The sequence below is a fragment of the Astyanax mexicanus genome, unplaced genomic scaffold, assembly GCF_023375975.1.
Source record: "Astyanax mexicanus isolate ESR-SI-001 unplaced genomic scaffold, AstMex3_surface scaffold_45, whole genome shotgun sequence".
In the NCBI taxonomy this organism is placed as follows: Eukaryota; Metazoa; Chordata; class Actinopteri; order Characiformes; family Acestrorhamphidae; genus Astyanax; species Astyanax mexicanus.
In genome coordinates, this window is record NW_026040055.1 from 350,154 (window position 1) to 494,332 (window position 144,179).

At 38.4% G+C, this 144,179-nt stretch overlaps 7 protein-coding genes and 3 long non-coding RNA genes across 12 annotated transcripts; 2 read left to right on the plus strand and 8 right to left on the minus strand.

Moving 5' to 3' along the window:
* Positions 1 to 17,732: 17,732 nt before the first annotated feature.
* LOC111190047 (uncharacterized) lies at positions 17,733 to 21,473 on the minus strand. The gene is made up of 2 exons (XM_022663786.2): positions 20,895 to 21,473; positions 17,733 to 19,890 (listed from the first exon to the last, which is right to left on the minus strand). The coding sequence occupies exons 1-2, from the start codon at positions 21,129 to 21,131 to the stop codon at positions 18,931 to 18,933; spliced, it is 1,197 nt and encodes a 398-aa protein (XP_022519507.2). The 5' UTR covers positions 21,132 to 21,473; the 3' UTR covers positions 17,733 to 18,930.
* A 12-nt stretch (positions 21,474 to 21,485) lies between these two features.
* Positions 21,486 to 29,836, minus strand: LOC125795247 (uncharacterized). Its single transcript, XR_007434253.1, has 2 exons — positions 29,155 to 29,836; positions 21,486 to 23,237 (listed from the first exon to the last, which is right to left on the minus strand). It is a non-coding gene; the product is annotated as an uncharacterized LOC125795247 (long non-coding RNA).
* Positions 29,837 to 38,097: 8,261 nt separating this feature from the next.
* On the plus strand, positions 38,098 to 41,132 carry LOC125795229 (uncharacterized). Its single transcript, XM_049473726.1, has 4 exons — positions 38,098 to 39,140; positions 40,418 to 40,633; positions 40,752 to 40,987; positions 41,109 to 41,132. The coding sequence occupies exons 1-4, from the start codon at positions 38,954 to 38,956 to the stop codon at positions 41,130 to 41,132; spliced, it is 663 nt and encodes a 220-aa protein (XP_049329683.1). The 5' UTR covers positions 38,098 to 38,953.
* A 353-nt stretch (positions 41,133 to 41,485) lies between these two features.
* LOC125795235 (G2/M phase-specific E3 ubiquitin-protein ligase-like) lies at positions 41,486 to 49,555 on the plus strand. Of its 2 annotated transcripts, XM_049473736.1 has the most exons (9): positions 41,486 to 41,582; positions 42,063 to 42,436; positions 42,511 to 42,708; positions 42,812 to 42,898; positions 43,779 to 44,026; positions 44,131 to 44,259; positions 45,088 to 45,228; positions 45,322 to 45,436; positions 48,566 to 49,555. In XM_049473736.1, exons 1-9 carry the CDS (start codon positions 41,539 to 41,541, stop codon positions 48,781 to 48,783), a joined length of 1,554 nt encoding a protein of 517 aa, XP_049329693.1. In that variant the 5' UTR covers positions 41,486 to 41,538; the 3' UTR covers positions 48,784 to 49,555. The 2 variants fall into 2 exon arrangements, with proteins under 2 accessions (XP_049329693.1, XP_049329694.1); XM_049473737.1 differs by lacking the exon at positions 42,063 to 42,436 and having other exon boundaries at positions 41,500 to 41,582.
* An 86-nt stretch (positions 49,556 to 49,641) lies between these two features.
* On the minus strand, positions 49,642 to 55,369 carry LOC111189652 (uncharacterized). Its single transcript, XM_049473747.1, has 5 exons — positions 55,210 to 55,369; positions 51,654 to 51,801; positions 51,289 to 51,537; positions 50,067 to 50,274; positions 49,642 to 49,984 (listed from the first exon to the last, which is right to left on the minus strand). Exons 1-5 carry the CDS (start codon positions 55,274 to 55,276, stop codon positions 49,784 to 49,786), a joined length of 873 nt encoding a protein of 290 aa, XP_049329704.1. The 5' UTR covers positions 55,277 to 55,369; the 3' UTR covers positions 49,642 to 49,783.
* Positions 55,370 to 55,465: 96 nt separating this feature from the next.
* Positions 55,466 to 60,481, minus strand: LOC125795237 (uncharacterized). Of its 2 annotated transcripts, XM_049473739.1 has the most exons (10): positions 60,360 to 60,481; positions 60,166 to 60,266; positions 59,633 to 59,695; positions 59,309 to 59,514; positions 59,087 to 59,186; positions 58,529 to 58,685; positions 58,266 to 58,363; positions 57,807 to 57,951; positions 57,592 to 57,712; positions 55,467 to 56,688 (listed from the first exon to the last, which is right to left on the minus strand). In XM_049473739.1, the coding sequence occupies exons 2-10, from the start codon at positions 60,171 to 60,173 to the stop codon at positions 56,456 to 56,458; spliced, it is 1,131 nt and encodes a 376-aa protein (XP_049329696.1). In that variant the 5' UTR covers positions 60,174 to 60,266; positions 60,360 to 60,481; the 3' UTR covers positions 55,467 to 56,455. The 2 variants fall into 2 exon arrangements, with proteins under 2 accessions (XP_049329697.1, XP_049329696.1); XM_049473740.1 differs by lacking the exon at positions 60,360 to 60,481 and having other exon boundaries at positions 55,466 to 56,688; positions 60,166 to 60,260.
* Positions 60,482 to 63,320: 2,839 nt separating this feature from the next.
* On the minus strand, positions 63,321 to 63,936 carry LOC125795245 (uncharacterized). The gene is made up of 3 exons (XR_007434250.1): positions 63,859 to 63,936; positions 63,674 to 63,749; positions 63,321 to 63,571 (listed from the first exon to the last, which is right to left on the minus strand). It is a non-coding gene; the product is annotated as an uncharacterized LOC125795245 (long non-coding RNA).
* Positions 63,937 to 66,193: 2,257 nt separating this feature from the next.
* Positions 66,194 to 67,177, minus strand: LOC125795246 (uncharacterized). Its single transcript, XR_007434251.1, has 2 exons — positions 67,064 to 67,177; positions 66,194 to 66,863 (listed from the first exon to the last, which is right to left on the minus strand). It is a non-coding gene; the product is annotated as an uncharacterized LOC125795246 (long non-coding RNA).
* Positions 67,178 to 94,519: 27,342 nt separating this feature from the next.
* Positions 94,520 to 98,289, minus strand: LOC125795243 (pre-mRNA-splicing factor CWC22 homolog). Its single transcript, XM_049473749.1, has 4 exons — positions 98,072 to 98,289; positions 97,140 to 97,283; positions 94,976 to 95,112; positions 94,520 to 94,801 (listed from the first exon to the last, which is right to left on the minus strand). The coding sequence occupies exons 1-4, from the start codon at positions 98,232 to 98,234 to the stop codon at positions 94,622 to 94,624; spliced, it is 624 nt and encodes a 207-aa protein (XP_049329706.1). The 5' UTR covers positions 98,235 to 98,289; the 3' UTR covers positions 94,520 to 94,621.
* A 6,550-nt stretch (positions 98,290 to 104,839) lies between these two features.
* Positions 104,840 to 109,199, minus strand: LOC125795242 (uncharacterized). The gene is made up of 4 exons (XM_049473748.1): positions 109,038 to 109,199; positions 108,249 to 108,356; positions 107,272 to 107,479; positions 104,840 to 105,405 (listed from the first exon to the last, which is right to left on the minus strand). The coding sequence occupies exons 1-4, from the start codon at positions 109,106 to 109,108 to the stop codon at positions 104,941 to 104,943; spliced, it is 852 nt and encodes a 283-aa protein (XP_049329705.1). The 5' UTR covers positions 109,109 to 109,199; the 3' UTR covers positions 104,840 to 104,940.
* Between the last annotated feature and the right edge of the window lie 34,980 nt (positions 109,200 to 144,179).

Sequence of the window (144,179 nt, forward strand, 5' to 3'; positions counted from 1 at the left end):
AATAAATGATTAGAATTAACTTATGAATTATAACTGTTAAATAGCTGTTGTTCAGCCTGGTTAGCGTCTAGGCTGAGCAGAGGCTCCAGCTGATGACGCGTTCCTCCATAGCCACGCCCCTCTCCTCTCCCCACGCCCCCACGTCAAAAAGGGGTCAAAATAGACTCGCAAACAAAACGGAGGAACGCAAAGGAGGGAAAGTATTGCAAAGAGAAAAAAGGAACGCAAAGTGCAAAACGCAAAGAAAAAGTGTTTTTGCAAAAGATTAATTCTAAAAAAAAATATTACAATTGAAAAAAGGTAACTTATGTTCTCTTCTTTGTTTGCAAAATTAGATTTTTTTTGCAATTCGTGGAGATTTTTTTTGTGACAGTTTTATTTTCTCGTCAGCATTAAAGACCCCAATTTGACTCCATAGGTATGCGCAGTTCGTTGCAGTGTGTTTGAAGAGCGGTGTGAGTGTGTGGAATGAAGGGTATCACTGTGACCGTTTTTGAAATTTAAGACACTTGTAGTGTGAGAAAAAGACTTTCCAACGAGCCCATACACATCCATGTGCATAACAGCCTCGCGGAGAACAGCACCCTCAAATATGGCGATATTCAAAACGTTCTATCATCGCGGGCAAATGTCCAATAGCAAAAAAACAAGCATAAACTTTATGCGAGGGCTATGATCTGACTTCTGGGGATTTTAGAGTCGCCCATCGACTATACTATCCATCTAGTCTGATGAACAGCCGAGTATGTAACTTTTTGCCATCATCCCAGAGACGCAGTGCATGGGGTCGAGATTGTCGCATGGCCAGCATGGCGACCCTCAGAGTGGGATCCAGTAATGTAATCATTACGATATCCCACTGTCCCGCTACCACCAGTTTAACCAGGCGGAAGGGTCTGGGCTTGGAACCAGCTTCCTGCCAACCGGCCCGGGGGAGGTTAGTTAATCACACAAGACTATCGCCAAGCCATATGGCAGCCCCATGGTCTCCCAGATTACCCCCGAACCAGAAGAACAGGTTGGAATGCCCACCTAGGCTAATCTAATATGAGTTATGTGGCCCTAATGGCCTGTAGGAGGGTCGCTAGGTGTGTCAGTTCATGAGGTGTGGTGCAGTGTTGTGTGCTGGTTTATATGTACTATGTGTCCATTCCCCCTCAGCCCATTAAGTGGGACTTTTTGAATGTCTTTCCCATAGAACATGGTTCCGACCTACGACTATGTTCGGCTGTAGAAGCCCGTGATTACACTCAGCTTCAAATTTCGTTTTGGGGAGAAAGGAGTGTGCAAGCAGGTGCATCTTGTCACCTAACCTAATCTAGTATGAGTTATGTGGCCCTAATGGCCTGTATAAGAGTCGCATTATCCATCAGTTTATGAGGTGTGATGCTGTGTTGAGTACCATCTTATAAGTATTATGTGTTCTTTTCCCCTTGGCCCATTAAGTGGTACTTTATGATTGTCTTTCCCATTTAAATGGTTCCGACTTAAGCTATATTCTGCTTGAGAAGCCCGTGATTACACTCGGCTTCAGTTTTTGCTTTGGGAAAAAGGAGGGTGCAAGAAGGTGCGTCACTATTGCCTAATTTAGTCTAGTATGAGTTATGTGGCCCTAATGGCCTGTTTAAGAGTCTATATATCAGTTTACGCTATATATCAGTTTATGAGGTGTGGTGCTGTGTTGATTGCCGTCTTATATGTATTATGTGTTCCTTCCCCCTTAGCCCATTAAGTGGGACTTAATGAATGTCATCCCCATATAAATGGTTCCGACTAAACTAAGTTCTGTTTAAGAAGCCCGTGAGTACACTCGGCTTTATTGTTTTATTTCTTGTAAGGGAGAGAGGAAGGTGCAAGGTGATGTAGGTCTATATGTGGTAGCTATGGCACTCTGGCTACCGAGGTGCCCGTTAACCTTCTTGGCCTGTTGGTGCCCAGAGACCCAGCTTGATGTTAAATTGGGGAGTCGGAAGCTGGCTCTGCAACCTGCCTTGACACGTGGCAACTCAGAGGTTTCAGTGAGGGGTTCCGTGAATCCCCGTTCCAAATTCCCTCCGACAGTCGTAGTTTGGGGTGTCCTAGTAATACACATACCCGGTGACCGTAGGACTGGATGCTATCTGTAGTTACACCCATGTCCTTGGACTACTCTGTAGGCCGCCCGAGACCCAGATGATTTCTGTATGAACACCTAAGGTCCGGACTACTCTGTAACGCCCTTGCCAGTCAGTCCAGGATGCCTCTGAGGACTGCATCCCTGTCGGCCCACCCTCTCCAGGGTGGCTGAACCCCGCTCCCAACAATGGCGTATATTGCGAGGGGGCCCGTGGGTCTCTGCTCACGGATCCTCTTGACAGTCTGTCCCTGGATGCTCAACTGAACCATGCATCCACTGTCAATCACTCTAAGAGTGGCGGATACCCGTTTCCTCCACCAACTGAGAGCCCAATAGTGTCACGGGGGCCCCTCTAGGCTGAGGGGAGACCCCTGTAGAAAGTCCCAAGTACGTCCAGGGAGTACAGTAGGGTCCTCCTACTGACCAGAGCGGAAAATGTCTTTCTCCTCGCGGAGGGAAGACCCATGGCTTTGAGCAACGCCTCGTTGGAACTCGGCCAGAGTCCTCTGGCTCCGACAGGGAACCCGAAGATCTCCGTGAGGGAGTTGGCAATCGTAGTCTGTAAGCAAGAGTATTGTGAGACTTTTTCCTTGGCGGCATTGGGGAGAGTACCATCCTCGTACTCAAATCTCACAGTGACATCCACCACCTTGGCTTCTCTGCCTCGAACGAACACCAGGTCCGGCCGCAGCAGGGCGCCATTGGCCACCCTGAAGGACTTTTCCCGGTGCACGTCCCAGTCCCATCGCTCCGCTTCGGTGGCAAGGAGGTCACAGACTCTGTGGTGCCTTCTTATCCTGGACCTCTGAGTGGACGGGCAGACGCTCAGGATGTGAGAAGCTGATTCCAAACTCAAAGAGCATCGTCTACATAGGGGGGCCGCCCCTTCCCTCCCTCTGCACCTGAACTCCAGAGTGGGATACACATTAGCCCGGAGCATCAGTGCCGCGATGTAATGCCGCTGCCGCATCCCAGTGGGAACGGCGAGCCAAGCACTACTGACCCTGCTGCCACGAAACCCATGCACACCCACACCCTGAACCGGTAGGCTAGCCCACTTGAGAAATTCCTCCCTTCTCCAGTCGCAGGGTCTGGGGCACCCTTGGATCACGGGGCTGGAGACTCCGCCCTCCGAATCTTGAGCACCTGCCGAGCCGAAACTAGGCAGGTCTTCCGGTGAGCCTCCAGCCCTCTTCCAAACTGCTTTGAACTTAGAAAATGCTTTCTCAGTACTCATAAGCCTTCTGGTCGTAACATCTGATGACCCAGCCAGGCGGTACAGCTGCCTGGCCTGGATGGATGGGACGAGACGGGCTAGTTTCTGCACTCCCAGGCCACCATCCCGGTGCTGTGCATATAAAAGTCCGTTACAGGTCGACATTGGAAGATGCAGCCACTTCTTCACAGTCTTCCTGATTGTTCCATCCGCGGCCCTCAATGCAACTAGACCCAGATCGCAGTGATCCGCAGCGTAAAGGACCCGTGGTATGGCATGCTTCGTCAGAATGGAGACCTTCTGCGTCGGCTTGAGTTTGGCCTTGCCAATCCTGCTCACCCAATCGGAAATCTGACCAACAATGTCCGGCCTCATCCGTCCCAGCCAGGGCGAAACCGACACGCCCAGGTACCTCACTGCCTCTCCGGGACCTGTCATATGGAGAGCCGCCCCATCTACTCTCCACGGCGGGCAGTTATTGAGGTGCCTCGTCCTGGACTTATAGGACATCAGAAAACCGTGACACTTGGAAGGCTGAAGCTTCAGCCCCCCGCGTTGGCAGAAGTCCTCAAGGATTTGCAGGTTGGATGCCATTCCCTGCCATGAATCCGATACGACTACCAAATCATCTGCAAATGCGAGAACCGAAACCTTGAACATGTACCCACTCTCTTGCTCTGCTGTTGCTGCATGGGTCGCTAAGCCCTCCTGTCTAGACACCACTTTACCGTGGTAGTCACATGCGACTTCCCCCAAGGCAAAAGGCCTTGTCACTACCACTCCCCTACCCTTCCCCTCTATCTCTGCCACTGCTAGTCCCTTCCACCTCTGCGTCCTGCAAAACTTCTGTAGCTCAGCACTGTCCATCGCAATGTCAATGTCCCCAGATGGCTTCCACTGCTCAATCCAGGCCTTGACTCTGGACTCAGAGGGCAGTCTACGGGCAAAGTGCTCTGTAAAGAACGCAAAAATACAAAAAAAGAAATTAGTCAGTTGGTTCAGACATAACAAATACGATGTGCATTCCAGGTAGAAATTAGAGTTTAGACTAAGACTAGGCTAAGAGATTAATTCTTAAAGACTCACCTAGAACATGCTGCACCCGAAGCTCGAGCTGTTCGCTACGCCAGCGGTCGTAGCAGTAGCGTTCGTCCTGCCCAGCCAGGGATACCCGCTTAGACCGCTTGGGTGGCACCCCGTCCAACGTCACTGGATATGACCGGAGCAACTTGTCATATGCAGCTTGGTCGGTCAAGTATGCCGCGGAACCCGTGGGGGTGTGGTCGCTCTGGTCACTACTGCAAGTAGAGGAAATGAGAAAAATGATGAGTACAGAAAAAAAATACAAATAGTTGAAAGGTAACCATGCTAGACCATCCTACTGACAACATGAACAAATACTTACTCTGAATCACCCCGCAGTCTCCTCAGGATCAGGCACGCATCTACCCCTGAGCTTATCTCCTTCATCCGGTAGTGCTTCTCTGCCGTGGCCGTCGAGTGGGTGAGGTAGCCCGCCACCTTGGACTTTTCAGCATCGGGCATGTCCTTCGTGGCTGTCTTGTACGCCCGTCTGACCATCTGGCTGGTCACCTTTGGCACCTGATACCTGAAAAAGACAATATATTCCTTAGTACTCATACATTATTTCCATTATATAATATAAAAACTGAAGTAAGGAAAGAAGAGTATTGCAGAGCTTGAGTTCATTTAGTTCAACTTACTTCTTGTGCAGCCGCTCCAGGTCATTGGAGGCGTTGTGGATGGTTCTGCCAGTGGAGGAGATGAAGAACCTCTCATCTGACTCATCGTCATCATCAACGCGCTTCCTCTTCCTTCCCAGCATGACTGGGCGCACCTCAATGAAGTAGAGATCGAACCACTGTGAAAAGAAACACAAAAACAAAACAACATGCAATTAAAATCTAGCATTATCACAACACATATCTAAAACCTGATGCCATTTATAACACGACTAAACAAAGTCTAAACATCTTACCATCTCCTGTTCCTGGCTCAGAACAAAGGTGGCCACCTGAGTGGCAGCAGTCTTGTGCTCCTTTACTGCTACCGCAACGAAAGCAGGACGAGTGTCATCTCTCCTTCGGCTGATCCATTCTGTGACCTACAGCACACAAACAAGTGATTCATTTGTTAAACTGAGTGAATCATTCAAATACTGAAATCAGAAATTAAGAAAACAAGACAAAAATAAGACTGATAGCTAGGTTAGAACTTACAGTCATGTGCTCGACAACTCCAGGCCGCTGGCCCTGCTCCAGAATCACAATGGCCTCTAGGTAATAGAGGACCAGCTGCATCTCTGTCAGGGTCAACTGATGGCCTCCCTCATGCAGCTTCCCAATGACAGCCAGGAAGTCTTTCTTTGCAGCGGCCAGCACGGCAGTGATCTCCGCCGTAGAGAGAACACCCTCCTGGAAGGTGTCGAATCTGTGAAAATAAAGTAGGGTGTTGTTAATAACCTATTATCAATAAATTTATTGTTAAAATTACATTGTCTGTCCGGTCTGTCATTATAATATTCAATAAAGATACTGACCTCTTCCTGGTCGTCTCCTTGCTGACTTGTTTTGACGACGACTTCAGGATGTTCCCCAGTGTTACGTTCCCCTCTGATGTAACTAGGGGTAAAGAGGAGTAACATTGGGTGTGTGATGGTGGATGGAAGGGAAAGACCAGGACAACAAGAATTGCATATTTAACTAATGAACATTTAATGCTTTTAAAGGCATAAATAGTGTAAAACAGTAACATTTACAGGGATGAAAGTACAAACGTACATTAAACTATTAGAATTAGATTGATTTAGAATGGGTAAATTTGTATTAATTTGTATTAATGTGCTCTCACCAGGCGAAGGTGGACAAAGGACGGTGCCAAAGAAATGAAAAGAAAATAACAGCTTACCTACCTAGCCAGGTCTAACCTAACCATAAAGGAGAAAAAAACAAGCAGTTGCACTCGCCCCTTACCTAGTGTGTCTAACAGAGATTTACCTACGTGTTGTGTACAGGCGCGCCCAGTCTAACCTGTCCACACATCGCTGAGAACCAAAAGAGAGAGAGAGAACTAATTAGGTGGGGAAGCAGACAGGGCGAGAAAACCCAGAGGCTACATATACAAAATAACGCCGAAGCGCTAGAACCTCACAGCCAAACATCTCACAAGCCAAACAAACTACAAGCTTCCCCCACGCCGACACTCTCACAGGTGAATCCATTTATGTGCCAAGGACCGCCCCCTAGCAACCAGCAGCGATCCCAGTTGGACGGCAGACACGGCCATGCAGCGTTCAACACAACCTGCAGAGAAAATAGGATAGAGAAGAGAGCAGAAGAAAAAAAACACAAAAAAAAAAAACACGTGCCCTACTGACACGTAACACGCCACCCCAAAAGAGCAACGTTAACGTGCGAAAATTACCTTAATACCAAACAACTATATACAACAAACAATATCATAATCAAATTATGAACGTGAAAGCGCATCAGCGACCACATTCTGTACACCTTTCTTGTGTTTGATATCCAGAACGTAATCTTGTATTAGCAACGCCCATCTCATCAGTCGTTGATTTTGATTGTACATCCTGGAAAGAAACACCAGGGGATTGTGGTTAGTAAACACAGTTATTGGCAAATTACTTGATCCCACATAAACATCAAAATGTTGAAGGGCTAACAGTAAAGCCAAAGCTTCTTTTTCAATTGTAGAATAATTTAACTGATGTTTATTAAACTTGCGTGAGTAGTAACAAACAGGATGAACTACACCAGAGCCATCCTCCTGTAAAAGCACTGCACCAGCTCCAACCGCACTAGCATCCACCTCTAGTTGGAACGGCTTAGAAAAGTCAGGGGCAGCAAGAACAGGAGCTTCACTCAAAAGCACCTTCACACTCTGGAATGCATGTTCACAAGCAGGAGACCACTGGAACTGCCTAGATGGACTGCACAGTTTAGTAAGTGGTTCAACAACAGAAGAAAAATTCTTACAAAATGCTCTGTAATATCCGGCCATACCCAAAAATCGGCGCAACTCACGCCGTGTGGTTGGAGTTGGAAAATTAACCACCGCTGTAACTTTAGCATCCAACGGACGCACCTGACCTCCACCCACCTGTTTTCCAAGATAGGTTACAGTAGCTTTTGCAAAATCGCACTTTGACAAATTCAGTGTTAGGGAAGCTGAAGCCAATCGCTCAAAAAGTGTTCGCAAAGTTTTAATGTGGTTTGTCCAATCAGACGAGTACAAAATTAAATCATCCAAATATGCAGAACACCCTGGAACATCACCCACCACAATATTAATCAGTCTCTGGAACGTCGCTGGTGCATTTTTAAAACCAAAAGCCATTACTGTATACTGAAGAAACGCATCTGGAGTCACAAAAGCAGAAATCTCTGAAGCTTCTGGAGTCAACGGGACCTGCCAATATCCCTTTAACAGATCAAGCTTACTAACAAAACAAGCTGCACCAATATTATCCACACAATCGTCCATACGAGGCAGCGGGTAAGAATCTGACAAGGTAACAGCATTTACCTTCCATCTGGTTTTGGGACTAACACACAGGGAGAACTCCAAGGACTTACACTAGGCTTAGCAAAGCCATGCTCCAGAAGATATTCCACTTCCTGCTTCATTACAGACCTTTTTGCCATGTTAACTCGGTAAGGGTGTTGCTTAATTGGGGTATCTGTAATGACTTTAATGTCATGCTGCAGAACAGTAGTTTGAATAGGAATGTCACAAAAAATTGATGGAAATTCTCTAATCAGAGATATGAGATCATCCTGCTGTTCTACAGTTAAATGATCTAATTGAGAAGGCAGTGTCGACAAAGCTTCAGTGTTGGAAAGTCTGGCACTAGGAAGGGTCTGACTATGAAAATTTAAGCCATCATCATAAGGAGAAGGATCAGGCAAAATACTCACGGCCACCACAGGAGCCAGTTTGGCATCAGCATCCTCACCAGGCACAAATCTGGAAAAATACTCTTTCAGCATGTTAATATGACATACTCTAGTTTTCTTTTTACGTTCAGGGGTCTCAATTGCATAATCTGTGTCACTCAATTTCCTTTTCACAATATAAGGGCCAGAAAATTTAGCAGTTAAAGATGAACCTGGAACTGGCAATAATGCCAAAACTTTGTCATCTGGACTAAAACTGCGAGGAATAGCCTTTTTGTCAAAGGTCTTCTTCATGCTTTCTTGTGACAATTTTAAATTTTCTTTTGCAAGGTCCCATACCTGGTGTAGCCGTTCACGAAATTTACTTACATAATCCAAAAGATTTGTAGGTTTATCTACAGTACCACTGGTCAAAAAGGACTCCTTAAGCAACTTTAACGGGCCACGGACAGTATGTCCAAACACAAGTTCGGCAGGACTAAAAGAAAGGGATTCCTGTACTGCCTCACGAGCTGCAAACACAACAAGAGGAACTCCTTCATCCCAGGCTTTACCACTGTCCAAACAAAACTTGCGCAACATAGATTTTAATGACTGGTGAAACCGCTCTAAAGCACCTTGACTCTCAGGATGATATGAGCTAGAAACAACGTGCTGAATATTCAGGGTTTTCAGAACTTGAGCAAAAAGTTTAGACAGAAAATTGGTTCCCTGGTCAGTCTGTATAATTCTGGGTAAGCCAAAAGTAGAGAAGAATTTCAGTAATGCTTGAGTTACACTTTGAGCTGTAATTTTCCTTAAGGGTATTGCCTCAGGGAAACGTGTAGCCGTACACATGATTGTTAGAAGAAACTGGTTACCTGTCTTTGATTTTGGCAGTGGTCCTACACAGTCAACTAAAACCTTTTCAAATGGTTCACCAACAGCTGGAACAGGACACAGAGGAGCTGGAGGGACCGATTGATTTGGTTTACCTGTAATTTGACAGACATGACATGAGCGACAATATTTTGAAACATCAGTTTTCATACCAGGCCAAAAGAAATGCTTAAGAATGCGGCTGTCACAGTTTAGCCCGTGTCTCGTTGTGTCTCCCTCTCCTGGTCTATTGTGCTCCTGCCCCTCTGTTTTCCTGTCATGTGTCCCAGCCATGTGCTATTGTTGTGTTTTTGTCCTTGTCTCCGCCCTAGCCCTGCCGTAGCCATTAGTGCTGTAACCTCTTGTCTCATTTGTAACCCCGCCCCCTTGTTAGCTCCCACAGGTGTCCCTTATGTTTGCCTGTATATAATACCCCATGTGCTCCTTGTTCTGTGTCGTGCTTTGTTTGATCTAGTCCTGTTTCTCTGTCAGAATCTTGTTTAGTTGTGTTTTTGCGCCTTTGAGCCTTTTTGTCTGCAGTGTTCTGGTTTGTTTTCTTTAGTTTATTTATTTGTTTGATTATTTTGTTTGTTTGTTTAAGTCTTTTTCTCATATCCTCATAGTTCATAGTGTTTTGTTTTAGTTACCTTTTCTTTATACTATTTCATAGGGTTTTGCTCTTTTGTTTATTTTCTTGTTTAAATGGAAAATAAAACTAACTTGCATTTGCATCCGGCCTCCTCCTCTCCGTTACAGCGGCTGTAAGTTTTTGTAATGCCCAAATGACCTGCCCACGGACTATCATGAGCTAAGGACAACACATGCTGCCTATAACCTACAGGGACTACAATTTGTACAGCGCTGTAAAGCTCAGGATCCTGTCGGGACCTCCAATTACGCATTAGCACATCACTTTCCATAAAATATGTAACCGACTTGTCAGGCATTTTTCCCAGTTTACCCACAATAGTAAAATATTTTAGCAAAGATGGATCTGCTTTTTGTGCCTCTACAAGCTGATCACGACTAATCTTCCACTCAATTTGTAAATTGTCAGTGAAGATGTTCGGAACCTTTTCCCCCTGTTGAGAACTCGAACCGGAATCAACAGGACACACGACCTCTGAAACAGATTCAGAAAAAAAGGAATCAGCCAGTGTTTCCACATTATCAAACGCTCGGGACTGAGCACGAGTAAAAACACAGGCGGGAAAAATATCAGAATTTTCAGCACTAATATCAGACATAAAGGCATCACTTGGAGCATTCAGAACCTCCAAACTCGGCAGAACTTTCCCTCCCGCGATGTCATTTCCCAAAATGAAATCAACTCCCTTCACAGGCAAGGCAGAGCACACGGCAACTTTAAAAGTGCCAGAACACAGGTCAGATACCAGCTGAACATAATGTAAAGGTTCTTTAATATAACCCATTTCAAGACCCTGGCATACAGCGAACGAACCGCAAAAAGACTGTTCAGAAAACGGCAGCACATCGGCTAAAACAAAAGACTGAGCAGCCCCTGTATCCCTTAAAATTTGCACGGGTCTTAAACTAACGTCTCCTTCCAGACACACACTGCCAGTTAAAATAAAAGGCTGATAACAAGGATCTACATCAGGTGATCCACCGGAACCCACATCAACAATCTCAGACTCCACAGGACCAACAAATGCAACCCCTTTTGCTTGATTAAAACTGGTATTTTGTTTACTTTGTCTCTCCTGTTTTTTCTTAAGCGCCAAACAGTTAACAGCAATATGTCCCGGCTTATGACAATAAAAGCATTCCTTGTCATTAGATCGCGGAGGCGATCGGCTACCAGAAACAGATTTAGATCTATGTTCGGATGTATGCTCTACTTTAAATGGTTTAAAAGCCTGTTTGTGAGTGAGAACAAACTCGTCTGCTAAAACGGCTGCCTGCAACGCCGTAACAGGTGCACGTTCATTTAAAAACATCACAACACGTTCAGGGAGGCAATTTTTAAACTCTTCCAGCAAGATCAGTTCCCTCATAGACGCTAAATCAGTAACTTTGCTTGCACTGCACCATTTATCAAACATGACTCCTTTCTCACGCTCAAACTCTACAAACGACTGAGCGGGCAATTTCCTAAAATTTCTAAAACGTTGCCAATAAGCTTCTGGAACACGTTCATAAGCTCGAAGGATTGTAAATTTAACAATATCATATTGCGAGCTTTCACTAAGTGACAGAGCTGAGCAAACCTCCTGTGCTTTCCCTTCTAATTTGCACTGCAACAATATAGACCACACATTTTTCGGCCAACACAGCGTAGTAGCAAGCCTTTCAAAAACATTAAAATAACTGTCCACTTCACTCTCCCTAAACGGGGGCACTAATGAAACACACTTGGTTAAGTCAAATGAAGCGGTGTTCGACTCAGGTTCGGTAGATGTAGACCGTTCAACAGGCGCTTGTGTAGCAGCATTAAATTGAACAGCAGAACCCGTGGGCGCGGAAGCTGCCATGGAAACCGGCTGCTCCTGTTGGACAGAGGCGAGCTCCCTCATCTTTAACTCCAACTCACGCAGCCTGACCTCCTTATCACAATCCAGCTCCATTTTTCGAACAGCCAACTTAAAATCAAACTCCGATTTCCAAGCCTTCTCTTGAGCCTCCAACCGGAGACGGGCCAAACGAACTTGTACACGACTGTCGGTCAAAGACCGAGATGAACGGGAAGACCCCGGAGAATACGGCTCATAAGGAGGTAAAACAGCTCTCACCTGAGGCTCCTCACTGACCCCATCAGTCCCCTCTGGAATTTCCGGCTCCCCAGAGACACGCAGCGGCGACTCCTCGCGGTCAGGTGAATTACCCCGGTAAGGCGAAGCCTCCCCATCCGGAGAAAGTGCTGGTGCTGGCTGAAGAAGATCATGCCCCGTAGTTGTATCTACCTCAGAACGCGCGGCCAACACCCCTACATCTACCAACCGACTAAGAACAAGCTTGTAAATCTCCGACTTTAACAAAGCCCTCGAGATAGGAAGACTGAAGTGGCTAGCTATAGAAATTAGGTCATCTTTCTTGCACGTTTTCAGTACTTCATAGCTAGGCTTATCAATAAACTTCTGTAAATTAAACTTTTCCATTTAATCTCTCTTGGTTCTGGACAGTACTAACCTAAAATGTTGCAAAGCACATAAATATAAGTACCAATTCCCCAATCAATAAACTCAGCGCACCAACTTAACCCAAATCCATGTGTAAATGGAACCTGCCCAAAATGGGCTGATTTGGCCTTAAAATTCTCAGCCTGTGAGCATTTCCCAGAGATGTACCTTACATATTTGGAAAGAACTAATCTCAATCTTTGCCATAACACAGATTTGTGCAGATATCTTCAGGAATAAAGATTTTACACGGGTTTGAAAAATACCAGCTTCAGCTGGAAAAAAGAAAATTGGAACCTACCCAAAATGGGCTGATTTGGCCTTAAAATTTTCAGCCTGTGAGCATTTCCCAGGGATGTATCTTACATATTTGGAAATATCTGAAAATGTTTATCCACGTGTATGAATGCACTAAAGCGATAGTTAATGCTTTTTGCTAGCTAGTGCTAATCGCTAAGCTAAAGCTAGTCAGTTAGTACATGCACTGCTAACACAGCGTGAAGACTTTAAGAGACAACGAAGTTGAAGTTAGCGTCTTATTAGCCAGTGTCTTATTCCGATTTTCCGGTCCACCTTAAAACGTCGAAATACCAATTATTCGCCAGTAGAGAGCAGAGTTGAGCCAAGCAAAACGAATTTGGCATTTAGGGCATAAACATTGAGAATACATTGCCTGTTCTGGGTATTTCCAGTTGCCCTAACTCCAGATTATCAAATAGTCAGTTGAATTTGACACCACATTATGAAAATAGAACTATTATTCTATGTATAGACTAAAGAGATAAAAATATTACTGTACAGCTTTTTTATTATGACCCTCTGAACTTGGCATTTGAGTAGATGTCAGTAGAATAAGTAGTCTGTTCTGCATATTCCCAGTTGCATTAACTCCAGATTATCAAATAGTCTGTTGAATTCGACACCACATTATGAAAACATACCTATTAGACTGTAAACAGCTTTAATAACTAAAAATATTACTGTACAGTTTTTATTATGACCCTCTGAACTTGGCATTTAAGATGTCAGTTGAATAAATTGCCTGTTCTGCATACTTCCAGATGCCCTAAATCCAGATTGTTTAATAGTCTGTTAAATTTGACACACAATTACGAAAATATACCTTTTAGCCTGTGATTTGCCTTAATAACTAAAAATATTACTGTACAGTTTTTTTTATTATGACCCAATGAACTTGGCATTTGAGAAGATTAATGGAGAATAAATGGCCTGTTCTGCATATTTTCAGTTACCCTAACTCCAGATTACCAAATATTCTGTTGAATTCGACACCAATTTATGAAAATAGAACTATTAGTCTGTGAATAGCCTAAAGAACTAGAAATATTACTGTACCTTTTTATTATGACTCTCTGATCTTAGCACTTAAAACAATATTGAAGTAGAATAAATAGCCTGTTCTACATGTTCCTAGTTGCTCTTATTCCACATTATCAGTCCGTTAAAATGCATGCTTATTTCTCACCTCTATATAACTATATTTCATGCAAGTGAAAACTGAAAAAATTAATATAAATTGCATTATTAGTTTATCATTGTAATATTTCTTTCTCACACATACAGTGCCTTGCAAAAGTATTCGCCCCCCTTGAACTTTTCAAGCTTTTGCCACATTTCAGGCTTCAAACAAAGATATGAAATTGTAATTTTTTTGTGAAGAATCAACAACAAGTGGGACACAATTGTGAAGTGGAATGAAAATTACTGGCTATTTTAAACTTTTGTAGAAATAAATAACTGAAAGGTGAAGCGTGCAACATTTTTCAGCCCCTTTACTTTTAGTGCAGCAAACTACAAGACCAAGGAACAAACCAGGCAGGTCTGAGATACTGTAGTGGAGACGTTTAAAGCTGAATTTGAATACAAAAAGATTTCCCAAGCTTTAAACAAACTCAATGAGCACTGTGCAAGGGATCATATTGAAATGGAATGAGTATCAGACCACTGCAAATCTACCAAAATGGAACTTTTTGGCCAAAATGCGAAATAAGCGTAAAAGCGACACAGTTTATATCCCTGAATATTGATGTCATTTCTTTGTGCATACTCAAACTTTTTTGGTCTAAAATTAAAAATGTCACAGTTTTAGTGATAAGTAAGAATACAATATACAATTACTCATAGTGTAGCTTACCAAAGCACTAAAACGTGTGAAATATTTTGAAAGTTGTCTATAACACCTTTTTTTTGTGCATGCTTCGCAGAGTACTTTGTGCGTGGTAGTATTACAATGCTAACAATTTTGTAATAGGTAAGGATTCAAATATGACACACACTTGCATGAAATATTGTTATATAGAAGTGGGAAATAAGCTTGAATTTCAAAAACAAACTGATAATGTGAAGTAAGATCAACTGGAAATATGCAGAACAGGCTGCTCATTGTCAATGAATGTTCTCAAATCCAGAGTTCAGAGGGTCATAATAAAAAATGGTACAGTAATATTTCTAGTTCTTTAGGCAATTCACAGTATAATAGTTGTATTGTCATAATGTTGTCTCAAATTCAACAGACTATTTGATAATCTGGAGTCTCCTAGGTAAAAAGGAATCATGCAAAACAGGCCATTTGTTCTTATTCAATATTGCTTAAGTGCTAAGTTCAGTGTCATAACAAAAACATTGTACAGTAATATTTCTAGTTCTTTAAGCTATTCATAGTCTAAATATTCTATTTTGATAGTTTTGTGTCAAATTCAACAGACTATTAAACAATCTGGATTTAGGGCAACTGGAATTATGCAGAACAGGCAATTTATTCAACTGACATCTTAAATGCCAAGTTCAGAGGGTCATAATAAAAAAAACGGTACAGTAATATTTTTATAATTTTTAGGCTATAAACAGTCTATTAGTTCTATTTTCATAATGTGGTGTCAAATTCAACAGACTATTTTTTTAATCTGGAGTTAGGGCAACTGGAAATATGCAGAACAGGCAATTTATTCTTCTTTAATCTTCTCAAATGACAAGTTCAGATGGTCATAATAAAAAAAACTGTACATTAATATTTTCAGTTATTTAAGCTCCTCACAGTTTAATAGGTACATTTTCATAATGTGGTGTCGGATTCAGCAGACTATTTAACAATCTAGATTTAGGGCATCTGGGAATATGCAGAACAGGCAATTTATTCTCCTTTACTCTTCTCAAATGCCAAGTTCAGAGGGTCATAATAAAAAAAAACTGTACAGTCTATTAGTTCTATTTTCATAATGTGGTGTCAGATTCAACAGACTATTTTTTAATCTGGAGTTAGGGAAACTGGAAATACCCAGAACAGGCAATCTATTCTCAATGTTTATGCCAAACTCGTTTTGCTCGGCTCAACCCTGCTCTCTACTGGCGAATAATTGGTACTTCGACTTTTTAAGGTGGACCGGAAAATCTGAATAAGACACTGGCGAATAAAACGCCAACTTCAGCTTAGTTAAGAGACAGTAGATGAATTCTGTTGACTTTTATACGTTCTGTTGGTTGAATGCATGTGCTTTAATAGTTCCTAGCTACATAGTTAACTAATTAACTACCTACCCAAGACATGAAAGACGACTGCTAACACGACAGTTTGCGTGTAAATAACTTAATATGACTGGGAATTCGATTAGCATTTAATTGACTAGATAGCCAGCTCACGACCTAATTAGTCACACGTGCTATTTTTAATATTCATCTGCTTAAACCGCCCCAACAAATGTTAATTTAAGCAGCTACACAAGTTTTACATTATTTTACCACTACACCCATTTTATATCGCAGTTTAAAACTACCTCAATGCATTTAGCTAACACAATTCAGCTTTAAAATGGCGAGGTGCGTCTTACCTCATGTACAGGAACTTACCACTGAAGAGTCTGCAGGATAAGTGAAGCATGTGACCAGCCGCGGAGCTCAGTGATTTCAATATAAAAGTCCTCAATCCCTGTTCTTCAATAGTTATGCCTAAATGTACATTTAACCATAAATGCCATCCTGTATTTTGCATTCCATGGACTGTGACTTAATGCTAGTCCACAAACAAAGTATGGCACTATAAAGTGCTTTGTGTGTGTATATACATACTCAATTTTCTACTTACATCATGTTTTCATTGTATTCATACTGCTATCCTTAACACCACTGTATACAAATTTACAGATTTGTATAAATGTATAAAATATATGTAACTCAATATATAATTCATACAATCTGTACTGATGCAGCAAGGTTTGTATATTGGTGCATACAAATTGACATTTTCAGACAGTAGATGCCTGTCTCATTTTACTTGTTAGGGGGGAAACTGGCTCTAAATAGATTGCTTCAACTTGTGATGCCTACAAACACAAGGAGCGATGCTGCAATCTGGAGATTTTGTAAATACAAAATAAACCAATAAACAATGATCTAATTGTAAATGTATATCATCTAACCTTAAGATACAGTACCAGTCAATTATTGTACACACGTCTTATCATCTTCTGTCATTAAAGCAATTAGAGCTGCTACTCTGAAGAATATAAAAGTATAAAATAAAAAAATTCATTACTACATTATACCATATTTGTTCCTTCATAGTTATGATGTCTACAATGTAGAACAATATAAAATAAAAATAAAGATAAAACATGGAATGAGAATAAGTGCATCCCCAGGTAGGATTGTAGGTTAACACAAAATAAAGAACATAATATATTTACTCTGCATTCTTTTATTATGCTGATTAAAACCGTGCTAACGGGCTTGCACGAACAAGCACATATGGGAGTTTTTCTTTGCCTATGCCCTCACTGAGAGTGCTGTATTGTATGTTAAATGTTTTGCCTGATGCTCTCTGTCCTGTGCTTTACATTTCTGTAAAGCTGCTTTGGGACATCAATAGTAAAAAGCACTATATAAATAAATTTGGTTTGATTTGATAGTAGATTTCACAAAAACTATGATTAATAGATCCCACCCCCACCTGCCTACAAAAAAATCGAACTACAGACGACAAACAAATTATTTAAAACTATGTTTATGTTGATTTTACTGTCAATTAAAATTCTACTTTGGGGTTCCAGTGCAACCAGAAACAAGCTTGTACAAGAGATGACAGACCAAACAATTATCAATATTGAGAACATACTGTAAAAAAAAAAAAAAAAATTGATTGAACTACAATAGTCAGTTTGTCTTAGTAATTTGGGAGAGAGGGTACAAAGGTCATTAATTAACGTGTGTATGATCTACACTGTTAAATAGTTACCATACAACTATGCACGTGCTCACAATTTTGCCATAAGCGCATACACATTTGTGTTAGAAATGCCAAGTCACTACATTCATCCAAGTCAAAAAACTTTATTGGAAACATTTACACTAACTATTAAGTGTTTGGCTGAGTATTGACAGATTTATCAATGTAAGACATATGTAACAAATAGCTAATGCACAAGAAATAACTTCACTATATAACGTAAAGGTAAGCATGTTAATTGTTTAATACAAGCAATTAGCACAAAAAAGTACAAAATATAAAGACAAACAGTCTTAAATAAGCAAACTGTGAAAACTTGTTACACATTTCAACCAATTAAAAACAAACAACTTCTCTGGGACTTCAGTCACTTCAGTGTGAAATTAACTTTGGCTGTAGTAAAACATGAAAAAGAATACTAACCTTTGCCAAATATCAAACCCACGTTCTCACAGAGCTTTCCAGAATGCAGAATATTTACCATTTTTGCCATATGGTCTCCAGAATGGGCGTTATGGCGCATCTTTTTACCCCCGCAGATAAATCGCTTTTTACACCGTCATCCAGACTCAAACGTAACTCCAGACCTCACTGGTAGAATCCGGAGAGCCAAGACGTCCAAAACAAAGCATTAAGAACTTTAAAAATGCATAAAAACGCAATAAAAGCCATTGTTTACATTTCACGGTGTAACCTAGATCTTACATCTTACAGTAAAGCCTGAGATATTTTATAGTTGGCTGACTGAGCAAATAGTATAGCCTTCTACTACCTAATTGTTCAGTCTCCTGACTGAAAATATCTCTGGCTTTACTTTAAGTTGGCGGCGCCCAGAGAACTAGCTTCTGCTACAAACATAAACAAAGATTGTATTGCATTTTTGTTCATTTTTTAAATTCTTAATGCCTCATTTTAAATGTCAGGGCTCTCCAGATTCTACCACTGAGGCGTGGAGTTACGTTGATCTAGATAACAGTGTAAACAGCAATTTTATCTACGGGGGAAAACTGATGCCCTGTGCCATCCATTCTGGAGCCCATACGGCAAAAATGGAAAACATTTTGTATCTCGAAAAGCTGTGGGAAAACGGTAGTAAAGGTAAGTACTGTTTATCATGTTTTACTACACCGGAGTTCTCCTTTAAGCAATAACAAATATGCATACAACAACATTATCAACGTAAACAAGGCAGCATATGTTCTACATAAATAAACTAAAGATTGTTACTTAAGAACAAACTTGGTTAGTGTCACTGTGAATGTGTACAGCTCTATCACCAAGTTTTGTTAGATCGAAGCGCGCACTGGTCAGGTTTTGTACAGACTGTCAAGGCTGTCAATGTAGTCCTCATCGCATGCTGATGAAGATGGTTCCTCAGGTACACATTTTTGTGGTGTGCCAACTCGTTTTTCAAAGTTCTTCAATTATTTTTTGTTACAGCTTTTTTGTTTGCTGCGAGTAACAGTTGGAATTGTGTGAAGGTCACCAGTTTTAGGTCCTTGGCACTCAGGGGTTGCTTTGTCCATCTCACTGATGACGTTGTCCAGTGGTTGCTGAACAATCAAGGGCAGTTTGTCCTCTGATTTGAGAACTGACTCATGCGCTGATACAGCACAAGCTGCTAACTCTTCATCGTTGTCATGTTCTTCTGTAGATGTGTCAGTCACAAGGGTTTGGCTGTCACCTTGTTCCTTAGGAAGTGTATGGTGTTCAGACACCATTTGCTGAATGTCTGCAATGTTGTTGTCATGTGTGTACGTGACTGCCAAGATGCCAGCCCCAAGGAAGCTTTCCTCAATGTCCTGAGAGTCCATTGCATCAATACAGCCTGCTGGCTGAATGAACTTTGAAATGATCGAGTGTGAGATGTTCATAGTAATCTCACCTTCACATGTCTCAAAAAGAAGCAAACCACTGCATTTGGTGGTGTAGCTTTTAGTTTGACGCAACATTTTACACGTTTGACATCTATGGTAGACCTCCTTTGAGTTGTCAATGTGCTGTGCAGTGTGGCACGTGGGGCACTGTTTTTTGACAGTTATTTGTGCACCCACTACATTGGAATTGAGCTGTTTCAAGGACTTCTGAGAGTCACAGGTGCCTTGTTCAACTGCAACTTCAAGTGTACGGTCAAGGGACTGAATTTTTGTCTGGCGAGTGCTTGTTAAAACCAGTTGTCCCATAAAGTTTCTTGTTGACAGGTTTGTGAAAGTGTAGGATTGTCCTTCTTTGACCATGGACATCTGATTGTCCCATAACGACAGTTGTATTCTGCCGGTTCTGTCTCCAATGCAGCAGTTCAGTACTTCGCATTGTGACTGTCTGATGTTCACCATGGTTGGTGAGTCATCCATACTGCACACTGCAGCTTCCAGTGTGCCTACCTACAAGAAGATGCAAAGAGTCGGTATAGTATCAAGCTGCATTTAATCTTGGTTACATATTTACAGTTTACAAAAAACAAAAAAATCACTTTCAGACTGAATGTCTCAATTTAATCACTTATACAAAGTATGAATTGGATTACTCTCTAAATACCTGTGAATCTATGAAAAGGTTTTATATTTCTGGGTTAAAGGGCCTACTTTTGATTTTTAACACAACTTTCACACACAGGCAAAAAGAAGAATTTTAAAGAAATGAAAAAAAAAACTTATTAGACTTGGTCATGTACTCAAAGAACAATGTCTATTAAATATCTAATATGGCAAAAATGCATCAGTGTCTGTTTTCAGGATATGGTGTGAAACTGTGAAGCAATAACTATGACTTCCACTCTGTCCTGTGTGTGTGTGTGTCTCGAGAATTACACTCTGCAATCAAGCCACAGATTTTACATTGGATGAAAAATGTGTCCATTCCCAAGCCGTCCATAGTCTTTAAATATTATTTCATAGAGTGAATTCACTAAGTAATGATTGACACAGATTCCCACACTGCTGATCAGACAGCAGACTATAAATCACACATAGCCATGTAACATTTTCATTAACAAGTAAATCCCTATGAAAAAAGCCATATTTGTCTAGATTGGTAATATCTGTCTATTGTGAACATATGTGTCAAAATCAGATGACGTTTTAGGCATAATTTTTGCTTGTACACAGAAAACTGTAAACCATGAGTCACCAATCTTGTCCACATTGGGCCGGTGAGGGTGCAGGCTTTCATTACAACAAAGCTGCGGCACACCTGATTCCACTTGTTCAATCAGTCTCAGTCCCCAAACAAGTGGCCACCCATACAGGGTGTGCCCGTGCCTGGTTGGAATGAAAACCCGCAACCACAGCGGCACTTTCTGGACTGGATTGGTGACCCCTGCGTACACAGTTCACATGTATCCAAAAACACTTTTAGGACAATTATAAGATGAAACCAAGATACTTACCAACTGTCTGGGGCTCAGATCTGCAATCGTTAAGGGCAGTTCTCCTCTTGGCGGCTTGGCAGTGAACTGCAGCTGAGTCACCTCTATTAGTGTCTGTTTTGTGCACTGGATGTCATATCCCTGATGTTCTCTGAAACCTAAAATGCAAACAGAAACATAGATTAAATACACTTTGAAGAATAAATTTGCAGTACTGATCACTAAGCAGAAGAGACACAGTTTAATGTTTGGACACATCAGAAATAATATGCCTTAGGTGTTTATGGGGGTTTCTGTGTATTGTAAGTCAATATAACTGATGTTTTTTTTGTTGATGCTGTGGTTTAGGCTTTTGCTTTTTTGTTGTTTTTCAAATATGACGGTGTTTTAAAGCTGTTTCTTTTTTAGTTGTATGTCCTTTCATAAAATAAAATTTTGGGTGACAGGTTCCTTTATAGCTAAAGTTTTATTGAAGCTATTATTCATAATTTGAATATTTGTGTTTTCCTTACATCCATATTTTATGTCATGTAAACATTTTATATAGGGCTGCAACTAACGATTATTTTGATAATCGATTAATCTGTCTTATTTTTTCAATTAATCAAATATAAATATAAATATAGCCGCAAGCGGCAATCATCGGGTTCAAGCACCAACTTGCACAATGGTGCCTACTGGAGCATTGAATGGTGATGTGTAAGAAGGTCTAATATGATTGGAGATGCCCTGTCACATTTAGAAATTATCAAGTTTTTCACCTGTTATTAATGTTGAGCAGAGGCCTTTCAACCTGATCAGTGCTTAAATTCACATGTAAATCTAGTGAACTTTGTAGGATATTCATTAAGTGAGTTAGAACTAGTCAAAAGGTGTCTACATGTTATTGGTATTGATCAGGTGGCTTCAACCAGAATGTTCACAAAGTGGTATTCAGATTGACCTTTGAACCTTTGCAGAACAAGCTGAAATGTTTGACCAAACAAGTTTAAATTAACACAAAGGAGTGAATGTTCTGATATGACATGTAATTACGAAGTTATTATAAATCTAGTTCTGAATTAAATGGCGCTTCATCAAGCACCAACTAGCACAATGGTGCCTACTAGAGCATAGGATGGTGATGTGTAAGAAGGTCTAACACAATTGGAGACATTCTGTCACATTTAAAATGATCAAAAGTCTTTCACCTGTTATTAATGTTGAGAAGAGGCACAAAGGAGTGAATGCTCTGATATGACATGTAATGTCAAGTTATTCTTAATCTAGTTCTGTATTAAATGGCGCTTCATCAGAGTGATATTGTACAGAGGTCTTTAACATTGTGAGATTACAGCAAATACTGCAGAGTTACAGCAATTTAGGTTAGAAATTCCAAGGACGCACAGATTGCTTGATGCCTGGAGAGTATTGTATGTGAAATTTTCACAAATGTTTTTAATGAACATTTACCTAGAGACTCTACAGTGTGCAGCAAGACTGAAATGGAGGTGATAGGCCAAATATCCAGAGAGTAGTTTCAATATAGCTATTTTCAAACAATTAGCAATTATGAATGAACAAAGCACTTTTTAAACATAGTTGTATTGAGAAATTTGTCAGAGCCACTGTACTAAATATGGCAAAAACAATTAGATGTCAAAATAGTACAGCATGATTGACATGTACTCGTTTTTTTGGAACAGCGCCCCCCAGTGGGCGGATTGTTTCAGCACTTTGCAGGTCACTACAGTGTCTCCACCTGAACATAACTGCCAAATATCATCCAGATTGGGCAACATTCAGCCTGCCAAAATGTCTGCTGAATGCTGATTGGCTGATGGTGTTCAGCCATGTTGATTGATTAAGTTGCCCTTTGAACATCCTTTAGAGGCTGTATGATAGATTCTGCATGCAAAGTTTCAACTTGCTCGGTTGCACGGTTGCTGAGAAACAGTGCTCCAAATTTACCTCTTGAAGTGAATGGGGCATATATCCGGAAGGACTAATTTGCATATGGCGGCCATATTGTTTACATATTTCAACTTTTTCTTAATGAATATTGAAACGCATGCTCTCACGAGTGTTTTGATACCAAACATGCCAGGATTGGTCAAAATTCCTAGGACTAGTTTGCAAAAGTAGGTTTTGCATATTATGCAAATTAGCAAAAAATCTATATAGACGGAAGTGCATGGTCCAAATTGGAAAGTTGTTGGTATTGACCCAAGGAATCCATCAAAAAAAGAATTTTGAATGTAGGTCTTATGGTTTTTGAGTTATTGAGAAAATTGTGAAAAATGAATTTCCTTGTTTATAGCGCCACCACGTGACCAATCGGTGCCATTTTTGTTGTCCACCGAGATGCACTGATCCTACATCTACCTACCAAGTTTCATTTCTCTATGACTTATGGTTTAGGCTGCACAACTGTTTTTACAGGAGAAAAAGAATAATAATAATATAGCCGCAAGCGGCGATTTACGGGGTTCGAGCGTTACAGGCAAAGAGACCCCTGGAGGCCAGTTAGGCTTAAAACATGTTGCCGGTTGACCGGTATCGCCAAACTGGATGAGGATGACCAGCATGACCGTGAAGATTACCAGCATGACTAATCTGGATGACAAACTTGTTGACCATATTGACCAAGCTGGAAGACCATAATGACCAAACTGGATGACCAGCATAGCAAAGGTGGTTGGCCAGTATGACCAAGCTGGAAGACCACCATTACTATGAGGACAAAGCTGAATGACCAGCAGGACCATAATGACCAATGTGAATGGCCAGCATGACCAAGCTGGATGGCCAGCATAACCAAGCTGGGTGACCAGCGTGACCATAAAGACCATAATGGCAATGCTAGATGAGTGGTGTGAGTAAACTAGTTGAAAAGCATTGATAAATTGAGCTGTAGTGTTCATCAGGTTTTATGTGGTGTCTTACTGCACTCTAGTGGGCATTTGGTGAAACAAATTCAGTTCTTAAATTGAAAAAACACAAGGCATAAAAAGGGCATATAAATAACCCGTATATAGTATATAAGTTTTGACCTGATTAACATTCCACCTGTTAAAAGCTTGCTGGAATGTGATTGGCTAATAGTGACCACAAAAGTGTCCATATCAAATTTTCATTTGGTGTACCATTAGTGCATGGGCCATAGATGATAATTGGCTAGGATGACCTTGATAGCTTGTATGGTTCTAGAGAAACAGCTATCGAGCATTGGCCCCGCCCCCTGGGGGGGTGTATGTCTACTTGAACTGACAGGGTATCTGAGAATCATGTAATGATCAAAGGACTGAAGTGGTATTAGTGTCAGGTTAAGCATTCAAAAGTTATAAGTGTTAAAGACATTTTACTGCACCATGGTAGAACTCATTTGCATATGGCGGCCATATTGTTTATAAATGTAAAGATTTTTTTTTATAATTATTGAGGAGTAAGCTCTGCTGAACTGTTTGACACCAAACATGTCATGATTGGTCAAGGATCCAAGGACAAGATCTCAAAAGTAGGTTTTGCATATTATGCAAATTTAAAAAAAAATTAAGTGGGTGGAGCATAAACAAGAATGACCCAGGCGGCTGACCAGCATGAACAAGAAGGATAAATATGTTCAATTAAGCAAGACAAGCAAGATTGAATAAGTTCAGCAGAGCTTTAATTTAGAATAATTCACCTGTAGCTGTTTCACCAAATGACCACCAGAGCGCAGCAAGAGACCACATATAACCTGCTGGAAATCTATCACTCTATCAGAAAGACAGAACATTCCCTATCAGTGTGTTTCTATTTATTAAAAAGAGAAGAAAAGTCCGATTGGGCTCCAAATTGGTACTCATGATCAAGTTGTCTGTATATACATGTATGTAAATTTGTGTGTTGATAGGGTCAAAGGTTCCTGACTTCTGACCATTTAGGTTTGAAAAAATTGATGATACAGGCTTATGGCCTACAAAATGGCTGTTGCTCTTTGGCCATATTAGAGGCAAAAAATATCTGATTTGGCTCAAAATTTGCAATCAGGATCACAATATCAGTCTATACATGTATGTAAATTTCTGTGTCAATAGGGTCTAAGGTTCCTGACTTCTGTCCATTTAGATTTGAAAAAAGCGATAATACAGGCTTGAGGCCTACAAAATCGCTGTAGTTTTCCAGCCGTTGTAGAGGCAAAACATGTCCGATTTGGCTGAAACTTTGCAATCAAGATCAGATTATCAGTCTATATATGTGTATAAATTTGTGTGTTGATAGGGTGAAAGGTTCCTGTCTTCTGTCCATTTAGGTTGGAAAATAGCGATAAATAGAATAAATTGAAAATAGTTATTTTTTCACTGTAGAGCCTACTCAAGACTTATTTGGCTCATACTTGGCACATGTACTTCAAATGTCATTGTTAATTAGTAGCTTCAACAGTTTTGGCATGTTTTAAACTTTGACAGAGTTTTGGCCAAATAACTCTGAAAAGGCTTTCACGTACATGTTTGATCAAGGTTTATGGGCCTCAAATAGTTAAAATGTCAAGATTTTTTTGATAATTATTTACCTACAGGGTCTCAAGATTGCATCAAGACCAAATTTGTTTTGATTGATTAAGGACTTAAAGACAAGTTCGAAAAGAGCAATTTTTACTCTTTTGGCCACTGATGAAAATCTTTACATTTTTGGTAAATACATGTAATTACAAAGTTGTAAAGGCTACAGCAAAGTATACAACTAAAAAAGAATAACAAGCCTAGGCCACTTGTACCTTTAGATATAACTGATTTCCTGCTATAGCGCCCCCTTGAGGCCAATCAACGCCATATTTTAATGGATGATAGAAGGCCCTGAGATACATGTAGGGTATAAGTATCGTCCTGATTGGTCATTGTTTAGCATGTCAAAAGCTTGCTGGAATCTGATTGGCTAATAACGATCGCAAAAATTTGCATATCAAATTTTCCTTCTGTGAAACATTAGGACATAGGCCATAGATGATACATGCCAAAGGAGAGCTTCATAGCTTGTATGGTTCCTGAGAAACAGATTTTTAGCTTTGGCTCCGCCCCCTGGAGGCGTATGTCTACACAGATTGACGGGCTACCTCAGAATCATGTAGGCATCAAAGCTCTAAAGTGGCATTAGTGTAGGTTTAAGCATTCAAAAGTTACAGCTGTTAGAGTAAATTTGGGTGTGCCACAGTAAGACTAATGTGCATATGGCGGCCATATTGTTTACAAATTTCACAATTTTTTCGATAATTATTGAGGTTGGGACTCTGCTGAGTTGTTTGACACCAAAAATGACAGGATTGCTCAATGACCCTAGGACAAGTTCTCAAAAGTAGGTTTTGCATATTATGCTAAATAGCAAAAAATCTAAGTGGGCGGAGCTTAGTGGTTCTATTGACCTTTTTGATTTGCCATTAACCAAGGAATCATACAATGCAAGAATTTTTGCTCTAGCTATCAGGGTGTAGGAGTTACGAGGCCAAACGCGTTGACCTTCGCCATAGCGCCCCCTTGAGGCCGATCGGGCTCATGTTTTGAATCTGAGTAGCGGTGAGAAGTACTACCATATGACCAAGTCTCAGCCCTGTAGGCCTTACGGTTTCTTCTGCCCAATCACTTCTATGGCAGAAAAAGAATAAGAACTATAATAATAATAATAATAATCAGAATAATAACAATAGGGTTTCTAGCACTACGTGCTCGAAACCCTAATAATAATCAGAACAATTACAATAGGGTTTCTAGCACTACGTGCTCGAACCCCTAATAATAATAATAATAATCAGAACAATTACAATAGGGTTTCTAGCACTACGTGCTCGAACCCCTAATAATAATAATAAATATAGCCGCAAGCGGCGATTTACGGGGTTCGAGCGTTACAGGCAAAGAGACCCCTGGAGGCCAGGTAGGCTTAAAACATGTTGCCGGTTGACCGGCATCACCAAACTGGATGAGGATGACCAGCATGACCATGAAGACCAAGCTAGATTACCAGCATGACTAATCTGGATGACAAACTTGTTGACCATATTGACCAAGCTGGAAGACCATAATGACCAAACTGGATGACCAGCATGGCAAAGGTGGTTGGCCAGTATGACCAAGCTGGAAGACCACCATTACTATGAGGAAAAAGCTGAATGACCAGCAGGACCATAATGACCAATGTGAATGGCCTTTTTGATTTGCCATTAACCAAGGAATCATATAATGCAAGAATTTTTGCTCTAGCTATCAGGGCGTAGGAGTTACGAGGCCAAACGCGTTGACCTTCGCCATAGCACCCCCTTGAGGCCGATCGGGCTCATCTTTTGAATCTGAGTAGCGGTGAGAAGTACTACCATATGACCAAGTCTCAGCCCTGTAGGCCTTACGGTTTCTTCTGCCCAATCACTTCTATGGCAGAAAAAGAATAATAATAATAATAATAATAATAATAATCAGAACAATTACAATAGGGTTTCTAGCACTACGTGCTCGAACCCCTAATAATAATAATAATCAGAACAATTACAATAGGGTTTCTAGCACTACGTGCTCGAACCCCTAATAAATATAGCCGCAAGCGGCAATCATCGGGTTCAAGCACCAACTTGCACAATGGTGCCTACTGGAGCATTGAATGGTGATGTGTAAGAAGGTCTAATATGATTGGAGATGCCCTGTCACATTTAGAAATTATCAAGTTTTTCACCTGTTATTAATGTTGAGCAGAGGCCTTTCAACCTGATCAGTGCTTAAATTCACATGTAAATCTAGTGAACTTTGTAGGATATTCATTAAGTGAGTTAGAATTAGTCAAAAGGTGTCTACATGTTATTGGTATTGATCAGGTGGCTTCAACCAGAATGTTCACAAAGTGGTATTCAGATTGACCTTTGAACCTTTGTAGAACAAGCTGAAATGTTTGACCAAACAAGTTTAAATTAACACAAAGGAGTGAATGTTCTGATATGACATGTAATTACGAAGTTATTATAAATCTAGTTCTGAATTAAATGGCGCTTCATCAAGCACCAACTAGCACAATGGTGCCCACTAGAGCATAGGATGGTGATGTGTAAGAAGGTCTAACACAATTGGAGACATTCTGTCACATTTAAAATGATCAAAAGTCTTTCACCTGTTATTAATGTTGAGAAGAGGCACAAAGGAGTGAATGTTCTGATATGACATGTAATGTCAAGTTATTCTTAATCTAGTTCTGTATTAAATGGCGCTTCATCAGAGTGATATTGTACAGAGGTCTTTAACATTGTGAGATTACAGCAAATACTGCAGAGTTACAGCAATTTAGGTTAGAAATTCCAAGGACGCACAGAATGCTTGATGCCTGGAGAGTATTGTATGTGAAATTTTCACAAATGTTTTTAATGAACATTTACCTAGAGACTCTACAGTGTGCAGCAAGACTGAAATGGAGGTGATAGGCCAAATATCCAGAGAGTAGTTTCAATATAGCTATTTTCAAACAATTAGCAATTATGAATGAACAAAGCACTTTTTAAACATAGTTGTATTGAGAAATTTGTCAGAGCCACTGTACTAAATATGGCAAAAACAATTAGATGTCAAAATAGTACAGCATGATTGACATGTACTCGTTTTTTTGGAACAGCGCCCCCCAGTGGGCGGATTGTTTCAGCACTTTGCAGGTCACTACAGTGTCTCCACCTGAACATAACTGCCAAATATCATCCAGATTGGGCAACATTCAGCCTGCCAAAATGTCTGCTGAATGCTGATTGGCTGATGGTGTTCAGCCATGTTGATTGATTAAGTTGCCCTTTGAACATCCTTTAGAGGCTGTATGATAGATTCTGCATGCAAAGTTTCAACTTGCTAGGTTGCACGGTTGCTGAGAAACAGTGCTCCAAATTTACCTCTTGAAGTGAATGGGGCATATATCCGGAAGGACTAATTTGCATATGGCGGCCATATTGTTTACATATTTCACCTTTATCTTAATGAATATTGAAGCGCATGCTCTCACGAGCATTTTGATACCAAACATGCCAGGATTGGTCAAAATTCCTAGGACTAGTTTGCAAAAGTAGGTTTTGCATATTATGCAAATTAGCACAAAATCTATATAGACGGAAGTGCATGGTCCAAATTGGAAAGTTGTTGGTATTGACCCAAGGAATCCATCAAAAAAAGAATTTTGAATGTAGGTCTTATGGTTTTTGAGTTATTGAGAAAATTGTGAAAAATTAATTTCCTTGTTTATAGCGCCACCACTTGACCAATCGGTGCCATTTTTGTTGTCCACCGAGATGCACTGATCCTACATCTACCTACCAAGTTTCATTTCTCTATGACTTACGGTTTAGGCTGCACAACTGTTTTTACAGGAGAAAAAGAATAATAATAATAATAAATATAGCCGCAAGCGGCGATTTACGGGGTTCGAGCGTTACAGGCAAAGAGACCCCTGGAGGCCAGTTAGGCTTAAAACATGTTGCCGGTTGACCGGCATCGCCAAACTGGATGAGGATGACCAGCATGACTGTGAAGACCAAGCTAGATTACCAGCATGACTAATCTGGATGACAAACTTGTTGACCATATTGACCAAGCTGGAAGACCATAATGACCAAACTGGATGACCAGCATGGCAAAGGTGGTTGGCCAGTATGACCAAGCTGGAAGACCACCATTACTATGAGGACAAAGCTGAATGACCAGCAGGACCATAATGACCAATGTGAATGGCCAGCATGACCAAGCTGGATGGCCAGCATAACCAAGCTGGGTGACCAGCGTGACCATAAAGACCATAATGGCAATGCTAGATGAGTGGTGTAAGTAAACTAGTTGAAAAGCATTGATAAATTGAGCTGTAGTGTTCATCAGGTTTTATGTGGTGTCTTACTGCACTCTAGTGGGCATTTGGTGAAACAAATTCAGTTCTTAAATTGAAAAAACACAAGGCATAAAAAGGGCATATAAATAACCCGTATATAGTATTTAAGTTTTGACCTGATTAACATTCCGCCTGTTAAAAGCTTGCTGGAATGTGATTGGCTAATAGTGACCACAAAAGTGTCCATGTCAAATTTTCATTTGGTGTACCATTAGTGCATGGGCCATAGATGATAATTGGCTAGGATGACCTTGATAGCTTGTATGGTTCTAGAGAAACAGCTATCGAGCATTGGCCCCGCCCCCTGGGGGGTGTATGTCTACTTATACTGACAGGGTATCTGAGAATCATGTAATGATCAAAGGACTGAAGTGGTATTAGTGTCAGGTTAAGCATTCAAAAGTTATAAGTGTTAAAGACATTTTACTGCACCATGGTAGAACTCATTTGCATATGGCGGCCATATTGTTTATAAATGTAAAGATTTTTTTAATAATTATTGAGGAGTAAGCTCTGCTGAACTGTTTGACACCAAACATGTCATGATTGGTCAAGGATCCAAGGACAAGATCTCAAAAGTATTTTTTGCATATTATGCAAATTTATAAAAAAAAAATAAGTGGGTGGAGCATAAACAAGAATGACCCAGGCGGCTGACCAGCATGAACAAGAAGGATAAATATGTTCAATTAAGCAAGACAAGCAAGATTAAATAAGTTCAGCAGAGCTTTAATTTAGAATAATTCACCTGTAGCTGTTTCACCAAATGACCACCAGAGCGCAGCAAGAGACCACATATAACCTGCTGGAAATCTATCACTCTATCAGAAAGACAGAACATTCCCTATCAGTGTGTTTCTATTTATTAAAAAGAGAAGAAAAGTCCGATTGGGCTCTAAATTGGTACTCATGATCAAGTGGTCTGTATATACATGTATGTAAATTTGTGTGTTGATAGGGTCAAAGGTTCCTGACTTCTGACCATTTAGGTTTGAAAAAAGTGATAATACAGGCTTATGGCCTACAAAATGGCTGTTGCTCTTTGGCCATATTAGAGGCAGAAAATATCTGATTTGGCTCAAAATTTGCAATCAAGATCACAATATCAGTCTATATATGTATGTCAATTTCTGTGTCGATAGGGTCAAAGGTTCCTGACTTCTGTCCATTTAGATTTGAAAAAAGCGATAATACAGGCTTGAGGCCTACAAAATCGCTGTAGTTTTCCAGCCGTTGTAGAGGCGAAACATGTCCGATTTGGCTGAAAATTTGCAATAAAGATCAGATTATCAGTCTATATATGTGTATAAATTTGTGTGTTGATAGGGTGAAAGGTTCCAGTCTTCTGTCCATTTAGGTTGGAAAATAGCGATAAATAGAATAAATTGAAAATAGTTATTTTTTCACTGTAGAGCCTACTGAAGACTTATTTGGCTCATACTTGGCACATGTACTTCAAATGTCATTGTTAATTAGTAGCTTCAACAGTTTTGGCATGTTTTAAACTTTGACAGAGTTTTGGCCAAATAACTCTGAAAAGGCTTTCACGTACATGTTTGATCAAGGTTTATGGGCCTCAAATAGTTAAAATGTCAAGATTTTTTTGATAATTATTTACCTACAGGGTCTCAAGATTGCATCAGGACCAAATTTGTTTTGATTGATTAAGGACTTAAAGACAAGTTCGAAAAGAGCAATTTTTACTCTTTTGGCCACTGATGAAAATCTTTGCATTTTTGGTAAGCATATGTAATTACAAAGTTGTAAAGGCTACAGCAATGTATACAACTAAAAAAGAATAACAAGCTTAGGCCACTTGTACCTTTAGATATAACTGATTTTCTGCTATAGCGCCCCCTTGAGGCCAATCAACGCCATATTTTAATGGATGATAGAAGGCCCTGAAATACATGTAGGGTATAAGTATCGTCCTGATTGGTCATTGTTTAGCCTGTCAAAAGCCTGCTGGAAACTGATTGGCTAATAACGATTGCAAAAATTTGCATATCAAATTTTCCTTCTGTAAAACATTAGGACATAGGCCATAGATGATACATGCTAAAGGAGAGCTTCATAGCTTGTACGGTTCCTGAGAAACAGATTTTTAGCTTTGGCTCCGCCCCCTGGGGGCGTATGTCTACACAGATTGACATGCTACCTCAGAATCGTGTTGGCATCATAGGACTAAAGTGGCATTAGTGTCGGTTTAAGCATTCAAAAGTTACAGCTGTTAAAGTAAATTTGGGTGTGCCACGGTAAGATTAATTTGCATATGGCGGCCATATTTTTTGCAAATTTCAAGATTTTTTTAATAATTATTGAGGTTGGGACTCTGCTGAGTTGTTTGACACCAAACATGTCAGGATTGGTCAATGAGTTTAGAACAAGTTCTCAAAAGTAGGTTTTGCATATTATGCTAAATAGCAAAAAATCTAAGTGGAGCTTTTTGATTTGCCATTAAACAAGGAATCATATAATGCAAGAATTTTTGCTCTAGCTATCAGTGCGTAGGAGTTACGGGGCCAAACGCGTTGACCTTCGCCATAGCGCCCCCTTGAGGCCGATCGGGCTCATCTTTTGAATCTGAGTAGCGGTGAGAAGTACTACCATATGACCAAGTCTCAGCCCTGTAGGCCTTACGGTTTCTTCTGCCCAATCACTTCTATGGCAGAAAAAGAATAAGAACTATAATAATAATAATAATAATAATAATAATAATCAGAACAATTACAATAGGGTTTCTAGCACTACGTGCTCGAACCCCTAATAATAATAATAATAATCAGAACAATTACAATAGGGTTTCTAGCACTACGTGCTCGAACCCCTAATAATAATAATAATAATAATGGTGTTTATTCAGTTTCATTTTGCTTTCTCAGAGTGTGATGACCTTATGCCATTACCACAAGTCCATGCAGAGCAAGCTGCAGAGGAGAGAGACGAAGTGCAGAGGTAAAAAAAAATGTGAGGGGTAAGGTTTTAAACTTTCATATTTTTTCGTAGATGTGCTGATTTTGGGCCAATTTCATAATTTACCTTAAGAGCTTAGTAGTCTGTCAGTTCAGTAAGAGCTCATTACGTATGATATGATTTGTATCAGACATAATAAAACAGGGAGGACACAGAATATAAAGACTAATATATATATATATATATTTATTTATTTATTTTATTTATTTATTTTTTTACTTTTAGGCGGTGATGCACCTTCTTCCTTACCACAAGAAAATGCAGGGCAAAATGACGGTGAGACAGATCAATTGCCGAGGTCCAGTAAAAGAAAGAAAGGTAAAGGTGATCTTTTAGTAAGGAGTATAGCATCTGTTGGTTGTAATTGGGCATGCATATAATAATGCTTAACAGATATGCTTCATTTCATAAAAAACACAGCAATGGTTAATGCCATTTTTAAGCTTTAGCCAAGTTTATTGATGTGATCACATAACCAAAGAGATAAAATGCATTCAAAATGTATAGCAAGCCTGAAAGCACGTCATGTTATTCAATGGTCAGGACTAGGGCTAGGTATCAACTTTATTTTTGTGTGTTCTTGAGATCTGTTTTTAATAGATGCTGATATTCTCTCCATTTCTATGTGTTCTGTGAGTGTTTTCCCTTGATTTACAATTTGTGAGGATGTTTTTTTTTTTTTTTGGTGAAGGTTGGCGCCTCCAAAATGTTGCCCTCCTAGTGTAGGTTTGAGTTTGAAGCTTCTCCTAGCAGACAGAGTGATGAGGATGGGGGGGATAGGCTGTTTCAGTAGTGGTGTTGGGTGTTTTATGATCAGTTGCCAGAAGTCTTTGACAGGTGGACAGTACCATAAAGTGTTTATGTAGCTGTCTGGGGTGTTTAGTGAACAGTGTGTACAGATTTCTCATTTTATGAAGTTTATCTAGTGTAGTGAACTCTGTATATTACTTTATTCTGTATATGATATTAAATGTGTTTTTGAGAGTGTTTGTCCAGAAATTGGCAGTGTGAGTAATTGAAAGGTCACCTTCCCATTTCTTTGTTGGTACAGAGACTGTTTGATCCAATAACGATAGTAACCTGTACATTTTGGATATGTTTTTTTCTGTCAAGGAGATGTTGCAGGGCTCTAGAGTGCGACCAAATTTTTCAATCATGCGAAAAAAACACACCAATCCCACGTACAACCAGCCAGCTGTTCAACCGGGTAGAAGTCTCCCTGTGGTTCAACAGACACGGAGCACACGTGATGGATAGATTGATAGATTAAAGTGGAAAGGGCAGGGGTGATGGAGAAAGAGGGTCGGAAGAAGTAGTATATATCCCTAATACTTTGGGGTAACAGGTTACACGTGAGAGTGTGTAAGACAAATCCCTAGCAACAGCTTAGCAACCTCTTTAGAAATTATAGCAACTGCTTAGCAACCAGTTAGCAACCACCTGGAAAACATTAGCAACTGCCTAGTAACCACTTAGCAACCACATGGAAAACATTAGCAACTGCCTAGCAACCACTTAGCAATACCTTAGTAACCACCTGGAATACCTGGAAGCAACAGCTTCGCAACCACTTTAGAAATTATTTCAACTTCCTACCAACTTCCTACTTAGCAACCACTTAGCAACCTTGTGAAATACGTTAGCAACTGTTTAGCAACCACTAAGCAACCATGTGGAATATGTTAGCAACTGCCTAGCAACCACTTAGCAACCATGTGGAATACGTCAGCAACTGCCTAGCCACCACTTAGCAACCTTGTGGAATACGTTAGCAACTGTTTAGCAACCACTAAGCAACCATGTGGAATATGTTAGCAACTGCCTAGCAACCACTTAGCAACCATGTGGAATACGTCAGCAACTGCCTAGCCACCACTTAGCAACCACTTTAAAAATGACAGCAACTACCTAGCAACCAGATTGCAACAGCTTAGCAACCACCTGGAAAACATTAGCAACTGCCTAGCAACCATGTGGAATACGTTAGCAACTGCCTAGCAACCATGTGGAATACGTTAGCAACTGCCTAGCAACCAGATAGCAACAGCGCAGCAACCACCTGGAAAACGTTAGCAACTGCTTAGCAACCACGTAGCAACCATGTGGAATACGATAGCAACTGCTTAGCAACCACTTTAGAAATGATAGCAACTGCCTAGCAACCACTTAGCAACACCCCACCCCACACAGTCCATACACCATACACTCCACACCCCACACACTCCCCCACACACACACCACACACTACACGCCACCCCCCACACACACTCCTCACCCCCCAAACCCACACACTACACACTCCACACCCTACACACACTCCACACCTCACTAATTCCATACCACACCCCACGCACTCCACACCCTAGACTTATTCCACACCATACACACCCCACGCACTCCACACCCCATGCACTTCACACACCACACCATACACACTCCACACCCCACGCATTCCACACCCCAAACACTCCATACCACACCCCGCACACTCTACACCACACACACTCCACACCCCATGAACTCCACACACACACACACACAGACTCCACACCCCAACCCACAGTCAACACAACATGCACTCCACACCACACCCCACACACAACACACTCCACACCCCACACACTCCACACCAAACACTCTACATGCCACCTCACACACACTCCACACACCAAACCACACACTCCACACCACACCCCACACACTCATACCTGTCAAATTTTAGATTAAAAAATAAGGGATATTTTCCTCTGTCCGCTTAAAGTTGTCCCACCAGCCCAACGTAGGTTCAGTATCCCTTACATTTTAAGACAGGTTTACAAAGAAAAATCTAAAATAACGACATGTGAACCACTTACACACAATTAGATTATCAGAATCTGAAATGTTGCGGACATTCCTACATATGTCATTCTTTTAATACAGCCAAATTAAAAACACTTTTCCAAATATTTTTTTAAAAGTTAAGATTTCATGTCTTTTTGGCATAAATGCACTCTTTTTTATAATATATTTTTTATTTATTTAATGGATTTAAAATTGAACAAAGGGTGCACAAATTCTGCAAACTGAATCTTTTGATCACTCCACCCCTGATCAGTTTAGTTAATTTTTAACATTTCTAGTTCAAGCTGTATTTTTTTTTATTTTTAAAGGTTTAATCTGTGTGTTTTATTTCAGAGACGAGTATTTTTAAACAGCTATCAGAAAAATCTCATCACAGTTTCCATGATTAGCCTACCGTTCCCTTTCTTTTAGAAAAATCGCTGTATATCCAGATATGTTTTAACATCAGCTGCTCCGACTAGCTGCCTGTGGCTTCCCCACACTGACCCTCCTTTGCAAGCTGATTGGCTGTTTCTACTGAAAGGCGGGACTTTCTCCTTGAACCGGCTGCACGATTGGCTAAGAGACACAGAGCAGTCAGCTCCCTGTCTCCTCAATAATATATATATATATTTTTAATGTTAATATAATACGGGACATTTACGGGAAAATACTAATACGGGAGGACGGCGGGAAAGAGGAGTAAAATACGGTAGTTTCCCGGCCAAAACGGGAGACTTGACAGGTATGAACACTTTCCACACCCCACCCCACACTTTCCCCACCCCACACTCTATACACACCCCACGAATTCTATACCCCACCCCACACATTCCACAGCCCACCCCACGGACTCCACACCCCACGAACTCCACACACCACACACACACCCCACACACACCACACACCACACCCTTCACTCCACACACACTCCACACCCCACCCACTCCACTCCACACACCACACCCTCAACGCCACATACTCCACACCCCACACCACACACACACCCCACACTTCACACCCCACACCATACACACTCCACACCCCACGCATTCCACACCCCAAACACTCCATACCACACCCCGCACACTCTACACCACACACACTCCACACCCCAACCCACAGTCCACACCACACGCGCTCCACACCACACCCCATACAGACCACACCCCCCCACAACATACACTCCATACACAATACACTCCACACCAAACACTCTACATGCCACCTCACACACACCAAACCACACACTCCACACCGCCCACACGCACTCCACCCCACACACTTTCCACACCCCACCCCACACTCTCCACACCCCACACACTCTATACCACATGTGTCAAACACAAGGCCCGCGGGCCAAATGTGGCCCGCCACGTCTTTTTATGTGGCCCGCGAGAGATTGTAAGATCTTAGTGTCTATAATAAATAGGTCAGAAGCGTTCTTTGACCAAAAAATACATTTCCCACAATGCTTGTCGATTGTATTACCCGCAAAGTTACGGCTTACTGCCACTACACGGCAGTGTAGTCATTGATGTGGAAACCCTGCCGGAGGGAAGGTGTAACTTCGCGGGTGGAATTGAGACATATAAATGTTTATCCAGAAATTATGTCCAGAAAAAGTTAATGCAGACGGACGGCTGTGCTTCAAGGCGAAAGACCGGTATGCCTTTTGTGTTACGAAGAGTGTTACTGACCAAAATAAACGCTTTTTAGGAGAGATATAAGTTCTGTGTAAATATTTATAAGACAATAGCTGACAAAATCTGTTTTAATGAGGTTAATAAACATCACTGTGACAGCGCTAGTCACAGTTTCACCGCAGCAAAGTACGAGGACGTGAATCACTTATCTAACCAGCCTTTACTGATTTCTGCTCCAATAACCCTTTCAATAACCTCCAATAGCCTTTAGTAGTCTTCAGTAGCCTTCAACAGTCTAACCTTGCAGCCGTGGTGTGTTCTAAACTCCGTAGTTATAAACATCCTGAGGTTAGCAGCGCGATAACTGACCTGTTTATAATGTAATCCCAGCAGTGACTCATGCTCTAAACGGCTGCTGTTAGCTGATTGGGCTGAAAGATGAACTGTAGAGAGCTGTATTATTCGGTTACAAAAATCTTTATTTCATACACAGAAGAACTTAAAAATTTTAAAAACGCTCCAGACTGGCTGAGCTGAGCCCTGTAGCCCGTGGCTGGGCTGTAGCTCTGACTCAGTAAAGACTGCGGACTTGTGGTGCTGCTGCTGCAGCTCCCACTAGTGGTTGGATGAGGAACTGCTAAATCTGAGGAAATGCTATGTTCTTAACAGCTCACAATTTTTGATTTTATATTTATTAAGCCTTATTTCAGTTAATAATTTCAAAGTTAATATAACTTGATGTCATTTCTATTCACTTGAATAGTTTGGTTCTTGATTGATGGAGTTTTTGGATTTCATGACATGACAAATTAAAAGGATTTATGTTAATAGAGCAACAAGCAAACATTTTTTCCATGCAACTGTAATATTTGATTGAATAAATAATATATTGAGAGTTATTATGGAGAGGAATTAGTGCCAAATTGAAAAGCAAACACTAGGGTGGAAAAATGTAAAAACAATCAACAAAATGCATTGCTTTTCCTCACTAATATGCAGAATAAGTGCCAAAATGAAATGCAAAACTACTTTTACATTACATTTCATTGCACTTGATCTCTTTATTGAAAAACAATACGCACTTATTTGCATTTTCAAAACCAAACGCTGAATTAGTGCCAGAATTTAATGAAATACACCTTGAAATGTAATCAAGGCACAGCGGTATTACTTTTCACCATAAGGTACTTTAAACATGAACTCCTCCTTTAAATGTAATACTTACGAGATTGCTTTTAAACACTGATGTGATGAAAACATGCCACAATGAAAATCAATAGCTCCAGTGTGTGTGGATTTGTATTTAAAGAAAGAAACGCAGAATTAGTGTCACAAGCCACCTTAAAATGCAATCTAACGAACGGCATTGTATTCCACTGTGTGGCGCTGCGAATGTGCAAAAGCAAATCACAATGCATAGGATTGCATTCCGTCTAGGCAAGCGCTGTAATCGTGCCACATGTAAATTTAATAACTGTCCAATAGGAGTGCTCCCTCAAATTTGGGGCGGGACCTGTTGGACTGGACAAATATAATCGATCACCGATTACTGAAGCGCTTCAGTGCTTCTTGAAAAATCGGCGCTGTATGCGTATTTCAAGTGCCACACAGTGCCTCAAGAATCAGCAGGCCGTGTGTTTGCGTAGAGACCACAAGTGAGGGCAGGGCTGGATATCCAACTCCGCCTACTACCTACAGGCTTCCGCGAGAGGCTCCTGTAAACGGCTGCAGTTTTCTGCCATAAGGTTTTAATATTTGCTGTTTTTTCGCATCAAAATAGCTAGAGAAATGACAAAGAAAGCATGGGTGGCAGATTTGTTGCGAGAGGCTCTTAATGGCCTGGAAGAAGCCGAAGGCGCCTCATCTGTTGCCACCAGCAGCAACGAAGCTCCTTCGTCAAATGAAGAGAACTCGCCATCTTGCAGTCGGCCTTGCACCTCAAGGGCAGCACAAGCGGCTCAAAATGCTGTTCAGGGTGAGAATTGTGTTTCTGTAACATTGGTATATTTTTGCCGATATTATTATATTATATATATGTCGATATATTATATATTAAAGGTGGTTATACAGAATGTGTGATGTGCCGAACCGCTGCGATTTGCACCCCCTGAGTGCGACTGAGTCAGCCTCCATCGGTCAAACTAGCCCCCACGCTGTTTTTTTTTTTAGACCGTGCATACATTAAATATTACTGAAAGGCCCCTCAAATTATAACAATTGTTATTTTAATTTAAAGGATCTTTATTTTGAATATACAAATCATAATCTAGTAGGGGTTGGATCTCTGCCTGACGGGAGATGGGCGGTGTTAACAGGTGTTCTGTGAGAAGATTTGGTCGGTTTTACACTATTTTAAATGGAGGTGAAATGGGTCACAAATTCTGGTGGTCTAGAGCAGTGGTTCCCAACCTTTTTCTTCAGGGACCCATATTTTTACCATTGAAAGCTTTGGCGACCCAACATTTTGCTTACCCTAGACTATATATAGTATTAAAATTAAACCCCTTAAAATCAAGAGGGCTTCGCGACCCATCGTGGATCTTTGGCGACCCATAGGTTGGGAACCACTGGTCTAGAGTCTGTCTCTGTTTTTTCAAAGATGGAGACTATTGAAGCTATTCTGGTCAAAAAACTAAAAGCGACGTCGCCGGTTTGGGAGCATTTCGGCTTCAAGCCAAATGAAAAAGGACAGCCAGACAATTCTCGTTCAGATATGTACTTAAAATATTTACACAGATTCCCTTTATTTGTCAAAATTCTCGTTCAGATATGTACTTAAAATATTTACACAGATTCCCTTTATTTGTCAAAAATCTCGTTCAGATATGTACTTAAAATATTTACACAGATTCCCTTTATTTGTCAAAAATCTCGTTCAGATATGTACTTAAAATATTTAGGAGAAAGGTTGTGCGTTCTTATTGCATCTATTTTTACTGTGTTCTTGATAATAAACATGTATTTAACTAGTCTTAAAACTGTGTCATCTTTGCCGTTTAAAAACAATGATATACATCATTCCTTAACAATAAATACACTAAAGCAGTGGTTTTCAACCTGTGGGCCCCCCCAGGGGGCCGCAGAGGTACTGTAAGGGGGACATATCGCATCACACCGCATATCGCGGTGTTGAGCCACCATATAGAATCGCAGGGGAAATTCTTTCACCGCGACAGCCATAGCTAGGGAGACAGATGTTGAAGTCAATCCATGTGAAAAGCAAACATCTAAATATGCATTTTTTTTTTTAAGGTGAGGTCGCCCGGGCATTTGCCCCCTATCAGTCAGGAACCAGAAAGAGACGTCTAGTCCTGCCAGCTGCTAACCCTAAGTGGAGAGTGCAGCTTCAGTCATTTACGCACAATTTCTTCTGTTTGAGAGGGAGGAAAGACTGCAGTGTCCCCTCAGCATTCGAAAAAGTAAATCTGTCCACTGCTGGTTTGGGGTTTAAGAAAATCCATTTCCCAGGTGAGGTTCTTTAATAGCATAGTGTGCATTTGTAAAACTGACCAGTTTTTGGAACATTTTGCCTGCTGCCTGCTGCAAAAGAGATCAAAAGTATACATAACCAATATTTATTTTATAGACCGGGCTTGTGATGCTCAAGAGTTCCAAAATCAGTTGACAAAAAGCTTCCCAAAGCTTCAGGAAGGAGGGGGCTTTGAGCTGTTGCGAACTAGCGGAATGACACGGTCCAAAACGCTTGAGATAATTCCATGTCCAGAGAGTGGATACACACCCTTGTATCTCACCACAGAGGCAGGGGTTGGTTCTTCAATCCTTTATGTGAGACCACTTCAAGCCAATCTTAGCATGGAAAGAGTAAGTATATTTTATATGTTATCTACTAATATAGTGTTGAAAAAATATTTAATATGCTTCCCCTTTCAGAGTTTTTCTCAGAAAGTCTTATAACACCATAATTATGTATGTGTACATGAAGATACTAGTGCATCTGAAAAAATAGAATAGTGTTGTAAAATTCATTTTTGTGGAGAATTTAACTTTAAAATGCAAACTGTCATTCATTGGACATTCCTTCTTTTTGTTTTACAAAACCAAAATCTTTTTGTTTTGCAAATTCTTTTCAATCTATATTCAGTTGAATACTCTACAAAGACAAGATATTTAACGTTCAAATGAATAAACTTTATTGTTTTTTTGTAAATAGTTCATCACTGCTTGTGTAGGTTGCCCAAATCCATCCTGTCCCTTTTTTCGTTCCTGTTAGTGCTTTCAGAGTGCAACATTTTTTGTGTTGTGTGTATAAAATATATTACAAAACATAAGTAAAAGTTGTTCTTTCCAATTAGATATCTACTCCTACATCATCAGGTGGTCCAACCATACAGTGCCTGTACTGCAAGCAATTCATGAGACAGGCATCCATCCCTACACATGTTGATGTTTGTTCAAGGTAAGTTATGGTTATTTGTCTGTAATGTCAGTTTTGCTATGTAGTAGGGCTGCACAATATATAATTTAAGCATTGACATTGCGATGTGTGCACGTGCGATAGTCACATCGCGGACCCTGCGATGTCACGTGGCAATAAAAACAAACACGCCGTTGCAGTGTTTTGATTCTTAAGAAGTGGATACACAGCATTCTGAGTGAGCGCGAGAGGGAGGGGGAGCGGGCGTAAACACAAGAAAAAATAGAACAATGCGATGTAAAAAAAAAAAATCCAATATAGTGCAGCCCTATTATGTAGCTCATTCACATTAAATAATTAAGGCATGTCATTATGCATTGCATAATTTTTGGGAGTTTGCAATTAGCTCTCATGATAAATTGTACTTCTTGGTTTTTAGCATTGGGAATAGTGTGTAGAGTAATGTTTCAAGCCAAGAACATATCTTTTTAATTTTAATCTCTCTGACTTTAAAATTGCTAGACATAATTCAGACAGTAGGACAGGCAGGCATGGAAACAACAGACGAAGGGAGCATATAGAAGCTGAAAGGACTCAAGATGGTATTGGAAGGCACCAGGAAAGAGAGGGCAGACAACAGGAAAGAGAGGGCAGACAACAGGAAAGAGAGGGCAGACAACAGGAAAGAGAAGACAGACAACAGGAAAGAGAAGACAGACAACAGGAAAGAGAAGACAGACAACAGGAAAGAGAGGACGGACAACAAAAGGAGACAGAAGATGGGAACACCACTCCAGGGGAAATGGGAAATATCCAAAGGATTCACTATCGGAACAGTACAGACAATGAACATAGAGACTTGAGGCAGAGACAAAGTGGTAGTTGCACTAGTGAAGGTTTGTGATCTTGCATTGTGTCCATTTTCCTCTCATGTGGTATATGTAAAGCATAATTTTTGTAACTTTTACAGAGTGGAAAACTGAGCCAGATATTACGAAAGCAGTTGACATTTACAGACATCAACTGTTGAAAGCTGCTGAGTCTGAGGAGGATCTGACAATCAAACTGAACATGGGACATAGTCCAGAGGACCGGGAGAGGGCTATTCTGCAGTTTTACAAAGCCCCCAACATAAACTGGGCCCGAAACCTTACTGTGGTTTTACAAGGTAGGTCACTGACCTTTTTGTTTTTATTGTTATTGAATAAATGACTTTTTTTTTCTTTTTTTTCTTTTTTTTAATATATAAATGTGTACTTATTTTGTTTTAGGTGATGCTGCATTGGGAGATGGCGTCAAAAGATTCTTTTTTTCACAAACAATATCAAAACTACAGTTTGGTTTTGAACTGAACATAGGTATGCTGTTTATAAAAACTATGATGGGTTAGTCTGGACTAGCTGACATTTTATATTATATAAACTGAAACCTTGTTAAATATTAGATAAATGTAGCATAAATTGCGCAATTTTTGTATTCTCACTTTTCACCAGCTATGTTTATTTACTTACATTTGTATGTTAATTGTTATGGAGGACCAAAACTGCCAAAATTAAAAATAAATAAATAAATAAAAAACGTAAGTAAATTACTCAATAAAAGTAATATGGTGATTAAAATGGTAAAGCATAATTAGAATTAATATTAATATTGTTTACTTTTTATTTATTTATTTCTACATTTCCTTGTCCTTATATGATAATGAAGGGGCGTGTTTTACAAAAATCTTCTACGTTACCAAAGTTACCGCCAAAGGGGAAAGACATCAATCTAGGTTATCTAAAACGATCAACCAATAGAAATGCTAAGACACCGTGAAATCATTGCTGGACAGCCCCTTAATTATCATATAAGGAAAAGGTAAAACAGAAATAAATAAATTGGGAAATAAATAAATCAGGAAATAAATAAATTGAGAAATAAATGAATCAGGAAATAAATAAATTGGGAAAATAAATGAATACAGAAATACATAAATCGGGAAATGAATAAATACAAAAATAAATAAATCGGTAAATAAATGATTGCAGAAATAAATAGTTATGTAAATAAATAAACAAACTAATCAAAAGAGAAAATTAATCTTTACCATTTTAATCACTATATTACTTACTTATAAACTTATTTATTTATTTATTTTTTATTTTGACAGTTTTGGTCCTCCATAAATTGTTTTGTTAATTTAGTAATTAAGTCCTATGCTTAACTAATAATTTGTATTTTTTTATTTATTTTTAGAAGGTCCTGGGAAAACCCTTTTTTTTCTTGGAGAGGAAGATCACCAGGTGCCATCGACATCTAAAATTCTTCTAGACAGTGGACTCTATGTGGTTGCTGGACGAATGATAGGACACTCAATCCTGCATGGCGGCCCAGGATTGAGTAGTTTGAGTCCTTCAGTTTTTAGCTCTCTGATTGGCCAAGATGAAGAGCATGTATGCCTACAAGATTGTCCAGACATGGACCTCCGAGAAATAATTCAAGAGGTTTGTTTTAATAATGTAAGGTTGTCTGCAAGCAATTTTAGCATGTTTTTCATAATTAACTAACTGATTTGGTGAGTAATATCACATTTTTATTCAATTCACAGCTTGATGGAGATGATGACCTTAGCCAGAGCCAGACGTCAAAAATGAATGATCTCTGCCTTAGCTGGGACTTGCCGTTTGTTAACACTGAGAATCGAAGGTGGCTTGCAGAGAAAGTGCTAGTGCATGCGGTAAGTGTTGGTCTTGAGAACAAAAGTTTGACACAAATTTAGAGAAAATAAAAAGCTATTTTTAACCTTTTGATGCACAACATATGTACCACCTGCTTTAATGCACATCATGGGTCAAACATGACCCGCATTCATTTTCTGTGCAACTTCATGTATGAGTTCTATGATGTATCTTAGCAATAAATTAATTCATTAAAAAATGTAATGTGTTTCTCAATTAACTTATTTTGCACATGCTTATATTATTCTTACCTTTCTTACATTTTGAATCAAAAGCCCTCTTTGCATCACACCCCCTTTAATGCATGCACACATGGGTCAATAATGAACCACGTTCATTTTCAGTGTGTATTCATGTATGGATGAGTGTTTCTTTAGCTCAAATCTTCTTTTTTTTTCTTCTTCTTACTTTATGAAGAAGCTTTTGTTTTTCCACATCAGGTTTACACACACAGGTCAGACACAACCTACATTTACCATTTTACAACTCAGCTATAGCTCAAAACAGCTCCCCTCACACAGCTAACTCAGTACTGATTTCAATTGTTTTAACATAACATTAGAAAATATCTGTGTCATTTGTTACCCATGTTTGCATGAGAGGGGTAGTGATACCAAAGAGTATTTATTTTAAAAAGTAAGAAAAGAAAAAAATAATAATGATGAACTATACCCAAAAACAAGTTAGTTGAGGAATACCTTGAATTCTGATATAGAAAATAAAACTTGTCCGGGACACATTCGACCCATGTTGTGCATCAAAGGGATAAAACGCGTTACAATATGTATTGACTACAGGATTTGGCTAAATTCCATGCCTTTTGCTAGGTCCTTGGCCGTAGAAGAGAGCAACTCAGACAACTCAGAAGAGGCTTGAAAGACAGTGGACTGATGCCTTTACTAAAGGAAAGGCCTGATGCTCTGAATATCATTTTCCCGCAAGCATCCAAGATTTTTGTTACCCCAGAGGTACATTGTACACCGCACATTGTAGTACATATGTAACACATTGGACATTCTTCTTCAATGATTTCACTGTCTTTTTTGTTCTTTTTTTTAAAGATGATTCTTGATCGTATTGTATGGCCATCAGACTCTGACACTGAATCTGATGACGGGCTTGACATTTCTACAAAGTGCAGTGTCACAGCCTATTTGCGGGAGTACATTGAGTCAGGTAAAATGTTTATTAATTTTATTCTTTATTATTGTCATGTTTAAGCTAGTTTTTTTTTTCTTTTTTCTTTCCTTTTTTTTACATACATACATACACATGTATGTATATGTGTATATATATATATATATATATATATATATATATATATATATATATATATATATATAGTGAGTCCAAGAAGTATTTGATCCCTTGCTGATTTTCTTTGTTTGCCCACTAATAAAGACACTATCCTTCTGCACTTTTAATGATGGATATATTCTAACATGGAGAGACAGAATATCAAGACAAAAATCCAGAATATAATTTTAAAGAATATATTTTAATTAATTTGTATTTCAATGAGGAAAATAAGTATTTGATCCCTCTTGCCAAACACACTCAATACTTAGTGGCAAAGCCTTTGTTTGCAAGCACAGCGGTGAGACGTTTGTTGTAGTTAACCACAAGTTTAGCACACACACCAGGGGGAATTTTGGCCCACTCTTCTTTGCAGATCCTCTCTAAATCATGAAGGTTGGTGGGCTGTCGCTTGGCAACTCTGACCTTCAGCTCCCTCCATAGATTTTCGATCGGATTGAGGTCTGGCGACTGGCTGGGCCACTCCATGACCTTAATGTGATTTTTCTTGAGCCAATCCTTTGTTGCCTTTGCTGTATGTTTAGGGTCGTTATCATGTTGGAAGACCCAACCACGGCCCATTTTCAGATCCCTGGCAGAGGGGAGGAGGTTGTCCCTCAGGATTGTGCGGTACATGGCTCCATCCATCTTCCCAGTGATGCGGTGAAGTAGCCCTGTACCCTTGGCAGAGAAACACCCCCAAAACATTATGCTTCCACCTCCATGCTTGACGGTGGGCCCAGTGTTCTTGGGGTCATAGGCAGCATTTTTCTTCCTCCACACATGGCGGGTGGAGTTGAGGCCAAAAAGTTCAATTTTGGTCTCGTCTGACCACAAAACCTTCTCCCAATAACTTGGTTCATCTTTCAAATGATCATTGGCATACTTGAGGCGCGCCTCCACATGTGCTCTCTTCAGCAGGGGTACCTTTCGGGCACTGCAGGATGTGAATCCATTGTTGCGCAAAGTGTTTCCAATTGTTTCCTTGCAAACTGTGGTCCCAGCTGCCTTCAGGTCATTTGCTAACTCCTGCCGAGTGGTTGCAGGACGATTTCTGACCGTTCTCAGCATCATTGCCACCCCACGAGGCGAAATCTTCTTTGGAGCACCGGGCCGAGGTCTGTTGATTGTCATGTTATACTCTTTAAACTTTCTGATAATTGCACCAATAGTTGTTACTTTCACATCCAACACCTTACTAATCTTTTTGTAGCCCATTCCAGCTTTGTGAAGGTCAACAATTCTGACTCTGAGGTCCTGTGACAGCTCTTTGGTTTTACCCATGTTGGAGACTTGAAATCTGTGTGATCTGTCTGATTCTGTGGACAGGTGTTTTTCACATAAGTGATTAGTGAGAACAGGTGGCTTCAGGTCAGGTAACAAGTTGATGGGAGTGTCTAACTGGTCTGTAAAAGCCAGAACTGCTAATGAATACTAAGGGATCAAATACTTATTTCACTCCATGAAATACAAATCAATTAATATATATTCCTTAGATTTATTTTCTGGATTTTCTTTTTAATATTCTGTCTCTCCATGTAAGAATACATCTACCATTAAAAGTATAGAATGATCATGTCTTTATTAGTGGGCCAACGAAGAAAATCAGCAAGGGATCAAATACTTCTTGGACTCACTGTATATGTGTTAGGGCTGCACGATATTGGAAAAATTTCACATCGCATTGTTTTGGTTTTCTGCGATATATATCGCGATATTACACAACGCAGGACCCATGACGTCACCAGCCCCGCCCCCACTCGCGTGTTTTAAACTAAATATAGACTATTTACTTTAAAACTTTGAATAGATTTTTAATAATCTGGCTGTTGGCTGAGATTTCTAAACCTGCTTCCCAAAGAAAAAGAGAAAGAGATGGCCATTACAGCCTAACAAATGCCTTAACACTAATATAAAACACAAATTAGTAACTTGAAAGAGATTCATTTTTTTTTATAAAAAATATTAAAATTGCTTTTAATATTGGCTCAAAAATAAAACATTAAAGCAGATTTTTTATTACTGAAATATTTAACATGTAATATGTTTAATGTGTAAATCACTTATCAGTTAGTATAATGAAGCAAAATAAATTAAATGTGTGTAGAGCCACTCTAAAATATTACTAAACAGAACTAACTTTACACTGTTGCGTCGAGCTCTCAGGCTACGTTGTTACAGAAACTAAAACAGAGCTAGTCATTTTCCTTCTAATTTTAACATTTATTTTTAATGTACACGATGGAAAATGGGGAGAGATTGGACAGGCGAACATATGTATGTATATAAACCGAGCTACACTGAATAAGCATCACCCCCTCTTTCAAACACACACAGTGGATCTACACCAGCAGATGACATGTCTCTCCAAACCATCACTGATCATCAGTAAATTTTACATTTAATTGAAAGTAAATAAAGGGAGCAGAGTCTGGAGGAAGAGTGGAGAGACACACAGTCCAAACTGCTCGAGGTCTAGTGTGAAGTTTCCACCAATCAGTGATGGTTTGGAGAGACATGTCATCTGCTGGTGTTGATCCACTGTGTTTTATTATCAAGTCTAAAGTCAGTGCAGTTTTGTTTTCCCACAAAATCTTACAGCACTTCATGCTTCCCTCTGCTACTGACAACTTTTATGGAGATGCAGATTTCATTTTCCAGCAGGACTTGGCACACTGCCAAAATTATCAATTGGTCTTATATAATATTCAAATTTTCTGAGACATTGATTTTTGGGTTTTCATTGGCTGTAAGCAAAAATCAACAATAAAATAAATAAAGGCTTAAAATAGATCATTCTGTGTTTAATACATCTATATAATAGATGAGTTTCACATTTTGTAACTGAATTACTGAAATAGAGTAACTTTAATGTAAGTGTCGATTTTAATTTTAGGATTAACTGGGCAATGTTAGAGGCCAGATCATTGATAACATCTCTTTGATTATTGTCAGGTAATACATTTTTGAAAAAGCATGACTGAATTAAATGTCTTCACACCATTTCAGGTACATCGGATGAACTTCTGGAGCTCCTCAAATTCTGGGTTGGGTGGGCTGTTTTACCCCAGCACCTTTATGTGAAAGTTAAGAAGGTGTCCATGCCCACTGCAGTTACCTGTTTTGAAACCCTCAAAATTCCAGGACACTACTTGTCTTATCGGGAATTTAAGATGGATCTTGCAGCTGCAGTGTCCACCACCGACAGTGGATTTGGACTTGTTTAGTATAGCTGTTGTGCAGTTTTTTGCACTCAGAGTACACCTTGTGCACAACTTTTTGTTTGTTGTTTTTCAAATTAGTTCTCCACATACCAATGGAGACTTAGAATTTTGAAGGTGATCACTACAGATACTGGTTATTTACTGTTTTTCTTCTCCAATTAAGGGTACCAAGATTTTTTCCTGCTTTTGTTGGAGTAACTGTCTCTGATGTTCACAGAAGGCTTTTTTTGGACCACCATCACCTCTTTAGCAAACCAAAAGAATAAATGCTTAACCAAATAATAAATTATTGGCGAATTGAAGAGGTGTTCTACTTCATTTTAAAACACTGCTCTGAGGACTGGATTTCATCCAGCAACGAGAGCATTAGAGTGAGGTTGTTACCACTCCACCTTATCCTCAACACTGCTCTACAGCTCAATGTTGGAACCCACCTCAGGCATTAAGAAAGGTGCCAATAGATTGTCTGTCTGCTACAGAGGGTTGTACGTCTAGACAAGCTGTGTGTGCATTTGCACACCTGTCAGCAATGGGTGCAGCCAAATACATTAATTATAAGAGTTATATTTATAATATAAGTGTCAGATTTAGCCAATGTTCTATTGATTGCCTGTTGTGTTGTGCTGTTCTTGGGAGTAGTCTGGATTAGTGTTTAGAAAGTCTAGTGTTCATCCAGATGTCTTTAGAATAGAGAGAGTTTACATAAACTGTATACTTGACATAACATACACTGACTGAAGTTGTCTACAGTTTTATCTCAGAAAATGACTTTTATACAATATTCAGATGGATTAAAACAATACAAAAATACAACGTATTTGTAATGCTTCATTTATTTGGGAAGAAAAACAAAAGTGTGAGATTGTGCGTGCGTGCGTGTGTGTGTGTGTGTGTGAGAAATTCTGTTGACAGAAACTGTGTAATATACAAACAAACTGTCAACAATCCACTGGTAAGTGTGCATATAGAAAAATCTGTCTTAAGAGATGCATGAAGACATTGGTCAACCAAACCAGTTAGTAAGTAACCCAAGGGCCTGAATGTAAGAAGCAACTCCATAGTCATCATTAGTGCTGTTCTGTTGAGGAAGTCTGCTCAACTCCTCTTGAGATAGCACCCTGGAAAGCTGCACCTCAGGAATGACCAGGGCTAAATCCCGATCACCAGGTGGGCCCCTCCAGTCTACACCATACAGTTCATCCACCTAGGTTTAAGCAAAAATGATTTGATTATTTATTCTTCAAATGCTTGCACATACATGCCCATCTCAAGTGTTCCAAATGTACCTGTGGTGGATCTGGACTGGCTGGACTGTTGCTGTTTGTGTGCCACAACTGCTGAGGAGACTGGTTCCTCTCTGTTCTTAGGGGATGGTTGTTCCACCCTTCAACAAAAGAATCAAGGTGCTGCTGTAGTCTGGGAAGAAACACCCAGTGTAGGGCAAAAATGTGCAAGTCATTGTCTGGAGACAGGATGCCCTCACTCTCTAAACTCCTGAAAAGTGTGTGGAACAGATCTGTTACACAGAGGTAAACATCCCTCCAAAGGCGCTCAATTCTGTAAGATATAAAGAAATAAATATATTTTTAATTAAAATATTACTATACAACAATTTTATCATTATTATATACTATTACTAATGCAACAGCTCTGTATGTAAATATAAGTACTACTCTAATGTATTTTATGTATACTTGTGAAGCAAAAGTAAAACGTTATTTAACCTCATAACAGGCCTTGGCCATGCATGCATGTTTCTCTGCAGTAAAATAACTTATTTACATTCTGAAAACTTAATTTCAGATCAGTATCTGAGGAATCAAACCCAATTCTGCATGTTTGAAAATATACAAAAAAGCTGAACAATCGTTACAGGACAAAAGGCTTATAGGAAATTAATCATTTGATTTGTATTCAGGAAATATTTATTTTAAAATGAAATTTAGGAAAGAGGCAATTTGACAATTGCAGGTTTACTTTCATATTTTCAGTTATAACTTCTTATCAAACATGATAAAAATTCTACAGATGCAGGCGTGTGATATCAGGAATAACATTTATTTTAAAAAATGCCTGCCTGTTAAGGGGTTAATTTCTATTACTTTGATAACTTTATAAAATAAATATTCATGACTGCAGCCATACAGGAATCCTTAAGAGAATATATATTCAAAATAATGTTAAAACAAGATATATGCTAGCAGTCTGTAAATTGAAGCTAAAAAACAGCAATTGTGACCATGTTAAGGCCAAGTGAATTATAGCAAGGCCTGATAGTGGGTGCAGATGGGTAGGTCATTCCATTTAATAATGTCACGTGTGTACCAATGTCATAGAAGGCTTTTAAGGTTGCAACAGTATGAGATTTACAAGGTACAATAAAATTCTCCAACAATATCTGTACTTTATCCACTTTTGGTGCTATCATGATACCCTTTTAAACAGTACAGTGTGAAATTGAATACAAATGTGTGTTTAATGACAGTGTGTGGTATGTGTTTGCAGTACCTTTGATTGTGCACGCTTCTCCCAGCAATGTGTGAACTGCGGTTCATTCCCCTGGTACTAATCATAAAGGAAGCAACGTCTCTGTTCTCCCCTCCCTTGTCACTACGTACTCGTGACGGGATGCCATATTTCTGTGTTGCCTGCCAGAAGTGTTTGTAAACAGTGTCTGCACGATTGTTGGCAGAAGCTTGCAGGTAGACCACCAGTCTGCTGAAGCCATCAATAGCTCCATGTATGACAATACGCCACCTGCGCATATACAAGCAGACAAAACCACTGAATCTACCTTTAACATGAAGAACAATGCTGACACTATTCTGCCAGTTGCAAAAAATAGCTTTACAAATAATTGTTTGTTGCATTACCTTATGAGCTTGTGGTTCCCATCGATATGCCAAAGGCAATTTGGAGCAGGAACATTGTACACTCTCCTTCTAACAGTATGTAGACAGAGTGTACGCTCAAGCAATCCTTGAGGGTCTGTGCGCAGCATTGACTGTTTCAGTCTGTGCTCTGGAAGGGGTGGAAACACTGAAAAGTTATCTCTTATTTCTAAAGGTGGTCTCTAACAATATCTATCTCCAATCTTAAATGCATGCAGTTAATATTGTACTCATGTACAAACTGTCTTTACATGTAAACACATTTTATTGTTTTATCCTATATGTGAAGGCAACAGGTAATCAAGACAGTTTTGTTATTGGTAAATATATACTCAACATATAAATATACCCCATTCACTTCAAATTTACATGAAAAACATATTTTGACTTTTTACCTGTCATATTAACAAGGTTTATGTATTCATAGGCATAAACTAAGACGTGTCTTTGGAGAGGAAAAAATATTCAGAGGAGGTAGTGGATAAGATACTGACTAAAATTGATGTATTAAGTAAAGAAATAAAAATGATGCATGTGTACACGTAAAGCATAATAATTGAACAGTATACTTTGCTTATGTACATTAATAAAGATTATCTAATTGTGATTCATTTCAATACCCCACCTTATTTAAATTAGTATGACACTGGTAGGCTGAGAATATAATATTCAAAAGTGGAAACAGGAATAAGTGTGAATACAAATATGATAAATAAATTAAAATATAAAGAAAACAGTTGATCATTTAAAATAACAAAATTAAATTAATGTTAAATGTGTTTTATGGGATATTCTTCATCTAAATTTTAACAGAAATTTGCCTTTTTACAGATTGTTTCTACAGTATAAACCTTATTTTTATACTGAGGAAATTATGAAAATACATAAAATACATAAAAATTGTAAAACAAGGAAAAGCTTCTTTAAAGGCCTGAAGAGTGTGACAAGAGTTAAAAGGCATGTAAACAACAAACAAACTGTATACAGAAATGAAACCTCTATTAGCCTTGGACAGATAAACGATATTATCCATGTCCATGCCATGTGATGTGGCATTCCATTATTTAAGAATTGAAATTGTACAAGCAATCTATATATATATATATATATATATATAATAAAAATGAAAACTATTATTTTTAACACAACAAAAATGCACAAGGATGACGTTTTAATTAAGAGTTATAAATAATGGGGCAAATAAGTTCATTTGCAAAAACAGGTGCTATTCTTCCAACATAATCTTTATCGTTTTTTTTTTCAAATTAAGTCACACACAGCATGCAGGAAACTGAGGCAGCAGGAAAGAGAGTTAATTTAATTAATAGAAATTAATTCAGAAATAAATAACAAAAAATATTAATTGACGACCAATTAACGAAAACGAAAAAGAGACTAAAAAACATGAATACCTGAAAACCAGAACTATGACGAAATGTACCGCTATTATACTTTTCGTCAACGAATAAAAACAAAACGAAAATGCCAAACACCAAGGAAAGGGGGAAACAATTTGTAACACATTTAATTATTGGTCAGTGATCGGACATCTGCTCTACATGGTGTACGTACCCGCAACCTACGGAGCTTTTAATTTAAAGGCGCGGAGCTGCGGCCGCGGACAAGCGCTTATCTGCGCGTCAGCTCTCCGCGCGCGTCCGCTTGTCCGGCCGGCCCCCGGGCATCGGGTCGGGCTCGGGCAGAGAATCAGCCTAAATACAGGTTGCGTGTTGTTGAGGCTAATTATTGTCCTAGCTCCTATATGTCCAATATGGACATATAGGAGCTAGGACTTGTAAAATAATTAGCCACAACAGCACGCAAAGTGTAAAGTGTAAATAAAAAATTGAGACAGATTCAAATAGTCACAACAGTGTGTTATAAAATAAAGTCTCTTCTTCAGAAACAAAAAAATCAAGCTAAATAAATTAAAATTAACAATTGAATTTTGTCAGTATTTAAACAATTTTTAGAGAAATTAAAAATGGCAGGAGTAAAACAGTTTAAAGATATTCACAGTATCAGATGCACTGATATTATTATTACTGGTTAGTCAGGATAATTAAATGACTGTACTTCTCTTTATATATAAATAAGATTTATTGTAAACGAATAAATAAAACAAATGTGATTTAGTATCTAAAATAATGGAATTATAACAAAGCATCTCTTTCTCCTTCACCACAAAAAGCCATTAAAACGAAAGATAATTCCGCTCAGAAATCATAAGTGCGGCCGATGAGGCGCGTTTCTCCGCAATATTTTAAAGGAGCTCATTTGGTAAAGCCTAAAAGTGTGTTTAAATAACACTTGTCTGTTTTTGCAAAGGAAGTCTAAATATTACCCATTATTTATAATTGTATTCTTAATTTAAACGTCACCCATGTGCATCAGCCCTGTATATCTACTTGAATAATTTCAACTGTAAAAAATAATATTACAAATAATGTATTATTATTATTATTATTAGTAGTAGTAGTAGTAGTAGTAGTAGCAGTATTATCAACCATTGTTTTTGGGGGGAGGGGTGCAAAAACAAAAGAGCCGTCCATGGGGGACATTCAAAGTAGCAAAGGGATAGCAAGGCACTCAGTAAAAAAATAAATACATTAAAACAGTACAGTATTTACATAATAAATAAGTCAAGAAGTATTAAAAAATCGTATTTACAAATAATTGCATGTTGCCTCCTAATCGCACAGTCCCATGTTCAAATAGATCAAACTAAACACAGTTCTTAAGAATATCCTGCAGAACTGATGTCAGAATATCTTGGTAGCATTGTGTATTGTCAACATTTATTTTAATAACATCATATAATATTTCTACCATGTAACCCAGGCCTTTGAAATTTAATGACATCTTCAGTGATACAAAACTGACATAAAGTCAATGTTCTTGTGCAGAAAGAATTGCATAATATAATATATTTAGATCTTAATATTATTTATAATCTCCGAATATTTATCAGTTCCAGGAATAATAATTTTTAATCCTAGATCATTTTAGGGATATGAGAAATATACATTTTATTATGCATGTTTCAACCCATCACATACTCCATATACTTGCAGTATAAATTATATGTATGGGCTGTCAGTTTCTAACCACAGAATTGCTGCTGACCACAGAAATCCAGATGGTTTGGGATGAGCTGGAGCAGAGTGAAGGCAAAGAAGCAACAAGTGCTAAACACCTCTGAGAACTCCTTCAAGACTGTTGGAAATCCATTTCAGGTGGCCACCTCTTGAAGCTCATTGAGAGAATGCCAAGAGTGTGCAAAGCAGTAATCAGAGCAAATGGTGGCTATTTTGGAGAAACTAGAATATATTTATTTTTAGTTATTTCACCTTTTCACCTAGTGCTTTTTTTTGTTTGTTAAATATGTAACTCATGTGTTCATTTATAGTTTTGATGCCTTCAGTGAGAATCTACAATGTAATCATGTAGTCATGAAAATAAAGAAAAAACATTGAAAAAGAGGTGTGTTCAAACTTTTGGCCTGTACTGTATGTATGCACACAAGTAAGTAGAATACCTTGAACTCTAATTCCTCTTCCTTTAAGATAGCCTTGCATCATCCGGTACCCCGAGTTAGGGAACATACGCTGCAAATCCCTTACAACACCGTCAAGTTCCTCATCTGAGAGGTTGTTGTAGAAATCAGCCACTCTTGAGACAGAAAGATGCAAAAAATACTGAACATTCTTCTCATGAGGAACAATGGGGTTATAACATAATATGTATATATAATAATATATAATATACCTATAACGTAGTTATATTTGATAGACGTACCGCATGTCATTTTCCTCCATTCGCCTTCGAAGGGTTCGAACTGATACGCCGAATATTTTTGCAACAGCTGGTACTGATAATCCAAGGCTGAGATAGCGAATTATACCGCTGAGTGGGACAGGTATTTTCTGAGGTCCTCCTGCTCTCGGTTGGACTGCTGGAGCACAGAGTTGTTCCAGAATGTTCCTCAGTGCATTTTTGAAGGTTTCTGGAAAGTCTTCGCCGCGAAGTGTGAGAACATGGCCTGTGTTCTCTAAAATCCACTCCAGTTTGAAAATCACATAGTCGTCTGTAACTGACCCAGCCTCAATTTGTTCAATTAAAGTGTTTATTTGCTCTTTTATCCTGTCACGAAAAGACATTTATTCAGCTTTCAAGTACAACTACGAGCGATTGCTTCTGACTGATGTCTAAGCCCCGCCCCAAATTTGAGGGAGCACTCCTATTGGACAGTTATTAAATTTACATGTGGCACGATTACAGCGCTTGCCTAGACGGAATGCAATCCTATGCATTGTGATTTGCTTTTGCACATTCGCAGCGCCACACAGTGGAATACAATGCCGTTCGTTAGATTGCATTTTAAGGTGGCTTGTGACACTAATTCTGCGTTTCTTTCTTTAAATACAAATCCACACACACTGGAGCTATTGATTTTCATTGTGGCATGTTTTCATCACATCAGTGTTTAAAAGCAATCTCGTAAGTATTACATTTAAAGGAGGAGTTCATGTTTAAAGTACCTTATGGTGAAAAGTAATACCGCTGTGCCTTGATTACATTTCAAGGTGTATTTCATTAAATTCTGGCACTAATTCAGCGTTTGGTTTTGAAAATGCAAATAAGTGCGTATTGTTTTTCAATAAAGAGATCAAGTGCAATGAAATGTAATGTAAAAGTAGTTTTGCATTTCATTTTGGCACTTATTCTGCATATTAGTGAGGAAAAGCAATGCATTTTGTTGATTGTTTTTACATTTTTCCACCCTAGTGTTTGCTTTTCAATTTGGCACTAATTCCTCTCCATACACATGCACTAACAAGTGGAAAACAAATGGTGTGGTTTGGTATCCGTTCCATACAAGTGTGGTCAAAGTGGACTTTGATCTTGAAGTTTTCTCTTTCTGAAAGTAGTAGATGCCTGTGTGACTGTCCAGTTAACCACTGCAGCACACGTGGGACAGAAAGCGCATCAGCAGCATCATCTTCAGTTGTTCCATCTATGCAAATTCAAAATGAGACACTGTCAAAATAGCTGAATACAACAGGCCACACAAAAAAAAATAATTACTTTGCAAAATCCAGGCTACAAAATTAAATAAGATCTTGCTCACAGTAACTGGAAGAAATATGTATACAGTTACAAATGGAAACTATCAGCAAATCAATACACAAGTTTTGCAGTAAACAAAAAGTTTATTTTCTGTCCTATGGCCACATGTTGGCATTTTCTCAGTCAGATTTATGAGGTGGAGTCACCTGAAACGGCTTTCAGTTAACAGCTGTGCTGAACTAATCAAGAGTTAATTACTTGAATGTCTTGCCTCTTAAAGTGTTTGAGAGCATCAGTTGTAAAGAGGTAGAGTTGGTATACAGTAAATAGCTCTATTTGAGTAATGTTCTAATCCATATTACGGAAAGAACTACTCACCTAAGTAAAGAAAAACAACACTACCGTATTACTTTAAGAATTGAAGGTCAGGAATTTTAAGAACTTTGAAAGTATCCTTAAGTGCAGTCGCAAACACCATTAAAAATGTTATGATGAAACTGGCTCATCAGGACTGCTCCAGGAGGGGAAACCAAGAGTTTTCTCTGTTGTGCAGGTTAAGTTCATCAGAGTTACCAGCCTCAGAAATCGCAAGTTAACAGCTCCCCAGATAAGAACAACAAAAAAAGCCCTAAAACATATTTTGCTTTGTTTAATACTTTTAAAGTTACTACTTAATTCTCTGTGTTGCTTCATAGTGTGGATCACTTCAGTATTTATTTACAAATGTACATAGTTCATATTTTAAGGCCTGCTAAGGACCAGATGTTTATAATGTTCTGATGCATGAAATTTAATTTAAAAAGGTGTCTTTTTTCCTTATGCCTTCAAGTACTGTCTTCAACAGCCTTACCCTCAAGCTCTTGCAGGAAATCCTGAAAGTTATTTAGAATTTGTGTCTCTCTTGCATGCTTCTGTGAACCGCTTTCGCTCATAGTTGGGGCCAAATTCGACACAATGTAGTTAGAGTCCACCTGAGAAACACATCAAGAAAAAAATAGAAAATAATTGTCCAAAATAATAACAAACTAATTTTTACCCCTAATTCAAGAGATCACGGTAGATTACCTTATCATCATCACCAGCTACAAAGAAGCCACGGCAAAGCTCTCTGTTCCTTTCCATCACCCCAATAAAGCCATAGAGTTGTAGTCCTTCCCGAAGTTGCCTAAGCATGGTTGTTCGTCTTACAGCCGAGTGCAGGAGAATTGCTCTTCATCAAATTAAAACAAAAATATACATCATGCACAGGGTCCCTATATAAATGGCAAGTAAACTCTAGAGCAAGTTACATATGAAAGTTATAAAAACAACTGATTTTTTTTACCTACATTACATTTACTTTTGTAACATTAGATAGATACTTTATTTATCTCAAAGGAAATTTACATTACATTACTTTAATAATTTAATACAAGTTTCTGATCCCAAACCACAATTTAAAAGTTCATTGAATTTCATTAAAAACATTAATATGGCACAATAAAAACTATAAGCTACTTTTAACTGTATTCACAAAATTCATACCTTGTTATACTGTCTCTGCTGCCCTCGTTTATAGGTCCAGTGTAGCCACAGTTGAGAATTTGTTCTGTGCATGATGACAAGTCTGATGTTTCTTCAACCTGAACAAAATTATGACCATAATTAATGACCAATAATCAAAGCCCAAATCAAAGTTTAAGGGACAGAGTCACATGCAGATGTAGTAATTAATACACCATAAATTAACCGAACCACAACCAGAACAAAGCAGACATGCTATGCTGAGGCAAAACAGTGAAACACACCATCTTGATGAGTGATGAGAGCTCCAGGTCATGTATATGGTCTCTGGAAACATTTTCTAGGTTTCCAGTCAAAAGGAAATTGTAGCACCATTCTTGTAAAAACTTTGGTGCTGGGCCACCCTGTGCGAGGCTTACTGCAAATATTTCCCCAGCAACTCTGGAATGACAGCAAAAAAACAATACAATCTATGTGTGCATGTAGTACAGATTAAAATGGTAATTACCGGGGTCAAACTTTTCAGTTATCAGTGTTTTTGTGGTATTCTTATAATGTACTGAAGAGTACATACTGTTGAATTGATACTGAAACACAAACTAAATTTACTTTACACTGAATGACATGTTTGAAAATTTGTGTCTAAAACTGCATGTGTTTATGCAAAACTTTCAGGACTAAAAAGTGTAGTGTCTTGCATGGCTGTGTTCGAGAGACTACTGTTAACGGGCAATAATCAAAAACAGTTTTAATGATTACAGTAATACTACAGTCATGAATTTGACCAGGATCTGCAGCATGCATAATCATGTAACTGAAAGGCTATTAAGTGAGAAACGCACCGAAAGAGGCCATTGTCCAGGTCATTTAGAGAGTACTTGGGCATTTTTCCCTTGCCATCCTCTCCCTCAAACAGACGCATTTCTATGCCGGCAATCATCTCTAAGAAAATGATAGAATTAAAATATATCAAATAATGATATTGCTACAACGTATTTGATGACAAACACTGAGGAAACTTTTTACATTTATCTGTGAGGAATGACAAACGTAATTATCCTGACCTGTCAGAAATTCTTTCCGCAAAGCACCACTGTCAACCCCAGGTTCTCCTATGAATGTCACCTTCAAGGGGTTGACTGGCGAGCTGTACTTCTGGCGCTGCCACAGCATCAGACCACGTTCCAGTAGATTCATTCTAGACACACAGATGGCGAACTCTTTGCTGGGGTCAACCTGAGTTGCCAGCCATCGCAGGACATCCTCCTCACTGTTAAAATTATTACATTTATCATAAGTGAAATAATGAATGCATATAAAAAAAAACAGACAACAGGAAAAGCACTTCATTCCAGATAACATAGATATAAATATATGAACAAATGTACCTTAAAAATGTATTTTGTGGTTCCTTCAATTCAGTAGGACTGCCATCCAGAAAAGGCACAGGACTGGGGAGAGAAAAAAAAAAACAAAAAAAACATTAACATGCACATTAAAAGACTGTCAATGACTCATTTAAAAGCAAGTGATTATATTAATGTTATTTAAAATTGTTAATTTTAAATTAAAATCTATACATAAATTACATTTATTTAAATTGTATTGATAGTCAGCAGATTTTTGCTTGATCAATTAAACAAATTAACACTGACCATGATGCCATTATAGATTTTGCCAAAAAAAGATAATAAAAATCCAAAATATAAAGCGTAAAACATAAGACTTTGTTGGCTGTGAATTTAATTTGTCTCAACAATTCATTTACCCTCCACTTATATGCATCTGCATTTATGTACAATTAACCAACACTGACAATTGATAAATAGATGGATTCTCTATAATGCTGCACATGAAGCAAAATATGTTTTAATCCACCTCCATCCCAACATATCATAACACTTAAAATGCACAATGATACCTGTCCATGTTCCTCTCCCAGTCCCCACAGACACTGGCATGTAGTTCAAGATCTTCTGCTGGATAGTGTTTCTGGCATATGGGGCAGGAATTATCTGATGGCTAAAACAAAAAGACAGAATTAATTATAGAATACGGAAAACATTCTAAATAAGCTTTGTTTAGTGTTTAGACCCTATAGGAAAAGGAACTTACATTCTTTTCAGAAGTGGGCACCTCAGTTATCTAAACAAACACAAGAACATTTTTTTATGTAACTTTCCATTTCCATAGAGTTATTCACATGCAACATTAACATTATTATATACACTTTTTACCTCTGGTTCACAATCTGAAAGTGTGTCATATTCCAAATCAAATCAAATCAAATCAAATTTATTTGTATAGCGCTTTTTACAACAGGTGTTGGCACAAAGCAGCTTTACAGAAACATGATTACAGGACAAAGAATCAGGCAAAACATTAAACATAGAATATACATAATACAGAACCCCCAGTGAGCGCGGAGGCAAGGAAAAACTCCCTCAGAGCTGCAGGAGGAGGAAGAAACCTTGGGAGGACCAAGACTCACATTAAAGGGGGGACCATCCTACCACTGGTCAAACGGCTTTTAAATAGAAATTTAAAAAGTCTTTTATACATCTATATAGGTTTTATGTACTCAGGAGTGTAATAGCGCCACTAATGGCTTGGATGTAATCTGTAGTGGAGAGTAAGATGGTCGATGAGCAGCTGATCTGTGGTGGTGGTGGAGAAGAGCTGACTTCAGAAACTTCCTTCAGTCTGGCCGGACAGGAGACGCGAGAGCCTGAGGGTCCAACATCGGTATCGGGTCAGACAGGTGGGCAGTCAGTAACTCGGAGGAAAGCAGAGAGATGGAATTAGTTTTTACTGGATTTATGCAAAACTGAGAATATTAAAACATTATCAGAGTGTGGCAAATGACTCCGGCAGAACTGAATAAAACAGCCTAACTAAAGGCAGAGAGCCAGAAGGTAACATAGACATGGAGGCACCCTGAAACACCAGCATCCACCCACTCCACCGTCCACAAACCTGAGTGACCGTGTGCAGTGGGAGAACAACAGCACCAGCATCTCAGTTTACCACAATTTCCTCTGTCCATGAACCCCTGAATCTGCAGCCTTATCTAAAGGGAAAAACATTAATTACCAAAAGCTAAACTAAACAAGTAAGTTTTCAGTCTAGACTTAAAGATTGAGACTGTGTCTGAGTCCCGAACATATTCGGGGAGATTATTCCAGAGTTGAGGCGCTTTATAAGAGAAAGCTCTTCCTCCTGCAGAGCTCCTCTGAATTTTAGGCACTACTAATAAACCAGCACCCTGTGATCTAAGTAATCGCGGTGGTTCATAACAGGAGATGAGGTCTTGTAAATACTCAGGAGCGAGTCCGTGTAGGGCTTTATACGTTAACAGGAGAATTTTATAGTCTATGCGGAATTTGACTGGAAGCCAGTGCAGTGCTGATAGTACTGGACTAATATGGTCAAATTTTCTAGTTTTAGTAAGGACCCTGGCTGCAGCATTTTGAACTAGCTGAAGTTTATTTAAGTTACTGCCGGAACATCCAGACAGTAGCGCATTACAATAATCTAGCCTTGAGGTAATAAAGGCATGTACTAATTTTTCTGCGTCATGCAGTGATAGGGCATTTCTTAGCTTGGCAATATTACGGAGGTGTAGAAAAGCTGTTCTAGTAACATTAGATATGTGTTTATCGAATGCTAGATCTGAATCTATGATAACTCCAAGGTTTTTAGCTGCTGAACCAGGTGTGACGGAGAAGTCGGATAGATTTAGCATTAAGTCTGATAATTTATTTCTAGCAGCTTTGGGGCCTAATAGGAGAACTTCTGTTTTATCACTATTTAATAGGAGGAAGTTGTGCGACATCCATGATTTTACATCTTCTACACAATCCTCGATTTTCTTTAATCTCACTCTGTCATCAGGTTTGGCTGATATGAAGAGCTGCGTGTCATCCGCATAACAATGAAAATTCACATTGTGTTTTCTAATAACTTTGCCCAGTGGGAGCATATATAATGTAAATAATAACGGTCCTAATATAGAGCCTTGTGGAATTCCATATCTTACCTTGGTATAACTGGAAGACATATCATTTATCCTCACAAACTGATAGCGATCGGTTAAGTACGATTTAAACCATGCTAAGGCAGTTCCGGTTACACCGACCATGTTCTCTAATCTTTCTAAAAGGATAGTATGATCTATTGTATCAAAGGCTGCGCTCAGATCGAGAAGTACGAGTAAGGAAACACAGCCTTGGTCGGCGGCTATAAGTAGATCGTTTGTTATTCTAACTAAAGCTGTCTCAGTGCTATGATAAGGCCTAAATCCAGATTGAAATTTTTCATAGATCTGGTTTCTTTGCAGGTAAGAGCAAAGTTGTTGGGCTACAGCTTTTTCTAAAATCTTAGAAATAAAGGGTAAGTTTGAAATAGGTCTATAGTTAGACAGTACACTAGGATCAAGATTTGGTTTCTTGATCAGAGGTTTAATTACAGCAGTTTTAAAGGCTTTGGGTACATGGCCCAGGGCGAGCGATGAGTTTACTATCATTAACAGAGGTTTAATTATATCTGGCAGTACCTGTTTTAGTAATTTTGTGGGGACTGCATCAAGTGTGCAGGTTGTGCTGTTTGAAGAGGAGATCATTTTCTCTAGTTCTAGCTGTGGAAGTGGGTTAAAGACTTCCAACCTAACTTCAGTAACAGGGTTTTGTTCTAGATCAGCCAGACCAGATGACAGAGAGGATGTAATATTTATCTGTTTAATTTTATCCCGAATGTTTTCAATTTTACTATTGAAGAAGTCCATAAAATCGTTGCTGGTGTAAATGGCTGGAATCTGAGGTTCAGTACCTGCCTGGTTTTTAGTTAATTTGGAAATAACACTAAAGAGAACTCTAGGATTATTTTTATTTATCTCGATCTGTGAGGCCAGATATGCTGAGCGGGCTTTATTAAGTTCTTTTCTATATTTAACAAGACTGTCTTTCCACGCAGAGTGAAACACTTCCAGTTTAGTTGATCGATATTTACGCTCTAAATTTCGTACTAACTGCTTTAAGGTACGAGTTTGATCATTGTACCACGGTGCGAGCTTTCCAGTGCTTTACACTGCTTCACATGGAGTGCAAGGAGCTGCAAAGGCAAAATTTTAAGACACATTTTGCATTCAGCCTTTGGCATGCGTGAAAATTCCTGAGAATCACAGGGAAGAGGCCGTAAATCAAATTCCTCTTGTAATGGGACAATGTACAGCATGGTTTTCCCCCCTCCAGAGGCACTTTTAATTATGCTTCCTGTGTAACCCTCAGATTCAGGAGGTACTACAGATAGAGGTCGTTTTCCATTTCCACCTGTTGATAAATTGCAAGAAATACAGGAAATGTTTTAATTAGAACTATTAACCTATAATTCTATTACAATATGCAAAAAGCAAACAAACAAAAAACATTTACCAGCTGCTTTGTACAACAGCCACCCTCCAGTGATTTTTTCCATTTTTGGATATGTCATTTTAAACAAGTCAGAGACCTAAAATTAATAATAAAAAAAAAAATGTAAACAATTTCCTACATTTTTGGGAGAGTTGTTTGTGAGTTGTTTGTTAAGAGGGAAAGTCTGAAAAATAAAGACAAATCACCTCTGAATGAATCATGTCTTTAGGCATGAAAAGGGTTCTTTTCCCCATCCCAGCCTGCATGTGCTCCAGGTCCTGAACCGGTGAGGGTGTTGTCTCACAGCTTTTGTGAACAAGGAAAACTGTAAAATTAAATGGCTTCCATTCTTTGGCCACCTTTGATGGTTTATTCAAGCTTACTGCACATCGCTTTGACCCCCGTCTAAAAAATCCAGGAAAACACCTAAAATAAATAAATAGTACTTATTTTACTAATAACATCAAACAAGTTGTGTATAGCGTGTTACAATAATAAACAATAATTATACATACGTTTATAATTACTTAAAGTTCAATGGTCAATGGGGTTATATGTGTTCAAAATTGAAAGTATGTTCTGTACAGATGCTGCAGCAGCCTCAGTAACAGGTGTAGAACCTTGCTGCAAAGTCAAGATGAATAAGTTTAGCAGAACATTACATTTTATGTGTATATACACTAGTGTCATCAACAACTTAGCAGTGCCACAAGTTGATGCCACCATGCTACACTGCACTCAAAGTAATTCATGATAAAGGAGGCTTGTATTTATATATAAAAACTTAAGTACATTTCTGTATTTTACATCCCAAAACATTACTTCACATGTTAAATTAAATTGAGTTTCTTGTTGTGAAAAATTACGTTATGTACAAAAATAAATTTACTCAATTCTGAACAGTGTTTGTAGCTGCACAAGTTCGCCAGTATCCTTAAAATTATATACAATCATCTAATTCTCAGCAGATAACTAGATAGTTAGTTGTTTCTTGAATGGTGCAGTAGTTTCGTAGGCTGCTGCCACATTTAAGGCAGAATGGAAGAATGAAATGATAAAACTGTTATTATAAAATATGTTTCAGAATCAGTAAACCAATTAAGAGTGTTATGGTCTTTCTGCATTTAATGCATTTGTTACATAAAAAAAAAAAAAAAAGTAATGTACTGTGCTACTAAAACCATGGCTCAGAAACACTATTCGAGGGATAAGGAAACTTATCAAGAACTTTTTTTGGCACCATTATCCAACTTTGCATTGTCTAAGTAGCTAACCAACTGCAATTGAAATTTAGTATATTGGACAAACCAATGCCGCAAAGAACACCATTCAAGTATTACACAGTGAATTCATGAGTGTTAATTTTTTATAACAGACATACCTGGGACTGCATGGTAGTCTCGGGTCCTACTCAGATCTCCCAGTTGTTCTATAGAGAGAAGATGATAGCAGTTAAGATATTAATGCAACGCATTAAGCAACATCTCGCTCAGCCTCCACAGGGATCTTGTAGCATTTTAAAAGTCAAATTTAATGCTTTTTAAGACCTCAATAAATATAATTTAAGACCCCAACATGTAGTCATCATTTCTATTAAAGAAAATAATTTAGTTTCAATTTATTTTTGTGCCATTGTGATGCAGAACAGATTCAACATAAAATGTAATTTGTGTACGCTCATTTACTGCTTCCTGGACATATGGAAAAAAAGAGAAATGATAAATTAAATTGTAGTGACGATGTTTATAATACCAATCCTACCACTAACACCACTGCTGCTGCTGTTACTACTACTACTACTACTGATAATACTACTACTAATAATTATAATAATATTAATAATATTATTATTATTATTATTATTATTATTGATAATATTATATTCTCTATAAATTATTTTCAATGTCCATTCATCATTATCTGATTTGGCTAACCTTACATCTTTAAAAGTGGTGCCTGATAATAAAAAAAACCCACAAAAACAAAACTAGTGTACAGATTCTCCAACTGAACCGTTCCAGAACCGCAGTTGCAAAATGCAGACTAAAATTATTTATTAATTATAATATTATATATAATAATATTATTATATTATAATATGATATATATAATATTATAATATTATTTATTTAGACCAGGGGTCTCAAACTCATTTTTGCCAAGGGCCACATTGGCATATTGGCTGTCCTCTGAGGGCCAGATGTAACTTATAAATATAAGAAAATGTAACCAGATGTAATATAAAATGAATGTAATTACTCCTTAATGTTAAATAACTCTCAATATACTATTTATTCAATCAAATATTACAGTTGCATGGAAAAATGTTTGCTTGTTGCTCTATTAACATAAATCCTTTTAATTTGTCATGTTATGAAATCCAAAAACTCCATCAATCAAGAACCAAACTATTCAAGTGAATAGAAATTACATCAAGTACAAGTTATATTAACTTTGATCAAAACGTTTGATACTGAAATAAGGCTTTATAAATATAAAATCAAAAATTGTGAGCTGTGACAGATTTAGCATTTCCTCAGATTTAGCAGTTCCTCATCCAACCACTAGTCGGAGCTGCAGCAGCAGCACCACAAGCCCGCAGTCTTTACTGAATCAGAGCTGCAGCCCAGCCACGGGCTACAGGACTCAGCTGAGCCAGTCTGGAGCGTTTTTAAAATTTTTAAGTTCTTCTGTGTATGAAATAAAATAACCCCACTAACCGGATAATACAGCTCTCTACAGTTCATCTTTCAGCCCAAGCAGCTAACAGCAGCAGTTTAGAGCAGCGTCACGGAGTTACTGCTGGGATTACATTATAAACAGGTCAGTTAGCGCGCTGCTAACCTCAGGATGTTTATAACTACGGAGTTTAGTGGACACACCACGGCTGCAAGGTTAGACTGTTGAAGGCTACTGGAGACTATTAAAGCAGGCAACGCAGCGTAAGCAAAAAAACAAAAACCACACACACACACCAAAATACAAGTTAAGATAAAATATGAAAACGAACATAATAAAGCATAAATAATTAAATTGGATTGCGGGCCAGATGTATGTTTATTTTGTTAACCCGTGAGGGGCCGTATGAAACCGCGTCGCGGGCCGGTACTTTGAGACCCCTGATTTAGACCTTCCAGGTAGCTAGCTCGCCGCTATTGTATGTTAGCATGTTAGCTAGCCCACTGCTAAAGTTAGCTAGCTCTCCCCTAACCTCAGCTCTCTCCCCGGCAGCTTAACTAACTCCCCGGTAAGGTCAGTAAGTTAGCTAGCTCTAACCTCAGCTCTCTCCCCGGCAGCTTAGCTAACTCCCCGGTAAGGTCAGTAAGTTAGCTAGCCCTAACCTCAGCGCTCTCCCCGGCAGCTTAGCTAACTCCCCGGTAAGGTCAGTAAGTTAGCTAGCTCTCCCCTAACCTCAGCTCTCTCCCCGGCAGCTTAGCTAACTCCCCGGTAAGGTCAGTAAGTTAGCTAGCTCTCCCCTAACCTCAGCTCTCTCCCCGGCAGCTTAGCTAACTCCCCGGTAAGGTCAGTAAGTTAGCTAGCTTTAGCAATCGTGTTAACAATGCAGGTATCCGGCTGTAGATAAGTTCAAACAAAAACATATGTAGCCGAGCTCCTATTTACTTCAGACTTAACAGAAAAATGCCAGTACAGCACAGAGAACAGTATAAAGCCAATACTTACACGTTTTTATCGATCTGTTGTGCTCTGATGTCCGCCTCCGCCGCTGCTGCCGCCGCCGGTCAGAGCGTCCCCCACACTGAAAATTGCGCGCCCGTTTTACAGAACAACTTCCGGAGCACAGAGCTGCCGCTCAATACCCAATTAGCCAATGGGGACAGCCCCTAGAAAACCCCGCCCACGCGAAACGTTTGTGCCAGAATCGCAAACAAAAAGTCAGGCAGCGCAAAGGAGAGAACTGGAAGCGTAACTGCAAAACTGAATCTGAGAGCAAAAACCTGATCAGCGAGATACAATCCGAGAGACCCGTAAGCAAATAATTGTTTTGCAAGTAATAATTTTTTTCTTTTGAGATGAATTTTTTTGCTTCAGTAAGGTTTACTTTCTTACAGATACTAAGTTTTACTTTTGAGATGACATTTTTTTTGCTTCATTGTGTTTTATTCTCATATATATTCTCGTTTTTGATTTACGATTTAAAAAGTTTTGTTTGATAATTTTGGCACAAATCTGATTCCATACAGAACTGCCTCATTCTTTTCTAATGTCATGCGTTAGTTTGTTCGTTATTGACTAAGACTGATCGCTATCAGGATACGCACACAAGTACAGTCCTTTCCTGTATGTTTATACTGATATGCTTGTCTTTTAGTGTGACTACTGCATACTGATGGTTAGATGCAAATGATTTAAGATGTTTTTGATTCATCCATAATTTATAAAAGTTTCTTAATCAGAAACAATAACCATTTTTGTAATTTCTTCAGTTTCTTTTTTGTTCTAAAAGAAAAATTATGAGTTTGTAACAAATTCATATAAATATTATTTGCTTGCTTCTGTAGAGGATTTGTCAAATATCTGTTGCTACTGTGGTGAGGAGGACCCAAGTGATCCAGTGTTGGCACCTGAATGGGTAATGCAGAATAATCATTTTAAAAGTATTACAACAAGGGTGTCCCTTTTTTCAAAAAGGCTGCAGGTTTTCTTTCTAAATAAGCAGAAACACACCTGATTTATCATGTTTATTTAGATATTATTTACTCTTTAAACAACTGGTAAGACATTCTCTTGCTTGATTGAAATGGAAATCTGTTTCATCAGATTGCCTGCGATGGATGTAACCGATGGTTCCACCAGTCATGTGCCAGGAACCCACCAGCAGAGGAAGAGTTTTATTGTTCATCATGTTCAGCAGTGTAGACATACATTTTGAAATACTTGATATATTTGATATACTTTGATATACCAATGTCCACTCTATTATACGCTCCTACCTAGCTGCTCCACCCACTGTCTGCTCTATTACACACTCCTACCTAGCTTCTCCACCTACTGTTCACTGCTCAACAGGGCACTGTTAGCTGGAAATTTCTGGAGAGTGGAACATTCTCAGTTCAGCAAAAACACTGAGGTGTTTAAGAACACCAGCAGAACTGTTGTATGTGATCCACTCGTACCAGCACAACACTTTCTAAACATTTCATATTATGTTACATTATGAGTTTAATGTTATATGTAACTACACATAATATATATTTGTCCTAATAGTTTCATGTGTATAAAGTTTTAAGTATTGATTTGTTCATTAAACAATTTATCACTGACTTGATTTTCCTTTTCTGTTTTGTAGCTTGACGGGTATTGCAGTGATGTGCTGTTGGCATTAGTAATATTAATTACAAAGGCCCAGTTAATACAGTAAATAGAGGGAAACATCTTTATTACAAACCAGAAAAAAAACTTTTTTTATTTGAAAACATAAAACTGGTCATTTATAATTTTGTACCATGACATTGATCACAATTTAAAATTTCAACACATTGAAGTCACTACTGTACCCATGATCCTCTCCATCTGTAATAAACAGAGGGGGAACCACTTTTCTTAGGTTCTAGTTAAATATGTTCCCCCTGTGTTCTCAAAGATAAAGAGGTATAGAGAGATTAAAAGTTACTGGATAAAATAGTAATAGAGACACAGTTTATCAGCATCATTACTGTACCCATGATCCTCTCCAGCTTTAATAAACAAAGGGGGAACCACTTTTCTTATGTTCTGGAGAAATATGTTCCCCTCTATGTTCTCAGAGATAAAGAGGTATAGAGAGATTAAAAGTTACTGGATAAAATAGTAATAGATACACAGCTTATCAGCATCATTACTGTACCCATAATCCTCTCCAGTTGTAATAAACAGAGGGGGAACCCTTTTTCTTAGGTTCTGGATAAATATGTCCCCCCCTGTGTTCTCAGAGATAAAGAGGTATAGAGAGATTAAAAGTTACTGGATAAAATAGTAATAGAGACACAGTTTATCAGCATCATTACTGTACCCATGATCCTCTCCAGCTGTAATAAACAGAGGGGGAACCACTTTTCTTATGTTCTGGAGAAATATGTTCCCCTCTATGTTCTCAGAGATAAAGAGGTATAGAGAGAGAATAAAAGTTACTGGGTGAAATAGTAATACACACAGTTTATCAGCATAAATACTGTACCCATAATCCTCTCCTGCTGTAATAAACAGAGGGGGAACCACTTTTCTTAGGTTCTGGAGAAATATGTTCCCCTCTATGTTCTCAGAGATAAAGAGGTATAGAGAGAGAATGAAAGCGCAGCGTAAGTTCTACTATAGACTCCAATGCTACGTCACCTAATTACCTATCCAATCAGATTTTCTCTTCTGCTTTAAATAACGATCACTCATTCAGTACCTTGCTGCATTTCAGACGCTATTGGTCGCTCTTCCGGCTGTTCTCTGTACCCGCAGCTATGTCTCATTCAGGTGTCTTGCCGTCACGGTGTCCGATTCGGATGCTGAGCTCGTGGCTCCTTCCCCTCCCTCCTCTTCTCGTAGGAGTTCGCGCCTGCTTGTGCGCAATTCTCCTTGGGCTGCCTGGACGTCCGAGCAGGTGCTCGCTTTGTTAGCGGCTAAGAGCATCCCTGTCGCCGACGGTTTGTCCCGTGATGACCTCCTCCTCCTGGCCGTGTCTGTCCTCGGGTGCCCTCCTTCTCCGGATGCCTGCGCCGCTCCCCAGGTCCCGCCCACGAAGGCCGGCGGTAAGCGGAAGGCGAGGTCTGCCTGCCCTCGCGCCGCGAAGTCGGCTGGCCTGCCGGCTGCGCCCCCTTCTCCTCCTCCTCCTCCCGTTCTGCCCCCTCCGCAACCTCTGCCCTCGGCCGATCTTGAGCCCCAGCTGATCCCGGTCCTTCAGGCTCTTGCTGCCTCAGTGCGTGGCATAGACTCTCGTCTGCTTGCGATGGAGGAGCGTTGTGGATCTGCTTCCGGGTTGCTTCTCCCTGCTGCTCTGGATCATCCGGGCCCTTCCACCTCCGCGGCGCCTCCCCTGGCCTCTGCTGCTACTGCAATGCCTGGTGCGCTGGCACTGCCTGGAGCGTTTCTCTCTGGACCTTCTGCTGCCGCACTGTCTGGCGCGCTCCTGCCCGGATCTTCTGCCGTCGCGCTGCCCGGCGCGCTCCTGCCCGGACCTTCTGCTGTTTCTCCGCTCGATTGTGCGCCTCTACCTGGCTCATCTGCTGCTGCGCTGCCCGGTGCGCTTCTGCCTGGATATTTCGCTGGCGTGCTGCCTGGTGTGCTCCCCCCCCGGATCTTCTGCTGCGGCTTCGGCTGGTGCGCTCCTGCCCGAGCCCTCGTTTGCCCCGGCCTCTGCCTCCTTCACCCTGGCTACTGCTGTGCCGGCCCCTGCTTTGGGTAGGCCGTTTGTTTCCCCCGCTGCTGCTCTGGTTTCCCCGCGCTTGCGCGCAGACATACTGCAAGGTAAGGACATTAATTTGGCTTCGTTGTTGCTCCCTCCTCCTGCCTTCGACCGTCAGATGATTAACTGCGGGGATGTTTCGGTTTTCCTCCGCACGTCTGATCGCAGGCTCCAGAGAAAACTGTCCTTCTGGGATTTCGTTATTGCCTTCGGTGTCTTTCGGGACATTTTGTGCAGCGCTTTCCCTTCCCGTCGCCTTGAACTGGATCTATATCTAGCTATGATGGCCGATTTTAGTCAAAGGTACGGGGGTACTCTCTTTTACGAGTATCATAAGGCTTTTTCAGCTAAATCCGCTTCTTTTATCGCGCTCTATAATGCCCGGCTGGACTGGTCGGTTGTGGATACTGAGCTGCTGGTCCGCCACTTTGACGACCACCGTACCCTATCCTGTACTGTTTGTGGCTCGCACGGACACGCATCTGCGTTGTGCCCCTTGACTAGCGCTGTGACTGCTCCGGCTGCTGTCCCGGGTGCTGATCCTGTAAGCACCATGCGGGATGTCAGAGGCCGCCCGCTCATTCCTTACCAAGGGGCTGTACTCTGCAATAACTTTAATGAATCTGTTTGCTCTTTCCCTAATTGTAAATTTCTTCATGTCTGCAGGTCCCCTCACCCGAAGTCTGTTTGCCCTCGGCGCACTCGCCCGGCACGCAGAGGATTTGCTCCTCGATCAAAAAACTTTTAGCTGGCCACCCCTCTACCCCTATTAATGTTTCTGTTCTGTCCTCTCTCCTGGCTTCCCACCCTGATTCGTGTTTTGTTGATTTTCTTCTCTCTGGGCTCTCTCAGGGTTTTGGGTGGGTGCTCTTTTTTTCCTCTTTCCTCCTCTCATGTTTCAAAAAACCTGCAGTCCGCGCTGGCCGAGCCGGACGTTGTTTCCTCTCTGTTGGCTGCTGAGCTGAATAAAGGTTATCTGGTGGGTCCATTCGGTTCCCCCCTGTTTGTTCCTTTCCGTGTTAATTCTCTTGGCGTGGCCACTCGTCGTTACTCTGGCAAGAAACGATTGATTTTTGACATGTCTTCCCCCCATTCCGATGTGGTAGCTAGCGTGAACGAGCTTATTCCGCTTGAGCCTTTTTGGTTATATTATGCCTCGGTCGATGACGCTATTAGGTTCATTAAAATCGCGGGTCGAGGTGCGCTCCTCGCTAAGGCGGATATTACTGATGCGTTCAAGATTATTCCTATTCACCCGGCCGATTGGCCCCTTTTCGGCATTAAGTGGGCCTCCAAATTCTATTTCGCCGTTCGTCTCGTTTTCGGTTGTAGGAGTAGTCCGTGTGTGTTTGATTGTTTGTCCGAGGCGTTGTGCTGGATTTTGTTGAACGTTTGCCGGTTGCCCTTCGTCTTGCACTTGTTGGACGATTTTTTGTTAATTGATTTTGCGTCCTCCCGTCGCTCCGGGTTGTCGGTGCTCCGGCGCGTGTTTGCCGATTTGGGCATCCCACTCTCCGCGGAGAAGACCATCGGCCCCTGCACGTCGCTCGAATTCCTAGGCGTCAGGTTAGACTCCTTGCGAATGCAGGCTTCTCTCCCCGCCGATAAGTTGGCTCGTATTCGTGCCCTCTTGGTGGAGTTCCTTGCATTATCTTTTGTTACCAAACGCGCCGTTCTCTCTCTCCTCGGTCACCTAAATTTCGCGATGCGAATTGTTCCTCAGGGCCGGTCGTTTATTTCTAGACTCTTGCGCGTGGCTCACTCGGTTCCTGGCCTGTCGGACCTCGTCGTTCTGGACGACGGCTGCAGATCCGATCTGCGGTTCTGGTCGCGCCTTCTCGCTTTATGGCCCGGTGTCTCTTTTTTCTATTCTTCGGCGCCTGTTTCTTCGGTCGTGCTAGATTTTTACACTGACGCTGCCCCTTCCGTCGGTTTTGGTGGTTATTTCCAAGGGCGATGGTTTGCCGAACGTTGGCCAGTTGAATTTTCAACCCTCGCCCTTGGATCTGCCTCTTCAGCGCTGCACGAAATTTATCCAGTGGCGGTCACGTGCGTGTTATGGGGCAAATTATGGGCTCGAAAACAAATTAATTTGTACTGTGACAATGAAGCCGTGGTCGCGATAATCAATAAAGGTCGCTCTTCAAGCTCTTCTATCATGCCCTTGCTCAGGAGAATTACCTGGCAATCTGTAATAGAAAATTTTATAATTAAAGCTGTTCACATTCCCGGTCACTACAATAACGCTGCTGACGTCTCGTTTTCGTTTACAGGAATTCAGATGCCTCTGCCCAGCAGCCAATCAGTTCCCGGAACCATGCCCGCCATTCAGTCAATTAATCCTGGATTAAATTATTTTAACACTCTACTCATAAGCGCTCAAAATTTCATGACTAAAGGCCTAGCTCCTTCAACACTCAAAAGCTATAATTCTGTCTGGCATCTTTTTACTCTCTTTTGCTTTCCTAGTTCACTCCCATTCTACACGACATAACCACATTTCTTCACTGAGAAAAATTATCGCCGCTATTCAATTTAAAGCCCGTTGTAATAATCCAGATTATCCAAGCCTGTTTTCCAACCCAGCTATACGCCTACTCCTTAAAGGTATAGAGAAATCATCTCCACAATCCAAAGATAAAAGATTGCCTATTACTCTGGCCATTCTTCACAAATTAATTTTAATTTTACGAGACGGGTTTTATTCTCCTTACGTCAACTCCATGCTAGAAGCTGCCTTTTTACTAGCATTTTACGGATTTATGCGCATAGGAGAGTTTACAAGCAACTCTGCGTCTTTCGATCAGTCAAAAGGCCTTACGCTGTCAGATTTAAGTTTTACACCTACCTTCTTTTCTGTTTTCTTAAAACACTCTAAAACTGATCACAGGGGAACTGGTGTAACGATAAAAATTTCAAAACTTCACTCCGATTTCTGCCCTTACTCTTCTATGGTTCGCTATCTGCTATCACGCTCTTCTTCTGATCCTAATTCACCTCTTTTCGTTTTACCCAATGGTCACCCCATGACAAAACAGTGGTTCAGGAATCATTTGTCCCATATAATTAAAAAATGCGGGCTATCTCCATCCTGCTACACTGGTCATTCTTTCAGGATCGGCGCAGCCACGTCTTCAGCCGAAGCCGGCGTCAGCATCCCTTCCATTATGCTGCTGGGAAGATGGACATCTTCGGCATACCAGAATTACATTAGACCTGAACAAGACCAAGTTCTAAACGCTCAGCAAGCTCTTTCAAGACTAACCAAGTAAGTTTCTATTTTAGCACTCACTGGAGGCGGTGGATGTTCTTCCGACATCGGTATATGCTAAAAATGCTTCAACTACACGATTATCTCAGCTATTTCAGTATTCACGACATTAACTTTAGCTCATAGTTTCAATACTTTCTATTTTAATTATTCGTTATTACTAGATCGAAGATACTATATTACTTTACTGCTTTAATTCACAGCCTACTTTTATGCATTATGACCCGTGGTCATTAGTTTCTATTTATAGTTAGATTATTAAATTTTAGCAGGGCTCATGCCCGGTGAACATGGTATTATCATTAAAGCTTGTTACTAACAGCAATGCATGTTTTCAGGGGTAAATCCCCGCGCTTGCAAGGCTTCTCGCCCAAGCGTTTTTAAGGGCGCATCGCCCGTTACTAACAGCAACGCATGCTTTGGGGGCGGTCCCCGCGCATGAGGGCTCAACGCCCAACCTAGATGCATGTTTTTGGCCCATGGCCCTCACTAACAGCAATGCATGCTTTTCTCGGGCTCGACGCCCAAGTGTATGAATGTAGAGCCCGTGGCTCGACTGCTTGGGGGCGCACCCCTCGCATAACCTCTTCTCTTTCTTTCTAACCTCATTTTCCTTCTCTCCTCCTTCGCTCCTCTATCCCGTTATTTCCCTCTGACCTCCTTTAGGCCCTATTGTATAATGTTTTCCTTCTACTATTTCTGTATTTATCTTATAACATATTTGTGCTGTATCTTAGTCGCTTCAGACAAAAAGTCGGCCAAACGTAATTTAATTCAAGGTAATGTTATGATCGATGAATGCAGAATGAACGAATAAACGAAATAAATAAAAGAATGAGGCAGGGACGCAGCCTGCATGTTTGTGGCATTCCCCGCATATGATCGGATGAATATAATGAATGAACGAAAGACTGAAAGAAAGGCATGCAGCCGTATGTCTTTTGGGGACATCCTCTACGCATAAAAGAATAACGAAGGAAACATTGTATTATGCTATTATTAATTAAACATTTCTTCTATTACAGGAAGTAGAAACCAGGTAAAGATCTGCGGTGGGTATATTTATAATTTATACTTTTGGGGTTGGCTCCGCCCTGTCTTCAGTGTACGACAGGATCTGCAGAGCCCAGATGTATCAAGTCCCGGGCCGATGACGGGCCTACGCCAAAGACTCTAATACACGAAATTGTTTCTATACGACTTTCATGAACATATACGTGTACTTGTTTCGCCTAAAAATATTTTGTTCAAACATTAAATAATTCAACTAAACAAATTTGCTTCCGGAGTCGTAATAGTAGAAGTATTGTTACTGGGTGAAAAAGTAATAGACACCCAGTTTATCAGCATAATTATTGTACCCATGATCCTCTCCAGCTGTAATAAACAGAGGGGGAACCACTTTTCTTAGGTTCTGGATAAATATGTTCCCCCCTGTGTTCTCAGAGATAAAGAGGTATAGAGAGAGAGTATTGTTACTGGGTGAAATAGTAATAGACACACAGTTTATCAGCATAAGTACTGTATCTGAATATCCCCACTAGCGTAACTAGCTAACATATGTTCTCTTAATCCACTGGAAACAGCGGCATGGATTAAAAATATAAACATTTTTAAGACACATTCAAGACACATTACTACTCAAAAAAATATAAATGCACTCCAACTTCAGTGTAGAGGGAAACAGATTCCAAGCTGCAGTTATAACAGCAATGTTATATTAAATAATACCACAGAAAAATTACTGTGCCATATAATGTAGTTTATTTACTTCAGCAATTCATCTTTCAGACGTTACGAACGCATTTTCACAATTTAGCGACACTGACAAGAGTACACAATGCTCAATAGACCATCCTCGCTGAATTCTGAGTAGCCTAATAAAATATAGCTTTAGTTATAAAACTGTATAAATTATTAAAACTCACGGTGTACATTTGAGCATTTAAACATATCCTAACAACAATTTAATGCTTTAAAGTACGAGTTTATATGGTTCTATTTCGCAAACGAAGTGAAAATTCTCTTACCCGAAGGTACAGAAAGAAATAGAAGCGCAAACTGAAACACACAGCCCGTCTAAGCCCCTCCGCGGCGCTACGTCATGATTTCGACATGCGCAGTGAAGGGGGAACAGGGGGAACTGAATTCACCGTAGCACCGGCTATAAACGCCAATTCTCCAGCAACTAGCGCTAAATATGCTAACAACGCTAACCGCTAGCTAGCGAACTACCCCCAAATATACTAGCAACGCTAACCGCTAGCTAGCGAACTAGCGCTAAATATGCTAACAATGCTAACCGCTAGCTAGCGAACTAGCACTAAATATGCTAACAATGCTAACCGCTAGCTAGCGAACTACCACCAAATATGCTAACAACGCTAACCGTTAGCTAGCTACCTAGCGCTAACTGTGCGAACAACGCTAACCACGAGCTAGCGAACTATGCTAGCAAGCAAACATTCTCCTCATTCCACACAAAAACCAAATTTACTGGTTTAATATACCGTGTATTAAGGTGAATACCTTAAAATGGGTTTAACAATTATCTCCAGGCTCATGTATTACCTTTACTTCCAAAACTTCCGATGATATCTTCCAATGTAATGCTATGCCGTGCTGTAGCTCTTTACTGTAGCTGGCTAGGTTACTGGGATGGTCTAAACTGGTCCTTTTGCACCAGCTGCTCAATCGCCTGAACATAATCAGGTCGTACATGGTTTATCATCACCGTAGTAAATTATGTAATAATATTGTTAAAATAACGAATTAATTGTTTGCTTAATACTTTATTTTACTATCCAATGTGGTAGTAATAATAATAAGTATTATAAATAATAAGTAACATAAAATAAAAAAATAATAATAAATACATTAAATAATAATTATTATTATTATTATTATTATTATCAGTTGAAATAAGTAAAAAAGAGTCATCTAAATATCAGCTGCTTGTTTCAGACATGTTTTTTAAATAATTTCTTAAAAATATTATACTTATATTCTCTTACCTTATTTAGCAGTTCTGAAGTCTTCTCCTGCTCCACTTTCTGATGTATGATGAGCATTTGCTGATATTTTTCTTCCTGGTTCTTGTGATGCTCACGAAGTTTCATTAATCGCTTTGTAAAACGATTCATTGTTCAGTACGTTGCTTAGGGTTTGACAATGAGTGAGTGAGTGCTCAATACCAGAGTGGGTGTGGTATCCTTCATCCCCCTTAAAGGAATACTCAAGCATTTTTAAAAATAAGGTCTGCTGTGTTCATGTCTGTATTAACTGACTGCATACCTATATCATGACATGTTAATCTCTCTGCACCTTATATATAGTTCACTATAGACACCCATAATGCATCATAAAATGTAGTGTACAGACAATGTACACTAGAATTTCCCAATGTATACTATAATGCAATGCAGTGGTGTTGTGTCACCTGTCCTCAGAGCAGCACAAACAATACATTTTATGTATTGTTCCCTAGTCAGTTCACTATATAGTAATTCCTATATAGTGATTAGTGAATGAGTTAACGAGTGAATATCTTTCCACTGTTTAACTTGTACAGAGCTGGAATGACAATAAAATCCACTTGACCCACTCTGTACTTTGAAGAGAACAGGACAACATTTAGCATAGAATATAAGCCAATAGGCAGCCTGCCTGCCTTTGAATACTATTATACATGAAAAGTAGAATAAATTAAGGTTTTACTCTATATGCAGATTTTTTACATTTACTACTGTTGCTGTACTCAAATCTGAGAGTGTTGTTTGGTCCAAAAAATAGTTCATGCACCAACATTTTCAAAACAATTAGAAAAAGCAGAGAAGCGAAATAAAGTTTGCTGCAGATAAGATAATTGCGATTCATAGATTAAACCATCATTAAATCATGATAAGCTAACAAGTAAGCATCCACACGCAAGTATAAGGATCTTGTTTACACCTGATCAGATTTTATACAAATGCATTTACACTGGAAAATGGCATGAGTCTCTTAGATTGAAATCCAATTGCTGTGTGGAATATACATATTGCGTCTTTGCGTGGCATTTATAACTGGTGTTTTGGCTGCACAGGAGGGCTTACTGAATATGTTTTGGAAATAAAGATGTTTACACTGCTATAACATGGCTTATTCCCAGACTTCCGCTTGAAGTGGTTTGATTGATCAGATTTGTGTCTGTTTGAAATATGTTGTCTGTATGGTGATATCTGTCTGATCTGCACAGACCCTTGACCTCAACCCTATCCAGTTCTTGAAAAATCTGAATCACTAAATGGGAACAAGGCCTTGTTGCTGCACATGAATTTCAGTCCCCATAACTGAACGTTTCAGTTTCTACCATTAACAGACAAGAGTAGTTGTGAAGCATGCCTCCTGAATCATCAACATTGCAGGATTAATTAAGATTAACAACTGCTTGTTAAATATGCTTTGATCTTACTCATATTAATGATGTATATGTTTCTGGTCTGCATGTCATCTCATATGTATAGTATGGTGAAACATAAAGTAATGAACCATTGCTTGCTGTGTTTAAACATGTAGCTAAAATAAGAACAAAAATAGACAGATGGCTAACAAGTACATGCAAACCTAGTTTTGCAACAGCGGCATTAGCTATATAGATGTATATATGTTTTTTTTTTTTAGCTCTAACAACTAAATTTAGACCTCTGAACAATGTTTGTTAGGAAAAAAGGTGCTGTGGTATAATGTATGACACCAAGACATTTCAGTTCTCAGCCTCTTCTAAAAACACTACCTTAGTAATAGTAGTGTTGTTAGAAGAGGCTGAGAACTGACATGCCTTGGTGTCATACATTATACCACAGCACCTTTTTCCTAACAAACAACATTGCTCAGAGGTCTAAATTTATCACCAAGGTAGTGTTGTTGGGTGAGAAATTACATGTTATCATTAAGTTAGTGTTGTTAAATGAGGCTGACATTCAATTCATTAAATTTTATTTATATAGTGCTTTTTACAACAAATGCTGGGACAAAGAGCTTTACAGAGAAAGGGGTCCACGCCTCATATGAGCGAGAACCACAGAGATGCCAATTTGCAGTGGCTACAGTGGCAAGGAAAAACTCCCTAACATTAAGAGGAAGAAACCTTAGGAGGAACCAAAACTCAGTCAGAGGAACCCATCTCCCACGGGTCAACCTGGAGACATGATATTGGTTAACCATGGCTGGGCATGTGTATTTCCACGTGATCAGTCAGATAATAGGCAGATTAGTCAGTAAGAGAACATGCCTCTTCTAAGCTGTGACACTAGTTGGTCTGTCAAAATAAGAAAAGGATTAAATGACCACCAGCCAGAACACCTCATCTGACACTCTTTTTACACTCTCTGGACCTGCAGAGATGGGATTGAACACTGTTACTTGTTTACTTTGTTACTTGTATTTAATTCAGCAAAATTAAGCAATTTTACATTAAAATGCTTTACACATGCTCGCTTCACCTAAACTGCAAGCAATTTAAACAGCTTATATGGCCTTTACCTTTCTTATGTTACATTTCTTTTAAAAAGTGCTTTTTTATGTTTTTATTTGTTTTTTAATAAAATGTAAAAGAAAAGGAATGAAACTCAAGATATGAGTAGAAAAGGTATTTAATTTTAAATTTACAGATAAAGCAATGTTTATTAGCCCTGGGTATGTGTTTGTAATATAAATATGTAAAGGGGGGGGGGGGGGGGTGTACAGTGTGTCTTCATCGAAAATGTGTTCTGATACATGTTCTTCCCCAAGGCCAATGAGTTAAAAATATTAATTTGTATCATTTGATCAAAAATGAAAACGGGTCCCACAGACCCGAACATCACACAAGGGTTAAATGACATTTCATAAACTGGAGATCTGATGGTGGTAGAGCAACAGTAATTCATATATTCACTCCAACCTTTGGTGATTGTGAAGGTCAAAGTATGTGATTTACAACATTTAATCCCGATTGAATCATTCAGTGATGCTTTTTCAGAATAAAAATGTATTAAAAGCACACATTAAGTGCAAATGATGCTGTGCAATAGGAGTGCTACATTGCATAAAACCCATTACAAAGATAAATGATAATCAGAGCGGTCAGTGGTATAGTCAGTCCAGTGTTATACTGTGGAAGAGACGCTGCACTGTGGGTTATTATGATTTACACTATGGTGAACACTTCTGTCCTGGTGGAAGTGAGAACACCCCCAACCACAGAGCACAAGGGGTAAAATCACCAGTTATTAGTCAATTTGAACACCTGGATCAGCTGGAGCTCACCACTATTATCAAAATCTCCATTTGAATAAACAGTGTTCCATCCCTCAAGTATGGTTCCAAAACTGAAAAGTATACCTTGTTCTGATAAGCTTGTGGTTGCACACAACATTATCTTGAGTAACAAAGTCGCTATTGAATTAAAGAGGAAGGTCTACATTAATTTATCAATATATAATCAGTGTCGTAAAACCAAATTACAGTATTAAGGATGTATTATCATTTATCATCTTTTTAAGCTATAATTATGTTTAAAGTTAGTCTAGACAGCTTGCCCAAAATATCAAGGATTCAAGGACATTTTATTGTCATTCGCATCACATGTGGTACATGAGGTGGAACGAAATTATAATCTCACAGCAGGTTGTTTAAAAAGTTCACTCAGACCCCCCCTCCCCCCCCCCCCCAACTGAGAGGCCCCATCACCATGACAACTAATTGCCCTCAGCAGAGTGAGACAGAGTGCACCTTAATATCAGCCTTAGTCAGCTTCATTTTCATACACTGATAAAGCATTAAATACTACATTTAATCAAGTTTATATAGCTTTACTACACTTAGAAAACTAAGAAACAATTAAACTACTGCAGAAAGTTGTAATATTAATCCTTCATTAAATCAGCAAAATAAACCTAAGATAAACTACCAAGATATGTACAGTTATTAAATCAGCTTTTAAATAAGTGTAATAATAAATTATGAACACTTCAGGGTCAATTTGACGTTAATATTTTCACCTATGTTTTTATTTTCATTGATTTAGTTCACATTTTCCTCCGAAAGCATTAAAACTAACTCCACTGTAAGCATGACACTCTCAGCAAAGTGCTGCATGACATCCTCAGTTGTCTGTATCCAATCAGCAAACATTTTCTGTTAGCCAATAGGAACACACCATCTCAGCTGTAAGCATTTCCCTCCAAAACGCTGCTCTTCGAAAATGACCCCTCCCTCAGCTGTGAGTATCCAATCAGCAAACAGTTTCCATTAGCCAATAGAAAATGAGCACTAGAGTGATGGAGTGTGTCCACATGAGGCAGTGTGGAGCACATCGAAAACACACATGCCACACATTCCTATTCAAGTGAGGACCCCATGAAACAGTGTCAGCTGACATCACATGACCAATCTAAGCCATTCCCACTAAACATTAGACGTCTTATGGACGTGAAGATCATGTCTATATTGCGTCGGTCGGTCCAAGACCAATTCTGTACGTCTACACGACGTGCAAACTAGGTCCGCTATTTGGACGTCTAACTATGACCCCACTTGGACGTCAATATGCAGTTAAACATTTGAACGTCGGACTAGGTCACTTTTTTGGACGTCATGGGGACGTCTAATACAGGTGCAGGAAATTAACATTATTTAAGAATATATTTATTTTTAAATGTATGTCAAAATTGTTGTTATCAATATTGTTAATCACTATGAATATAGATTATTTATGATTAAGCATCATTTATTTCTAATTATTTATTTGAGTATTATATTTTTTATCTATTTAATTAATTAATGAATGTAGGTATTTATTTACGTATGTTTTTATTTTTATTTGGAAATGCAATTTATGTGGAAAATTGTTAAGTTGATTTCAACCAGTCAACACCACTCTGATTTGCTGAGACCGCACGTCATCATAAACTCCACTCTGATATGCCGAGGCAAAACACGCTCAACATTTTTTGGCTGCTGCAGTAGCTCAGCTCAGCTCAGCTCATTCAGTTCAGCTCGCTCAGCTCAGCTCCGCTCCGGACCGGACTCAGCTGCCAAGCTATAAGGTAAGACGATATGTATAAGTTAATGTATTTGTAGTGTTAGTTGTTTTAGCTCTGTGGTCTTAAATCATCTGAACCTGCTGGCGTTGCCTCTCATCCCAGGCAGTTAGCTAACTAGCTAGCTAGCTAACGATAGCTAAACAGTGGCCAAGGTTAAAATGGAATTGGAATTACTTTTGAGAACGACCGTAATGCAAATAATATTTACTGTAACCGAAGCTTTAACGTAGAAGCATTGTCCGGTCATTAAGTCAATGCACTAACCAGAGCTAGGCTGATAAGCCAATCTAAGCTAAATCAAAGAACCGTCTTTGGCTAAATTCGCTAAGCTAGCGTTAAGTTATATAAGTTTGTGGCACCCACAATTAACCTAGGCAACTGGGGGCAATATCAAGTGCATTTTGAATAGCCTGAAGAAGTAAGTTTATGTGAATATTACATAAATAAGGCAATTTAAAATAGTTTGTTGTGGGAAAAAATTAATTAAAATAGCTTAATATGATGTGTGAGAATTAAAACGGCACGATAATTCTCGTCAGGTGTTAAATGTGTATTCCCGCCGTTAGCTTAGCGTTAGCTAAGCCATAGTGTGAAGAAGTAAGTTTATGTGAATATTACATAAATAAGGCAATTTAAAATAGTTTGTTGTGGGAAAACATTTATTAAAATAGCTTAATATGATGTGTGAGAATTAAAACAGCACGATAATTCTCGTCAGGTGTTAAATGTGTATTCCCGCCGTTAGCTTAGCGTTAGCTTAGCGTTAGCTAAGCCATAGCATGAAGAAGTAAGTTTATGTTAATATTACATAAATAAGGCAATTTAAAATAGTTTGTTGTGGGAAAAAAAAAATATTAAAATAGCTTAATATGATGTGTGAGAATTAAAACGGCACGATAATTCTCGTCAGGTGTTAAATGTGTATTCCCACCTTTAGCTTAGCGTTAGCTTAGCGTTAGCTAAGCCATAGCATGAAGTAAGTTTATGTGAATATTACATAAATAAGGCAATTTAAAATAGTTTGTTGTGGGAAAAAAATAATTAAAATAGCTTAATATGATGTGTGAGAATTAAAACAGCACGATAATTCTCGTCAGGTGTTAAATGTGTATTCCCGCCGTTAGCTTAGCGTTAGCTAAGCCATAGTGTGAAGAAGTAAGTTTATGTGAATATTACATAAATAAGGCAATTTAAAATAGTTTGTTGTGGGACAAAAATAAATGGCCATCTTCAACATTTTCTGAGATTTCTAATTTGTCTTTTTCTACTTTTGCAGATGGAGTCATGAAATGTGACGGGACAGCCACCGAGGACTTCATACTTAGGAGCATCTCAAACATGCACCACAAAGACGTGGAGGACACACTGCTGTCTCTCAGGACCTAGAATCTTAATGAAAGTATAATGATGTTAAGGGAAGGTGTAATGGAAAGGTGTAATGGTGTTAAGGGAAGGTGTAGTGGAAAGGTGTGATAGTGTTGTGGGAAGGTGTAATGTTAAAGGTGTAATAGTGTTGAGGGAAGGGGTAATGTTAAAGGTGTAATAGTGTTAAGGGAAGGTATAATATTGTTAAGGGAAGGTGTAATGCAGGGGTCTCAAACTCATTTTTGCCGAGGGCCACATTGACATATTGGCTGTCCTCTGAGGGCCAGATGTAACTTATAAATATAAGAAAATGTAACCAGATGTAATATAAAATGAATGTAATTACTCCTTAATGTTAAATAACTCTCAATATACTATTTATTCAATCAAATATTACAGTTGCATGGAAAAATGTTTGCTTGTTGCTCTATTAACATAAATCCTTTTAATTTGTCATGTTATGAAATCCAAAAACTCCATCAATCAAGAACCAAACTATTCAAGTGAATAGAAATTACATCAAGTACAAGTTATATTAACTTTGATCAAAACGTTTGATACTGAAATAAGGCTTAATAAATATAAAATCAAAAATTGTGAGCTGTGACAGATTTAGCATTTCCTCAGATTTAGCAGTTCCTCATCCAACCACTAGTCGGAGCTGCAGCTGCAGCACCACAAGCCCGCAGTCTTTGCTTAGTCAGAGCTACAGCCCAGCCACGGGCTACAGGACTCAGCTGAGCCAGTCTGGAGCGTTTTGAAATTTTTTAAGTTCTTCTGTGTATGAAATAAAATAACCCCACTAACCGGATAATACAGCTCTCTACAGTTCATCTTTCAGCCCAAGCAGCTAACAGCAGCAGTTTAGAGCAGCGTCACGGAGGCACTGCTGGGATTACATTATAAACAGGTCAGTTAGCGCGCTGCTAACCTCAGGATGTTTATAACTACGGAGTTTAGTGGACACACCACGGCTGCAAGGTTAGACTGTTGAAGGCTACTGAAGACTACTAAAGCAGGCAACGCAGCGTAAGCAAAAAAAAAAAAAAACCACACACACCAAAATACAAGTTAAGATAAAATATGAAAACGAACATAATAAAGCATAAATAATTAAATTGAATTGCGGGCCAGATGTATGTTTATTTTGTTAACCCGTGAGGGGCCGTATGAAACCGCGTGGGCCGGTACTTTGAGACCCCTGGAGTAATGTAAAGGTGTAATAGTGTTGAGGGAAGGTATAATATTAAGGGAAGGTGTAATGTTAAAGGTGTAATAGTTTTGAGGGAAGGTATAATATTGTTAAGGGAAGGTGTAATGTAAAGCTGTAATAGTTTTAAGGGAAGGTAAATGTTTAGTGAAATTGTTATGGTGTGAATCTAAGGTGTATGTTATGTTGATGTAAAATAAAGGCATTAACCCCAAATGAGATTTACTCATTATGTTTATTATTATATTAATGTTTCCCCAAACAGAAAGGGTCAATTTAAAATCAACAGTGGTAAGATGGGGTAATTAATTTATCCCTTGCTTTTACTGGTTCTTTGCAGGTTGACATGTTTTGGAAAAAGTGAGAGGGTTGAAATTCAATTTATTTGTAAAGCATATTGTGTATAACTAACGTGCATAACTAGTTCCAGAAGGTTGTGAACCTGTTCCAGTAATTGTTTGGCTTAGCTTTGTATGCGTTTCCAGTTAACTGCTGAAGCTGGAACAATGGAACAGTTGCCACCGTCTGAAATGGCACTACAGTTATGCAGGGAGCCTCAAAGTAGTTGGTCTATAAAAACGTATACATGTAAATTTCACGTAGAAAAGACGTCCACAACGACTTAATTTAAACTAGAATTAGCCCTTATCCGGAGGTCTGGGGGACGTCAATACTGGACGTGCAGAAGACGTCAGAAAAAAGACGTCGTCTGGCGTCACAGTCTGCACCTTCAGGAGACCAAAATTGGACGTGCAAAGATGACCTAGAAAAGACGTCGTTTCAACGTCTCTTTGTTTAGTGGGTTACTGGCAAAATCAAGTGAGGACCGGGTTTTTGGACCTCACTTGAAAAAAAGTGGTGTCCGTGGTGGTCCTCACAAGAATAGCAAAACAAGTACACACACGCATGCACACACACACACACACAGACACAGACACACACACACACACACACGGATCGGGAGAACACGGATTCTGGACAACGCAGAACAGTTTGAAGCCCAGGCGCAGTCTAGAACCAGACGGAGTGACAGCCGCGGCGGCCAATGATACGTTAGCAAGAAACGGCAGAGCCAGTGGATGAGTTTGTGGGTGGTCTAAAGGGAAACTGGATCCGCTTGAGCGGTCGTTTTCTGCTGGGTCCTAGCGCTTGATCCGTCTCCATTTAATATAGTGTGACTGGTTCTTAACCATAAAAACTGCAGGGACCAAAACTGGCTTTTGAAAAAGTGCAGGGGACATGTCCCCCCGTCCCCCCAAATTACGTCCGTGTCAGTGAGGGATTAACTGGTGTTAGTGACGCATGCAAAACCAGGCAGCTGTTATTTATAATTCTTTGTTAGCTTGAGAAATACTACAACTTAGTGCTGTGCAGTAGACCACTGAAGTCGTGTCGTCATTTTGTAGTCGGCACCATGTTGTTTATGCCCATATTTGGGTTCCTTTGGGGTTCCGTGTCGAAGCCGTCCAAGTGAATACGGGATTTGAATGGGCTTTTCAAAAACTGGCTTCTGTCCCATTCTGTGGTAAATAAATCTGTTCAGAACCCTGTACGTTTAATTCTGTGTACATTTACCTCCTAAATATCACTGGATCCTCTGAATTTCGAGATCGTTTAAGGGGAGTAATCAGAAAAATGCTAACTTTAAGCTAATGCTCACAGTACAGCGGCTGGAAATGACCCCGGACTGGATTCTGCATAACACCAGTGAACTCCCATCAGATCACGTTTTGGATTATTCTTCTTCTACACAGAGGATCATTAAAGCACTTAAACAGGTGAAAACTCTTTCAGTAATGTTGAGCAGTGTGATGTTGAGCGGCGTGGTGTTGAGCAGTGTGATGTTCAGCGGCGTGGTGTTGAGCGGTGTGATGTTGAGCAGCGTGATGTTCAGCAGTGTGGTGTTGAGCAGCGTGATGTTCAGCAGTGTGGTGTTGAGCAGCGTGATGTTGAGCAGCGTGGTGTTGAGCGGTGTGATGTTGAGCGGTGTGGTGTTGAGCGGTGTGGTGTTGAGCAGTGTGATGTTCAGCAGTGTGATGTTCAGCAGTGTGATGTTGAGCAGTGTGGTGTTCAGCAGTGTGGTGTTGAGCAGTGTGGTGTTGAGCAGTGTGATGTTGAGCAGTGTGGTGTTGAGCAGTGTGGTGTTCAGCAGTGTGGTGTTCAGCAGTGTGGTGTTGAGCAGTGTGATGTTGAGCAGTGTGATGTTGAGCAGTGTGGTGTTGAGCAGCGTGATGTTGAGCAGCGTGGTGTTGAGCAGTGTGGTGTTGAACAGTGTGGTGTTGAGCAGTGTGATGTTGAGCAGTGTGATGTTGAGCAGTGTGGTGTTGAGCAGTGTGATGTTCAGCGGCGTGGTGTTGAGCGGTGTGATGTTGAGCGGCGTGGTGTTGAGCGGCGTGATGTTCAGCAGTGTGGTGTTGAGCAGCGTGATGTTCAGCAGCGTGGTGTTGAGCAGCGTGGTGTTCAGCAGCGTGGTGTTGAGCAGCGTGGTGTTGAGCAGCGTGGTGTTGAGCAGCGTGGTGTTGAGCAGTGTGGTGTTGAGCAGCGTGATGTTGAGCAGTGTGGTGTTGAACAGTGTGGTGTTGAGCAGTGTGGTGTTGAGCAGTGTGATGTTGAGCAGTGTGATGTTGAGCGGTGTGGTGTTGAGCGGTGTGGTGTTGAGCGGCGTGATGTTCAGCAGTGTGGTGTTGAGCAGTGTGGTGTTCAGCAGTGATGTTCAGCAGTGTGTTGTTCAGCAGTGTGGTGTTGAGCAGTGTGGTGTTCAGCAGTGTGGTGTTGAACAGTGTGGTGTTGAGCAGTGTGATGTTCAGCAGTGTGGTGTTGAACAGTGTGGTGTTGAGCAGTGTGATGTTGAGCAGTGTGATGTTGAGCAGTGTGGTGTTCAGCAGTGTGATGTTCAGCAGTGTGGTGTTGAGCAGTGTGATGTTGAGCAGTGTGGTGTTGAGCAGTGTGGTGTTGAGCAGTGTGGTGTTGAGCAGTGTGATGTTCAGCAGTGTGATGTTGAGCAGTGTGGTGTTGAGCAGTGTGATGTTGAGCAGTGTGGTGTTGAGCAGTGTGGTGTTGAGCAGTGTGATGTTCAGCAGTGATGTTCAGCAGTGTGTTGTTCAGCAGTGTGGTGTTGAGCAGTGTGGTGTTCAGCAGTGTGGTGTTGAACAGTGTGGTGTTGAGCAGTGTGATGTTCAGCAGTGTGGTGTTGAACAGTGTGGTGTTGAGCAGTGTGATGTTGAGCAGTGTGATGTTGAGCAGTGTGGTGTTCAGCAGTGTGATGTTCAGCAGTGTGGTGTTGAGCAGTGTGGTGTTGAGCAGTGTGGTGTTGAGCAGTGTGGTGTTGAGCAGTGTGATGTTGAGCAGTGTGGTGTTGAGCAGTGTGGTGTTGAGCAGTGTGGTGTTGAGCAGTGTGATGTTGAGCAGTGTGGTGTTGAGCAGTGTGGTGTTCAGCAGTGTGATGTTCAGCAGTGTGGTGTTGAGCAGTGTGGTGTTGAGCAGTGTGGTGTTGAGCAGTGTGATGTTCAGCAGTGTGGTGTTGAGCAGTGTGGTGTTGAGCAGTGTGGTGTTGAGCAGTGTGATGTTCAGCAGTGTGGTGTTCAGCAGTGTGGTGTTGAGCAGTGTGATGTTGAGCAGTGTGATGTTCAGCAGTGTGGTGTTGAGCAGTGTGGTGTTCAGCAGTGTGGTGTTGAGCAGTGTGATGTTGAGCAGTGTGGTGTTCAGCAGTGTGGTGTTCAGCAGTGTGGTGTTGAGCAGTGTGATGTTGAGCAGTGTGGTGTTGAGCAGTGTGGTGTTGAGCAGTGTGATGTTGAGCAGTGTGGTGTTGAGCAGTGTGGTGTTGAGCAGTGTGGTGTTGAGCAGTGTGGTGTTCCGCAGTGTGGTGTTCCGCAGTGTGATGTTGAGCAGTGTGGTGTTGAGCAGTGTGGTGTTGAGCAGTGTGATGTTCAGCAGTGTGATGTTCAGCAGTGTGGTGTTGAGCAGTGTGGTGTTGAACAGTGTGGTGTTGAACAGTGTGGTGTTGAGCAGTGTGGTGTTGAGCAGTGTGGTGTTGAGCAGTGTGATGTTCAGCAGTGTGATGTTGAGCAGTGTGATGTTGAGCAGTGTGGTGTTGAGCAGTGTGATGTTCAGCAGTGTGATGTTCAGCAGTGTGGTGTTGAGCAGTGTGGTGTTGAGCAGTGTGATGTTCAGCAGTGTGGTGTTGAGCAGTGTGGTGTTGAGCAGTGTGGTGTTGAGCAGTGTGATGTTCAGCAGTGTGGTGTTCAGCAGTGTGGTGTTGAGCAGTGTGGTGTTGAGCAGTGTGATGTTGAGCAGTGTGATGTTCAGCAGTGTGTTGTTGAGCAGTGTGGTGTTCAGCAGTGTGGTGTTGAGCAGTGTGATGTTGAGCAGTGTGGTGTTCAGCAGTGTGGTGTTCAGCAGTGTGGTGTTGAGCAGTGTGGTGTTCAGCAGTGTGGTGTTGAGCAGTGTGGTGTTGAACAGTGTGGTGTTGAGCAGTGTGGTGTTGAGCAGTGTGGTGTTGAGCAGTGTGGTGTTGAGCAGTGTGATGTTCAGCAGTGTGGTGTTGAACAGTGTGGTGTTCAGCAGTGTGATGTTGAGCAGTGTGGTGTTGAGCAGTGTGATGTTGAGCAGTGTGATGTTGAGCAGTGTGATGTTCAGCAGTGTGGTGTTGAACAGTGTGGTGTTGAGCAGTGTGGTGTTGAGCAGTGTGGTGTTGAACAGTGTGATGTTGAGCAGTGTGGTGTTGAACAGTGTGATGTTGAGCAGTGTGATGTTGAGCAGTGTAATGTAGAGCAGTGTGATGTTCAGCAGTGTGGTGTTGAGCAGTGTGGTGTTCAGCAGTGTGGTGTTGAGCAGTGTGATGTTGAGCAGTGTGGTGTTGAACAGTGTGATGTTGAGTAGTGTGATGTTCAGCAGTCTGGTGTTGAGCAGTGTGGTGTTGAGCAGTGTGGTGTTGAGCAGTGTGATGTTCAGCAGTGTGATGTTGAGCAGTGTGATGTTGAGCAGTGTGATGTTGAACAGTGTGGTGTTCAGCAGTGTGGTGTTGAGCAGTGTGATGTTCAGCAGTCTGGTGTTGAACAGTGTGGTGTTGAGCAGTGTAATATTGAGCAGTGTGGTGTTGAGCAGTGTGGTCTGTGTTAGAGCTTTAAAAGGCAGATAATAAGAGAGAGTGGCTCTCAGTTCAGCAGTGTGGTGTTGAACAGTGTGGTGTTCAGCAGTGTGATGTTCAGCAGTGTGGTGTTGAGCAGTGTGGTGTTGAGCAGTGGGATGTTCAGCAGTGTGGTGTTGAGCAGTGTGATGTTCAGCAGTGTGGTGTTGAGCAGTGTGATGTTGAGCAGTGTGATGTTGAGCAGTGTGGTGTTGAGCAGTGTAATATTGAGCAGTGTGGTGTTGAGCAGTGTGGTGTTGAGCAGTGTGATGTTGAGCAGTGTGGTGTTCAGCAGTGTGATGTTCAGCAGTGTGATGTTCAGCAGTGTGATGTTGAGCAGTGTGGTGTTGAGCAGTGTAATATTGAGCAGTGTGGTGTTGAGCAGTGTGGTGTTGAGCAGTGTGGTGTTGAGCAGTGTGGTGTTGAGCAGTGTGGTGTTGAGCAGTGTGGTGTTGAGCAGTGTGGTGTTGAGCAGTGTGGTGTTGAGCAGTGTGGTGTTGAGCAGTGTGGTGTTCAGCAGTGTAGTCTGTGTTAGAGCTTTAAAAGGCAGATAATAAGAGAGAGTGGCTCTCAGTTCAGCAGCGCTTCCCCGAAGGATTTAGTATTTAATTACGGTCATTAGTTTATACTAATTACAACACCTGACCCAAATAATCAACTAACAACTAACTAATCAACTAATCACTATCTACCTGCCCTCACTGAGGCGACAACCAACCAGAAACACCCATTTATTTCACTGCATAATAAAGAGGGTAAATGTTAAAGGTGTTACAGCTGCTTCTGGAGTATCACTGACCTGTTTTAGTGATTTTATGCTGTCTCACTCTCAGCTCTCCTCAGTTAGCGCAGTTAGTTGATTAGTTTGATCAGCTGTGTGTAAAAAGCTCCTAACTTACAGCCGGAGTTCTCTGGTGTTACGCCGAAAACAGTCCCCTGCTAATCTCTGCAGCAGCGCCAGGAGGTCAGTTCACTCCACTGTAGCATTAGCTTAAAGTTAGCATTTTTCTCATTATGACTCTTAAACGATCTTGAAATTCAGAGGATCCAGTGATATTTAGGAGGTAAATGTACACAGAATAAAACATACAGAGATCTAAACAGATTTATTTACTACAGAATGTGACAGAGGCGGGTTTTTAAAAACCCCAATCCTTTTTCTCATAGGGAAAGAACGCTTAGACAGGAAGCCGTACGAGCACTACAGAATGACGCACGACTTCAGTGGTCTATATGACGATAAATATCATGGGGACGATAGAAAAGTGTTTATCTTGCTACTTACCTTCTATCGTCCCTATCGTTTCTACAGTAATTATATGGTGGTATTACCGCCATATTTTAATTATTTCACTAGAACTATCACGCTGCTGCTGCTCCTTCTGTTCTATAGGTGTTACGTCTCATAGCGCTGGTTAAGCTTTATATTCTGTCTGTTAAGTTACTGCTTTGAGATTAGTACAACTTTATTGGTTCTTAAATTGTTGTTTTTGTTCATTTCTTTTGTTTTTTTTTTGTTATTTCTTCGTTTATTTACTTTTACGATTTTTTTTATATAACTAATTTATTTTTTACCTGTGTATTCACTATTTCATTTTGCTATTTTAGAATTCGTTAGATTATATTTCTTTTAGCACATTTTATACGATGGCGCTTTAGGGCCATACAAAAAAAATGAATGTCTGCGCAGCAGCGCAGGCTCTCCCCACACTGGAGGATTCTCGTGGCGGGGAAAATCTGAACACTGTCCTCGACCAAACCTGTCCTTCATAGGGGCCCCCAAATCTGACCATCCCAGCTACAGTAAATACACCAAAAACAATGTTAATTTGTTACTTATGTAAAGTGCAGAAAAAACATATTTCTATTAAACTCCGTAGTTATAAACATCCTGAGGTTAGCAGCGCGCTAACTGACCTGTTTATAATGTAATCCCAGCAGTGACTCCGTGACGGCTGCTCTAAACTGCTGCTGTTAGCTGCTTGGGCTGAAAGATGAACTGTAGAGAGCTGTATTATCCGTTTAGTGGGGTTAAAACCTTTATTTCATACACAGATAACTGTAAAAAACGCTCTAGACTGGCTCAGCTGAGCCCTGTAGCCCGTGGCTGGGCTGTAGCACTGACTCAGTAAAGACAGCGAGGCTTGTTCTGCTGCTGCTGCAGCTCTGACTAGTGGTTGGATGAGGAACTGCAGCTTCCTGTAAGCGAACAGTTTCACCAGTTTCATCCACACACAGCTCTGATAAACTGCTTAACCCTAAACTCCTGAATCAGAGCGGCTAAAATCAGAGGCTGATCGCCGATACCGTATTTTGGCTGAAAATCGGCCGATCTCTAGTTATTTGGTTTTTGTGTGTGTTTTAAGAATGAGGGCCCCTAGGGCCCCAAAATGGCTAGATCCGCCCCTGCTAACTAACACTACAACATAATGTAACGCTTTATAATACAGCCCGCGTTTTAGAGGGTAAGTACCCTTTACTTACGGTGTAAGTTCTATGTAAGTTCTGTAAGTTCTCTGTATGTACCCTTTACTTACGGTGTAAGTTCTCTGTATGTACCCTTTACTTACGGTGTAAGTTCTCTGTATGTACCCTTTACTTACGGTGTAAGTTCTCTGTATGTACCCTTTACTTACGGTGTAAGTTCTCTGTATGTACCCTTTACTTACGGTGTAAGTTCTCTGTATGTACCCTTTACTTACGGTGTAAGTTATCTGTATGTACCCTTTACTTACGGTGTAAGTTCTCTGTATGTACCCTTTACTTACGGTGTAAGTTCTCTGTATGTACCCTTTACTTACGGTGTAAGTTCTCTGTATGTACCCTTTACTTACGGTGTAAGTTCTCTGTATGTACCCTTTACTTACGGTGTAAGTTCTCTGTATGTACCCTTTACTTACGGTGTAAGTTCTCTGTATGTACCCTTTACTTACGGTGTAAGTTCTCTGTAAGTTCTGTAAGTTCTCTGTATGTACCCTTTACTTATGGTGTAAGTTCTCTGTATGTACCCTTTACTTACGGTGTAAGTTCTCTGTAAGTTCTGTAAGTTCTCTGTATGTACCCTTTACTTACGGTGTAAGTTCTCTGTATGTACCCTTTACTTACGGTGTAAGTTCTCTGTAAGTTCTGTAAGTTCTCTGTATGTACCCTTTACTTACGGTGTAAGTTCTCTGTAAGTTCTGTAAGTTCTGTGTATGTACCCTTTACTTACGGTGTAAGTTCTCTTTAAGTTCTGTAAGTTCTGTAAGTTCTCTGTATGTACCCTTTACTTACGGTGTAAGTTCTCTGTATGTACCCTTTACTTACGGTGTAAGTTCTCTGTATGTACCCTTTACTTACGGTGTAAGTTCTCTGTATGTACCCTTTACTTACGGTGTAAGTTCTCTGTATGTACCCTTTACTTACGGTGTAAGTTCTCTGTATGTACCCTTTACTTACGGTGTAAGTTCTCTGTATGTACCCTTTACTTACGGTGTAAGTTCTCTGTATGTACCCTTTACTTACGGTGTAAGTTCTCTGTAAGTTCTGTAAGTTCTCTGTATGTACCCTTTACTTACGGTGTAAGTTCTCTGTATGTACCCTTTACTTACGGTGTAAGTTCTCTGTATGTACCCTTTACTTACGGTGTAAGTTCTCTGTATGAACCCTTTACTTACGGTGTAAGTTCTCTGTATGTACCCTTTACTTACGGTGTAAGTTCTCTGTATGAACCCTTTACTTACGGTGTAAGTTCTCTGTATGTACCCTTTACTTACGGTGTAAGTTCTCTGTATGAACAGGGTACATTCAACATACTTACCTGGTCCTACAGGTACTTAACTGTAAGTATAAATAAAGAACACAGAAAGAACCAGGAACAAGAGAGTAACAACTGGGTAACTTTCTGACACTTACCTTGTACTTTACCAAAACATATGGTATAACGTTTCTGTATTTATCAGTTTATTCTAAATACTTATGGGGCTCTCCTAGTACTTAAATGTAGGTACAAATTAATTACCAGGAACAACAGTATAAAAATTGGATATGTCATTACCTGCACTTTCCCTAAACTTCTGGTGCAATATTAATGTGTATATATATATATATATATATATATATATATATATATATATATATATATATATATATATATATATATATGTGTGTGTGTGTGTGTGTGTGTATGTGTTATTTATGCAGCAAAAATAAATAAATATAAATGTTTTATTTGGCATTAATATAACAGTTTTATTATTTGAATAAAATGAAAAATGTCTAAATCCTGGTCTTACCAAGAAAATATAAAAAACATGTACCACAGAACAAAATGTAGCATATTTATTGCCAAACAAATCACAGCAAATGCAGTAATTGGCGAAACAAATACAAAATTGATTGCTTCCAAAAATGTTAGAAAATTTAGATAGGTATTGTTTTTAATCTTGTCCAAACACTTTGCAATATTATAGCATATAATACAGTCAAATCAAATTCTATTTTTTTTAAATTTCCTAAATCAAAAATATGAACTATTTACATTTTAAACAAAACAACTTTCATTTATCTGAATTTCCACTTCAACGGGAGGAGTTTGTTGCAACGTTTCAGTTCCGCAATTTTGCTGTTTAGTGCTGGGCAGGATTCCACCAATCTTTTTAATTTAACCGTGAACTCCTTAAGGGTTGTCCCTTCTTTGTACAGAGGAACAGGGAAGTTTTCCCCCTCTGAAGCAATTTTCACCTGTAATTGGAAATGTTGAAGTGTATTAAAGAATAGAAAAGTTTTAAAAACAGAACACAACTGTTAAACATCATTCATTACATAACTTGTAATAGTTTCTTACATGTTAACAGCAAGAATAGTGGCACAACAAATACAGGAAAAACCTTTTACCATGCAGTGCACATACATTACCTCTGCTATGATGCTTGTCAAGGCCATTGTTGTCTTTTCCACATGGTGCTTTTTTAAGGCATGTCTTACAGAGAGGCAGTTTTGGTATGTCTTTAGAACATACCCATATCTGTGGATGACCTGGTCGGGTGTGGTCACTGCACAACAAATACAAAATAATTTTTTTTGGCATCAGCACTGCACATAGTTTGGTACATCATTGTCACAAAACTGACTTGTATTCAAGTGGTGTCATCACATCAGAACGCTCTATCAGTTTTTTACTGATACAATGAACCAGCAAAAATATCAGCCTATAAAAAATATTTACACCCAAAAATATTGGTGTACATGAGTAAAAAAAAACATAAAATGCGGTTATTGTATCCAGTAATATACAAGGACTGATGCCCCTAATAGAACAATACATACTCTCTATACACTATACAAAAAAAAGATAAAGTTTCCAGGAACAATAAAGAATAAAAGATTTCACTTATACTGGCAAAACATATTGAGCTACACATACAATAATCCATTCCATTAAGATGGAATTTTCCTGCATATTTTGTGGCAGTGGTGCAGTGTTTATCACATCCAATACTACCCCAGGCATTTGTAATTGGGGGGCAGGTCACATGGCAGGACCTTATTAAAACCAAAGGTGATATGGCATTCTGCCCCTGAAAACAATGCCCCTACACACAAATTTGTGGGTCATTTCCCCCAGGACAGATGTACTGCCAAGGCTAGTCACATTGCTAGACCTATCCTGCAAAAAAATGGAAGGCTAAACATTAAACAGCAGATACAATACTAAACAGCACATTTTGCAGGAATATTCAGACTGCATGGGATGGTTTATTGCAGAACACCTTCAGGACCCTCTACAACTACATACTGAAACATCAGGCATATTGCAATACACGTGTTACACACCTTCTGTATGTGTAGCTCGATAAATATTGCACATATCAATCTAAATTCACAAAGGTACTTTAACAAGATCCAAACTGCTTGTAGTCTGGGTCAGAAAATCTCCAAAACATCAGGCAGTGTGGGAGGTTTCCAGAATGTGGTATACATCAAACATGCTTTTAAGCTTGATGGGTATGGGTTCTTGTGCAATTGTAGACCATTTGTAGAATCAATGCTGATCCAGGTGGACTGGACAAACTAATCAAAAGATTGGATACGTAATGTGGATGGCTGTGAGCATGTGCATTGCTTGTCTGGGAAAGAGATGGTACCAGGTTGATTCATGAATAAAAGGCAAACTGGCAGATGCAGTGTTACACTCTGAGAAGTTTTCAAGACTTCATCATATTTTCTTAGATACCAGATACAACAGGACACTTTCAGATCTGTAGATTTCGGTTTCAGTCAAAGGTGCGGTAGTTGATGCTAATGACAACATATTGTAAGATTAAGTAACAACAAATAGATTAATGTAACTGTTGGGAGACGTGAGAAACATTTATTCAACGTATCATTATTGTGGGTGTATTAATAATAGATATTCGGGGTGTGTGCTTGTGGAAATAAACATACATATTGTTTTTAAATAAATGTGACAGCTCAATCATGTTAATGGGATATCCTGCAGGTTACATGTGGCGGACAAAGGTCAGGAAATTTCCCACAGAGCACACACGGGTAATCACAGATGGTTTTGACTTAAAACAGAAATTACAGATATACATATATCCCTCGGTTAAATGGTGAGAAAGCCACAAACAGTTTTCAAATTTGTGCTGCATGTGAGAGTATGAGAGAGACAGAGAGCGAGAGAGTGTGTGTGTGTGGGAGGGAGAGAGAGAGAGAGAGAGAGAGTGTGTTTGTTTGTATCTGTGAGTGAGTGAGTGACAGAGAGCAGACAAAACTTTTAAAGTACAAAAAGAGCAATATATAATATGTAATAAGTCCTAGGTTCCAAAAAAATACATAGGGAACTGCATGTGGCAGGTGTTGTAGGATAAAGATACCTAATTCAGAATTAATTCTATACGTGCTTAAATGAACAGCAAACTATATCTAAATTTCAAGTAATATTTGTATGAAAGCATAAAGAATAAATAAACACAGAATAAATACAGATGAACCATTAATCAATATTTGAACCACAACAAAAGGGTACACACAGTATAATTTAAAGAGCACTCAGTATAAATTTTGCAAAACTTACTTCTTTTGGCGAAAGACATTTTCTTGTCTTTGTTGTATTTTCTCCTTTTCTTGGATTTCTTTTTGTCAGATGAAGACGATGATGACGTGGATGTGGACGATGATGAAGATGATGAAGTTAGTGTTCTTTGTCTTTTTGTTTTCTCTAAAAGTAAAAACATTACAATATAATCACATATTTAGTGTTTTACTGTAACTTATTTATTATGGTTACTGTTTCCTTTAAAAGTGCCATATATGCATTAGCATTTTTAAAGGTGTCCTTCCACAAAAACATTAGTACATGTTGTTTGGGAAATCCAATAGGTCTCTGCAAATGGAACTGTTCCTCAGCCTCCACTGTATGCAGTAGCTAGTAAAAGAAAATACTCATAAAAACGAGTCGATCAGGAAAAGCACCCGGGTCCACATAAACCATGTGAATTAGTAATCATGGCTACATCCCATGGCCATTGGGATGTTAATCAATCAGAGGTGAGACTTTTGCATGTCATGAATATTCATGAGTAAGAGCTGAAATTTAGTCATTCTTCCCCGCCCACTTGTCCACCAAACTTTAACAGCCTGAAACATGAACATCAAAATTTTTCACAAAAAAGATTAAATGACACCTTTAACAATTTACATTTCAACATACAACAATTACATCATTATGAAATCAGTATTTTCTCCTTTCCTGAATTCTTCTGCATATTTGCATTTTGTTATGTATAGGACAAAGTAATCTGACTAAAACAGTTTTTAAATATTTTTAATTAGTTCCAAAATCTTAACATACCTCAAAATAAACATGTAATTGTACTCTTTATTATTTAAAAAGCTAATAACTGGTTTGAATTTGATTTTACCCATAAATCAATATTTGTACCACAATAAGAGGGTATGTAAACACATACTATAATTTACACTCAATCTAAACTCTGGAAAACTTACTTTTGGTGAAAGACCTTTTCTTATCCTTTTTGTTGTATTTTCTCCTTTTCTTGGATTTCTTTTTCTCGGATGAAGATGCCGATGAGGTGGATGTGGACGTAGATGTTGATGATGATGAAGAAATTGTTCTTTGTCTTTTTGCTTCATCTAAAGATAAAATCATTACAATGTAATCATACACAATTTGTGTTTTAATGTAACTTCTTTATAATTGTTAGCTTTTCTTTAAAAAGTGCTACATGTAGCTCCCATTCTAAAGCTTGTTTGGATAAACTTCAAAAAAGGCTGTATTTTAGAATACTGGGGTAAACAGGTGTCATCTATTTAACAAAGGTTTGTATTTGTTTGTAACTATGCTTCACTACACCCCAAGACCATTTCACAACGGAGTTAAACATGTAAATGTATTCTAGTTATTCTTGTGAATTGCATACTGTAAAAACATTATACAAAATATAGAACAACAAAAACATGGAACTACTTCTTGCTATATTTTCTTGCAAACTTAAAACATACTTTTGTTTTGACTAATATGGATTTTTGCTTAATGATCTTGAAAAGAAAATTGTTATTAAATGTTTTTAAGTTGGATATTTTACAGTGCACTGGTTTTGGTTTGTCATTGTGTAACTTATGTTTTACTCACACTAAATAAAACAAGCAAATGTTTTTTTTCTGATTTTACTTTACGTGAACTGTGAGAAAACCCATACTGCCTTCTGTATACCAGTAACTACTAAGGTATTCATTCAAGTAATTCGTTACTAGTTCAATATGATGCATTACATTTTTAAGTGTTCCACATAAACAATAACTATATGATGGCTAAAGTCCTCATAACCATAAACACTTAAAAATGATTAGAAAAGAGTATGTTGAATCCCTTCTTTGTGAAGCTTGAATCTCTGGTCATTTTAGAACACAGTACCCACATTTATTATCTCTGTTATATGAAGCACAATTCTGCTACTACAATCAATTTAGATAAACTTTTATGTACTATGAATGTAAATAAATATGGCTCAGTCTTCTTCATTGATTACTCTAAAACTTTTGACACGGTTGGCCATTCTCTTTTTTAAAAAAAGTATACCAAACATGTTTTGCCTACAATGCTATAGACAGGATTCTCAATTATCTGTCTGACAAATGTAAATGGTGGCTTTTGCAACAAAGAAATTGTGAACTTCTACCAACCCTATAGGTTGTCCCCTCAGTGAGTGTCCCAATTATATTTATCTTAATTTTTTTATTTTCATTTTCATTCATTTTGAATCTAAAGAATATGTATAAAGTCCGCTACATTGTCCATCCTCTACGTACAATTTAAATACATTTTATTACATACTTTTATAAACTAAAAATAGTTGAGCCAGTTCTCATTGTACTTGTAGATGTTTAGGTGTTGTAAAGACTAGTAACCAAAGGGATTACAACAAATCACAAACAAACTCATCAATATTTTTTGTTTAATTTTCATGTAATCCTGTTATTATTACTTAATGATTTGTAATGTAGAGTTTCTCATTGGTTTTTAACTGGTAAATTATATGGGAAAATGTTCAATTGTATAAGACCCTAGATTAATTCAGAAAATCTGCATTTACATGTGACTGATACTTACACAGATCTTACAATTCTTAAACACACATATATATATATATATATATATATATATATATATATATATAAAATGTGACCCAAACCTGATTCTGATTGATTAGGAGGGGCACACTGGGATTGGGATTGGGGTCGGACAGAAGAAGCTGCAACAGCGGAGTCTGCCAGTTTGCTGAGCTCGGCTCTCAGTTGGTCGCGCTTCTCAACCAATGTTTTCCTTTGTTCTCTCAGTTTTTCAAGTTGAAGTGTAGCAGTGGGTGCTTCATCTCTTTTTCTTACTTGTTGAGTGTCTGCAGGGCAAGCTGTAAATGAATAAATAATTTGTTTGTAAACTTATAGTCTAATGGTAATGTTAATGGTAATAAGGGGTTTTGAAAGTGTACCAACAACATTTTACTAATGTACGAAGGTGGTAACAGCTAAGTCATAGAACATGCTTCAAATTACTCACAGCATATCCATGTCAAACTGATAGCACACAACTGATCCTTTGTTTTTTTTTTCCAGAGTACCAACGTCTTTTCTAAGCACTTAAGATGAGCACTGACATGTAAAAAAAAGCTGCTCTTACTATTTTACTTATCTTATACCTCTTCTTAGGTTTTTTTATTTTGTATTTTTTCTTCTACTTTATCCCAATTTCTCCCCAACACCTCCCAATTCACCTTGACAGTGATGTGATGATAGCATCATCTAACCACCCAGAGAGAGCATGGCTAACTGTACTTTTACAGACTCTGGCTGCTGACGACAAGCAGCACGACCTGGTATTCTAGCCAGTGGCCCTCGACTTACAGGGGCAGCACCTTAGTACGCTAGACCACTCTGATCATCCCCTCTGCTTATGATTTTGCATAGTTTAGTAATACAGTATATATATTCTGCCCAGAAATAGTGTAAGTGTAAACTGGTAATCTCTGATGTCTGAGTATCTTAAATACAGGACATTGGCACTATAAATACAATCATAGGGTATCTGCTACTTTTGTAAATTACAGAGGATAAGACTTTCTACTAAATGCCATAAATGTACATGTAAATAAATTGGGTAAAACTCTTAAACACCTGCATTCATTGCTTTTACTATTTGTTGACAAAACTCACTAATAACAAATGGCTCTGTTCCCACAAAACAGCAAACAACATTTAACCACCACCAATAGTACAGCAGCTACAGCAAAAGAGCTAAAGGAGTCATGCTCAAAATAACAGAGTTTTGAGCACTGTATAAGCAGCACTTTTCAGTAGTGCGTTCTGTAGCTATAGGTATTCACAGGTTCTCTCAGAGTTACTCTGTGTTTTTATCGTGTATGATTTTAACAAGTAAAGTTGATAAAGTTGCTTTACAAAGGATTACAAAGTTTACCTGAAAGGGTTAATGTGGCATCTATACTAACCATAAAAATCATTTATGGACCCCAAAAACACACAATAGTCCATCTCTACTACTTACTCAAATCTTTAACACTTCCACTATCACAGCTACTGTTATCCATATTAGAGCTGCAAAAGAAAAAAGAAAATATAACATGTTGGTTAATGAGCTGGGAGTTGTAACCATACAGTTAGTCAAGAAATATATTAAACATAAACTAGGAATACAAAAAATAAAGTAATTAATAACATAAAGGCAAATACAAACCATCTGTGGACTGACTCTGCCAGTTGCTCTCCACGTGCCTGGTGATCTGGCTCAGCTGTTATAGAAGAACACAAACCACATACGACTACTACAATAGCACTGTAGGCCTTTTTGTACATCCTGTAATACATTAATATGCAGTATAATAAAAAAAAATTGAACTTTTTTTTTTTTTTTTTTTTAAGTTGTTCCGTTGTAATTCCATATTAATATTAACAACATAAAAAATGCAGTTCAATGTCAAAGAATTCTAAAAATTAGGCCAGCTCAACAATTTATTTTTGTACAATATATCATCAAAGAAATGATTGGAATAAACCATATTATTTTCATTTTAAAACAATTAAGTTCCACTGACATGACAGTAATATAAGAGCATAACAAAGCAATTGTACCTTTTCAACGACAAAAAAATAATTAATATACAGTGCAGTCCACACTGTATATGTAGTCACAGTTAATGAAGCACTGGTCTTTGAGCGACTGTCAAAAATATTGTTTGCCATTATGTGAACAAACATACAAATAAACACCACTGAGTCTAGATGATTTCATGATTATCAAATATGATTCAGGTCATGACAGAATTATCATAACAGGCCTATTCATAATTGGTGTCTCTGAATTTGAACTGTGACGAAAGTTTGTTACAGATGCTGTAAAAAATTTATCTTAAAAATATTTTTGACATACGTACTGGCTGGTGTCATTTCAGCCACCCACTGTGATGGTCCTTCAATTATTCAAAATCCTTCAAAATGTGTTATATTTTCAATCACATGGTTTAACACTAGAACGTGTGAGACTCATTTTTGCAAATAACACACACAAAATGGCCGCTTTGAACATTCTTGAAAGTAACACAATACGGGAACATATTAAACCCTCTGAAGTTATGCATAGGGTTCAGTCAATATGTATTAATATTTACCCAACAAACAACAACAATCTGCAAATATGGAATCACGGGCTTTCTAGCATTTAGTTATGAAATTAATGCAAAATAATCTTGATTGAAGTGTTGGAAATTATATCCTTAAAAATATTTTTTACAAATTCATTTTAATTATTTGATAAAAAAATACCAATGATAATAACAACAACAACCCTATGTGACCTTTAAAGCTATATAAGCCTCGTCAAAACCAAAAATGCATTTCCACCTGGCAGACCTTTATCAGGGCAAAATGTTTAAGAAAATATTACTATGCTTAGTCACACTTTTAATTTTTATGTTTACGTTCATGAGCTTTTGTGATAATCAATACTACATTTACATTACATTTCAAAACGTTGTTTTTATATATATATATATATATATAGAGAGAGAGAGAGAGAGAGAGAGAGAGAGACACATAGACATATATAGACACGACATTGACTGGCGCCGTCTATTGGAGCTGGCGTAGCAGCCGGCCCCCATATTGGATGGGTCTCCCATGCGCCCCAAGTGTATTTATCTGTACTGAGGAAGGCGCAGAAATACAACTATAATACTCACAACTCGATTTTCATACGGTTTGGTTTGTTACAAACAGCAGAGATATAGTTATGATACAGGGCGATGTTACATATTACAAATACGTGCTTTCATGCTGAAATATGCTTTTACAATAAGACAGACATATGGTGTGGCATATTAATAATGATATAAATTATATTAATTATAAAATATATTTTATGTTTTAATGAAGAAACAAGTTTTATTGGTCATTAGAAATTGGTAGTTTTATTCACTTTTGCATAAAGCTGACATCATTTTAAATATTTAACGTTACCTATTAAAGCATATATTTAAAATATGAAATACACTTCACAAGCAAAACCATATGTACTACTCAAAACCTGTCGGTAATTAGGCTAAGAATATGCCCTTTGAGCAGTCCAACAGGTTAGCTAACGGTAAATTACCTTAAATGTGAAGGCCGTGAAGCAATTTAGTGTGTTAACTTAGCTAGCTAACTAGCGTTTACTAAATGTTTAATTCTTTTTTAATGTAAATTCAGTTATAGATTTTGCTTACTGCTCTAAAAGGGATTAAAAATGTAGCAAATGTTAGCAAGATGAGAGCCTTTTCTCCGTCAGTTTCTTTGAATTGGAACAGAAAAATGAACAAGCTTTTTTAAAAAAAGTGTTGACTTAAACTTTGTGTAATTTATGCTAGCGACATAACCTAACCTTTCACGTTGTACTCCATCTAGCTTACCGTTACGATCGCGCGCTACGGTAAGATATTTGGACGAGGCAGCACATTTAGTCGCAACTTTGCCTTAAATTAGCAAAAATACTAAAATACCTGCTCTTAGCATGCGAATTTGTGTTTCTGTCTGCACTGGGACAACCGCCTCTTCTTTGGATCCTGGCAGTCGACAACGCAGAAAATGAGTAACTTCTTCGCCCAGGCCCTCGTTAATATTGTCCCACACACGTTCTCCAACTATGTATAGCCCGAGTCCCTGAATTTTGGAACGTGTCAGCATCCAAATTATATTCCTGCTGCGCACAGGCATCAGATATGAATTGTGGCGATTTAACCCGTCAATCAAGAGGAAATACAAGAGCGTGTCACTACCCGATCCGCCACCGTTTGATTTGTACTGAAAATAATCAAGTCCTTCAGTCAGTACCTAGTCCTACCTTCGTTCCTACCTACCTACACTAAAAAATAATAATAATAACAATAACTTTATTTATAATATATATATATATATATATATGTAAATAGTTGGTGCATGATCTTTACATTTGATTTGTGATGTCACAATATTTTATTGTACTAGGTTTTGTAACATACTTGTTGCCAATAAATATATTAGTATTATTGTATAAGATGTTAAGCCATCAATAAAAAGTCTTTTAAAATGTGAAAACAAAACCCGGAAATGCATTACATATTTTCTCTAACAAAATATGCACTGCTGCAGCCGGTATTGTAACTTAAAATATATATATATATTTTTTATAACATACTTATTTATATCTATTCACTAAATTGTTGACTATACTTCACCTGGCTGTCTTTTTCGAGTGAAATACTTTATTTTGTATGCCATCTATAGTAATTACAGACATATTTGCACTTATCTTTTTATATGAGTGATCACAATGCATAACATTGTTATTAATTAAACCAGTGTGTTTCCAACTGTTTTGGCTTCTGACATCATCCAAAAAGCAGTGCAAAGTCAAGGTCACATTTATTATGTCTGAGTTGTTAACAGCTCCACCAAACCATAAATTTAATTACAATAAATGTTAAAATGCTATAACGTTTCACCAAGAATGAATGATTAGAATATATGTATATAATATAAATTACACCTATAGCCCCTACAACAGTAACATCCCAATTACAGATCATGCAGTATTACATATCAAATATCACTTCTTATTTAAATATTAACACAAAAATAATTTTTGGATGTATCATACTACAAGTGTTTAAAAGGTTAACAAAATAGATTTTTTTATTTTTGTGAACATTTCAATATCAAAGTCATTTAGGTTAAAAAATATTTACACAACAGCACATACATTGTTAAAGATATAAACATGACACAGCAGTCCGTTACAGTAATATGTTTTACAAAGATATTCAATGTTTGCCTTACACCTTGTACACTTTTTTAATGTCATGAAGTATGCGACCAATTTGTCCATGTCTATGCTGTCTTCCAAGCCAGTAGTCCCACTCAATAAAACGTAGAGTTTGTCTCAGTGACATCTCTGACAGGTTACCCCTGTATCTGTATACAGTTTCTTTGTAGGTGCGCCATGCACGCTCAATGTGCTGCGTGTGCGCCCCGGTCTGTGGATGGACAAAAAAGCGCTGGTGGTTTACCTGGAAGTGTATGTAACCTCTTTGCTGCAGGTTGTGATATGCCCTCCAACAGTCACTGATTACTTGACTTCCAGGCTTCACATATTTCTCCACAATACGTTCCAGGTGCCTTCTTGAACGTCGTTTTACCAATTTCAGTACTGGCCTTCGACGTTCCCCTCTCACCTCCAGCATTCCAAATACCCAAGACCTCTTTCTTCTCCACGTTCTGCCAAGTCTTCCACGATTGTACTGGATTAAAAATGACATGTTTTGTTTTTAATTCATGTTACACATGTACTGTTTCTCAGCTGTTTTGGTGCATTTTTCAGAAAATAACTCAATATTATCGAAACTATTTGTCCAGCCCTTAGATAAAATTAGTCACTTGTGCACATTTATGCAATTTCTCATTCAATTTAAACAAACAGCAAATGGTTTAGCATAAATCATACAAATGATTGCAGAGGGTGGTGAAGGCTGCACAGAGGATTGTTGGAGTTTACAGACATTTACACCTCCAGGTGCAGGAAAAGGGCCACCTGCATCAGGAAGGATCCCACCCACCCAGCACATGCACTTTTTGTCCCACTCCCCTCAGGCCGGAGGCTGCGGAGCATTAAGTGCAAAACAACCAGACTCAGAAACAGCTTCATTCCGGAAGCTGTAAGACTCTTAAACTCCACTTAACAACACACTGCACTGACACCAAGGACAAAATACTGTTTACGAACACTGTCACTTTACCCGCACTGAGACACTTTATCTTCTATTGCTATAAATCTATATCATGCTGCTATAGCACATTTGCACTCTGGACTTCATGTTGCTGCAACCGTTCTACTCTCTATTTATTTTTTTATTCGTTTTTTATCTATCTATTTTGTATATTCTATTTTTATTGTATTCTTTATTTTATCTATATATCTATTAATAACAGCTCTTTGGGTGTAAAACTGGATCTTGAGATCACAATTTCATTCCACCTCATGTACCACATGTGATGCGAATGACAATAAAATCCCCTTGAATCCTTGAATTAAATATAACTATATTTCCTGCATTGTCAATCAATTTCTCATGTCAATCAAACTGTTTTATGTTGTACTATTATATTTTATATTGTACTTGCCAAAGTAATTTAATATAGTCAGTTGCCAAAACCTGTATAGCAGGCCTTACACATTTGGGTCATTCTCCATTTGGAGAGAAATGTAATGAGAACCTTGAATTGGCAATGATATACAGACAGAACACAACCTGTGTTAGGAATAGATAAAATGTGGCTTCTGCCTTAAACCCATGAAACACCCCCACCCACACACCCATCACAACAGGGCCTTGCTCAAAGGCCAAGCAGTGGCAGCTTTCTTTGTTATATTACAAAAATTATCAAAATGCATTCAGTCCCATAGATACAGCAAAGCGTAATTAGTACTGGTTAAAATAGTACATATCAAACAGCCTTGCATTATCATTCTCAGGAAAACCATGAGATAATACCAGGAAAAAAGCCTAAACAAGCTTTAATAGTCTTTACAACAAATAATAACTATATCAAATTGATAAAGAATTCTTTATTTTTTGTCCATGTTTTTCTGAAAATATTAAAGACTTTTACAAAAATATCTGGAATTACGGCTGAAAGAAGCTGAAAAACATGGTTTATGCATAGGGTGGGATTACCTTTTCATAAAGGGTGTAAAATTGGACTCTTACCATCAGTAAAAAAAAAAAAAAATTGTACTTATATAATATATTATCCAGGAGCGTATACTAATATACTGACAACATTTTTCATGTCCTATACATAATCAACAACACTATGATGTCATAATCATGACACTTATGTTCTTAAAAAAAACACTTACTTTAAGGACTAATCATTTGGAGTGAGTTATGTTCTTTTGATGGTAATTAGGTTGTGCTGTTTGTCCAAATTTTGTGAAATACATGTACTGTTTTGCAAATGTTTATGATAAAGAAATGTACTGAAGTGACTGGGAAAAACTATAATAAGCTCAATATTAAATAATTCATGCTGTCAATTCTAATTACTAAATACACAGACAAATTTATAATGAAATCATAGCATATATTATCAATACAATAGTTCACCTTTCTTTTGTGGCGAAATTTGCTCTCATCAAGGACCACAAAAGCATGTCTTCCACCAATCCTCATTTTCTTCTTTCTTTGGAGACGTTGTACTGCTGTAGTGCAGAGGTCACGAAGACGATCATACACCCTGGTTATTGAAGTGCTACTCCCACAAACACCATCCTCAATCAAATCCACATGCCTCCTCCGGAGTCCTTGAGCAAGACTGGAGGGAAAGATGAATCAAAAGATGGAGAGATGAATGGACAGACAGAGAGATATAGTACAGTTTACAACTTCCATGTGATTATATAAATAGTATGCATTACCTACTGTCTTGTTCCTATAAAAAAGTTGTGCAACATCTAGGTCCTGTTTCAAATGCATTACCAAGAGCATGTGTGAACTGTAAAGCTTTGTTTTAATGTACACGGGAAACCTTACAAAAATCTTATTGACATGTGGCATGTGCACTCAATATGCATCATACATTTAATTCCTATTCTTCCTCACAACCGTTTTAATCTTTAAAAAAAAATCTCATATTAAATACAAACTACGTATTAGTTAAAAATATTGTCTATAGATAATTTCAATGTATAGAAGACAAAGAATTAAAGTTGCAAAATCCAACATTATGAATCTCAAGTGTGAGCAAAATATATCTGTGTATGTGTTAATGTTTAAGTTAAATGTTACTGATCGAATCATAAATGACAACAGCGATTAAGGTTTTATGTGGAGGAGGGTTTGTTCCTAGTCACTAGTGTTACGTTGTTAAAAGTTGTATGAGTGCGAGAGTAGATTACAGGGGAAGGGAATGGGACCTATGTATAACCCTGGCTGTTATGTGCAGGATTTAACTTTATCTTCCTATTATGTTATTTATTAATTATAAGTTTAATTATCCACTCTGTCACATTGTGCAGCATGTTTCCAACAAGCACCTTACAACAAATTACCCCATATACATACATAAAACAAAATAAACTCACTTGTGTATAAGCTTGAGCCAAACTGAAAGTTCTAAGTGTGAACCCTCAAAAACTGAACCACTCCTGATGGACCTGCTGGTGTCCCTATGGCAGTGTCTTCTGCATCTCCTTTGGGAAATATCATTATTAATTGTTAATGTATAGTTTAGAATAGAGTATTAACTAAATTGGTATGCAATTATGTACAAAATTAAACAGAATAATACATTAGTTTCTTTCATGAAATGGTTAAAAAGTGTCTGGGAAAAAATATTTTTTATAAGTGTGTTACACAGTTATGTACTAAGAAAATTTTACTGGAAAAATGTTACATCCAAACAACAGGTACAGTTATTGTTTATTTGATTGTCTGACAATGGACATGCTTCATGGAGATGTGTTTCTAAAATTCATGTATTTGTGCACTTTGCCTCATGTGGTGCTGTAGGGTTGATGTAACTTTGTTTGTACTTGTTCATGAAGACACATAAATATTGGCAAGAATCTCAATACAAAAGTGAAAAAGCTACGGCACTGCTTGTATATACAAAATTACACAATGGGTCATAATAAATCAGGACATGAGCTTTTGTAGAACTACAAAGAAAAACAAGAGGCCAGGAATTTGTAGCAACTGCTAATGATTAAACAACAGTTTAATCAAAAATGATAAAAAAGTTATGTTTATTTTTACACCTGATGTTGTGCAAAGCAGCTTTGGTTAACATACAGCCTGCTTCCCTACATGCTTAACCAGTTAAGATAGGAAAGGGTGTAAAGTTATGGGTATGTAAAAGACAACAAACTTACCATCTGTATCCATCCTTTGTAGAGTTGGTCCTTTTCATTTTCATGTTATGTCTGCACACAGGGCACTTCATTTTTGCTGTAAGAAGTTTTTTTTTTCTTGCAACCACTTTATCAATGATCTGCCTCCTTTTTCTGCTTTGCCAAGCAATTCCCTCATCAAGCTGGGCATGTCTGTGGGACATACAAAGAAAATATCTTGAAAAATGATTAAAATTTATAAATAAATTCCAAATTCTACAATACTTTCGTCTTTCTTTCAGTTAATTGTAGTATTATGATGCTAAATGTTAGTCATGAGATATGCCTAATACTTTTTTCTCAACCATTATGAGGGAAACATAGAGGTAGTCTCTTTTGGCTCTAATGGCTCAAATATATGATAAAACTACCTTTCCTTGGTGTGCTCCAGTCTGTTATTGCTGCATTTAAAACCCTGGAATTTTTTTTATCTTTTGTGGCATGCATACAAAGCCAGACCTAAAGTTTCACAAGGATTCTTCTGCCCATCATCAGAAATTAGTGTTTCAGATCACTTTTGAATCATCAAAACAACAACTACAGCTCCAACAATCACATTTGCATTACTTTAATTATAGTGTTGGTTCTCTGACAATACTGTAAAACAATAAGTTCTTGTTGTGAACTGTTTGCATCACAGGCTGACTGGCGCACAGTTTGCAAAGAAACTTGAAACTTCAGTGTTCAGGAAACTTCCTTAATATTTAAAGTTTTCCTTTGCTGCATTGTTCGAATCAGAATTCAAATTTTCAAACCTATTTGTCCCATCTCAACCATTTAGACCTTTAATAACAATTTTAAATAGCATAATAGTGCAAAAGAGTAAAAAAAAACTGCTGTTTTGACTCAACAATATAGTGTTTGTCCAAACTTTTTGAGAAATACACCTACTGTTGCACAGATGTTAACCTAATGATTTGATAAATCTATAAAAGGAAATAAAAATGTAAAATTATAACAGTAAAATACATGTTCATTTCATGCTTATTTTTCACATTTTACAATGTGATCTCACTTAACAGGAGATGCAGGCTGCCCCCTATTGCGCTATTTCCTATTGCGCAGTTCACTTTCTCTCCCTGCCAAGGGAATTCAATACATTAAAAAAATACTAATACATTAGACAAACACTTAAACTTTATTCTCATAGAAAATTCCTGTCATAAACAGTATTTTAGTATCGCTGGCTATGTTGTAAATATGTGTGTAAAAAACAGCGTGTAGCGCGCACCGCGTTTTTGTCACACGACTCCTATTTTTTCTAGATTTTAATGTTGTCTGAGGTAATCAGAGTATGGATGCCCACACAGGAAAAATGCGATCTTATTTTACACCACCACGCACCGCCAGATCCCACAGTGCAGAAATGACGCAGGCAAAGACGCGGTCCACACAAATAAGCGATTCAAAAATACACTTTATTACACACATTATCAGCCACCAATATCATGTTAAGAGTTGTTATTATTAACATAAAGGCTTAGGTATATATCTTCCAGTTACTATAGTTAGATTATTTAAGCAAAATGGAAGGTGGCCGAAAATAGGGGAGCCGTGTAATTCCACAGGTCTCGCCGCCAGGGGTGCCTAAGTAACAAAAACTTTAATTCTTAAAAAAACATTTTCTTTCCAAGTGAAGCGACTCATGGGTCCTAAAGTACACACATTTCTCTCCTGAAAACAGTTTGGGTGAGTAAATCGCTTCTGATTATTAACAGTAAGCTTAGATTGTGTTTTAACTGAAATGGTCAAGAATAGGTGGTAGCTAACGAGGCTGAAGTTGGTTTGATATTCGCAGCTCCAGATTCGTTTGGCTCGATATTCGCAGCCTCGTATTCCCAGGCTGAAGTTGGTTTGATATTCGCAGCTCCAGATTCGTTTGGCTCGATATTCGCAGCCTCGTATTCCCAGGCTGAAGTTGGTTTGATATTCGCACCTGCCGCTTCACTGAAGCACCGTGAACTAAAGGGAGCGTTCACAAACACCCGCTGTTCATATTAAACACCTCACAGATCAACACTGAAGGAGATAGAACGAAGAAAAGCAGTACATCTGTTTATTAACAATGTAAATATACAATATCGTATTACATGTAATTTTGTATATTGTAAAATATTTATTTTAATTACTGAATTTATAATTATATATTACAATAAATAATTAAATATATATTTAATAAAATTATATTTTAAAAGCCATTGCGCTCAAAAAATATGAGGCAGATGTTCAAGTGTGATTTTGAAGAACTTTTTCATCTTGGGCCAGACCAAATACACATGATCTAAAGAGTACTAGTCTTCTACTTTAAGGAAAACCTGGAATTAGCCTGGCCCGAGCTGATTTTATACTTTAAAATTAACTGGCAACATGGTATAACGAGCCATAATGCACAATTTTTTTTTGTGTAAAGCTGATGTTCCAGTGTGATTTTGAAGGACTTTTTCATATTGGGCCAGACCAAATACACATGATCTAAAGAGTACTAGTCTTCTACTTTAAGGAAAACCTGGAATTAGCCTGGCCCAAGCTGATTTTATACTTTAAAATGAACTGGCAACATGGCCTACCGATCCATAAGGCACAAAAAAGTTTAATTTAAAGCTGATGTTCTAGTGTGATTTTGAAGGACTTTTTCATGTTGGGCCAGAGCAAATACACATGATCTGAAGAGTACTAGTCTTCTACTTTAAGGAAAACCTGGAATTAGCCTGGCCCAAGCTGATTTTATACTTTAAAATGAACTGGCAACATGGCCTACCGATCCATAAGGCACAAAAAAGTTTAATTTAAAGCTGATGTTCTAGTGTGATTTTGAAGGACTTTTTCATGTTGGGCCAGAGCAAATACACATGATCTGAAGAGTACTAGTCTTCTACTTTAAGGAAAACCTGGAATTAGCCTGGCCCAAGCTGATTTTATACTTTAAAATGAACTGGCAACATGGCCTACCGATCCATAAGGCACAAAAACGTTTAATTTAAAGCTGATGTTCTAGTGTGATTTTGAAGGACTTTTTAATCTTGGGCCAGAGCAAATACACATGATCTGAAGAGTACTAGTCTTCTACTTTAAGGAAAACCTGGAATTAGCCTGGCCCAAGCTGGTTTTATACTTTAAAATGAACTGGCAACATGGCCTACCGATCCATAAGGCACAAAAACGTTTAATTTAAAGCTGATGTTCTAGTGTGATTTTGAAGGACTTTTTAATCTTGGGCCAGACCAAATACACATGATCTGAAGAGTACTAGTCTTCTACTTTAAGAAAAACCTGGAATTAGCCTGGCCCGAGCTGATTTTATACTTTAAAATTAACTGGCAACATGGTATAACGAGCCATAATGCACAATTTTTTTTTGTGTAAAGCTGATGTTCCAGTGTGATTTTGAAGGACTTTTTCATATTGGGCCAGAGCAAATACACATGATCTGAAGAGTACTAGTCTTCTACTTTAAGGAAAACCTGGAATCAGCCTGGCCCAAGCTGATTTTATACTTTAAAATTAACTGGCAACATAGCATACCGATCCATAATGCACAATTTTTTTTATGTAAAGCTGATGTTCTAGTGTGATTTTGAAGGACTTTTTAATCTTGGGCCAGACCAAATACACATGATCTAAAGAGTACTAGTCTTCTACTTTAAGGAAAACCTGGAATTAGCCTGGCCCGAGCTGATTTTATACTTTAAAATGAACTGGCAACATGGAATACCGATCCATAAAGCACAATTTTTTTTATGTAAAGCTGATGTTCCAGTGTGAATATAAAGCATTGATTTTGAGAATACCAGAACTCTTCATCTCATGAGTATTTGGTCTGAAAAAAAAGTCCAAAATCATACTGGAATATCAGCTTTAAATAATATTTTTTTTGTGCTGCCATGTTGCCAATTAATTGTGCAGTCTAAAGTCAGCTTGGGCCAGGCTAATTCCAGGTTTTTCTTAAAGTAGAAGACTAGTACTCTTCAGATCATGTGTATTTGGTCTGGCCCAACATGAAAAAGTTCTTCAAAATCACACTTGAACATCTGCCTCATATTTTTTGAGCGCAATGGCTTTTAAAATATAATTTTATTAAATATATATTTAATTATTTATTGTAATATAAAATTATAAATTCAGTAATTAAAATAAATATTTTACAATATACAAAATTATATTTAATACGATATTGTATATTTACATTGTTAATAAACAGCTGTACTGATCTCCTTCAGTGTTGATCTGTGAGGTGTTTAATATAAACAGCGGGTGTTTGTGAACGCTCCCTTTAGTTCACGGTGGTTCAGTGAAGCAGGAGCTGCGAATATCAAACCAACTTCAGCCGGGGAATACGAGGCTGCGAATATCGAGCCAAACGAATCTGGAGCTGCGAATATCAAACCAACTTCAGCCGGGGAATACGAGGCTGCGAATATCGAGCCAAACGAATCTGGAGCTGCGAATATCAAACCAACTTCAGCCTCGTTGGTAGCTATGTGTGTGTTGCTGTGTGTGCTCAACCCGAGTGAGTTGTTTGCTCACTAGCTAGTCTTATTATTTTGGTGTGCTTAGGCCGACAACAACTTTTGTAAGTTACAGCAGTAAAACTATGATTATAAACGTCCATAATTTCAGTAAGTAACGCTTTACTTATCTCAATGACAGATAGTTAACCTAAACTGATTTTACCTTTTTCCTTTCGTGTCTCCTTTCTTCAAGTACCCCTCGCTGCAGAACCACAAGTCCAGGGGGTGGGGCTGGATCTGATCCAAGGGGTGGAGCCTGACCTCCTGACCACCCATATCTTCTTTTCATTGGTTTTAAGTCATCGCATTTCAATTCGTCGTTAAACTTAACACGTGTCGCTTACGTTTCCCGACCAGGACTTATTTGATCTTTTTTTTTTTTTTTTTTTTTTTTTTCCCTTTATTTTACAATATCAACTTACAAACAAAAACAAGGCACCAATAGTAATACAAGGCATCAGCATCACCGAGTTGAGTAACATGTGTACAAAAAAAAAAAAAAAAAAAAAAAATGTATATATATATATATATATATATATATATATATATATATATATATATATATATATATATATACATATATTTAGAGATTTACATCAGATCACATTTTTAATTAAAAAACAAAGTTTTTCAGCAGACTTGTTTTTAACTAAATTAAGAGACTCCAAAAAATTCTTAAGGTAATTTTTAAAATGGTATACATTAGGGTTAGTTTTAAAAAATCTACATTTATGAATGAAAAACTTTCCCAATAAAATTAAATTATTTATCAAAAATTCTGTCTTGGGGTTCTGAGAATAACTACCAAATTTGATTATTTTTGAATTCAAAGCTGGCAAATCAAATCCTTGATCGTGGAGCCTATCCCACAAACTGCACCAGAAATCTTGGATGACGTGACCCTGAAAAAAAAGATGATCTAAATCCTCCTCTTCATCACTGCAGAATATGCATCCATCAGTCTCTAATTTAAATCTAGATTTTATAAAATACTTAGTCGGATAAATGTCATTTAGAATTTTAAAATGGACTTCCTTTACTTTAGGAGGAAGAGGAAAATAAATATATTTAGTTCTAATTTTATAGATTATATCAAGACCATAGTCATTAACAATATATTGCCGCTTAACCTGACCAGGATACAACTCTTTCTGTAACACTCTCCGAATGAACCTGTTAGTCATCTTTTCACTATTAAAGTCTGTATCTTCTATATAGAGTTGACTCAGAGCAGGAGAGGTTTTGGAGTGACACACATCTTCTTTAACCATAGATTTAAGAACAGCTGGGAAAGCATTTATCAATTTGTTGTAACTCTTCCCATCAAAAACAACATTAAATTTCAAACAAAAGTCTTTGAACGATAACATATCCCCATTGTCATCCATAAAGTGTGATATGGCCCAAATTCCTTTCGAAAACAGGTTCTCATAAAAAACTGATTTTCTGTTCAACAAAATATATCTGTTGTTCCAGACAGGAGAATTATGTGGTGTGAAATTATGTTTATACAAGAGTTTCCAATAAAGCAGACCTGTTGATGAAACTTATTTGATCTTATCAAATAAATCCTGGAACCCAACCTTAAGACTTTTACCGTTTATAGATCAAAATGTTATTTGCTACGTAGCACATTTAAATCACACAATACAGATTTAAAAGAAGGAACATGTCTGTGATTACAAACATAATAAAATGCTGTACATTTCCAATATAAATATTAACTATTTCATTTTTTATCTTTATTTTATTTTTTATCTTTTCGCGCAAACAGAAGCAATCAGATTTTCAATTAAGTAAAATCACCCAACGAAACTAATTAATAGCATTAGCAAAATGAAAATGTGTCTATTATGAACTTACTTCCCCGTTCGTGATTGTTTACTTGACTCCGAAAGGCGAGTGAGTAAAACCGGATGGGGAAGAGTCCGATCTGCTTCAGACCAATGAAAACACGACGTAGGAAGAGTTGGATCAGATCCAGCCCCACCCCCTGGACTTGTGGTTCTGCAGCGAGGGGTATCTCCCTTTCTTCACGGCTGCTGGCTCCCTCGCTTTGTGCCGTCATTTCCTGCTGCATTTACTGCAGTTAGGCATCAGAGATTTACTCTGGTTAATGTCAAATTGGCCATAATATATTTTCTTTTAATTTGTTGCTGTCAACTTACTTTTATAGCAAAAAGTAATACATGCATATGCGTTTCACAATAACATTTTTGTGGACGCTTTTTTTTTTTTAAATACATTATTAAGATAAACGATATTATTGTAATTTTAAGAATTGAATATATAATAAATATATATATATATATATATATATATATATATATATATATATAGTTAACCTCTTAACACGCCCTGGCCCGCCGGCGGGCCAAAAAATCATGAAATATAATATCTGGCTGTATTTATGAAGAGTTATGGACACTTATAGGCTGGATGATGTTCATGTTATACACCATTCGAACCGTCTGGCTCTCAGGATTCCGGAACTGTGCTCCGTTTACTGTAGTAAAACAGTTTAATGTACGGTTCCTGAATTAGAGCTGAAAGAGCGCGCCGAAGCGCATGTTTACAGTTAAAAGTAGTGATGCTACCCTTGAACCTGAAGCTTCGAGGCGTGTGTTGAAAAAACGACACGCATTGGTTCGAATCACTGAGCCGATGCTTGATTCGTTCTACAAAGATCACGTGACCAATGACGTCCGAAGCTTCATTTCGGCACACAACCACGTGACTGCTTCAGGGAAAGATTCAAAAGCGGCAAATCCTGGCGCGCAGTTCGAGGGTTGTTAGCGGAGATACAGATACAGAGACAGAGAGCGAGAGCGAGAGCGAGAGCGAGAGAGAGAGAGAGAGAGAGATAGATAGATAGATAGATAGATAGATAGATAGATAGATAGGATAAGATATAGATAGATCATATATAGATAGATAGATAAGATATAGATAGTAGATAATAAAATATTAGAATGGAACCAGTAAGAAAAAGAGGCCGTTCTGAAGTTTGGGAACACTTTGAACTTTTGCCATCAAATAAGGTAGAAAATTATTATTTAGAAAATATAAACTTTGAAAGAAAACTATGCCTTTTAGACATATGGCATTTTATTAGTTCTGTAAGAGTGTACAATAATTATATATATATATATATATATCCTCATAGTTCAATGTGTGTACTGTCATGGCATACATCCAGTAAAAGTGTTGCCTTATGACAACATATTTTGAAATAACCAACTGAACCCCAGCACTGTGGAAAATTTTTTATTCCTAAATAAAAACTAAATTACACATGTACATAACCACGTCCATTAAATATGTGCCCCCTGCCCCTTACACAAGCACCTTCACCTTTATGAGCATACATTTCTTTCATCAAATTCTTCCATATCCCCCATGCAGCATATCTACATGAGCCTTGCCTATGGAAAAGTAGGCAATGGACTAGTGATACATGTAAACATGTTACAAACCCTGCTTGGAAAGATGTGAATAATAGTGAATAATATAATTTTAAAATTTGGTATATTAACAGATTAATAACATGGTGAAGGGAAAAAAGCAACAATGTGAATGCAATTAGAATTACAAGTGTAGTTTCTCCAGTGTGCCTTATCAAGGTACATTCTAAGTGTATTATATATTAATTAAAAATATATTACAGTTATGTCTTTTAATATAATGCATTAAATTATCCAGACATCAAAGTATTCTTCCATTTCCTTTTTTCAGTTTTTATTTAAACCTCAAATGTCATGTAAATGCACTGGAACAGGTTTAAAAACTGTAAAAAGACAAAAAAAAACGCCCCTCGTCCTTTAAATACACAAAGCACTTTCAGGTTTTGCCCACCAGGTGCCGCTGATGTCCACTGTGTTATGAAGCTCCGAGTAATGAACCTTTTTTCGATACAATTAGGAAAAAGGCTTCAGTGCTTCAGAAAGCCTCGGTTTGCCATCACTAGTTAAAAGCGGTTTGTTTCTCCGCTTTTACACACACCAGCGCGTCCTCCAAGCTCTTACCTTCAAAACGCGTCCAAATTGAAGAGAATCCATCAATCCAGTCCCCTGTAATCCTCGATTATATCCCACCAGTGCTTAAAAAATGTTGAGGCAGAAAATAACTAATCACGTCACGTGTGGTGACTCGGCCAAGCCTACTGCACGTGACGATATGCAAATTAGGTCTGTCAGCCAATCAGGTGCTGAGTTCAGCCAGCTGAAAGGAGGGGTGGGACTTGTTACCCGAGACTCAAAGAACGCAAGAGAAATTCCTGAGGGTGGGGCGAGCGCTCAGGAAAAAAAAACGCATTGATTTGACTGAATTATTTAATATTGGAGTGATAAGCCTTCAAATGTGAGTTTGTAATTTCATGCGGAAAATGGTAAAAATAGGCCTGGAGCTTAAGAGGTTAAATATATAATAAGAATTATAATAATAATAATAATAATAATAATAATAATAATAATAATTAAAACGTTATTATTATGATTACTGTAATAATATTATTATTAATATAATTTCATTTTATGCCTTGTTCAAATGATCAAACCCAATACTTAATTAAGCGATATTGTCAAGATGGGTCAACACTTTTTGTATTTATTTTACTGATTATTTATTTAGAAAATGTTTTTTTTCTGTTTTACTGTTACTTTATTTACTTTGTAGACTAGTTATAGGTACCTTGGAATTTTTCGGAAAAAAAAAAAAATAAAGCATTACAAGCTAGCTGTATTGCCAAACCTCCACTCCAGTAGGAGGCGTACTGAGAATTTAAACTTAGTTCACTTGGTAAACTGTTTGTACAACACTGACAGGGAAGCACGGAGCGAGGTAAGGTGGAATATAATATGAGACTTTAATATTGATATGCATAATAGGGTTTATTTATTTTAAGTCAAAAAATACAAAATAAAATAAGGATGCACTATGATCCAAAACAAGTTCTTTGAGAAATAACTTGAATACTGAATGATTAAATGAATTTAAATTTATGGTATTTATTGAAACCAATGTCCCCACCATCATTAGCTAGCCTTGACCATTTAGACAAGACTGCACAGGAGGAAACTTTGAAAGGCTGTCCAGTGCATGTAAGGTTAAAAGTAGCTACATAATCCTTCCAATTCTGGATGATGCTCCCGACAGTAAAGACATAAAGGCCCATCTCATTGAAAGGGTTTTATAGCCCTTGCCAGCCATGTGACCCTCCAGGGTTTTATCTGTGACAAGTGTTTTCCATGCTTACCATGTATGAGTGCTGTTCTTTTGTTTAGGGAGGGGCTTTTATAGTCAGAAGAGGCAAAATGCTGAAATTTAATCCAAGCATGTGAAGCTCATTGTTTGTAATAGCTTAAATAAATTTTAAAACTTGAGGGAACTAAACAGAACTCTGGTGGTTTGAATTGTTGGATAATAATTGACCGTTTTTAACTTTTCAAAATGTTTAAAAATGAATTAAACAGAGAATATTTTTTTTGCTACAGTGTATTTCATATGTCAAGGGCCATGTATAGGCCATATTTCACGATTATATGTTAATTCTGACTGTTTAACTTGCAAAATCTGTAGGGGGTTGAATAGTACTCCTTGCAATTTGATCAAACATTTCTATCCTGATGTAGGGCGAGTTCATATGTTGATAACTATATATAAGAAAATATTAGACATATTTAATTACACATAAAAGTGTGTTTATATTTTATTTCATTTTATTGAGAAACTCTAAATTATCAAATTGTAATAACAAAAATAATAACATGCTTTTCACTTTCTCTTTTCAACTGAAATGAAATTAAGCACCCAACTTAAAAAGATGAACACCTAAAGAGACAACATCATGAGTTTTTTATCAGTTTTATATCAGTCCTATGCACTTGTGGAGCTGATGTTGCAAACTTTTCCAAGTACCCAGTGTGGTGTGCTTACCTATTAGCCTTGGTGCATCACCCAGGCAACAAAAAAAGCAGTTGTATTTTGCAACGATATAGATGATAGACCTTAATACTAAACAATAGATATTTTTTTATTGTCATAACGAAACATATCATCTTGTTGCACTGCCCTATTTGAGGCACTGTATATATTTTTGCACCATCATCCAGGCATTTTAAAAACAGTGATCCCCCCTCCCCCTTAAATGTGACTAACTGAATCTGTATAATTTATATTTAATTATAAATGAAACCATTTATTAAACTAAAGCAAACTTAATACATACATTAGCGGTGTGATTATTTTATTAATTCATTAGCCTGAAACATTTTCTCAAGCAGCACAAGGTTTTACATCTTAACATGTTGCACTTTTTTTTGTTTTTGTTTTTAGTTGAGGTGGCAAAGCTAAAGGTGGAAATCAAATTCCTACAGGATGAAAGCACATTTTTGAAGGAACAGGTGGACAAATTATCATCTGTTCCTGACATGGCTGCAGGTCCTTCAGGTGTGTGTGTGTCTCCGTGTGCATGTGTAAATTATTGTTTAAATCGTTTAAATTCTCTCTCACTTTCAGTTGCAGAAATACACAGATCAAGCATAACATTATCAACACCTTCCTAATCACAAGTCCTCTTTAGGTGCCCTGTGGTCTGGAGCAGTTTGTTTGTGGTCAGATTAATCTGATATATTAGCCAGATAATTACTACAGCTGTTAACTAATGCATTTTCGCTGCTGCTCCATGCTAAGCTGTTTCACACTGAATGTGTATGTGCAGTGTTCACTGCTCACAAAAGGTGTGACGAGACACTCATCTCACAATACTGGGTTCAAGAGACAAGACGTAGTATATACATATATAAGTTTATACCTCTGAGACGTGTCAACACATTGCCTTTGCGTGTGTCTGTGTGGTTGTAGTTTTGATCATTCTTGGCTGAAGTAGTAGATGTCGCTAAATTTGTTGGTTTCCTTACACAGATACAACTTTTAAGCACAATACACGTTTCCTGTATGTTTGAGGCCAGAGTGTTTTCAAAAAGTTGCCTTGCTTATTCCACAGCTTCCTTTGCTGTGCATTTTGACTCATTGTCTTTGTGAAACATCCAATTATGTAAAGGCTTCAGCAGTGTAGCTGATAGTTTTAGGTTCAACCGCAGAATTCTGAGCTTTCCTACTCTCTTCATTTTCCCTTTACCTTTTTTCAATGTATCTGATCTATTGCCAAAAAAACTGCCAAAAAGCATGATGCTATTTTAACTTTCCTATTGGCCAGTTGATTAAATTAATTAAATTATTTCTGATCCAGTGAAAAAATCTTGCATATTTTTGTGATCACTCTTGTGTAAATCTGTATTTGCAAACATTTTCATGACATTTGTGTCCATGAGTGTATGTAAACTTCCAACTGTATGTTTATAAATCTGGCTGACAGCCATTTACTGTATTCTGTTACATTTTGTAATTGTTTGTTATTTAATGATACATATAATTGCATCTAAAAAGTAAACTTATTCATTTTATATTTTTTTTCTTATGGACAAAAGCAGGATGGAGAGGGGCAGAAGATTCTGCATGCTGCTCTCTGATACAAGAAAAAAAGGAAAAGGACAAGAAGAAGATAAAGAAGAACAAAAATTTTTTTTTTCTTTCTAAAAGAAACGTATAATCAATAATGTAAATAAATAAGTTTAATGTTATGTATTGTTGTAGAGATTGTTTTTGCTTTGGTAAGATTTAACAAAAAATTGGTCTGTACTTACAGAGTAAGAACAGCAGAACACTGCACACTACATAATAATGTAATGTAAGTACTTACTGGGTACTTACAGAGTAAGAACAGCAGAACACTGCACACTACATAATAATGTAATGTAAGTACTTACTGGGTACTTACAGAGTAAGAACTGCGGAACACTGCACACTACATAATAATGTAATGTAAGTACTTACTGGGTACTTACAGAGTAAGAACAGCAGAACACTGCACACTACATAATAATGTAATGTAAGTACTTACTGGGTACTTACAGAGTAAGAACAGCAGAACACTGCACACTACATAATAATGTAATGTAAGTACTTACTGGGTACTTACAGAGTAAGAACTGCGGAACACTGCACACTACATAATAATGTAATGTAAGTACTTACTGGGTACTTACAGAGTAAGAACTGCGGAACACTGCACACTACATAATAATGTAATGTAAGTACTTACTGGGTACTTACAGAGTAAGAACAGCAGAACACTGCACACTACATAATAATGTAATGTAAGTACTTACTGGGTACTTACAGAGTAAGAACTGTGGAACACTGCACACTACATAATAATGTAATGTAAGTACTTACTGGGTACTTACAGAGTAAGAACTGTGGAACACTGCACACTACATAATAATGTAATGTAAGTATTTACTGGGTACTTACAGAGTAAGAACTGTGGAACACTGCACACTACATAATAATGTAATGTAAGTACTTACTGGGTACTTACAGAGTAAGAACAGCAGAACACTGCACACTACATAATAATGTAATGTAAGTATTTACTGGGTACTTACAGAGTAAGAACTGTGGAACACTGCACACTACATAATAATGTAATGTAAGTATTTACTGGGTACTTACAGAGTAAGAACAGCAGAACACTGCACACTACATAATACAGCCCGCTCTCTGTTGTTTCTGAGTACTTACAGAGTAAGTACTATATACTTACAGAGTAAGAACAGCAGAACTCGGTGAAGTGTGGGTTTAAAGTTCTTTTTAGAACAGGGGTTATAAAAAGCAGCTTTACAGGACAAGGTGTGCACCAGGACTCCAGGAGCAAGACAAAGGCAACAACGGTGAGAAGAGTCGAGCAGAAAAGGACTGAAGATGGAAACCTATCCACCATTATCCATTAAAATAAAACCTTGTGTTTTCTGTGTATTAACAAATAAATTTCCTTTGAAATCTAAGCATTATCTTCTTATTCAAACTAATAAAATATATTAGAATAATAAGTCCTTTGGGTATGACTGGAATGAAACCTTTCTAACTATCATGAACAAAATGTCTAAATAACACATACACACACACATACACACACACACACACACACACACACACATATATATATATATACATTAATATTGCACCAGAAGTTTAGGGGAAGTGCAGGTAATGACATATCCAATTTTTATACTGTTGTTCCTGGTAATTAATTTGTACCTACATTTAAGTACTAGGAGAGCCCCATAAGTATTTAGAATAAACTGATAAATACAGAAACGTTATACCATATGTTTTGGTAAAGTACAAGGTAAGTGTCAGAAAGTTACCCAGTTGTTACTCTCTTGTTCCTGGTTCTTTCTGTGTTCTTTATTTATACTTACAGTTAAGTACCTGTAGGACCCGGTAAGTATGTTGAATGTACCCTGTTCATACAGAGAACTTACACCGTAAGTAAAGGGTACATACAGAGAACTTACACCGTAAGTAAAGGGTACATACAGAGAACTTACACCGTAAGTAAAGGGTACATACAGAGAACTTACACCGTAAGTAAAGGGTACATACAGAGAACTTACACCGTAAGTAAAGGGTACATACAGAGAACTTACACCGTAAGTAAAGGGTACATACAGAGAACTTACAGAACTTACAGAGAACTTACACCGTAAGTAAAGGGTACATACAGAGAACTTACACCGTAAGTAAAGGGTACATACAGAAAACTTACACCGTAAGTAAAGGGTACATACAGAGAACTTACATCGTAAGTAAAGGGTACATACAGAGAACTTACACCGTAAGTAAAGGGTACATACAGAGAACTTACACCGTAAGTAAAGGGTACATACAGAGAACTTACACCGTAAGTAAAGGGTACATACAGAGAACTTACACCGTAAGTAAAGGGTACATACAGAGAACTTACACCGTAAGTAAAGGGTACATACAGAGAACTTACACCGTAAGTAAAGGGTACATACAGAGAACTTACACCGTAAGTAAAGGGTACATACAGAGAACTTACACCGTAAGTAAAGGGTACATACAGAGAACTTACACCGTAAGTAAAGGGTACATACAGAGAACTTACAGAACTTACAGAGAACTTACACCGTAAGTAAAGGGTACTTACCCTCTAAAACGCGGGCTGTATTATAAAGCGTTACCCATAATAATCTGCAGGTTATAAATGTAGATAATAAATAAATAAATGGCGATTGGCCCTGTAACAGATAATGAGCGGAAAATGCCCCTTTCAGTGCTCCGCTCTTAAACAGCAACCCACGCAGTTAGAACCACATTTCCCTTAAAGTACTACAACTTTATACTCGTAATATTACATCTTTTATTCTCAAAGTGAACTGTTTTTATAGATTTCTTGTATGGCCCTTAAACACTGTCGTAATTTTAAGTCAGACAGACACGGTGTGATTTTTTTAATCAGGTGTGGAGAGCTCATCTGCATGTTTGAATGGTTTGTCCTGTAGGAAAACGCACACGATTTATATGCATTAATCCACCTGCAGAGCTTTAAACTCGCGGATGAGCTCTAACTTTGGATCAGCACAAAAATCACAGTGTGTTTTATTACATTGAACATAGTTCTACATCAGTCACAGACCGTTTTCTCCAGCCGAACCCGACAGCGCGCCAGGAAAGCAGAGAGAATTCTCACCGGCCCAAATTCAGGCCTCGGGTCAGTCAGGCTCGCGTTCTATGGAGTCAAATTGGGGTCTTTAATACTGAAGAGAAAAAAAATCTGATATTGTAAACAAAGAAGAGAACATGAGTTACCTTTTTTCACTTGTAATATGTTTTTTAGAATGAATCTTGTGCAACAACACTTTTTCTTTGTGTTTTGCGCTTTTTTCTTTTTGCATTAGGAGAGGAGAGGGGCGTGGCTAATATGGAAAGGCGGGTTATGGAGGATCGGGTCATGTAATGCTGTGTCACAGTTTAGCCCATGTCTGTCTTCTGTTTCTCCCTCATTTGGTCTCTTGTGCTCCTGCCCCTCTGTTTTCCTGTCATGTGTTTCCCAGCCATGTGCTTTTGTTGTGTTTTTGTACCTGTCTCCGCCCTAGCTCCGCCCCAGCCCTGCCCTAGCAATTAGTGTTCTCACCTGTGTCTTGTCTGTAACCCCGCCCCCTCGTCATCCAAGCCCAGGTGTTTCTCATTGTATTTAAGCCCCTCTGTTTGAACTGCAGTGTGGAGTCTTTTCTATCCTTGTTTTCCGTCTATTCTAGTTTTGTGTTCTGTGGTCCCTGAATCCAGGTCTGTTGTTTTGTTGTCTTACTTTTACCAAGTTTGTTAATTTTGTGTTTCTAGTGTTATTATAGTTATTCTGTGTTTTATTTATTTAGTTACATCTAGTTTTGTTCATAGTTTTCTTAGTTCTGAGTTTTTTGCGTTACCCACGTTTTGTTTACTGTTTTGATTTAATAAATATAAATATCACAATATTCAGCACATACGTCCATCCCCTCATCATGTGTGACATGCTGCAGGACGGCCAGTTCAACCTGTATAAAAGTTCCTGGAACAGTGTAATTTCCACAGGGAGATTAATAAATAATTTCTTTAAGTTCTGTTTTATTAGGGGTTTGAGCATGTAGTGTAATTGTTCTGATTATAGTTCTTATTCTGCCATAGAAGTGATCGGGCAGAAGAAACCGTAAGGCCTACAGGGCTGAGACTTGGTCATATGGTAGTACTGCTACTCAGATTTAAAAGATGAGCCCGATCGGCCTCAAGGGGGCGCTATGGGCGCTAAGGTCATGACGTTAGGCCTCATAACTCCCTCCGCCCACTTAGATTTTTTGCTATTTAGCATAATATGCAAAACCCAGGCTGTGACCGAAATGGCTCCCTACTCCCTCATTAGTGTTGCGCTATGTAGGGAGATACTAATAAGTTCACAAATTAGTGGTAAAACGGGAGTGAATTTGGACACACCCTCATCATTATCATGCGCCAGCACCGGTCGCATAAACACACAGGTGAGAGAGGGGGTTGAGCCGTGTTTAAAACTCCATAAACACACTGAACTGAGCTCTGAATTAAAGATAGTGAAGCTCCGAGCTGATCATTAAGTTATTTATATGCTTGTTATATTTACGCTGTTTAGAAGACGATCCTCACATTACTGAACGACATGAAGAAAACCTTAAAAATAGCAGCGTACACCGGCTCGCTCTGTTGCCAGATTGGGCGGTTTCATGCCAAATGTCGAGTTGTATCTGAAATTGTTTGGAGGAAACTCTGTGATTTGACAGGTGAACAAAACTACCAAGTCAAAGTCAAAGTCAAAGTGGTTTTTATTGTCATTTCAGCTATATACAGAGTACACAGTGAAACGAAACAACGTTCCTCCAGGGACCATGGTGCACATAAACACAGTGTAGACAGAACAATAAGTGCAACAGTACAAAAGTGCAGACAGACAATACAACACCATACAGACAAATGCAGTGTGCAAAAAGTGTGCAAAAAAGACCAGTGAGGTAGTAATTACCTCTATTACACAGTGTGCAATAGAGTCCAGTGAGGTAGTAGGGTTTTTAGTGCTTTCCATTTTCTGGGGTAAGTGGGGTAAGAGTGTGTTTGCATGTACAAAAAACCATCAGTTCAGTCTCTGCAGTTGAGGAGTCTGATGGCTTGGGGGTAGAAGCTGTTGCAGAATCTGGTCGTGCTGGACCGGATGCTGCGGTACCTTGTTCCCGAAGGCAGGAGGGAGAACAGTTCGTGTGAGGGATGGGTGGGGTCATTCACAATGCTGGTTGCTTTGCGGATGCTTATCTTGAGACCCTGTAGGTAAATAATTATTGAAAAAATCTTGACATTTTAACTATTTGAGGCCCATAAACCTTGATCAAAAATGTACGTGAAAGCCTTTTCAGAGTTATTTGGCCAAAACTCTGTCAAAGTTTTAAACATGCCAAAACTGTCGAAGCTACTAATTAACAATGACATTTGAAGCACATGTGCCAAGTATGAGCCAAATAAGTCTTCAGTAGGCTCTACAGTGACAAATGAACTCTTTTCAATTTATTCTATTTATCGCTATTTTCCAACCTAAATGGACAGAAGTCAGGAAACTTTGACCCTATGGACACAGACACTTATACACGTATATAGACTGATAATTTTCAGCCAAATCGGACATGTTTTCCCTCTACAACGGCTGGAAAACTACAGAGATTTTGCAGGCTGTAAGCCTGTATTATCGCTTTTTTCAAACCTAAATGGACAGAAGTCAGGAACCTTTGACCCCATCAACACACAAATTTACAGACATGTATATACAGACCACTTGATCATGACTACCAATTTTGAGCCCAATCAGACTTTTCTTCTCTCTGTAATAAATAGAAACGCACTGATAGGGAATGTTCTGTCTTACTGATAGAGTGATAGATTTCCAGCAGGTTATATGTGGTCTCTTGCTGCGCTCTGGTGGTCATTTGGTGAAACAGCAACAGGTGAATTATTCTAAATTAAAGCTCTGCTGAACTTATTTAATCTTGCTTGAACATCTTTATCCTTCTTGGTCATGCTGCTCAGCCACCTGGGTCATTCTTGTTTATGCTCCACCCACTTAATTTTTTTCAAATTTGCATAATATGCAAAACCTACTTTTGAGATCTTGTCCTTGGCTCCTTGACCAATCATGACATGTTTGGTGTCAAACAGTTCAGCAGAGCTTACTCCTCAATAATTATTTGAAAAATCTTGAAATTTCTTAAACAATATGGCCGCCATATACAAATTAGTTCTATCATGGTGCAGTAAAATGTCTTTAACACTTATAACTTTTGAATGTTTAACCTGACAATAATACCACTTCAGTCCTTTGATCATTACATGACTCTCAGATACCCTGTCAGTTTATGTAGACGTACAGCACAGGGGGCGGAGCCAATGCTAGATAAGTGTTTCTCTAGAACCATACAAGGTTTCAAGCTCAACCTGGGCATTTATCATCTACGGCCCATGCACTAATGGTACACCAAATGAAAATTTGATACATTCTTGTGGTCACTATTAGCCAATCACTTTCCAGCAAACTTTTTACAGGCTGAATGTTAATCAGGTTAAAACATACACACTATTTGTGGATTATTTGTATGTGGCATTTTTATTTCTCACTACTAGGCTCTCATCAGGATTAATGTGGTTTGTATTTTTCAATTTAAGAACTGAAGTTGTTTCACCAAATGGCCACTAGAGTGCAGCAAGAGACCAAATAAAACCTGCTGAACACTAAAGCTCAGTTTATCAATGCTTTTCAACTAGTTTACTCACACCACTCATCTAGCATGCTTATTATGGTCATGCTAGTCAACCAGCCCTGTCTTTATGTTAAAGTTGGTCATCCATCTTGGTCATGCTTTGATGATTGGTTACTGAGAGATTAGTTACTGAGAGATTTGCAGTGTCTGACAGTTCGGCCTGGATAATAGTTTAATATCAATACATGGTGTGATAGAAATTCATAGTTTTTTTCATTTAATTATTTAGAAGATAACATGAGACTAATTGTTTTAATGAACTTCTAGTGTGAAAAGTACAGACACCGGGCCAACAGCAGTGCAATATACAGTATCGTTACCATGGAATTCAGAATGTTACCATAGGGAGTAACATGAAAATTAGCTATTGAAAAACAGTAAATTATAACTGCATTTAATAAGAGCGGCACATAAGCAGATTTATGCTGAATGTCCACTAGAGGGTGGTAATGGATACATTTTATTCAGGTTTATCCTGTTTTATATGCTGCCTGTCCTTAGTTCACTGGTCCACTCCCTCTTAGTTCTGTCTGGCACCGATATTGATGCATTCCTGGTGCTGCGGTGTGTTTTAACATGTGTTAAGTCTTAAAATAGATTATTTCAGCGTTTTTTCACCATATTTTTACACCTTTCTGCTGCTCTGTGTTTATTTCACAACAGCAGTGCCTTTCTTTATAGTCTCACACCTTTGTTTAGTCATTTTATTTCATTTTATTAACTCTACGTGTTAGTATACCTACAGTCTTCATGCTCTTCTATGGAGTAGTGGAGGACATATTGGCTTTTCCCACCTGCAGCCTGGGTTCAAACCCTATGGTCTTACTGTGAACTACAAATGAACAGAAGTCACATTACAGCAGTGTTTCTCAACCCTGTTCTTACATATTCTACTGCATATTAACACTGTTCTGCATATTCTACTGCATATTAACACTGTTCTGTATATTCTACTGCATATTAACACTGTTCTGTATATTCTACTGCATATTAACACTGTTCTGTATATTCTACTGCATATTAACACTGTTCTCCATATTCTACTGCATATTAACACTGTTCTGTATATTCTACTGCATATTAACACTGTTCTGTATATTCTACTGCATATTAACACTGTTCTACATATTCTACTGCATATTAACACTGTTCTACATATTCTACTGCATATTAACACTGTTCTGTATATTCTACTGCATATTAACACTGTTCTGTATATTCTACTGCATATTAACACTGTTCTGTATATTCTACTGCATATTAACACTGTTCTACATATTCTACTGCATATTAACACTGTTCTACATATTCTACTGCATATTAACACTGTTCTGCATATTCTACTGCATATTAACACTGTTCTGTATATTCTACTGCATATTAACACTGTTCTGTATATTCTACTGCATATTAACACTGTTCTACATATTCTACTGCATATTAACACTGTTCTGCATATTAACACTGTTCTGCATATTAACACTGTTCTGCATATTAACACTGTTCTGCATATTCTACTGCATATTAACACTGTTCTACATATTCTACTGCATATTAACACTGTTCTGCATATTAACACTGTTCTGCATATTCTACTGCATATTAACACTGTTCTACATATTCTACTGCATATTAACACTGTTCTGCATATTAACACTGTTCTGCATATTAACACTGTTCTGCATATTAACACTGTTCTGCATATTCTACTGCATATTAACACTGTTCTACATATTCTACTGCATATTAACACTGTTCTACATATTCTACTGCATATTAACACTTCTGTATATTCTACTGCATATTAACACTGTTCTGCATATTCTACTGCATATTAACACTGTTCTGCATATTCTACTGCATATTAACACTGTTCTGTATATTCTACTGCATATTAACACTGTTCTACATATTCTACTGCATATTAACACTTCTACATATTCTACTGCATATTAACACTGTTCTACATATTCTACTGCATATTAACACTGTTCTACATATTCTACTGCATATTAACACTGTTCTGCATATTCTACTGCATATTAACACTGTTCTGCATATTCTACTGCATATTAACACTGTTCTGCATATTAACACTGTTCTGCATATTAACACTGTTCTGCATATTCTACTGCATATTAACACTGTTCTGTATATTCTACTGCATATTAACACTGTTCTGCATATTAACACTGTTCTGCATATTAACACTGTTCTGCATATTAACACTGTTCTGCATATTCTACTGCATATTAACACTGTTCTGCATATTAACACTGTTCTGCATATTAACACTGTTCTGCATATTAACACTGTTCTGCATATTCTACTGCATATTAACACTGTTCTGTATATTCTACTGCATATTAACACTGTTCTACATATTCTACTGCATATTAACACTGTTCTACATATTCTACTGCATATTAACACTTCTGTATATTCTACTGCATATTAACACTGTTCTGCATATTCTACTGCATATTAACACTGTTCTGCATATTCTACTGCATATTAACACTGTTCTGCATATTCTACTGCATATTAACACTGTTCTACATATTCTACTGCATATTAACACTGTTCTGCATATTCTACTGCATATTAACACTGTTCTGTATATTCTACTGCATATTAACACTGTTCTGCATATTAACACTGTTCTGTATATTCTACTGCATATTAACACTGTTCTGTATATTCTACTGCATATTAACACTGTTCTGCATATTCTACTGCATATTAACACTGTTCTGCATATTAACACTGTTCTGCATATTAACACTGTTCTGCATATTCTACTGCATATTAACACTGTTCTGTATATTCTACTGCATATTAACACTGTTCTGTATATTCTACTGCATATTAACACTGTTCTGTATATTCTACTGCATATTAACACTGTTCTGTATATTCTACTGCATATTAACACTGTTCTACATATTCTACTGCATATTAACACTGTTCTACATATTCTACTGCATATTAACACTGTTCTACATATTCTACTGCATATTAACACTGTTCTGTATATTCTACTGCATATTAACACTGTTCTGTATATTCTACTGCATATTAACACTGTTCTGTATATTCTACTGCATATTAACACTGTTCTGTATATTCTACTGCATATTAACACTGTTCTGCATATTCTACTGCATATTAACACTGTTCTGTATATTCTACTGCATATTAACACTGTTCTGTATATTCTACTGCATATTAACACTTCTGTATATTCTACTGCATATTAACACTGTTCTACATATTCTACTGCATATTAACACTTCTGTATATTCTACTGCATATTAACACTGTTCTGCATATTCTACTGCATATTAACACTGTTCTGTATATTCTACTGCATATTAACACTGTTCTGTATATTCTACTGCATATTAACAGTGTTCTGCATATTCTACTGCATATTAACACTGTTCTACATATTCTACTGCATATTAACACTGTTCTGCATATTCTACTGCATATTAACACTGTTCTGCATATTCTACTGCATATTAACACTGTTCTGTATATTCTACTGCATATTAACACTGTTCTACATATTCTACTGCATATTAACACTGTTCTGTATATTCTACTGCATATTAACACTGTTCTACATATTCTACTGCATATTAACACTTCTGTATATTCTACTGCATATTAACACTGTTCTACATATTCTACTGCATATTAACACTGTTCAGTATATTCTACTGCATATTAACACTGTTCTGCATATTCTACTGCATATTAACACTGTTCTGCATATTCTACTGCATATTAACACTGTTCTGCATATTCTACTGCATATTAACACTGTTCTGTATATTCTACTGCATATTAACACTTCTACATATTCTACTGCATATTAACACTGTTCTGCATATTCTACTGCATATTAACACTGTTCAGTATATTCTACTGCATATTAACACTGTTCTGCATATCCTACTGCATATTAACACTGTTCTACATATTCTACTGCATATTAACACTGTTCAGTATATTCTACTGCATATTAACACTGTTCTGTATATTCTACTGCATATTAACACTGTTCTGCATATTCTACTGCATATTAACACTGTTCTACATATTCTACTGCATATTAACACTTCTGTATATTCTACTGCATATTAACACTGTTCTGCATATTCTACTGCATATTAACACTGTTCTGCATATTCTACTGCATATTAACACTGTTCTGTATATTCTACTGCATATTAACACTTCTACATATTCTACTGCATATTAACACTGTTCTGCATATTCTACTGCATATTAACACTGTTCAGTATATTCTACTGCATATTAACACTGTTCTGCATATCCTACTGCATATTAACACTGTTCTACATATTCTACTGCATATTAACACTGTTCAGTATATTCTACTGCATATTAACACTGTTCTGTATATTCTACTGCATATTAACACTGTTCTGCATATTCTACTGCATATTAACACTGTTCTACATATTCTACTGCATATTAACACTTCTGTATATTCTACTGCATATTAACACTGTTCTGTATATTCTACTGCATATTAACACTGTTCTGTATATTCTACTGCATATTAACACTGTTCTGTATATTCTACTGCATATTAACACTGTTCTACATATTCTACTGCATATTAACACTGTTCTGTATATTCTACTGCATATTAACACTGTTCTGCATATTAACACTGTTCTGCATATTAACACTGTTCTGCATATTCTACTGCATATTAACACTGTTCTGTATATTCTACTGCATATTAACACTGTTCTGTATATTCTACTGCATATTAACACTGTTCTGTATATTCTACTGCATATTAACACTGTTCTGTATATTCTACTGCATATTAACACTGTTCTGTATATTCTACTGCATATTAACACTGTTCTGTATATTCTACTGCATATTAACACTGTTCTGTATATTCTTCTGCATATTAACACTGTTCTGTATATTCTTCTGCATATTAACACTGTTCTACATATTCTACTGCATATTAACACTGTTCTACATATTCTACTGCATATTAACACTTCTGTATATTCTACTGCATATTAACACTGTTCAGTATATTCTACTGCATATTAACACTGTTCAGTATATTCTACTGCATATTAACACTGTTCTGCATATTCTACTGCATATTAACACTGTTCTGCATATTCTACTGCATATTAACACTGTTCTGCATATTCTACTGCATATTAACACTGTTCTGTATATTCTACTGCATATTAACACTGTTCTACATATTCTACTGCATATTAACACTGTTCTACATATTCTACTGCATATTAACACTGTTCTACATATTCTACTGCATATTAACACTGTTCTACATATTCTACTGCATATTAACACTGTTCTACATATTCTACTGCATATTAACACTGTTCTACATATTCTACTGCATATTAACACTGTTCTACATATTCTACTGCATATTAACACTGTTCTGTATATTCTACTGCATATTAACACTGTTCTGTATATTCTACTGCATATTAACACTGTTCTGTATATTCTACTGCATATTAACACTGTTCTGTATATTCTACTGCATATTAACACTGTTCTGTATATTCTACTGCATATTAACACTGTTCTGTATATTCTACTGCATATTAACACTGTTCTGTATATTCTACTGCATATTAACACTGTTCTACATATTCTACTGCATATTAACACTGTTCTACATATTCTACTGCATATTAACACTGTTCTACATATTCTACTGCATATTAACACTGTTCTACATATTCTACTGCATATTAACACTGTTCTGCATATTCTACTGCATATTAACACTGTTCTGTATATTCTACTGCATATTAACACTGTTCTGTATATTCTACTGCATATTAACACTGTTCTACATATTCTACTGCATATTAACACTGTTCTACATATTCTACTGCATATTAACACTGTTCTGTATATTCTACTGCATATTAACACTGTTCTACATATTCTACTGCATATTAACACTGTTCTACATATTCTACTGCATATTAACACTGTTCTACATATTCTACTGCATATTAACACTGTTCTACATATTCTACTGCATATTAACACTGTTCTGTATATTCTACTGCATATTAACACTGTTCTGCATATTCTACTGCATATTAACACTGTTCTGTATATTCTACTGCATATTAACACTGTTCTTACATATTCTACTGCATATTAACACTGTTCTGCATATTCTACTGCATATTAACACTGTTCTGCATATTCTACTGCATATTAACACTGTTCTGCATATTCTACTGCATATTAACACTGTTCTCCATATTCTACTGCATATTAACACTGTTCTACATATTCTACTGCATATTAACACTTCTGTATATTCTACTGCATATTAACACTGTTCTACATATTCTACTGCATATTAACACTGTTCTGTATATTCTACTGCATATTAACACTGTTCTACATATTCTACTGCATATTAACACTGTTCTACATATTCTACTGCATATTAACACTGTTCTGCATATTCTACTGCATATTAACACTGTTCTGTATATTCTACTGCATATTAACACTGTTCTGCATATTCTACTGCATATTAACACTGTTCTGTATATTCTTCTGCATATTAACACTGTTCTACATATTCTACTGCATATTAACACTGTTCTACATATTCTACTGCATATTAACACTGTTCTACATATTCTACTGCATATTAACACTGTTCTACATATTCTACTGCATATTAACACTGTTCTACATATTCTACTGCATATTAACACTGTTCTACATATTCTACTGCATATTAACACTGTTCTACATATTCTACTGCATATTAACACTGTTCTGTATATTCTACTGCATATTAACACTGTTCTGTATATTCTACTGCATATTAACACTGTTCTGCATATTCTACTGCATATTAACACTGTTCTGTATATTCTACTGCATATTAACACTGTTCTGTATATTCTACTGCATATTAACACTGTTCTGCATATTCTACTGCATATTAACACTGTTCTGTATATTCTACTGCATATTAACACTGTTCTACATATTCTACTGCATATTAACACTGTTCTACATATTCTACTGCATATTAACACTGTTCTACATATTCTACTGCATATTAACACTGTTCTGTATATTCTACTGCATATTAACACTGTTCTGTATATTCTACTGCATATTAACACTGTTCTACATATTCTACTGCATATTAACACTGTTCTGTATATTCTACTGCATATTAACACTGTTCTACATATTCTACTGCATATTAACACTGTTCTACATATTCTACTGCATATTAACACTGTTCTGCATATTCTACTGCATATTAACACTGTTCTACATATTCTACTGCATATTAACACTGTTCTGCAGATATTCTTATGATTTTAGCCGATCTGATTCAGGAGTTTAGGGTTAAGCAGTTTATCAGAGCTGTGTGTGGATGAAACTGGTGAAACCGGTGAAACTGCTCACTTACAAGAAGCTGCAGTTCCTCATCCAACCACTAGTCAGAGCTGCAGCAGCAGCAGCACAAGCCCCGCTCTCTTCACTCAGTCACAGCTACAGCCCAGCCACGGGCTACAGAGCTCAGCTCAGCCAGTCTGGAGCGTTTTTTTTTTACACGTTTTTTTTAAGTTCATCTGTGTAGGAAAAGGTTTTAAAAACGGATAATACAGCTCTCTACAGTTCACCTTTCAGCCCAAGCAGCTAACAGCAGCAGCCGTCACGGAGTCACTGCTGGGATTACATTATTAACAGGTCAGTTAGCGCGCTGCTAACCTCAGGATGTTTATAACTACGGAGTTTAGAACACACCGCGGCTGCAAGGTTAGACTGTTGAAGGCTACTGAGGACTATTAAAGGCTATTGGAGGTTATTGAAAGGGTTATTGGAGCAGAAATCAGTACAGGCTGGTTAGATAAGTGATTCACGTCCTCGTCCTTTACTGCGGTGAAACTGTGACTAGCGCTGTCACAGTGATGTTTATTAACATCATTAAAACAGATTTTGTCAGGTATTGTCTTATAAATATTTACACAGAACTTATATCTCTCCTGAAAAGCGTTTATTTTGGTCAGTAACATTCATGTTTATTTACTAGCAGCGTAAATTACCAGTGTTTGCTTTGGTGTGGATGTAATTAGGGCAATCTGTACCAGCCAGGTTTGCCAGGCACCTGTGTGGCATTAATGTGGCATTTGGCCCCGCCCAAGATCGGTATCGGCGATCGGCCCCAAAAACACTGATCGGTCCAGGAGGTGTAAAAGAGGAGGTGAGTTTTGGCCATGCATCTGCGATTCTTTTGCTCTCTGCCCGTTTCTTTCGTTTAGCACAACCACTTCCATAACTCCGCTTCATTTTCACTGTGACAGCTCTCACTCTAGGTGAAAATCAAGATCAGGTGAAAATCTAGGTGAAATGAAGATCAGGTGGAAAACACAATTTAGAGGCAGTGATCAGGGTTAAGAAACTGCTGTAAACTACAAACATAAAGTACTGTACTAAATTCTGACTATCCACTACATCTGGCTTCTAGCTAATTAGCTATATTCATTTTCTCCTGTAATCCTAAAGTAATAACGACAGTGAAATATGTGAAATAGTGATTAGCTGATCAGGTACAGGGCAAGTTGAACATTACATATATAGTTTATTTATTTTCTAAAACCTTGACTCCCTATCAAGCTAACTCACTAACACAGCTGCAGTTTATTAATCACAGTGGGTTTAATCTGTGTGCTGATACAAGAAGTGTATTTTTAACCAGCTATCAGAAACATATCATCACAGTTTACGTGTTTAGCCTACCGTTATCTTTTTTTGAGAAAAATCTCCGTATATCCAGATCTGTTTTTAAATCAGCTGAAGCTGCTGCGTCCGATCCCGCTGCTAAATCTCACAGCAAGGGAGGGGCTTCCCCCGCTCCTCCGCGCGCCACAAAAACAGCAAGCTGATTGGCTGTTTCTACTGAGAGGCGGGACTTAATACCTGAACCGGCTCTATTTATTTATTTATTTATTTTATTTATATATATATATATATATATTTTTTTTTATAGAGCCACGCAATCCGGCGCGGCGCCGGAACGCTATCACCCCTGAATGTCGTACTTGCATCTAAGAATAGACGTACGGTGAGTACTAAGCAAAGCAGATGTAAACTTATTTTAACAAGCCTATAAGTTTATCAATGCAACAGGGTATGTTAATTTTAGCTGGCTAGCAAGCTGAAGGTCTTTGCTAAATATCAGTAGCCCACTAAACGCTGGCGTTTTTCGCCGTGTTAAATGCTGTGTAATTTCTGAACTTCGACGTATTTTATGTGTATATTGTGGGATGTAGCTGGAATTAATCAATGTAATAAGCATGCTTCCCTTCCAGCACGGGTTAGCTAGGTTGACTAGCTCAACACTGTTACACCCCATTAGCAATTTGTTCATCCCGTGTGTTTATCCATGCAGCGCCATGATTGTAAAGTCTCCGTTTGTTTTACGGAAGCGAGGCTCATTGAAAATTAAGGGTGCTTTGTGTATGAATTATATTTGTAGGCCAATGGTGTGGTGTGCTATTTTCAACCCAGTCTCATTTCCCATGCGTATGAAATGGTATGCAAAACTAAACACTGGCATGCGTACGCGTACCACTATATTTAAAACATAGCGCGTGAGAGAGAGCCTGAAAGATGGCGATAGAGAGGGAGAAAGTGCTTGAACATGTGCGCGCGCGAGAGAAAGAGAGAGCCTGAAATATGAAGAGAGAGAGGGAGAAAGTGCCTGAACGCCCTCGCGAGAGAGAGAGGGAGAAAGTGCCTGAACGCCCTCGCGAGAGAGAGAGGGAGAAAGTGCCTGAACGCCCTCGCGAGAGAGAGAGGGAGAAAGTGCCTGAACGCCCTCGCGAGAGAGAGAGGGAGAAAGTGCCTGAACGCCCTCGCGAGAGAGAGAGGGAGAAAGTGCCTGAACGCCCTCGCGAGAGAGAGAGTGAGAAAGTGCCTGAACGCCCTCGCGAGAGAGAGAGTGAGAAAGTGCCTGAACGCCCTCGCGAGAGAGAGAGTGAGAAAGTGTCTGAAAGCGCTCGATAGAGAGAGAGAGAGAGTGAGAAAGTGTCTGAAAGCGCTCGATAGAGAGAGAGAGAGAGTGAGAAAGTGCCTGAATGCGCTCGATAGAGAGAGAGAGAGAGAGAGAGTGAGAAAGTGTCTGAAAGCGCTCGATAGAGAGAGTGAGAGAGGGAGAAAGTGCCTGAATGCGCTCGATAGAGAGAGTGAGGGAGAAAGTGTCTGAAAGCGCTCGATAGAGAGAGTGAGAGAGTGCCTGAATGCGCTCGATAGAGAGAGTGAGAAAGTGCCTGAATGCGCTCGATAGAGAGAGTGAGAGAGTGAGAAAGTGCCTGAACGCGCGCCCGAGATAGCAACGCATGCTTATGGTAAGGTATTTTATATAATAACGCAGCCTCTTTGGCCAGTTAGGATATGCTAGGCTAGGCTAGGCTAGGCTAAGGCTAGGATAAGCTCCGCACCGATGCAGCGCCGGTGGAGTCAGATATGAAGTGAGCGCTCTCTGCGGAGATAAAGTGATTCAACACGCTTCCACAATCATTAAGGTGAAATATTTAATAAGAGAGTTGTGTGGAACTTGTACGGCTTTCTAATATCAGCTCCGCTACATATTAAGACAGTTTTTTTTTTGCCAGAAAGTAAAAATCCGTCCCGGGATTTTGCTCCAACTGTGCAGCAGAGCCAGCCAGGGTTGGAATGAAATCCTGGGACGGATTTTTACTTTTCGGATCTTTTCTCGGTTTGGCTAAGCGTTACTGGTCAGCTAACAGGTTAGCCTGGAAAGCTACTTTTGAATACGAAAAAAATTCTGTGAGTATGCATGCTAGTGTTTAGTTTTGCGTACCATTTCATACGCATGGTTAGTTCTTGGTGTAAATTATTTCTTTAGTTCAGTCGATTTGGCCTGCAAGATCAGCGTGGGAGGCAGAGTGCTCCAAACAGCAAAGATACCCACTTTAACCCAAATTACTATTAAATAACAAGGACAGTGTTGCATTTGTCTGCAGTCATTTCAACATTAGCTGTGGTGGCTCAGATGATTGTAAGACAGCAGTAGTGGTAATAATAATAATAATAATAATAATAATAATAATAATAATAATAATAATAATAATGATGATTTAATGTATTTTTATATCTCAGTTCATACATCTCAATGCAGCTCAATGTACTAGACTCTACATTGTATTTAGGTATATAGCATACCAGGCTGTCATTACAACTGAACAAAACTTATTTAAGATTTGTGATAATTGCATTCTCTTTATATTTACTGGTCTGACTTCCTTTTTTTCAGTTTGGATGTGGAAATGCAAAGAGTGCAGCGTGCATTTTTCAGGAAGATCTGAGCTACTGAAACATTTGAGAATTGACCATCGGTTTCACGGTAGGCGGCGTCTGTGGAAGATTGTAAAATAACAAGCTTAGCTTAAAATAATCATGCTAGCCAAAGCCTTGTCCTATAATTAAAACACATAGTACACAAATATATCTATGAAAGCTATAAATCTATACTCTACTAATCATTAATCACTGAATCAAGAGTTAGTCACTAAAACCACACGTACACACAGTTATTATTTGATTCATAAAATCAGCAATGACATTTGAATGGCCCAACCGAGAAAGCACGCTTCCTCGTTTTACTGGTAAACATCTTGAGGTTACAGAGGCTAGCAGACTAAAAGAGTTCCTCTTTTACTCCTGGGCTCTAGGAAGAGTTCCTCTTTTACTCCTACACTCTAGGGACAGGTCAACCAGTGGAGAGCCGTATAGAAACCAGTGAATGAAGTACATTGTGTAACCTTGCATTAGAAGATTGCGTCTACAAAATTATGCATACAGCTTCAAGCTTTATTACAGGTATTATAACTAACTAATCTTACTGTAGATGTAGCAGAACTATTATCAATAAGAGAGTACGAACTGAACTGCTGTAATTGCAGGAAAATATGATCTGAGAGGAAGTGTGTCTTGTTGAACTCAAGACATGCCATAAACGGGAAATGATTCTCCCTTGTCACCTTGGCAAGGGAAGTTGACCACCTACGATTTCTCAGAAGCAAAGGTCAAGACAGCTTTCGGGTTCCTAAAGAAAGTCTGGAAAACTGAAGTATACCATATTTGGAAAGATAAGCATAAAAATGAGAAGCCACCTAGCAACCAGGTACGTCACAAAAGGGATACGTCACAAAAGGGTATAAGAGATGGAGTCAGAAATGCCGAGGTTCAGAAGAACTAGGATGCATGCCTGTAATGTTCTTCCCAGATCTGAAATGTTCTTCCCAGATCTGAAATAAATCATACTTGTTCACTCTCAATCTCCGTGTCGTCTGAATCCTTGGATCAACGAACATGCAACACAAAAAGCTAAGACAGCTTTTTCTACACGTCCCTATCCATGCATCCACGCACAATGCCCCTGTTCGTCCAAGACATGGAATGGTCTTCAGAAACATCTCTGGGAATCCCAACAAAAACACTCTTCTTTCAAGTGTTACATTTGTGAAGACAATCAGCTTTCTACTGAGCAAGTGATGAAAACGCAAACTTTCTGGAGACATCAGGCTGCAGTACAAGGATGTTGACTTGGTGGAACATTTGTTAACTTGAGCTCAACCTCCATGATCAAAGATCTTACCACAATCAAGATCATAGAATCTGCTCCTCATATTGTTCTGAGTTTCATAGACAGTGTCTCATCTGATTTTGAGTGTTTTAGACACAAGCATTGTCTCATGAAACACTGATACAGATGACAGTCATACTCGGCAGCAGCTCAGCAGGTGCGAGGGTGTATTAAACTGACTGCACATTTTGGAAATAACCTGTGCTTATTGACATTGTTAAAAATGTTCGTTTTCAAAAGGTGTGTTCATTATCGCTGTGCATTGTACACTGTACTTTCTATTCTATTTTAAGAGGTAGAAGACCTCAGTGGCAGTTGGTTGCATGGGCCCATTATCATGGAGTGCTGTTGCCATTTATTTCTGTTATGTTTTGATGGTGTTTTCGTATTTTCAATATGAACACCCCTTCAAGAAATAAATACCTCATTTATTTAAATTGAGATTGGATGTGCCCCATTGATGCATTTTCCTCAAGCCATCCAATTTCTTTTGTCTCTGATATGCAAAAACACACTGCCATGTTGTTTGTCTGAATATGCTGCCATTTTTTTTTTTTACTTTTATACTCAAAGAATAAATGGCTTAAAAAAAAACCTGTTGGTCGAGTGTCTTTTATATGGGGAAATTATTTTTGAAGTTTAATTAAATGTAAAAAATATAATTTCACTTTGTTAATGAATTAATTTGTGTGAATGCTAACTTATTAATTTGGTGCAATGTAAATACATTAGTTCGGTTCAATTTAAATGTATTAGTTTGGTTCCGAAACTGAAATGTAAAGAATTTAACTTGGATCAAGGTGAATAATTAATATTGAGTCGAGTGAAGTAATATGGTTTATGTCAAAATAAAATAATAAGGTTGTAACAATTGACTTTATTTAGATTGAGTGAAGTCAAATAGTTTAGATGCAACAAATGGACATCAATTCTTTTAATTTGAGCAGGGCTACACTTTTTACAGTGCAGTAGAAACAGCCAATCAGCTTACTGGTTTTGCGGCACGCGGAGGAGAGGAAGTTTGCTGTTGGGGAAGCCCCGCCCCCTCGCTGTGAGATTTAGCAGCGGGATCGGGCTGCAGCAGCTTCATCTGATTTTAAAGCAGATCTGGATATACGGAGATTTTTCTAAAAGAAAGGTAACGGTATCTAACCACGTAAACTGTGATGTTTCTGGAAGCTGGTTTAAAATACACGTCTCTGAAGCAGCACACAGTATAAACTCACTGTGTGATTAATAAACTGCAGCTGTGTTAGTGAGTTAGCTTAACTTCGGAATGAGCTAGAGAGGGAGTCAAGGTTAAAGAAAAATAAACTATATAAGTAATGTTCAACTTGACCTGTACCTGATCAGCTGATCACTATTTCATTTTCAAACTGTCTTTAATTTAGTATTACAGGAGTTACTGTGAGCTATAATGAAGGAAAATTCATTTAGATAACTAGTTTGATAGAAGCCGGATGTTGTGTATAGTCAGAATTTAGTACAGTACTTTATGTTTGTAGTTTAAAGCAGTTTCTGAACTCTGATCACTGCCTCTAAACTGTGTTTTCCACCTGATCCAGCTGATCAGCTAATAAACAGTCATGTACTGAGTTTACCTGTTAAAATCCCTTAGCCCCCTATGGAGCCTAAATTAATCATGTATATCAGCAGTGTATTAGACACATCATTCCACCACTTACTTTATTAAATGCCTTTAAACAGAGGAAGCTCTAAAATATGCAGAACAGTGGGAATATGCAGGAACAGGGTAGAGAAACACTGCTGTAACGTGACTTGTTTATTTGTAGTTCACAGTAAGACCACATGTCCTGTTTATAAAAATCTCTATGAAACCTAAAGTTACTTTTAAATAAAAGGACACCATCTTAAGAAGAGCTCTCAGTAGAAAAAAGGGCAGTTTTTTTTAAAGAGTGGAGAAAATGTAAATATACAACAGAATTTAAATTCCAATACATAATAATAATAATATTAATAACAACAACAACAATAATAACCAAATCTGTTATTATTTTAAATATTAGGTGATAACTGATCAGTTTTGTCATATGTATTTAATTCAGACTTTGCATGCATATTTTTTTAACAGTAACTGTAACATGGAGTAACATGTTTAGGGTCTAAAATCACCTTTACTTGAATGTTAACTAATATGAACAAAATACAAAAAAATGATTATTTGTGATTAAAAGTAATTTCCACAAATTCTAGTTCTAGGAAACTATAGGGTGGGCTTGGGCTCATATTGGCAAATATGACAAACGCCGCTGCAATAGAGTCTCTCACGTTCTCATACACACCGGCAGGTCCACGTGGCTTCCCAGCGCGCTGCAGCAGACACAGGGCAAACACTAACATGAACAGAAAGCCGCTCCGTTTCTCACAGACAGCAACTTGTTCAGAACTGACTCAGAATAGAAACTTAACTTTGTGGAAGGGTGAGTCGAATCCACACCCTTCCCCCAGCCAACACAACCTCACCGATTCACCTTCTCGATCAGTGATTCAACCAGCGGCCACTCGATTCCTTCGAATCCCAGTTCAGTCAGCGCGAGTCATTCCCAGTCAGCGCTCCGCTCCGCTTCTCCACTGCCGTGTGTTTGGTGAGAGCCCACAACCGCGTGCGGCGTCCCTGGTCCTGCACTTCCGCTCTCCCGATGGGCTGGTGTGAGCCTGTTAAATAGTTCCGCTCAAACAGCGCCAGTTCACAAGCCGCAGGTGAGCCGCATTTAATCAAATTGCCTTTGCTGCGGCAGCCCAACAAAATAAAAGTCCATAAAATGAAAGTACAATAAATTAAAAGTCACCTTAAAAACACATTAATTTGGCACCCGTGACAGTTGTCTCTGTGAAAGAGAAAGAACAAGAAGAAATGTGTGAGAAATAAAAAATGTCATGAGAAAAGATTAGCTATGCAGAGAATTGTCAGTGTATTTAAAGTTACCTTATATGAGGAATGCTGCATGAATGATATCTTGGTGTGAGAGACTTAGGGGAATACAGCACACTCTGGGTATGATGAATCCTCACCCAGACTACTGCACCACCTTCAGTTTAAGCATCTTCTATTGACTGGAGTCTCAACTTGGCTTAGCTGTCACACACTGGCAACGTTGTCTCTGAGAATGAGAAGGGACAAGAAGACATGTGTGAGCACTATTAAATGAAAACAATTTCTATGCAGAAAATTGTGTATATATTTGACTTACCTGATATGAAGAATGCTGCAACTGCATGGATGATATCTTGGTGTGAGATACTGAAACTTTGGTGAATACTGCACACTCTGGGTATGATGAATCTTTGTCCAGACTACTGCACCACCTTCAGTTTGAGCATTCTCTGTTGACTGGAGCCCCAACTTGGCTTAGTTGTCTCATTTTCAGACTGGCAACGCTGTCTCTGAGAATGAGAAGGGACAAGAAGACATGTATGAGAACTATTAAATGTCATGAGAAAAGACTTCTATGCAGAGAGTTTTCTATGTATATCTAGTGACCTTTTATAAAGAATGCTGCATCTCTGGTGCTTGGAGTCAGTGGACAGCTTTGTGATTGTTGCTGTAATGTTGGAGGTCTTGGATGATTTTTAACAAGTGCATATATATTACATAACATACATTTACATATTATAAACAAATACAATTTTAAGACATGCATAATTTGTAATA

Excerpts from the sequence above, each read along its gene's own strand:
- LOC111190047 (XM_022663786.2), bottom strand. The coding sequence starts at position 21,131 with ATGTGTCCAAACATTAAACTGTGTCTCTTCTGCTTAGTGATCAGTACT. Across the intron at positions 19,891-20,894 it reads ATCTGAGCCCCAGACAGTTG|GTAGGCACACTGGAAGCTGC; the intron begins GTAAGTATCTTG and ends ATCTTCTTGTAG.
- LOC125795235 (XM_049473736.1), top strand. The coding sequence starts at position 41,539 with ATGAGACAGGCATCCATCCCTACACATGTTGATGTTTGTTCAAG. Across the intron at positions 42,899-43,778 it reads TGGTTTTGAACTGAACATAG|AAGGTCCTGGGAAAACCCTT; the intron begins GTATGCTGTTTA and ends ATTTATTTTTAG. Across the intron at positions 45,229-45,321 it reads AGATTTTTGTTACCCCAGAG|ATGATTCTTGATCGTATTGT; the intron begins GTACATTGTACA and ends TTTTTTTTAAAG.
- LOC111189652 (XM_049473747.1), bottom strand. The coding sequence starts at position 55,276 with ATGTTCCCTAACTCGGGGTACCGGATGATGCAAGGCTATCTTAAAGGA. Across the intron at positions 51,802-55,209 it reads AAGAGGAATTAGAGTTCAAG|AGCACAGACTGAAACAGTCA; the intron begins GTATTCTACTTA and ends CACCCCTTCCAG. Across the intron at positions 51,538-51,653 it reads GGGAACCACAAGCTCATAAG|GTGGCGTATTGTCATACATG; the intron begins GTAATGCAACAA and ends GTATATGCGCAG.
- LOC125795243 (XM_049473749.1), bottom strand. The coding sequence starts at position 98,234 with ATGATTTTATCTTTAGATGAAGCAAAAAGACAAAGAACAATTTCTTCA. Across the intron at positions 95,113-97,139 it reads AATGTCTTTCGCCAAAAGAA|TGACCACACCCGACCAGGTC; the intron begins GTAAGTTTTGCA and ends TTTGTTGTGCAG. Across the intron at positions 94,802-94,975 it reads TGACAAGCATCATAGCAGAG|GTGAAAATTGCTTCAGAGGG; the intron begins GTAATGTATGTG and ends TTCCAATTACAG.
- LOC125795242 (XM_049473748.1), bottom strand. The coding sequence starts at position 109,108 with ATGAAGTGCCCTGTGTGCAGACATAACATGAAAATGAAAAGGACCAAC. Across the intron at positions 108,357-109,037 it reads ACAAAGGATGGATACAGATG|GAGATGCAGAAGACACTGCC; the intron begins GTAAGTTTGTTG and ends TATTTCCCAAAG. Across the intron at positions 105,406-107,271 it reads AATTTCGCCACAAAAGAAAG|TACAATCGTGGAAGACTTGG; the intron begins GTGAACTATTGT and ends TTTTTAATCCAG.
- LOC125795229 (XM_049473726.1), top strand. The coding sequence starts at position 38,954 with ATGACAAAGAAAGCATGGGTGGCAGATTTGTTGCGAGAGGCTCTTAAT. Across the intron at positions 39,141-40,417 it reads GGCTCAAAATGCTGTTCAGG|GTGAGGTCGCCCGGGCATTT; the intron begins GTGAGAATTGTG and ends TTTTTTTTTAAG. Across the intron at positions 40,988-41,108 it reads CCAATCTTAGCATGGAAAGA|ATACTAGTGCATCTGAAAAA; the intron begins GTAAGTATATTT and ends GTGTACATGAAG.
- LOC125795237 (XM_049473740.1), bottom strand. Across the intron at positions 58,686-59,086 it reads CTGGACAATGGCCTCTTTCG|AGTTGCTGGGGAAATATTTG; the intron begins GTGCGTTTCTCA and ends CTGTCATTCCAG. Across the intron at positions 56,689-57,591 it reads TTTCCTGCAAGAGCTTGAGG|ATGGAACAACTGAAGATGAT; the intron begins GTAAGGCTGTTG and ends GAATTTGCATAG.